Source organism: Saimiri boliviensis, chromosome 1 (assembly GCF_048565385.1).
Source record: "Saimiri boliviensis isolate mSaiBol1 chromosome 1, mSaiBol1.pri, whole genome shotgun sequence".
Taxonomy (NCBI): Eukaryota; Metazoa; Chordata; class Mammalia; order Primates; family Cebidae; genus Saimiri; species Saimiri boliviensis.
Window position 1 is genome coordinate 175,662,637 of NC_133449.1, and position 143,741 is coordinate 175,806,377.

Genomic DNA, 143,741 nt, shown 5'->3' on the forward strand with positions numbered 1-143,741 from the left:
TATGGGGTGACAGGCATTAGTTATGCTCTGTATGAGACAGGGAAGACCAGACCGAACTGTTTAAAACCTGTCCTTGCTCCAAAAATGTTCAACACATAATTTGCTATTGACCTACCCAGACTTGGATTTCCACTTTAAAAGAAGGAAGACAGACGGGAGGGCAACAATTACACTTCCCACTGTAGGTGACTGCAATGATGATATCCCTAAATCATTACAGAATAGGAGCCCACAAGCACCACTATGAGCCCCAGTTCTGGAGAAGGGGTCAGGAAAAGGCAATTGCAAAACCCTTAGATAAGAAGTAGGCATAAACAAAGCGAGATGAACTAAAACAAAAATAAAACATATGCCCCCTCAAATATGCCTGAAAACCCATATTCCAACATGAAGAAATACAACACTTAAATTCTTCCAGCCGAGTTAAAAGTTGGAACAGAAATTTTTTTTTTTTTTTTTTGAGACGGAGTTTCGCTCTTGTTACCCAGGCTGGAGTGCAATGGCGCGATCTCGGCTCACCGCAACCTCCGCCTCCTGGGTTCAGGCAATTCTCCTGCCTCAGCCTCCTGAGTAGCTGGGATTACAGGCACGCGCCACCATGCCCAGCTAATTTTTTTGTATTTTTAGTAGAGACGGGGTTTCACCATGTTGACCAGGATGGTCTCAATCTCTTGACCTCGTGATCCACCCGCCTCGGCCTCCCAAAGTGCTGGGATTACAAGCTTGAGCCACCGCGCCCGGCCGCACGGAACAGAAATTTAATCCAGAAAGATTTAATTTTAGAGAACGGTTTTCAAATATTCGAAAAGGAAATGGCAGGGAGTTTTTCAGAATTGTAGACAAGGATCTTTAAAGTGTGCTCTGACAAGCAGGATTAAAAAAAAAAAAACAAAAAACCAAGAACACCAAGAGTAATAAAACTATTATAGAACATCAAGGATAAAAGCCAAGACAGGTGGATCTCTTGAGGCTAGGAGTTTGAGACCAGCCTGGTCAACATGATGAAACCCTCTCTCTATTAAAAATGCAGGCATGCGCCACCACACTCGGCTAATTTTGTATTTTTAGTAGATAGGAGGTTTTTCCATGTTGGTCAGGCTGGTCTCATACTCCTGATCTCAGGGGATCTGACTGTCCTGGCCTCCGAAAGTGCTGGGATTACAGGTGTAAGCCACTGCATCGTCCTGGCCAGTCATCTTAAAACACAAGGATACAGAAGACAATGTAGTAGTATCTTAACATTATCAATGGAAAAATAACCTTTGACACGTAATTTCAAACCCAGCTATCCTTGAGGAGCAAACATCAAGAATTCATTTAGGTCAGGTGCAGTGGCTCATGCCTGTAATCCCCGCACTTTGGGAGGCTGAGGTGGGTGGATCACAAGGTCAGGAGTTCAAGACCAGCCTGGCTAACATGGTGAAACCTTGCCTCTACTAAAAATACAAAAATTAGCTGGGCCCGTGCCAGTAATCCCAGCTATTCAGGAGCTTGAGGCAGGAGAATTGCTTGAACCGGTACCTGGGAGGTGGAGGTTGCAGTGAGCCAAGATTGCGCCACCGCACTCCAGCCTGGGCTACAACTGACTTCCCACACATCTACTTACGCTATTTAAAGCACCTTCAGCAATAGTTTTTCATTGACTTAACCTGGATGCACGACATAGTACTACTTAGTAATTGGCAAGTTGTTCGTGTCACTTTTTAGTTATTTTAAGAGACAGGGTTTTGCTTTCTTACCCTGGCTGGAATGCAGTGGCACAGTCATGATTCATTGAAGCTTCATGCATCGGGGCTGAAGAGATCCTCCGCCTCAGCCTCCCGAGTAGCTGGGACTACAAGCAAGAGTCACCATGCCCCAATACTTTCTTATTTTTTGAGATGGAGTCTTGCTCTGTCACCAGATTGGAATGCAATGGTACGATCTCTGAGATTCTCCGCCTCAGCCTCCCGAGTAGCTGGGACTACAAGCAAGAGTCACCATGCCCCAATACTTATTTTTTGAGATGGAGTCTTGCTCTGTCACCAGATTGGAATGCAGTGGTATGATCTCTGCTCACTGCTACCTCTGCCTACCAGGTTCAAGCAATTCTCCTGCCTGTTTCCCAAGTAGCTGGGACTACAGGCACCTGCCACCCAGCTAATTTTTGTATTTTTAGTAGAGACAGGATTTCAGCATGTTGGCTAGGATCATCTCGATATCTTGACCTCGTGATCTGCCTACCTCAGCCTCCCAAAGTGCTGGGATTACAGGCGTGAGCCACCGCACCTGGTTTTTTCTTTTTTCTTTTTTTTTGAGACTGAGTCTCGATTTGTCACCCAGGCTAGAGTGCAGTGGTGCGATATCGGTTCACTGTAACCTCTGCCTCCTAGGTTCAAGCAATTTTCGTGCCTTAGTCTTCTGAGTAGCTGGGATTAGGCGCCTGCCACCATGCCCGGCTAATTTTTGTATTTTTAGTAGAGATGGGGTTCTACCATGTTGGCAGGGTGGTTTTGAACTCCTAAGCTCAGGAGATCCACCTGCCTTGGCCTCCCAAAGTGCTGGGATTACAGGCGTGAGCCACCTTGCCCAGCCTACTTTTAAAAACTATTTTGTAGCCGGGCACGGTGGCTCAAGCCTGTAATCCCAGCACTTTGGAAGGCCGAGGCGGGTGGATCACGAGGTCAAGAGATCGAGACCATCCTGGTCAACATGGTGAAACCCCGTCTCTACTAAAAATACAAAAAATTAGCTGGGCATGGTGGTGCGTGCCTGTAATCCCAGCTACTCAGGAAGCTGAGGCAGGAGAATTGCCTGAACCCAGGAGGCGGAGGTTGCGGTGAGCCGAGATCGCGCCATTGCACTCCAGCCTGGGTAACAAGAGCGAAACTCCATCTCAAACAAACAAACAAACAAACAAACAAAAAAACTATTTTATAGAGACAAGGTCTCCCCATCTGGCCCAGACTGGTCTTGAACTCCAGGCCTCAAGTGACCCTCATACCTGGGCTTCCCAAACTGCTGGGATTACAAGTGTGAGCCACTGTACCAGGCTCATATAACTTTAAATAACTAGTCACTATATGTAAGCTCTTTCAATTAACTTTATTGAATATCCAAGTTGATAAGTTAGCACAGATCAAACGATTGTTTGCATGGGTTACAAATGACTTTGCTTTTTTATACAGGAGTAAGACAGTGAAAATTACAAACTGTAAAAAGGAAGACAAATCTTGTTTCCAACATTTCAGAGAAGCAAGATTTAACACAGGACATTGAAGATCAATACATACTTGAATCTGAGAACAAGAATTTAATATTACAATATTATACACTACTTTACAAAATTAAAATTTCTATATAAGGATTACATTTATAATAGTTAACAAAACCTTGAAATCACATTTGGTGGTCCCCTAGATAATAGCTGTTATGCATCTTTGATTAGAAGAAATAAATCTTTATTCTAATTATTGCAAAACAGTCTATTAGACTCAATACATTACATTAAATTAAAAACAGTGAAAATATATGCAAACTAAAATAAATGGTAACTGCTTGAGTGACTATTAGTATGTCAGACTTACAGAAATGTTATTTAAAAAATCCTAGAAATTAGAAAAATAGAGTACTTTTTATGGTAGAACTGCCATGCTCAGATTTAAATACCAAGATTGCCCTTATCTATTACATTAGTAATTGTAGATCTGTAGAAAATTCAAGGATCTTTCATAATTTACAACTATGATAAAAAAAATATGGCATAGTGTAAATATTAGTTGCTTTACGTCAAAAAGTAATACAAGATGATATGGCAGGTAGTGCCCTATTGGAAAAAAAAAAAGAAACTAAAAACACATTCAACATTGCAAAAAATAATTGCTTTGTATCAATATCTCCAAAGGCTCATTCATTCTCGCATTATGTGGAGAACAAATATTGAATCCTAACTAAAGTTATGTTTTTCATGACCTGTTATAAAAATTATTCTGGATTGCACATGTTACACAGTATCTAAAATAATTTTTAAAAGTAAATTTGTGAAATATACTAATAAAGCATGTGGTAATAACAAGAGTCATACCCACTTAGGGATGTAGTGAGGCACAAGGAAGATTATCCCTAGAAGCACAAATGTTTCCCTCTGGAAGATTCTTTACTACTTTTAAGAAAGGACCTACAAATAACTCCACTTAAAAATCACATTAAGAGGAACATTTTAGTTATTTTAATAAACATCTGTACATAATGACTGTTTATTTTTTTTATCTTTGAGACAGAGTTTTTGCTCTTGTTGCCCAGTTTGGAGTGCAATGGTGTGATCTTGGCTCACTGCAACCTCTGTCTCCTGGGTTCAAGCAATTCTCCTGCCTCAGCCTCCTGAGTAGCTGGGATTACAGGCACCTGCCACCAGGCCCAGCTAACTTTGTATTTTTAGTAGAGATGGGGTTTCTCCATGTTGGTCAGGCTGGTCCTGAATTCCCAACATCAGGTGATCCACCAGCCTCAGCCTCCCAAAGTGCTGGGATTACAGGCATGGGCCACCACACCCAAATAATAATGACTGTTTCTTTAAGAGGGGATAATATAATTTGCTACAATTTGAAAATTGCTTCCTGTAAGATGAAGCGGCTTTCAAGAAAACTTCCAGTTCAATGTGCCACTTGCACACTGCAAACCAACCTTAACACTGCTTAAGGGAGATATTTTCATAAAACATGATTATTTTGATCCAGCTGGCAAGCAGTAGTTGTATACTGTAGAGGGACTGCTTCCTCCCTATCCCAAACAACTCCGTTAAAGTCAGCTCATATTGATACAAACCTGAAAGTTACTATTTCATTGGTGATCATGTAAGACCAAGATTGTAAACACATTTTCTAACCCATTAAAATAAAACAAAAAACCCCAAAATATTTTAATCAAGTATTACACATGAACACGTTGTAAGAAATTCGTAAGACAAAATTAATTATGAAAACTGAGCCACTCTTAAAGATATTATGTCACAGCACTTTAAATATACAAATGTATAATTTACCTATTTGTAAACAAAATTCACTCAATAGTTTTGACTATAATGTTTCTCTAGCTGAATCAAGAAAGCAGTCTCTTAAGGATTTTCAGAAATCAAGTTTCTTTTATAACTTCAATGTTGGATGTGTGTAATCTTAATATCCATCAAATCAATCAGCAGCATTTATGCTTTAATAAGATTTTCATATTAAAGAATAAATACTTCTTATGAATGACTTCCAATTTAACAATTAAACTCCTTAGAAAATTTTACTGATGTTTTTGGATAGCACTTTAAAACCTTTCATTTCTTTCATTCACCCTCATTTCACCAAAAAAACCCCACTTTTACTACATACCCAGAGCAGAAATGTACCAAACAAAATCCACTTAAAGGATCAAGATAATTAAAGTTTCTTATCTCCCTATTATTATTGCCAGTCCCAATGTTTATGAAGCAGCTCAAATTCTTCTCACTACAGATTAAGACAGTATGTCCAAGTGTTGGTCAGGAAATCAGAAAACCACTTAATGATAGTTCTCACTTCAAATCAAAGAGACTTTGTTCTTCAAGTATAAAGAATACTGACAGATTTTAAAGCTTGAATGTGTTACTCCATATTTTTCTCAAGCTATACTAGAATTAGTTAACTCTAGTTTTAGGAAACATAATGATCCTTTCCCTTCCTTAAAACGGAGAGAAAAAAAAAAAAGGACGGGTGTGGGGATTGAATTCTAGTCTTCCTACATTTTATTTACTTCCAGTTGTTTTTATTTTAAAAACATTACTATCAATGAATCTGTAACTTCCCTGCAACACTTAGTCTTGTGAGGTTTTAAATGTAGCAGCCAAAAATTCATAATAATAAAAAATGAGAAATATACATGTAGAACACAGAAATCTTTATTTTACAAAATGTACTTTGCCTCTGCAATATTGTCTTGTCTTATTTTAATCCATAACAACTCAAACATAATTGGCAAAAAAAAAAAAGTATCCAATCATATGTAGCTAGATTCTGATTTGAAAAATACAGTATTTCAAAGTTGCATGTTTGATTCTCTGCTGTGGTCTTTTATTTGCTATAGGTTGTTGAAATCACAGTGAGAACATCTCAATCAACACAGTCCACAAACAATAGAAAAAGAAGGTATTACACATTTCCAGGTATTCTGCACTATTGTGACATTCCTTAGAAATAATTAAGTCAAACTTCTTCATTTGTTCATTTATTCACTTGTTGCTGTATATGCAACAGGAATTCATAATATGATAATGCAGATTCTGTTCTGTCTTCTATCATGTTTTGAAGGAAGTTTGCTTTCATTGGACTCTCATCCCTTAGGAATAAAAGGCAAAAACTTTTAGATAAAATGTAACAGTAAAATAAACAGACTTGTCAGAAAGCTTTTTTTTTTTTTTTTATTGAGACAGTCTCGAACTGTCCCCCAGGCTGTAGTGCAGTGGCGAGATCTCTGCTCACTGCAATCTCCGAATCCTGGGTTTAAGCAATTCTCCTGCCTCAGCCTCCTGAGTAGCTGGGGTTACAGGCGTGCGTCACCACACCCAGCTAATTTTTTTGTATTTTTAGTAGAGATGGGGTTTCACCATGTTGTCCATGATGGGCTCCATCTCCTGACCTTGTGATCCACTTGTCTCGGCCTCCCAAAGTGCTGGGATTACAGGTATGAGCTACTGCACCTGGCCCATCAGAAGGCTTTTGATTTCCTCATAACCATCATAACATTTACCATATAAACAGTTATTTCTAGAGGCTTTCTCTGAGAATACTTGGTTATGTGAACTTCAAATTGTTTAAGGGAAAAGCTTATGGTGGAATTAAGATAAACAGTTGATCCAGAAATTCCACTTCTGAGTACATATCCAAAGGAATTGAAATCAGTTTATCAAAGAGATGCCTCCACTTCCATGATCATTGCAGCATTATTCACAACACCCAAGATATGGTAATAACTAAATGAATGGATTTTTCAAATGGGGTATATATACACAATGGAATTATATTCAGCCTTTAAAAAACAGGAAATTTTGTCATTTGTGACATGGATGAAGCTAAAGGACATTAAGCTAAGTGAAATAAACCAGGCATAGAGAAACAAATACCACAAGATCTAGCTTATGTGTGAAATCTAAAAAAGTTGAACTCATGTAAGTATAAAGTAGAATTATGGTTACTAGAGGATAGGGGGCAGAAGGTGGGTGTGGAGAAGGAAAGAAGTGATGTTAGTCAAAGGGTACAAAATTTCCTTAGGAGGAAGAGATTCTAGTTACCTATTACACAGTATGATGACTATGGTTAATGATAATGTATTGCATATTTTAAAATAGGCAAAATAGGGCCAGGCACGGTGGCTCAAGCCTGTAATCCCAGCACTTTGGGAGGCCGAGGCGGGTGGATCACGAGGTCAAGAGATCGAGACCATCCTGGCCAATATGGTGAAACCCTGTCTCTACTAAAAATACAAAAAAATTAGCTGGGCGCGGCATGCGCCTGTAGTCTCAGCTACTTGGGAGGCTGAGGCAGAACTGCTTGAACCCGGGAGGTGGAGGTTGCAGTGAGTTGAGGTCGCTCCACTGCACTCCAGCCTGGCACCTGGTGATGGAGTGAGACTCTGTCTCAAAAAAAAAGAAAAGAAAAAAGGAAAAAGTATAGTATTTTCAATAATTGGATCTAAGGCATGCTTTACTGCTATTGGGAAGAATTCTTTTTCTTCTTTTTTTTGCTATACTCTTGTAAAAGGTTGCTTAAACATTAGATCACATATATCCATTATTTGAAACAGGTTGTGGCAAGGCCAAACAAAGTGTTTTACTACTAGCAAATGGAAAATTCAACTTACCTTATTACATAAAGTATCGGGAAGAATGGTCTCTGCTCTCTAAGCCAAGAGATAAAAGTTATTATTCTGGCAGATTCTGGTGTATCAAGTTCTGGAAGGTCTGTCTGTTAATCAAAACAAACAATAATCAAATTAATTATATATCTAATACATGGTTTATGGTACTTCTCAAATTTTAATTTTTTTAATTAAATTTTTTTTTTGGTTTTCTTTTTTGAGACAAGGTCTCTGTCACCAGGCTGGAGTGCAGTGGCACAATCATGGCTCACTGCAGTTTCAACCTCCTGGTTCTGGTGATCCTCCCACCTCAGCCTCCTGTGTAGCTGGGACTATAGATGTGCACACCTTGCCTGGCTATTGTAATTCTTGTAGAGACATGGTTTCACCATGTTACCCAGGCTGGTTTCAAACTCCCGGGCTCAGACAATATACCTGCCTCAGCCTCCCAAAGTGCTGGGATTACAGATGTGAGCCGTTGTGCCCAGCCTACTTTTCAAATTTATCTTATTTTTTTGAGACAGGGTCTTCCTATGTTGCCCAGGCTAAAGTGCACTGGTGCAGTCATGGCTCACTGTAACCTGCACCGCCTTCCAAGGCTCAAGTGATTCTCTCACCTCAGCCCCCCAACCTCCAGTAGCTGGAATAACAGGTGTGCCCCACCTGCCAGCTAATTTTTGTATTTTTGGTAAAGATAAGGATCTCACCAGGTTGCTCAGGCTGGTCTAGAATTCCTGGGTTCAAACAATCTGCCCACCTCGGCCTCCCAAAGTGCTGGGATAACAGGTGTGAGTTCCCGTACTTGGCCTTAAATTTTAACATGTATATGAATCACCTGATAATCTTGTTGAACTACAGATAAAGATATAGGAGGTCTGGGGCAAGGGTGTGGTCCTAAGATTTTGCTTTCCTAAAAAATTCCCACAGTCATGCCAATGCAACTTGACTTGGGACTACAATTTTCTACAAATAATCCAAAATAGGAGTAGGCAAACTTCTTAAAGGCCCACATGGTAAATACCTTAGGCTTGTAGGTCATTTGGTCTCTGCTGCAACTACTCAATTTGCCATTGTTACACCAAAGTAGCCATAAATAATATATAAGTGAATGGTCATGGATGTTCCAATGAAACTTTTTTTTTTTTTTGAGACAGAGTTTTGCTCTTGTTGCTCAGGTTGGAATGCAATGTCGTGATCTCGGCTCACTGCAACCTCCGCCTCCTGAGTTCAAGTGCAAGAGCCACCGCACCCGGCTCCGAAGAAACCAAATTTACAGGCCAGGCGCGGTGGCTCCCGCCTGTAATCCCAGCACTTTGGGAGGCTGAGGCAGGCGGATCACGAGGTCAAGAGATCGAGACCATCCTGGTCAACATGGTGAAACCCCGTCTCTACTAAAAATACAAAAATTAGCTGCGGGTGGTGGCGCACATCTGTAGTCTCAGCTACTCGGGAGGCTGAGGCAGGAGAATTGCTTGAACCCAGGAGGCGGAGGTTGCAGTGAGCCAAGATCACGCCATTGCACTCCAGCCTGGGTAACAAGAGCGAAACTCCGTCTCAAAAAAAAAAAAGAAACCAAATTTACAGAAACAAGTAGCAGGTACCCCTTGGGCACAGTTTGCTAAGCCCTCATCTGGAAAACCCTCTTAGTTCTTCTCTTCGTTTTAGTATGACATCCAGAATTAATTGATTCATTCAGGAATTACTAAAAATATAACCATTTCTTATTTACTCATTACTTAAAACACTTAGTTATCCAGTCCAGTAGTTTTGTTCCAGGCCTGAAATCCACTGCATATCCTAGCTATAATCCTGATATAGCTGTCTTTTATTTTTTATTTTTTGAGACAGGTTCTTGTTCTTTTGTCCAGGCTGGAGTGCAGTGGCGCAATCACTGTTCCCTGCTGCCTCAACCTCCCAGGCCTTAGCAATCCTCCCTCCTCAGCCTCCTGAGTTGCTAAGACCACAGTTGTGTGCTACCATGCCCAGCTATTTTTAAATTTTTTTGTAGTTATGGGGTCTCACTATGTTGTTTAGGGTGGTTTCAAACTCCAGAGCTCGAGTAATCATCTCACCTCAGTTTCCCAAAGTGCTGGGATTACAAGTGTGAGCCACTATGCCTGAAATATCTCTTTTCTTTTTCTTTTTTTGATACGTAGTCTTGCTCTGTCACCAGGATGGAGTGCAGTGGTGTGAATGCAACCTCTTCCTCCCACGTTCAAGTGATTCTCCTGCCTCAGCCTCCCGAGTAGCTGAGACTACAGGCTTTCGTCATCACACCCAGCTAATTTTTGTATTTTTAGTAGAGACAGGGTTTCAACATATTGGCCAGGATGGTCTCAATCTCTTGACCTGGTAATCCACCCACCTCGGCCTCCCAAAGTGCTGGGATTACGGTGTGAGCCACCACACCCGGCCTATCTGCTGTTTAAATACATAAATTCCCTAGTGATTCTATGAATGGAATCATAGAATCCATTAATATAAAAACCTATCAATAAAAATGTTCGGTATAATTTTGTTATTATTTTCTGATATCAAAATAGGGGCTATTCATGTTTTTGCCACCTTTGAAATGCCCTTTATAATCACTATAATAAAAGAGTCTTACCATAGGCTGTGGAACTGATGCATAGTTTTGAACTCCTAGAACTTGGCTGAGAAAACTCTGTGCACAATTTTTTCCAACCCAAAGCATCAGTACCTAAGGACAAGAATAAAATTATTTTGAGATGTACCATACATAAAGGTAAGTCTGTTGACTGAGTATATTTTATTTTTATTTTTTATATATACTTGTGAGACAGGGTCTCACTCTGTCACGCAGGCCGAAGTGCAGTGGTACAATCTTGGTTCACTGCAACCTCTGCCTCCTGTGTTCAAACAATTTCCCACTCCAGCCTCCCGAGTAGCTGGGATTACAGGTGTGCAACCATGCTCAGATAATTTTTGTATTTTTAGTAGAGATGGGGTTTCACCATGTTGGCCAGGCTAGTCTTGAACTCCTCACCTCAAGTGATCCATCTGCCTTGGCCTCCCACAGTGCTGGGATTACAGGCCATGAGCCACCATGCCTAGCCTGACTAAGTATATTTTAAAATATCAAAAAGCTAAGTATATTTAGTGAGATTGTACAGCCTTTAATTGAATTAATAATAATTACTATTTACCATTATAAGACATTTTATGCTTGGCATGAAACAAGGAGGATATGGAGGGGGAAGGTGACAAATATACTGTCATCAATCACTGAACAATGGGGATATATGCTGAGAAATGTGTTATGTGATTTAATTTTGTGAACATCTTACTGTATTTATACATAAGCCTCGATGGTAATAGCCTACTGCATACCTTGGCCATATGGTATAGCTTATTGCTCCTAGGCTACAAACCTCTAGAGCATGTTACTGTACTGAACACTGTAGGCAACTGTAACACAATGGTAAGTGTGCATTTAAAAATAGGAAAAGTATAGTAAAAATATGGTAGAAGAGATAAACAGATATTTGTATAGGGCAATTACTATGAATGGAGCCCACAAGACTGAAAGTTGCTCTGGGTGAGTCAGTGAGTGTTAAGTGAATATAAAGGCCTAGGACATTACCGTATACTGCTATAAACTTTATAAATACTGTACTTTTAGGCCATACTATATATATATATATAAATCTCTTTCTTTTTTTTTTTTTTTTTTTTGAGATGGAGTTTCGCTCTTGTTACCCAGGCTGGAGTGCAATGGCGCAATCTCGGCTCACCGCAACCTTCGCCTCCTGGGTTCAGGCAATTCTCCTGCCTCAGCCTCCTGAGTAGCTGGGATTACAGGCACGCGCCACCATGCCCAGCTAATTTTTTTTTTGTATTTTTGGTAGAGACGGGGTTTCACCATGTTGACCAGGATGGTCTCGATCTCTTGACCTCGTGATCCACCTGCCTCAGCCTCCCAAAGTGCTGGGATTATAGGCGTGAGCCACCGCGCCCGGCCCAAATTTCTTTCTTAAGGTTAATTTTCAGTAATTAACCTTAGCTTACTATAACTTTTATAAACGTTCTAATTTTTTTCTTTTCTTTCTTTTCTTTTTTTTTTTGAGATGAGTTTCGCTCTTGTTGCCCAGGCTGGAGTGCAATGGTGTGATTTCAGCTCACTGCAACTTCTGCCTCCTGGATTCAGGTGATTCTCCTGCCTCAGCCTCCAGAGTAGCTGGGATTACAGGCGTGTGCTACCATGTCCGAATAATTTTGTATTTTTAGTAGAGACAGGTTTCACCATGTTGGTCAGGCTGGTCTCAAACTCTCGACTGCAGGTGAACCACTGCCTCGGCCTCCCAAACTGCTGGGATTACAGGCATGAGCCACTGTACCCGTCCTCTTTTAATTTTTTTTTTTTTTTTTTTTTTTCCAACAGGGCCTTGTTCTGCTGCCCAGGCTGGAGTACAGTGGTATTATCTCGGCTCACTGCAACCTCGACCTCCTGGGCTCAGGTGATCTTCCCACCTCAGCCTCCCAAGTAGCTGGTACTACAGGTGCACATCACTAGGCCTGGCTGATTTTTGTATTTTGAGTAGAGATGGGGTTTCGCCATGTTGCCCAGGCTGTTCTGGAATTCCTAGGCTCAGGCAGTCCACTCTTCTTGCCCTCCCAAAATGTTGGGATTATAGGCATGAGCCACTGGGCCCAGCCAACAACTTTTTTTTTTTTTTTGGAGACTTAGGTCGCATTCTGTTGCCCAGGCTCCAGTGCAGTGTCATGACCTCAGCTTACTGCAGCCTCAGCCTCCTAGTTCACGTGATTCTCTCACCTCAGCTTTCTGAGTAGCTGGGACTACAGGAGCGAGCCACCACGCCTGGCTAATATATGTATTTTGAATACAGACAGGGTTTCACCATGTTACCCAGGCTGGTCTCTAACTCCTGACCTCAAGCGATCCACCTGCCTTGGCCTCCCAAAGTGCTGGAATTACAGGCATGAGCCACCATGCCCAGCAAACTTCTTTTAATTTTTTGACTCTTTTGTAACATTGTACAGCTATACAAAAATATTCTTTCTTTATATCCTTATTCCATAAACTTTTCCCTATTTAAAAATTTTTTTTATTTTTTACTTTTTAAATTTTTTGTTAAATACTGAAACACAAACACACATTAGCCTAGGCCTCCACAGCGTCAAGATCGTCAATCTCAATTGGCTTCCACCTCCCCATCTTGTCTCATTGGAAAATCTTCAGGGGCAATAACATGCACAGAGCTGTCATCTCCTATGATTACAATATCTTCTTCTAGAATACCTCTAAAAGACCTGCCTGAGGCTGTTAACTTTTTTTTTAATTAAGTAGGAGTACAGCTTTAAAACAATAATTTTTAAAATTGCATAGTAAATACTCTGTGATAGGAATTCTTCAGCTCCATCATAAATCTTACAGGATCACCATCATATAAGCGATGACTTACACATCATTAATTAGTGTATATGACTGTACACAGGTTAACGTATGAAATCAGTTCAGGAAGATAGATATTAAAGGAAATGAAACCAAATGCTAAATTAAAACAGTACAGTAGTTTGCAGTGAGGGCAGGATAAGTCAAACTACTTACCGAGCCTGCATCCATGAGGAAAGCTCCATCTCTGCTCAGCTTCTCTACTGAAAGCTGAAGAACGGGGGGCTGAGGTATGGTTCTATCATTGATGTTGAGTGCTCCCTGAGGAATTAAGAGTAAAGGTTTTAATTATAGGAAATAAGGAGTCACAGTTAAACAACAACAAAAAATTCAATGAATGTTTCCTCTAAGAGTTTGGGCCTTGCTTAGGTAAATCACAATTATTCATATTTAAGCATAAAGAAGATGATGACAGTTACAGTTAGTTATCACTTATATAACCAAGCCATTGTGACTCCCAGTAAAGCCAAATTAACTTCTGATCTTGCTTTTTTTTTCTTTGAGATGGAGTTTTGCTCTTGTTGGCCCAGATCTCGGCTCACTGCAACCTCCACCTCCCGGGTTCAAGGGATTCTCCTGCCTCAGTCTCCTGAGTAGCTAGGATTACAGGTTTGCGCCACCATGAGTGGCTATTTTTTTTGTATTTTTAGTAGAGAAGGGGTTTCACCATGTTGGCCAGGCTGGTCTTGAACTCCTGACTTCAGGTGATCCACCTGCCTTGGCCTCCCAAAGTGCTGGGATTACAGGCGTGATCCACCATGCCTGGCCATTAACTTCTGATCCTAACCCTTGTTTTAAAAAAGAATGCAATAGGCCAGGCATGGTGGCTCATGCTTATAATCCCAGCACTTTGGGAAGCCAAGGTGAGTGGATCACTTGAGGTCAGGAATTCAAGACCAGCCTGACCAACATGGTGAAACCCCATCTCTACTAAAAATACAAAATTATTCGGACATGGTAGCACACGCCTATAATCTCAGCTACTTGGGAGACTGAGGCAGGAGAATCGCTTGAATCCAGGAGGCGGAGGATGCAGTGAGCTGAGATTGCGCCATTGCACTCTAGCCTGGGCAATGTGAGCAAAACTCCGTCTCAAAAAAAAGAAAAAAAAAGTTACCTCAAATTTCACAGGCAATTTTCCTTTATATTTGCAAGGTATCTTAAATTTTTTTTTTTTCTTTTGAGACGGAGTTTCGCTCTTGTTACCCAGGCTAGAGTGCAATGGCGCGATCTCGGCTCACCGCAACCTCCGCCTCCTGGTATCAAACAATGCTCCTGCCTCAGGCTCCTGAGTAGCTGGTATTACAGGCACGCACCACCATGCCCAGCTAATTTTTTATATTTTTAGTAGAGACGGGGTTTCACCATGTTCACCAGGATCGTCTTGATCTCTTGACCTCGTGATCCACCTGCCTTGGCCTCCCAAAATGCTAGGATTACAGGATTGAGCCACCGCGCCCGGCCTTTTTTTTTTTTTGAGATGGAGTCTCGCTCTGTCATCACTGAGGATGGAGTGCAGTGGCACAATCTTGGCTCAGTGCAACCTCTAACTCCTGGGTCCCAGTGATTCTCCTGCCTCAGCCTCCCAAGTAGCTGGGATTACACGTGTGCACCACCATGCCTAGCTAATTTTTCTATTTTTAGTAGAGATGGGGTTTTGCCATGTTGGCCAGGCTGGTCTCTTAACTCAGCCTCAGGTGATCCACCTGCCTCAGCCTCCCACAGTGCTGGGATTACAGGTGTGAGCCACCTCGCACATCCTGTATCTTAAATTCTTTACATTTTGAAAGGTTTTTAACCAGAGCATTACTTCCAAAATATGTATCTTAACTTGATCACAGTTTTAGAAGCATTTTGATTTAACATTTTCATTCTTGTGACTTTAATTCTGGTAAATTTCTACCAAAGGAAAACAATGTTGCAACTTAGATAAATATTTTTTCTTTAATTCAAGGACACTATTACACTGAACTGGGTGTTCAGATGTAACTTCACGCTCAGATCTAGATGTACTTTTGTTCCAGTCTAGAATGATTTCTATAACAAAAAACCCCTATTCTCCACAGAAAAGATATTTTAAGAATACACTGAAAACTTTTTTTTTTTTTTGAGACAGAGTTTCGCTCTTGTTACCCAGGCTGGAGTGCAATGGCGCGATCTCGGCTCACCGCAACCTCCGCCTCCTGGGTTCAGGCAATTCTCCTGCCTTAGCCTCCCGAGTAGCTGGGACTACAGGCACGCACCACCATGCCCAGCTAATTTTTGTATTTTTAGTAGAGACGGGGTTTCACCTTGTTGACCAGGATGGTCTCAATCTCTTGACCTCGTGATCCACCCGCCTCGGCCTCCCAAAGTGCTGGGATTACAGGCGAGAGCCACCGCGCCTGGCCTTTTTTTTTTTTTTTAATATACTTTAAGTTCTGGAATATATGTGCAGAACATGCAGGTTTGTTACATAGGTATACATGTGCCATGGTGGTTTGCTGCATCCATTCACCTGTCATCTGGGTTTTAAGCCCTACATGCATTAGGTATTTGTGCTAATGCTCTCCCCCCGCTTGGCCCCCCAACCCCTGACAGATGCCAGTGTATGTGATGTTCCCTTCTTTGTGTCCATGTGTTCTCATTGTTCAACTCCTGCTTGTGAGTGAGAACATTCAGTGTTTGGTTTTCTGTTCCTAAAATATGGAACTTTTCACAAATGTGTATGTCATCCTTGCATGGGGGCCATGCTAATCTTCTCTGTATTGTTCCAATTTTAGTATATGTGCCGCCAAAGTGAGCACAAATATACCCAGAACTTTTTAAATGTCAGTTGTTAAAAGATCAATTTGTTTAAATAAATAAATAAGTTGCTCTGGTCAATTTGACAGTCTTCCCATTTCTTAGATCTGCTCTACAGACGGTATTTTAGGAGACTTACTGGCACTATTTTTAGGAGTTTTCCTATACTAAAATTTCTTTAGTCTTAACAAGAAAACAAAAACAAAAGATAAAGCCTTAAATAATAAACAAACCCTTCCTCATTTCTGTACTTGACTATGATTAGGCTTACTAATCTTCAAGTAAAAGCCACAAAAAAGCAATCCATCTTACCTCATCTGAGAGATTGTCAACTCTATACAAATTGGGATGAGTTGTGAGCATAAGGTAAACCAAGGGCTGATTTTTCACTTGACACATTGCAAAAATGCGTTCATCTAGACGTGCATTCGTCCCAGTCTGGAATGATTTCTGTAACAGAAAACCCCCATTGACCCACAAAAAAACTGTATTTTTAAAATAATCATTGAGAACTTTTAAAATGCCAGTTGTTAAAAGAATATTTTTTTAAGTATCTTTTTTTAAGAAGTCACACACATCTATTAAAATGTAGCCACAGCCCACCTAAAAAATCTTGTGAAATTAACCAACTGACCATAGCAAAGTTATTTGATCTCCCTGGTGTCTGTTTCCTAGTTGATAAAATAGATCTAAACACTTTATCTACCATGTAATGATGGTGATGTAACAATCCAAGCAATACCATAGGAAGGATGAAGTTATACTGCAGATGACAAAGTAAAGGCATATATGAATGACCAAAAAGATATTTATTAAGTCAGTGGTCCTTTTTGGCACAAGGGACTGGTTTTGTGAAAGTCAATTTTTCCACAGACTAAGGGGGACGTGGCAGAGGATGATTTTGAAATGAAAGTGTTCCACCTGATATCATCAGGCATTAGATTCTCATAAGGAGTATGCAACTCAGATTTCTCGCATGTGCACTTCACAATGTGATTGGAGCTATGAGAATCTAATGCTGCCGCTTATCTGCCAGGAGGCAGAGCTCAGGCAGTAAAACTCCCTCGCCCACCAGTCACCTCCTGTCGTGGGGCTCGGTTCCTAACAAGCCACCCACTGGTACTGGTCTGTGGCCCAGGGGATGTGCAGTGAGAACCCTGCACTAAGAGTTCTATAAGTGCTGGGTGATGATTAATGGCGGCTGTCATTGACCCACCATATAAACAATTTAACAAAGAATACTAATTAACAAGAAAAAATAATAGTACTACAAATGAGGACAGGTTCTTAGTAAAATTTGTAAGTAAATATGATATTTAACTTATTATTTTCTTTACACAGATAAAAATGCAGAAGAATAAAGTTATGGGTGAGATTTGAAGTATTCCAATTGATGGAAAGGAGGTAGAGAGAAAATAATAATGAAATTATGTATTAAAACAAGTACACTGACTATATATAAAGGAAGATTATAAAAGCTCTTAAGATTTTAATGTTAGAAGGAAAGTTCCATCTATTCATTTAAATATATATTTCCTGAGTGTCTATTATATATTAGGAACTGTTCTAACTGCTAGGACAAAAAAGTGAATGAAGAAAAAAAAAATCCTTGTCCTCATGGAACTTACATCCTATTAAGGGAAGAATAAAAAATAAGCAAAAAAATATGTGGTATGTCAATGATAAACGCCACAGGAAAAATACAGGAGGTAAAAGTGATTAAAGGTGTCAGAATGGTGTGGGATGGGGTGAGATTAGAGTGTTGCATATTAAATGAGGAAGATCAGAGAATGTGGGCTTTAGAAAAAAGCATTTCAAGAAAGGCCTGAAGGAGAAAGAAGAGCGCAGATTTTTAAATGTTAAAATTTAAATACTTATGTAATCTGTGTACTTATATTCAGAAATTGAAATAGATAATTTGAGTTAAAGAAGTGAGAACTAGAGGCTGGGTGCAGTGGCTCAGGCCTGTAATCCCAGCCGAAGGGCGTTGATCACAAAGTCAGGAGTTCCAGACCAGCCTGGCCATCACAGTGAAACCCCTGTCTCTACTGAAAATACAAAAAATTAGCCATTCGTGGTGGCAGGTGTATCAAAGGAAGATCAAGGGCCAGGCGCGGTGGCTAAAGGCTATAATCCCCACACTTTTGAGGCCGAGGTGGATGGATCACCTGAGGTTGAGTGTTCAAAACCAGCCTGACCAATATGGTGAAACCCTGTCTCTAATGAAAATACAAAAATCAGCCGGGCTGTGGTGGTGCACACCTATAATCCCGGCTACTTAGGAGGTTGAGTGGGGAGAACAGCCTGAACCCAGGAGGCAGAGGTTGCAGTGAGCTGAGATCTTGTCACTGCACTCCAGCCTGGGCGACAGAGGGAGACCCTGTCTCAAAAAAGAAGATTAAGAAGTGTAATGTTGGCCGGGCACGGTGGCTCATGCCTGTAATCCCAGCACTCTGGGAGGCCGAGACAGGTGGATAACGAAGTCAAGAGATCGAGACCATCCTGGTCAACATGGTGAAACCCCGTCTCTACTAAAAATACAAAAAATTAGCTGGGCATGGTGACGCTTGCCTGTAATCCCAGCTACTCAGGAGGCTGACGCAGAAGATTTGCCTGAACCCAGGAGGCAGAGGTTGCGGTGAGCCGAGATCGCACCATTGCACTCCAGCCTGGGTAACAAGAGCAAAAACTCCGTCTCAAAAAAATAAAAAATAAAAAATAAGTGTAATGTTGGCTGGGTGTGGTGGCTCAAGCCTGTAAACCTAGCGCTTTGGGAAGCCAAGGGGGGCAAATCACCTGAGATCAGGAGTTTGAGACCAGCCTGACCAACATGATGAAACCCTATCTCTACTAAAAACACAAAATTAGCTGGACGTGGTGGCACACACTTGTAATCCCAGCTACTCGGGAGGCTGAAGCAGGAGAATCACTTGAACCCTGGAGGCGGAGGTTGCAGTGAGCCAAGATTGGGCCACTATACTCCAGCCTGGGCGACAGAGCCAGAGCGAGACTCTCTCAAAAAAAAGAGGTACAATGTTGCTGAAATTCTGTAGGGAACAGGAAAGAGGGAAAAAAAAAAAAAAAAAAAATCACATGTATGCTCTTCTTTTTTTTTTTTTTTTTTTAAGTTAACTTTAACATTTTGTTGGTGAAAAATTTTAATTGTACAGCCGGGCGCGGTGGCTCAAGCCTGTAATCCCAGCACTTTGGGAGGCCGAGGCAGGTGGATCACAAGGTCGAGAGATCGAGACCATCCTGGTCAACATGGTGAAACCCCGTCTCAACTAAAAATACAAAAAAAACTAGCTGGGCATGGTGGCGCGTGCCTGTAATCCCAGCTACTTAGGAGGCTAAGGCAGGAGAATTGCCTGAACCCAGGAGGCGGAGGTTGCGGTGAGCCGAGATCGCGCCATTGCACTCCAGCCTGGGTAACAAGAGCGAAACTCCGTCTCAAAAAAAAAAAAAAAAAAGAAAAGAAAAATTTTAATTGTATATATTTATTAGGTACAAAGGGATGCTACGATATAGGATACAATGTGGAATGATTTAATGAAGCTAAGTAACATATCCATGATCTCCAGTAGTTACATTTATTCCTCCTGCCTAACTAAAACACTGTACCTTTTGTTCAATATCGCCGAATTCCTTCCGTACCACTCAGCCTCTAGCAACCCCCATTCTGCTTTCTGCTTCTGTGTGTTTGATTTTTTAGCTTTCACATGTGAGAACATGCAATGCATGTGTGCCTTCTTGCACCAGCAATATAATATACAAATCATGTTCTGGAAAACTGATTATCAGTTGAATTTTTTATAATGTCACTGAATGCTTAGAGAAGCATCTTTTTTTTTTTTTTTTTTTTTTGAGATGGAATCTCTTTCTGTTGCCTAGGCTAGAGCGCAGTGGCGCGATCTTGGCTCACTACAATCTCCATTTCCTGGGCTCAACTGATTCTCCCGTTTCAACCTACTGAGTAGCTAGGACTACAGGTAGGTGCCACCATACCTGGCTAATTTTTGTATTTTTAGTAGAGAAGGAGTTTCATCATATTGGTCTGGCTGCTCTTGAACTCCAGACCTCATGATTTGCCTGCCTCAATCTCCCAAAGTGCTGACATTACAGGCATGAGCCACTGCACCCAGCCAGAGAAGCATCTTATAAACAAGGAACTTGCTCTGAACCGTTATTTGGAAGTTTCTTTGGTTATAAAACTTTTCAAAGTTCAAATAAGAGGCAAGACCCCTGTCCTCAGAAATTTAACCAGCATAAAGTTATGTATACAATGTTTAGGGATTCATAGGATAAAAATTTTGCCTTTTGATGTTTCCACTGTGTTCGTTTCTTTTGTTTTGTTTTGAGAGAGTCTGACTCTGTCACCCAAACTGGAGTACAGTGGTGCGATATGTGCTCACTATAATCCCCGCCTCCTGGACTCAACCATCCTCCCACTTCAGCCTCCCAAGTAACTGGGACTACAGGCGTGCATCACCATACCTGGCTAGTTTTTTTTGTATCTTTTGTAGAGATGGGGTTTCACCATGATGGCCAGTCTGGTCTCAAATGCATGGACTCAAGCAAGCCACCCATGTCAGCCACCCAAAGTGCCCATATTGCAGGTGTAGGCCACAGTTTCTGGCCATCATTGTGTTAGTTTCTGTATCTGTTTTTCTTACCTGTTTAAGGAGAGCCAACACAAAAAGTGGGAAAAGCCGCAAAGAAAAAGGAACCATCAATCCAGGCTGCTGGTTACTTAAGACTGAAGAACGGTAAGCAGACAGGGAGTCAATGACTGCATTCACTAGAGCATCCCGAGCGTCACTCAGACTGGCAGTCATGGATCTGTCAACAGCTAAGTGAGGTGAAGGTAAGGACAAAAGAGAAATATGACAGAAGTTTAGCTACTCCACTGTTAAGGATAGACGAGTGTCTTTCTCCAATTTACTACATACACAAACAAGACGAAACACAGTAGCTAAAAACATGCTCTGGAGAATTGAGCCAACCTCTTTTGAAATGCTGCTCTGCTATTTCCTAGCTGTATAATGATTTGGCAAGTAACTTAACCTTTCTGAGCCTCAGTTATGCTATTGATTGTAACCCAACATTTTATATCCCATTGAGAAAGAAAAATATTGCAATTAAACATATAATGCTTTCCTGTTTCCTAAAATACACAGAGTCTCGAAACAGAGTTCTTTTGACATTTTTATTTTAATTAATAAAAAAAATTTTTTTGGCCAGGCGCGGGGGCTCACACCTGTAATCCCAGCGCTTTGCAAGGCCGAGGCAGGCTGATCATGAGGTCAAGGGATCGAGACCATCCTGGTCAACATGGTGAAACCCCATCTCTACTAAAAATACAAAAAATTAGCTGGGTGTGGTGGCACGTGCCTGTAATCCCAGCTACTTGGGAGGCTGAGGCAGAATTGCTTGAACCCAGGAGGCGGAGACTGTGGTGAGCCGAGAATGCGTCACTGCACTCCAGCCTGGGCAAAAAGAGTGAAACTATGTCTCAAAAAAAAAAAAAAAAAATTTTTTTTTTTTACAGTCTCCCTATGTTGCCCAGGCTGATCTCAAACTCATGGCCTCAAGCATCTTCCTGCCTCAGCCTCCCAAAGTGCTGGGATTATAGGCATAAACCACCATGACCAGCCCAGAGTTTTTATTTTATATTTACAGAAAGCGCTCTTAGAGATATTTACTTATTTCTTTATTTATTTAGAGATGGAGTTTCACTCTATTGCCCAGGTTGGGGTGCAGTGGTGTGATCTTGGCTGCATCTTCTGCCTCTTGGGTTCAAGCAATTCTTCTGTCTCAGCTTTCCAAGTAGCTGGGACTACAGACACGTGTCACATCCAACTAATTGTGTGTGTGTGTGTGTGTGTGTGTGTGTGTGTGTGTGTGTGTGTGTATTTTTAGTAGAGATAGGGTTTCTCCATATTGGCTGGGCTAGTCTTGAACTCCTGGCTTCAAATGATCCAACCACCTTGGCCTCCCAAAGTCCTAGGATTACAGGCATGAGGCACCATACCTGGTCTTTTTATTAGACAGATTTTCATCATTTGTCATAGCACTCTGTTTATACGCATTTCTGCAGAAAATTTTTTTCAATATTTAAAAAAAAGCATAATTGTTTTGAAGATTTCTCAAACTTTAAACACCATCCATGTGGTACTAAAAATACATTCAATATGGTAGCAGAAAGAATACTTACAAAGTTGTGACAATTTATCACAAATCAACAAAACCCACCTAATAGTTATTGCTGCCAATAATAATAATCACAGTTATCAAACAATGTAACTTAAACAAATAAATAAAGTTAGTGATCTTCAAATTTCATAGGTCACAATCTTAAACATCTAATAACATAGAAGACTAAAGTGTGGGTGAATCCTTTACTAGGCTCCATGTAAAACATTTTTCCCAAATTCAAGAAAGTGGGTAACTATTCCTGATACAGTTAGATTTAAGTTTGAAGCAAATGGACCTACTGAAGCTGGGTATGGTGGCTCACGCCGATAATCCCAACAGTTTGGTACGCCAAAGCAGTACTGCTTGAGCCTAGGATTCAAGATCAGCCTGGGCAACACGGTGAGACTCTGTCTCTAAAACAAGTTTTTTTAAAGTTAGCCGGGTGTGGTGGTGTGGGCCTGTAGTCCCAGCTATTCATGAGGCTGAAGTGGGAGGATCCCTTGAGCGCAGGAGGTTAAGGCTACAGTGAGCTAGGACCACACCATCGCACTCTACCCTGGGTGACAGAGCAAGACTGTTTTCTAAAACAAAAGAAAGAAAATGGACCCACTGAAACCCTTCCCTCCAGTAGAAAGAGTGCAATAATCAACTTAATGCTATTAAGCTGTATGTATTTGAAAAGGGGAAAGACACCCCCACACACACAAAAAAAAAAAAAAAAAAAAAAAAAAGAAGGAAGGCAACTGTATCTGAGATGGAAATAAATAGGTAAAGATATCAGTAAGTTTTCTATTGGCTCACATGATTTGGCTGCAAACAAATCTGCGGGGGTAAACTGGTTTTCAAACCCCAATTCCATGACTCCAAGTCTAATGATCTTTACGGTATACTGCTTCTCTTGTAATCGGAGTTACAGAGCTCATAAAAAGACTATTAAATAGCACTAATATTCAACATTACATAAGACATAGTTAAGTTCAGTGTAGACAAACATATAGAGACAAAGTAGTTTAGTGGTTACTTAAGGCCAGTAAGGGAGGGAGGAAGGAGTGGGCAGTAACTGCTAATGAGCATGAGGTTCCTCTTGGGGCGATAGAAATGTTATAAAATTAGATTGTGGTGATAGCTGTACAACTCTGTAAAAACACTAAAACAAATTAGTATCAATTAAAATGGGTGAATTGGTATGGTATGTAATTATATCTCGATAAATTTGTTTAAACAAACAAACACACTGGCCGGGCGCGGTGGCTCAAGCCTGTAATCCCAGCACTTTGGGAGGCCGAGGCGGGTGGATCACGAGGTCGAGAGATCGAGACCATCCTGGTCAACATGGTGAAACCCCGTCTCTACTAAAAATACAAAAAGTTAGCTGGGCATGGTGGTGCGTGCCTGTAATCCCAGCTACTTAGGAGGCTGAGGCAGGAGAATTGCCTGAGCCCAGGAGGCGGAGGTTGCGGTGAGCCGAGATCGCGCCATTGCACTCCAGCCTGGGTAACAAGAGCGAAACTCCGTCTCAAAAAAACAAACAAACAAACAAACAAACAAAAAAGATAAGATTACCTGCAGCAGATCTTTTCATTCAAATAGTTACTTAGCAGGCACCTACCCAGGGGATCTAAAACATTCAAACTATAAAGCTAACTATTTAAAGGAAAACAAAACTCTTTGGACTTTGCTTAATGTTATTACTTGTAAAATATTTATAACAGATAACAACTCTTACCCATATTGGCCAATAACCCTGAAATTGCTTGAATATCAGCTCCAAGAAACACATCATTTAGAGTCGAAACTACTGGCAAACACAAAGTATGAACACGAATTCTTCTTTCACCTTTGGGGAAAAAGCACAAACGACAGTGAGGGGCAACTATATATAACAAAAGATTATGTTAAAGTCACTTGGAAAAATCACTTCTTAGCTGAGTGCAGTGGTGCACTCCTGTAGTCCCAACTACTCCAGAGGCAGAGTCAGGAGCTCAGGAGTTCAAATGCAGCCTGGGCAACACAGTGAGACTCCATCTCTTTAAAAAAAAAAAAAAAAAAAAAAAAAAGTCTTTGCATATATATGAAGAAAAATCACTTCTTTTCAATTTAAAACCAGGTAATGTAGTTATATACTAAGCAAAGATAATATTAAAAGTTTTATATTGGCCAGGTACGGTAACTCGCACCTGCAATCTCAGCACCCAGCACTTTGGGAGGCCAAGGTGGGAGGATCACCTGAGGTCAGGAGTTCAAGACAGGGCTGGGCAACATAGTAAGACCCTATCTCTATTAAAAACAAGTAAGTTCATAAATATTTATTTATTTATTTATTTATTTATTTTAAAGAAACAAGGTCTCATTCTGTTGCCCAGGCAGGAGTACAGTGACACAATCACAACTCACTATAACCTCAAACTCCTGGGCTCAAGCAATCCTCCCTATTTGGCCTCCAAGTAGCTAGGACTACCAGTCTGTGCCAGTATACTTAGTTAATAAAAAAAATTTTTTTTTTAAAGACAGTGTCTCACTAGGTTGTTCAGGCTGGTCTTGAACCCCTGGCTTCAAGCTATCTTCCCCAGTCAGCTTCCCTATATGCTAGGATTATAGGATACCACACCTGGCCCTACTTCTTCTTCTTCTTCTTTTTTAAACTATAAAATTCTTTTCATTTAGGTTATTACTAAATAAATAGGGATCATATTCAAACGACAATACACTGAATTTTTAAAAATATCTTTTTTGAACTTTTTAGTTGGTTTACTGCTTTTGGTAATAAATTTTATTTTTTATTATTTATTTATTTTTTTATTTTTATTTATTTATTTAAAAATTTTTATTACCAAGGCTACTCTGGGCAGTGTGCCCAGAGTAGCCTTGGTAATAAAAATTTTAAGTTAACACACATAAGACATGCTACATGTGTTTTATAGTCTGTTTTGACATTTGAAGTCCAGACAACACATGAACATTTAAAATCCAAACAAACAACTTACCCTTGCTGGATGTATACAAGAGCGCTGATTGAAAAGAAACCAACTGAGTGTCATTAAGACTCTCTTCCACTGACATCTGCACGGCATACCCAGCATCTGGGTTGACGTTAGGCAAAGACAGTAAGTCAGTCGACCTAACAAAGAAGTTCCCATGGAAAGTATGAATAGAAAGACCTAGAAGAAAAAAAGTTAACAAAATGGTTTTCATATACCTACATATTGATATTTATGTTTTATCTTAGTTATTTAACAGATTGGCAAAAAGTAAAGAAATTTAGATAATATACAGTACTTACTAAGGTTAAGGAGTAACAGATGACTTTTGAAATGAAGGTGGGGATACTAATTTTCAAAAACCATTTTTGGGCCAGGTGCCATGGCTCACGCCTGTAATTGCAGCACTTAAGAGGCCAAGGTGGATGGATCACTGAGGTCAGGAGTTCGAGACCAGCCTGGTCTAGAACTAAAAATACAAAAATTAGCCCAGTGTGGTGGTGGGTGCTTGTAATCCCAACTACTCAGGAGTCTGAGGCAGGAGAATCGCTTGAACCCAGAGGTGGAGGTTGCAGTGAGCCAAGATCTCACCACTGCACTCCAGCTTAGGTGACAAAGCAAGACTCTGCATCAAAAAAAAAAAAAAAAAAAAAAAAAAAAAAAGTCGGAGCATAATTTCATGATCTATCAAAATTCTAGATACTTATTTTGACTTTAGCAATCACATATCAAAGAATGTATCCTACAGATATACTCATTTAAGTGCCAAATTTAGACATGCAAAAAAATTTGAAGTAGACTGGTGTGTGACAGCAAAAAATAAAAATTCAGAAATGCCTTCAATGGGTAACAGTAGAAAAAGTATGCCAGGTATGGTGGCTCAATCATGCCTGTAATGCCAGCACTTTGGAAGGCTGACGCAGGTAGATCACTTGAGGTCAGGAGTTTGAGACCAGCCTGGCCAACATGGTGAAATCCTGTGTCTACTAAAATACGAAAATTAGCCGGACACGGTGGTGGGCACCTGTAATCCCAGCTACCTGGGAGGCTTAGGCAGGAAAATCGCTCAAATCCAGGAGGTGGAGGTTGTAGTAAGCTGAGATCATTTGACTTCGCTCCAGGCTGGACGATAGAGCGAGACTTGGTTTCAAAAAAAAAGAAACTAAACTGTCATTTGTCCAATCTGCTGAATACCAAGTAGAATAGGTAGAAGTTTAAATGAATGTGATGGATATGGATTTATATGATCTAAAATTAATGAATCTTGAAGGTTTATTGAACAAAAATATATACAGTATTCACTTATGTGAATAGATAATATGATATGTTTTCCATGGAGATGTACCTAAGTATGTAAATGTGCAGGAAATTCTGATATATACCAAGTGATACATACCATTTTGAAGAGTAAATTTGAATACATACCATTTTTACTATGTAAAAGTGAAGTGAAAGTATATGTGTCACATACATACTCAAGCTGATACAGGAAGATTTTAGCTTTACCAAAAATGTTTTTATTTTATTTTATTTTAATTTTATATATATATAGATATATATATTTTTTTTGAGATGGAGTTTCGCTCTTGTTACCCAGGCTGGAGTGCAATGGTGCGATCTCGGCTCACTGCAACCTCCGCCTCTTGGGTTCAGGCAATTCTCCTGCCTCAGCCTCCTGAGTAGCTGGGATTACAGGCACGCGCCACCATGCCCAGCTAATTTTTTGTGTTTTTGGTAGAGATGGGGTTTCACCATGTTGACCAGGATGGTCTGGATCTCTTGACCTCGTGATTCACGCACCTCGGCCTCCCAAAGTGCTGGGATTACAGGCGTGAGCCACCGCGCCCAGCCCCAAGTCTATTTTTTTTTAAAGACAGGGTCTCATTGTTGCCCAGGCTGGAGTGCAGTGATGTGATCTTTGCTCACTGCAACCTCTGCTTCCCAGGCCCAAGCAATCCTCCCACTTCAGCTTCCTAAGAAACTGGGACTACAGATGTGCACCACCATGCTAAGTTAAATTTTTGTATTTTTTGTAGACATATTGCTTTGCAATGTCGTCCAGGCCGGTCTCTAATTCCTGGGCTCAAGCGATCCACCAAAGTTCTGGAATTACAGGCATGAGTGACTATGCCCAGCTAGAAATAAGGACTTTTGAAAAAACTGAAATAATTCACGCACCATAAAATTCTCCATTTAAAAATATACAAGTCAGTGCTTTTGAGTATATTCTCAATAGGCCCCCCCACCTTTTTTGGTTACAGTGCTTCTTCTTTCCTCTTAATTGCACATTCCAGAGTCAGTGAAGTATCTCAGAAGGGCAAATCTTTTAAGACTAGATAAAAACACATATTTACTGGTACCAAAAATATTATTCACTCCTATGTAAAAAAATACGTATTCCTACCTTTGGTGCACCGAATCCTCATGACTGCTTCAAAGCCAATCTTCCGAGTAAGGTATCTCTGTAGTTCTTTCTGTAATTTCTGTACTTGGACTGGGTTGTGCTGATGATGGTAAGAGGGATAGTAATAGACACTACCTGCTGAATACCGAGAAATACAACCTGGAAGAGAAAACATTTTTTTTTTTTTTTTTTTTTTTGTAGAGACGGGGTTTCACCATTTTGACCAGGACGGTCTCGATCTCTTGACCTGGTGATCCACCCGCCTTGGCCTCCCAAAGTGCTGGGATTATAGGTGTGAGCCACCGCGCCCGGCCATAGAAAACATATTGCTTTAAAATGTGCCATTAACTACTTCTACTACACCAAAGTAACTGCAGACATTGGAATCCATCTTTCTTTAACTTTCCAAGCTAAACTACTGTCAGGAAGGATATTTCATTTCATTTTTATAAGACAGAGTCTCATTCTGTCACCCAGGTTGGAGTGCAGTAGTGATACCATAGCTCACTGCAGCCTTGACCTCCCAGGTCAAGCACTCTTCCCACCTCAGGCTTCCGAATAGTTAGGACCACACGTGTGTGCCACCATGCCTGGCTAGTTTTTTATTTTTTAAAAAAATTGTAAATATAGGGTCTTCCTATGTTGACCAGATTGGTCTCAAACTCCTGGCCTCAAGTAATGCTCCTGCGTAGGCCTCACAAATTGTTGGGATTACAGGCATGAGCCATCGTACCCAGCCTGCATTCCTTTAAAAATTTCTCTATTATTAAATGTTTAGACTAGAAGACTATAAGGTTTTTAATAGACTAAACTGACTGATTAATTCTCCCAAAGGCATAAAAATTATTTAACTTTATCCTGTATTCAGAACACTAACATGTAAGTACAATTTTGATATTCATTTAACAGAAAAAAAATCATTAGGAAGAACTTACCCAGAGAAGCCAAATCAGAATACTGTCCACTAAGAAGGAATAAGTCAACAGCTACTTGCTGACCAGAACAGTCCAAGGCTAATTTCTTATAGAAGTCAGTGGATGGTGTCAGGTGTATATCCTATTTATAATAAATTACAAGGAGACATTTTAAAAAATCATTACATTGTCATAAAATTTAAATACACATCTACATATATCATGATGTTAACAACAATTGTAGTTATTTCTGGGCATTCTGCAAAGTCCTTTTCCTTTGTGGTACTATTTGATTTTTCATTAAGAAGCAAGTACTGCTTAGGAATTTTCTGTAAGTTCTGGCCAGGGATGGTGGCTCACACCTGTAATCCTAGCACTTTGGGAAGCCGAGGTGGGTGGACTGCTTGAGCCCAGGAGTTTGAGACCATCCTGGGTAACATGGCTCTATTTATTTAAAAAATATATAAATTTTTAAATTTTTATTTATTAAAAAATATAAATATACATAAAAATATTCTGTAAGTTTTCTTGCTTTACTTTTAAAAAGAAATACATCTACTATAACAATTTCATAATTGGCAAAGATTTTATTGTAACTAAAATCTACTCAATGTTCAGTATGCTGGCAACTGTTCTAAACAATTCATAAGTAATACTTATTTAGTCTTTTCAAATACCCTAAGAGGTAAGTGCTATCATTATTTTCTTTTTTTTTTTTGAGACAGAGTCTCACTCTGTCACCCAGGCTGGAGTGCAGTGATGCGATCTCAGCTCACTGCAACCTCCTACTTCCAGATTCAAGCAATTCTCATGCCTCAGCCTCCCAAGTAACTGGGACTACAGGCACACACCACCACATCTGGCTAATTTTTTTTTTTTTTTTGAGATGGAGTCTCGATCTATTGCCCAGGCTGGAGTGCAGTGCCGTGATCTTGGCTCACTGCAACCTCCACCTCCTGGGTTCAAAGTGATTCTTCTGCCTCAGTCTCCTGAGTAGCTGGGATTATAGGTGTGTGCCACCACATCCGGCTAATTTTTGTATTTTTAGTAGAGACGGGGTTTTACCATGTTGGTCAAGCTGGTCTCAAACTCCTGACCTTGTAATCCGCCCGCCCTGGCCTCCCAAAGATTACAGGTGTGAGCCACTGCACCTGGCTAATTTTTGTATTTTTAATAGAGATGGGGTTTCACCTTGTGGGCCAGGCTGGCATGGAACTCCAGACCTCAGGTCATCTGCCCGCCTCGGCCTCCCAAAGTGCTGGTCTTACAGGCATGAGCCACTACACCCAGCCATCTTTTTGTTGTTCTTGTTGCCCAAGTTGGAGTGTACTGGCATGAACTCACTGCTGCCTCCTGGACTCAAGTGATCCTCCCACCACAGCCTCCAGAGAAGCTAGGACTACAGGCTCTCAGCATCACACCTGGCTAAATTTTTTGTATTTTTATAGGCTCAGGGTCTCACTATATTTCCCAGGTTTGTCTCAAACTCCTAAGCTCAATCAATCCTTCCACCTCAATCTCCCAAAAAATTATAGGCATAAGCTACCACACCGGACCCTTTATTTTCACCTTATATATAAAGAAACAAAGGGGCAAAGAAATTAAGTAATATTCCAAGTTCCCATGTATAATAAACTGGCAAATAGGCAGTTTGACTCCAGGAATGATATCACACCCAGTATAGTACACAGGTGTCTCTTTCATAATCTTTTGAGAAATGCGGGTCTCAAAAACTTTTATTTTGAGACAGCGTCTCACTCTGTTCTCAGGCTGGAGTACAGTGGCGCAATCTCAGCTCACTGCAATCTCTTCCTCCCGAGTTCAAGCAATTCCCCTGCCTCAGCCTCCCAAGTATCTGAGACTACAGGCACACACCACCACACCCCGTTAATATTTTGTATTTTAGTAGAGACAGGTTTTCACCATGTTGGCCAGGATGGTCCCGATCTCCTGACCTCATGATCTGCCTGCCTTGGTCTCCCAAAGTGCTGGTATTACAGGTGTTAAGTCACCAAGCTTGGCCTCAAAAACTTTTAAGTTTATACACACAAGGTGCACATAAGCACCTTCACCATCAATGTACCAAATAAGACTATTCTTTGTGTGTGTGTGTGTGTGTGTGTGTGTGTGTGTGTGTGTGTGTGTGATGGAGTTTCCCTCTTGTTGCCCAGGCTGAAATGCAATGGTGTGATCTCGGCTCACTGCAACCTCTGCCTCCTGGGTTCAAGTGATTCTCCTGCCTCAGCCTCCCCAGTAGCTAGGTTTACAGGCATGCAACACCATGCCTGGCTACTTTGGTATTTTTAGTAGAGACAGGGTTTCTCCATGTTAGTCAGGCTGGTCTCGAACTCCTGACCTCAGGTGATCTGCCTGCCTTGGCCTCCCAATGTGTTGGGATTACAGGCATGAGCCACTGCACCCAGCCAAATAAAACTATTCTTCTTTATTTATTTCTTTATTTATGAGATGGAGTCTCGCTCTGTTGCCTAGGCTAGAGTGCTGTACATAGTCTCAGCTCAGGGCAACCTCCACCTCCTGGGTTCAAGCAATTCTCCTGCCTCAGCCTCCCAAGTAGCTGGCATTATAGGCACCTGCCACCATGCCCAGCTAATTTTTTATTTTTAGTAGAGCCAGGGTTTCACCATGTTGGCCAGGTTGGTCTCGAACTCCTGACCTCGTGATCCCAAAGGCCTCGGCCTCAGCCTCCCAAAACACTGGGATTACAGGAGTGAACCACCACACCTGGCCATAAGACTACTCTTTTTTTTTTTTTTTTTTTTTTGAGACGGAGTTTCGCTCTTGTTACCCAGGCTGGAGTGCAATGGCGCGATCTCGGCTCACCACAACCTCTGCCTCCTGGGTTCAGGCAATTCTCCTGCCTCAGCCTCCTGAGTAACTGGGATTACAGGCACGCACCACAATGCCCAGCTAATTTTTTGTATTTTTAGTAGAGATGGGGTTTCACCATGTTGACCAGGATGGTCTCGATCTCCTGATCCACCCGCCTCGGCCTCCCAAAGTGCTGGGATTACAGGCTTGAGCCACCGCGCCCAGCCATTGATCTCTTAACCTCGTGATCCACCCGCCTCGGCCTCTCAAAGTGTTGGGATTACAGGCTTGAGCCACGGCGCCCGGCCATAAGACTATTCTTAACTGGTCAGTCAGGTTCCCTTTGTCCCTTTCAAGCATATTCTGTTAGTCTCCCAGGCTGTCTCACTAAAGGCAGGATGAATTGCTACTGGTCTGCTAAAGGTATTACAAATTAAAGAAGGGTGAATCAGGCAGAAAAAAATGTAATAAAATAAAAATGTCTACATGAAAGTTAAACCCTTTACGAATTTCCTTATAGTCCATCCTCCCAACAATTGAGAAATAAATTTAAAGAAACAGGTTCTGTGGTCACAGGGATGGCACAGCAGCATAAATCTTCTCAGACATTTCATGGCTCTCTAACCTTAGCAGATGACCTGTGGTTAGGCTCCTCTCGTGGTTTCAGGGCTCCCACTCCAAGAGTTGGGAGTTGTGTTTGAAAAACAGACATTCGACCACCAGTTGGAGACATCAGCTTAAAGGCAGCTTGAAGTGCAGGCCCCAAGGCACTCTGGGTCTCCAGAGTCTTGGTAAACATTTGTGGCAATGTTTTCAGTAAATCTTGCACAAGCTTGTAAAATAAAGCAAGAAAACTCAAGAGTGTCACAATTAAATTTTTTTTTCACATTTAATCAGTATCTAATACAATAGACAAGACATTGATGATGATCAGAGAATCTACAGACACTAAACAATGAAGTTGGTCAAATGACAAGAAAGCCATTTTAAGTCAACATTATAAATTGGCAAGCAAGACAAATCAAAGTTGGGGCCTTACAGTTCTTGCACATGCAGTAGTCCAGCAAGACTATAAGTCCAAAATGTATCCAAAAGAACCATCACAGTTCAGAGAATTGATATATTTTAATGCCATGAAATATGGCCTGCTCCATCACCTCTACATACTTTATTCTTTTAAGTTCCAAAGTGAGCTTAGCTCTTCCCTGTTGTAAATCTATGATGTCCAGTAACTTTGCCAACTAGTAATATCACTACGAAAGAAAAACAACTACCTTTACAGGTTAGGTTGTACAAATAGAGTTAATGGGGAAAAAATACTTCGCACTATGGCACAGTCACCATTGCCAACAGCAGAGACCACAGACTTGCTAGTTAAAATGTTACCCCTACGGCATATATGCATGTACAGGGTAGACAACATCCCCCCTTCAGACACATTCTGTTCACCTCTCACTGTATTATCTCATGGCAATTTCCAGGCAGGTAATAAGAGTTTCTTCTGAACTGACCCCAATGACACTCTGTGAATCAGAAAAGCAAAGGGCACTGAAAGCAGCCTACCTAATGTGCTTCTATGTAGTGACCAGAAGCTTTATCTCAGCAACCCTCCCAACTTCCCAAATGGCTGGCAAGACAGATTTCCTTCAGGTGTTCCTCCTATATGGAATATGCTTATTTTCTACCCTATTACAAATAACTTGCTTCATTAGGCTTAAAAATGATCAGCTCAGGATTGAACTCAACAGCTGTTCATCTTATTAATTTTAACTATGAGCAAATATAAAATGCTATACATTTTAGAAATGTCACAGAAAGAATCAAAATTTTACTTCAAGTTCATTTCAAAAACATGTTCCTTCAATATTTCAATTAAACATGTCAGGTAGAAAAATGTGCCTTACCTCTTTACTTTCATTTAAGTTTACTAATAAGTTCTCTGGCATAGGTATAAAAACATCTGAAAGAAAAAATACACATTTATTTTAAACAAAATATAATCATTAAAGGTGTTCCAAATATATAACACAAATGTGATTAACCACCCCTTTCGTTAAAGATAAGCCACCTCATCCACTATTACAGCATGGTATACCTATGTCCAAAGAACCACCAAAAAACCACACTGATTCAGGTATCTACTGCAAAATTTTCTGCTTCTTGTCTGCTACCTTGTAAAAGGTATAGACTCCCAATTACAAAATATTTATCTGGGCCGGGTGCAGTGGTACACACCTGTAATCCCAGCACTTCCAGAGGCCTAGGTGGGTGGATGACTTGACTCGGGAGTTTCAGACCAGCCTAGGCAACACGGTAAAACCCTGTCTCTACAAAAAATACAAAAATGAAGCAGGCATGGTGGTACACGCCTGTAGTCCCAGCTACGTGGGAGGACTGCTTGAGCCTAGAAGGTTAAGCCTGCAGTGAGCCAAGTTTGCACGACTGCACTCCCAGGCTAGGCAGGAGGTTGAAACCCTGCCTCCAAAAAAAGAAAAAAGAAAGAAAATATTGATCTGTATTTACTGAGTAAGGGTTTACATAAGTGCTCTGCTTCTTAGGCTAAAGGTAACACTTTACAATCCTGCTTTGACTTCTTTTTTTTTTTTTAAATGGCTGACCCTGGAAGCCAGCCAAAGATACACTGTTGGCATTAAGAAAATTTTTGTGACTAACGTGACACACAAGAATGCTGTCTTTATAAGGAAGCAATACAGCTCACCAATAGTTCATTCAAAAAGCAGATGCTTTCTCATAAAGAAGGCCCACACCAGTGCCTTTAAGAATCGGACTATAGGCTGGGCACAGTGGCTCATGCCTGTAACCCAGCAGTTTGGGAGGCCAAGGGAGGCAGATACTGAAGTCAAGAGATTGAGAACATCCTGGACAACGTGGTGAAACCACTCACCATGTTGGCCAGGCTGGTCTTGTGTTAGCCAGGATGGTCTCTAACTCTTGACCTCAGTATCTGCCTGCCTCGGCCTCCCAAAGTGCTGAGATTACAGACATGAGCCACCTTGATCAACTGAGAATTTCATTGTTTTATAAAGGCTGAATGATATCCCACTTTGCGTTTATACCACATTTTGTTTATTCATCTGTTGATGGCTACTTGGGGTGTTTCCACCTTCTAGCTATTATAAATAATTGCTATTGCTATAAACAATAACGTACAAGGATCTCCTTGAGTCCCTTCTTTCAATTTTTTGGCAAATATATTGAACAGTGGAATTGCTACATTATGTGGTAATTCACCTTTAACTTTGAAGAACTGCTAAGGAATCTTCCACAGCAGCTATACCACTTTATATTATGACCAGCAATGTACCAGGGATGTTTCCACATCCAGGGGCATAAATATTTGCCCCTGTTTTCTCCTTATAGCTCTTAAGTATAGGTCTTTAGTTCATGTCAAGTTAATTTTCTTTACATGGTATAAGATGGTAAAGTTCCAACCTCATTCTTTTACGTAGGCAGTATTGCCACAACTATTTGTTCAGAAAACTGTCTCTTCTCCCACTGATTGGTATAGACACCTTTGTCAAAAATCAATTGACTGGCTGGGCCTGTTGGCTCATGCCTGTAATCCCAGCACTTTTAGGGGCCAAGAGAGGCAAATCACTTGAGGTCAGGAGTTCAAGACCAGCCTGGCCAACATGGTGAAACCTCGTCTCTACTAAAAATACAAAAATTAGCTGGGTGTGGTGGTGCATGCCTCTCATCCCAAGTACTCAGGAGGCTGAGGCAGGAGTATTGCCTGAACCCAGAAGGCAGAGGCTGCAATGAGCTGAGATCGCACCACTCCACTCCAGCCTCAGTGACAGAGTAACCCTCCATCTCACACAAAAAAAAAATCAATTGCCTATATGTGCTAGGCTTTATTCTGAGCTCTCAATTCTATTTCTTTGCTCTATGTCTATCCTCAAATACTTTTTGAATGAATGGGAAGAAGGGGAAAAAAGGCCTAAATTTGATCTGAGTTCTAACATTAACTTGTTTTTGTTGCCTTGTACAGAATTCATGTTGTCTCCATAACCCCCATTTCCTCTTCTAAGAAATAAGAGATTGAACTGAAAGATTCTTACAACTTCAACAATCATGATTTTATACTCAAGATTTTCCCTGATATTGTACAAACAATACTCATCCAATTTGTCAAGTAATCAAGAAATATTTTGAAAACTGGAAATTATGAAAATAGTTATAAATCTATACCTTCGATATCTGAAACTATTAGCATCTGAGGTTGAGAGAGACCTTCTTGAAGACTGTAGAAATGGATTGTACTGTCAAACGTTATGAAGCCAATTTTTGTTCTAGTGTTGCCAGGAAGCCTAAAAACAAATTCGTAAGAATATTTTACCAACTTTTAACTATATACAAATACACATAAAATGTGTCCTAAGAATTACATGCAAATATCTCAATCAATATTATAGAAATTGGCCCAACACAAACAATTGTTTAAACCACCCAATGTTTACCATGAAAACATATGTGACTCTAAGGGAAAACACTACACATAAGCCAAACAATAAAAAAACCATGGCAACAATACAGAAATCCAAAACCAAGTATACCTATAAAGTTACATATAATCACTTAGGAAATGGTATGCTAAAAATATTGAAAAGTATGAAATTTTCCAGACGATTTTAAATTATAAACCATGCTTCAAAATATTATGATACACAAACTCTAAGAACAAAGAAGAACAAAAGCATCTATTTTAAAGAACTACAAATATGTGGAACTACAGCTATATAAGGGAAAAAACAAATTTTCACTCTTGTTCATGAATGGGTGAGTCAGTGACAATCTCATCAAGTCACAATCCCCATTCACAATCTACAGCATTAAAAATACAAATGCTGGCAGGAACAAAAATGAGCTTTTCACCAAAGTGAGAGAGTTACTCCACTTGTGATGAGATTTGTTCTTCTATATTCCTCCATATCACACACAAGCACTATACTTCATGACATAGAAAGGTTACATTTGCTTTGATGGGTTATACTAGGTATCTAAGCACCATTGGAAATAGATATTTTAAGAGACTTAAGACACTTCATAACCAAATGCAATGTATGTATGCTGTTTAAATTGTTACTCCAACAAACTGACAGTAAAAAGACAATTTTGAGACAACTAGGAACAAAAAAGAAACTGGGCATTAGATCATATATGGAATTACTGCTAATTTTCTTGATGCTTTAGTATTATGGTTAGGTATAAAAGTTACTCTTGAAATATGTATAGGTAAAACAGTATGCTGGCTGAGATTTGCTTTAAAATACTCGAGGTAAGAAAAGGTATGTGTGTGAAGGGGAAGGATTAGATGGAGCAAGAACAGCAGAATGCTGAAGATGATGAAGCTGGTGATGACAGGTGCCTGGAGGTTCATTATATTATTCTTCTTACCAACTATAGGTTTAAAAATAATGTTTCTAAGAGGAAGTAAGGCCTAAATTGACAACTGATTTAGGTGAAGTTTTAGAAAATAATTACACAGCTTTCTTTTTTTTGAATTTCAAAAACTACTTATTCATTTAGAACATATTACTAGTTTCAAATTTAAGTTGAATTGAGAAACTTACAAATCCAGATTGTCTAACAAACTCTGGCAAACTGAATTCAAGTATCCAGTTTCGACTGCATTGTGAGACACATCAAATACAAAGAGATACACTGGAGGTTGAGGTGGTCGTAACTGAAGAGAAAAAGATCTTGTTAAGTACATTTAACAGGATTAAGTTTAAACTTATTTGTGGGGTACACATACAGCAAAACAATTTAAAAAGCATCATTTATAAATTGAGTATAGATTATAATAAAAAGGCAAAGCTATACTATATTGTTTATATATATATATATATGAAAAATGAGCTATGATTGCCATAATTCAGAATAGTGTTTTCTCTAGGACAAGAGGGGGAGGAGATGTGATCAGAAGGACTTCTGGCCGGGTGTGGTGGCTCATGCCTATAATCCCAGCACTTTGGGAGGCAGAGGTGGGCGGCTCACCTGAGGTCAGAAGTTTGAGATCAGCCTGACCAACATGGCAAAACCTCGTCTCTACTAAAAATACAAAAAGTAGCCAGGCATGGTGGTGGGTGCCTGTAGTTCCAGCTGCTTGGGAGGCTGAGGCAGGAGAATCGCTTGAACCAGGGAGGCAGAGGTTACAGTGATCCGAGATCACGCCACTGCACTCCAGCCTGGGTGACAAAGTGAGACTCTGTCTCAAAAAAAAAAAGGCGGTTGGGCGGGGGCGGCTTCCGACAGTATTAGCAAAGTTCAATTTCTTGGCTTAGGCAATACTAACAAAAGTGTGTAGTTGATAATGATTCAGTAACCTGAATATTTATGTTTTATTGATTTTTCTATATGTGTGTTGGATTTCACAATTTAGAAAAATTACAGCTCTGAAAGTTACAAGTTAGCTTCATCTGGTTATTTAACCATCAAATTATAGCCAAATCCCATAAAAATATAAGACTATCTTTTTTCTTGGTGTCATGACTCAGATTTTTTTTTTTAGATGGAGTTTCACTCTTGTTACCCAGGCTGGAGTGCAATGGCGCGATCTCGGCTCACCGCAACCTCCGCCTCCTGGGTTCAGGCAATTCTCCTGCCTCTCAGCCTCCTGAGTAGCTGGGATTACAGGCACGCGCCACCATGCCCAGCTAATTTTTTTGTATTTTTAGTAGAGATGGGATTTCACCATGATGACCAGGATGGTCTTGATCTCTTGACCTTGTGATTCACGCACCTCGGCCTCCCAAAGTCCTGGGATTACAGGCGTGAGCCACCGAATCTGGCTTTTTTTTTTTTTTTTTTTTTTTTTAGACAGAGTCTCATCCTGTCCCCCAGGCTGGAGTGCAGTAGCACGATCTCAGCTCACTGCAATCTCCACCTCTTGGGTTCAAGTGATTCTCCTGCCTCAGCCTCCTGAGTAGCTGGGATTACAGGTGCCCACCATCATGCCTGGCTAATTTTTGTATTTTTAGTAGTGATGGGGTTTCACCATGTTGGCCAGGTTAGTCTTGAACTCCTGACCTCAGGTGATCCACCCGCCTCGGCCTCCCAAAGTGCTGGGATTACAGGCGTGAGCCACCGTGTCTGGGCCAAGACTGTATTTTAAATTTCCAAATCCAAAGATTTGTTTTCAGTTCAATAAAAAGCATCAAATAGCCACAATCAGAACTGGGTATATAGTATACAGTCTTCCCTTGGTATCTGCAAGAGATTAAGTTCCATCTCCCACCTGAAATACCAAATCTAAGGATGCTCAATTCCCTTACATGCCATGGTATATTATTTGCATACAACCTAAGTACATCCTTCTGTATACATTAAATCATCTCTAGGTTTTGAAAATAATACCTAATACAACATAAATGCTATATAAATAGTTGTTATACTGTATATTAAAGTTTATATATATATATATATATATATATATATTTTTTTTTTTTTTTTTTTTTTTGAGACAGAGTTTTGCTCTTGTTACCCAGGCTGGAGTGCAATGGCGTGATCTCGGCTCACCGCAACCTCCGCCTCCTGGGTTCAGGCAATTCTCCTGCCTCAGCCTCCTGAGTAGCTGGGATTACAGGAACGTGCCACCATGCCCAGCTAATTTTTTGTATTTTTAGTAGAGACGGGGTTTCACCATGTTGACCAGGATGGTCTTGATCTCTTGACCTCGTGATCCACCCGCCTCGGCCTCCCAAAGTGCTGGGATTACAGGCGTGAGCCACCGCGCCCGGCCTATTTTTTTTTTAAAGAAAAGGTCTCACTTTGTCACCAAGGCTGGAGTACAGTGATGCAATCATAGCTCACGGCAGCCTTGAACTCCTGGGCTCAAACAATTCTTCCATCTCAGCCTCCCAAGTACCTGGGACTGTAAGCACACACCACCACTCCTAAAATTTTTATAGAGATGGGGTCTCACTATGTTGCCCAGGCTGGTCTCAAACTGTTGGCTTCAAGCAATCCTCCTCCCTTGGCTTCCCAAAGTGCTGGGATTATAGGTGTGAGCCACCGCATCTATCCTATAATATTTTTTACTGTGTTTTTCTGAACATTTTCGATCCATGGGTAGTTAAATCCATGGATGCAGAACTCGTGGATACAGTCAACTGTATTTTTATATATTTTTGCATGTATCACTTACCAAATTCACATAACCTGCCTGTCAAGAGACAAGCCAGAAAGGAGCAAAAACCTTCTGCAATAGTTTCTAAATTTAAAGGAAGCATTTTTGCAAAACATGGGCGATAAAGGGAAACTAGACAGGTAAATTCAAAAGAATAGGTGCTTCTGTTTTGTTTGTTTGTTTGTTTGAATCCAATTAAAAAACAAGTACTCAGCCAGGCGCGGTGGCTCAAGCCTGTAATCCCAGCACTTTGGGAGGCTGAGGTGGGTGGATCACGAGGTCAAGAGATGGAGACCATCCTGGTCAACATGGTGAAACCCTGTCTCTACTAAAAATACAAAAAACTAGCTGGGCGTGGTGGCGCATGCTTGTAATCCCAGCTACTTAGGAGGCTGAGGCAGGAGAATTGCCTGAGCCCAGGAGGTGGAGGTTGCGGTGAGCCGAGATCGCGCCATTGCACTCCAGCCTAGGTAACAAGAGCGAAACTCCGTCTCAAAAAAAAAAAAAAAAAAAAAAAAACCAGGTACTCGGCTGGGTGCGGTGGCTCATGCCTGTAATCCTAGCACTTTGGGAGGCCAAGGTGGGTGGATCACCTGAGGTTTAGGAGTTCAAGACCAGCCTGGCCATCATGGTGAAACCCCATCTTAAAAAACAAAACAACTGGCCAGGTGCAGTGGCTCACACCTGTAATCCAAGCACTTTGGAGGCCAAGGTGGGTGGATCACCTGAGGTTGGGAGTTCAAGACCAGCCTGACCAACATGGTGAAACCTCGTCTTAAAAAAAAAAAAAAAAAAAAAACAGGTACTCTGCAGATGGCTATTACCAATCAGTTAAGTCCACTTAGGGGAACAAAATGTTTTCTTTTCTTTTCTTATTTTTGAGACAGAGTCTTGCTCAGTTGCCAAGGCTAGAGTGCAGTGGTGCAATCTCCGCTCACTGCAACTCCACCTACCAGGTCAAATAATTCTCCTGCCTCAGCCTCCTGAATAGCTGGGATTACAGGTATGATCCTGACCTCATGATCCACCCGCCGCAGCCTCCCAAAGTGAGATGGAGATCTTGCTCTGTCACCAGAGCAACCGCGGTGTCACCACCATGGCTGGCCTTATTTTAGTGTATCTTGGCCAGGTGCTGTAGCTCCTGCCTGTAATCCAAGCACTTTGGTTGGCTGAGGCAGGCAGATCACAAGGTCAGGAGTTCGAGACTAGCCTGATCAACATGTTGAAACCCCATCTTTACTAAAAATACAAAAATTAGCCGGGTGTGGTGGTGCGTGCCTGTAATCCCAGCTACTCGGGAGGCTGAGGTAAGAAAATCACTTGAACTCGGGAGGTGGAGGTGCAGTGAGTCATGATTGAACCACTATACTCCAGACTGGGAGACAGAGCGAGATTCTGTCATTAAAAAAACAAAAAGTAATTATGAGCCCAATATTATTTTGGAAATTTCTGGATGTCACACAAGACATTTAAATGGGACTTTACATAAACCTTTATCTTTCAAATATACCCTTACATACTAATTACTAGTAAACAAATATTACACTTTTATACATTTAAAAACATAAAATTTTTGCTGGGCACAGTGGTTCATGCTTGTAATCCCAGCACTTTGGGAGGCCAAGATGGGCAGATCATTTGAGCCCAGGAGTTCGAGACCAGTCTGGGCAACATGGCAAAACCCTGTTTCTACTAAAAATAAGCCAGGTGTGGTAGTACATGCCTATAGCCCCAGCTACTCAGGAGGCTGAGGTGGGAGATCACTTGAGCATGGGAGGTCGAGGCTGCAGCGAGCCATGATCATGCCACTGCACTCCAGGATGGGCAATGGGAGTGAGACTGTGTCTCAAAAAAAAAATTTAAAAATAAAATTTTGTTAAAGGATGTCATATTGTTTTACTTAAAACCTGGTAATAAAAACTGGGTATACTGTATTAAAAAATTAAAGTTTACCATGTATTCTGAAGGAGCCATAAACTCAATAGTAGCATTTTGAACTTCAGGTCTTCTGTGAGGTTCTCCATAAACTCTGGTCAAAGGGTTGTACAAGAACTCCTCAGGAACTATAACAATACACATATTGAAAAAACTGAAAGGATTAATATAATATACCTTGCATTTGGCCACTTTCTTGCTTGAAAAGGTGATTAAAAACTCATTAAATGCCAATTCTTTTCTTTTTTTTTGAGACAGAGTCTCACTCTGTTGCCTAGGCTAGAGCGCAGCAGTGCCATCTTGGCTCACTGCAACCTCTGTCTCCCGGCTTCAAGTGATTCTCCTGCCTCAGCCTCCCAAGTAGCTAGGATTAAGGCATACACCACCATGCTGGCTAAATTTTTAATAGAGACGGAGCTTCTTCATGTTGGTCAGGCTGGTCTCAAACTCCTGACCTCTGGTTCGGCCTCCCAAAGTGCTGGGATTACAGATGTGAGCCACTGCACCTGGCCTATTTTCTTAAATTTCACAATTATACAAGAATATTAACATTTGACATATGAAATGTATAGACTCTGGCTGGCACTACAAGCTATGGTTAAGACAATTTCAGAGGTCAAGGTCATAAGGTTTAGTGAGTTTTATTAATTAATGAGACCTTTATGGAACATCAGTTACCTACCACTTATAAGACATTAGTGGTCGAAGAAAATTTTCTAAATTAATTATCATTGTATCTGTCTTCCTATTAATTGTTCAGAAATACAAATCCCTGTACACTCTAAAGGGTAAGCTATAGTTCATGAAATAGCCTGGTTTGCATATGAAAGAGGCTTCAACTTTTATTACAATTTCATTTTGTATATTAAAGCACAAAACCCTAAAGATTTTAAAGGTATGCTAAATACTACATTTTATGAATTATTATAGTGCAAAAGTAAGTTCTTAACCTATTCTTACTTTTCTATACTCAAAAGAAAACACACACAAACGATAAAACGCTTAAAAAACTCTTGGTTCTTGCCAGGCACGGTGGCTCAAGCCTGTAATCCCAGCACTTTGGGAGGCCGAGGCGGGTGGATCACGAGGTCAAGAGATTGAGACCATCCTGGTCAACATGGTGAAACCCCGTCTCTACTAAAAATACAAAAAATCAGCTGGGTATGGTGGTGTGTGCCTGTAATCCCAGCTACTCAGGAGGCTGAGGCAGGAGAATTGCCTGAACCCAGGAGGCGGAGGTTGCAGTGAGCCGAGATCGCGCCATTGCACTCCAGCTCTGGGCAACAAGAGCGAAACTCTGTCTCAAAAAAAAAAACTCTTGGTTCTTAAAAGACTCTTGGCTGATGCATAGCCACTGCACTCTAGCCTGGGCAACATAGCAAGACTCTGTCTCTTTAAAAAAAAAAAAATTCTTGGCCAGGTAAAGTGGCTCATGCCTGTAATCCCAGCACTTTGGGAGGCTGAGTCAAGAGGATCACTAGAGGTCAGGAGTTCTACACCAGCCTGGCCAACATGGCGAAACGCCACCTCTACTAAAAATATAAAAATTAGCCAGGCATGGTGGCAGGCACCTGTAATCTCAGCTACTTGGGAAGCTGAGGCAGGAGAATGGCTTGAACCTGGGAAGCAGAGGTTGTAGTAAGCCAAGATAGTGCCACTGCACCCCAGCTTTGGTGACAGAGTGAGACTCTCCATCACAAAACAAAAACAAAAACAAAACTCTTATATTCCTCTATTTCCCAAATCTTTCAAACAGACACGGTGGATACTGGCACACCCATTTCCTTCTCTAATCCCAACAGGAAAACTGTGACATAGTTACTAAGAGAAACCTCCTCCTTCTCAATCACTGAGAAAACCACATTTTAACTAACCTTCTAGTACGGCCCACCTCCCTTCATTCAGCAGTGAATGAATTGGGCAGCTACTGTGAACTTACTTCTTTTCACCCTAGAGAAAAGGCATGGGACAATTTCTAAATAAAAATGTTTCTTAAATTTCTGGCCTAAGTAATATCATGAAATATACCATTCATTATATGCCCAATACAACATAAAAAAAGAATATCCATGTAATACTATTATTTTTTGCTTAAAAAATAATTAAATTTATTTATAAATATAAATACATAGAAAAAAGTTAACAGTAGTTTTCTCTGAGTGGAAGGATTGATTACAGGTAAATAAAAGGGTTTTTTTAAAACAAAACAAAACAAAACAAAACTGTGCTTTGTATTATCTGATTTCCCTACAATGAAAGGAGAAATGTTTGGCTGGGTGCGGTGGCTCACGAGGCTGGGGGATCATGAGATCAGGAGTTCAAAACCAGATTGGCCAACATGGTGAAACCCTGTCTCTACTGAAAAATACAAAAATTAGATGGGCATGGTTGTTTGTGCTGTAATCCCAGCTGCTTGGGAGGCTGTGATAGGAGAACTGCGGTAGAACTGCTTGAACCGGGACCCAGGCATAGGCTGTAGTGAGCCTAGCCGAGATCACGCCACTGCACTCCAGCCTGGGCTACAGAACGAGACTCTATCTCAAAAAAAAAGAAAGTAGAAATGTTTAAATGTTTCAAAAAAGCATGTCATACCATCATTTACTCGATAACATAAGTTACACTTCCATCTCCTTTGATCAAGAAAGCTGACAAAAGGATTGATGTACGTCCTGCATGAACGGCATCTCACAATTGTACTGGAGGTAACCACAGGCAACTGCTGAAAAAAACAGAATTATCTTTGTAAAGGAATAATCATCATGTTGAAAATGTAACCATTAATCCATCCTGTCTAAATAACTGTTGGGATATTATCATTTTCAAGAAAACCTAGAGTACAAGATGTACCTAAACTGCCACACACAAATCATGTAGCTGAAATGCATTCATTTTAAACCCTATTGTTTTGCTCCAGGACCATTCTTATTAAAATTTGCCTTTTTAAAAAAAGTATTGGCTGGGCACAGTGGCTCACACATAATTCCAGCACTTTGGGAGGCCAAGGCGGAAGGATGGCTTGAAGCCAGGAGTTTGAGCCCAGCCTGGGCAACACAGTGAAACCTGACCCTCTCAAAGGATTTAAAAAATTAGCCTGGTGTGGTGACTTGGGTTGAGGTGGGAGGATCACTTGAGCATGGAAGGTCAAGGCTGCAGTGAGTCATGATTGAGACTCTGCACTCTAGCATGGGCAACAAAGCAAGACCCAGTCTCAAAAAATAAAATAAAATAAAATAAAAATTTAACAAGAATGTATTTTCTCATTAAACGTTCACATTGCAAAACCAAAATAGTAGGCCAGGCACTGTGGCCAACACCTACGTCTAAAATCCCAGCACTTTAAGAGGCCAAGGCGAGTGGATCACCTGAGGTCGGGAGTCTGGGACCAATCTGTGCAAGAAAGTAAGACCCTGTCTCTATTTTAAAGATAAAAATCTCCCAGGCCGAGCATGGTGGTTCATGCTTGTCATCCCAGCACTTGGGAGGCCGAGGTGAGCAGATCGCCTGAGGTTGGGAGTTTGAGACTAGCTTGACCAACATGGAGAAACCGTGTCTCTACTAAAAATACAAAATTAGCCAGGATGGTGGCACATGCCTGTAATCCCAGCTATCCAGGAGGCTGAGGCAGGAGAATTGCCTGAACCTGGGAGGCAGAAGTTGCGGTAAGCCAAGATCACGCCATTGCACTCCTACATAGGCAACAAGAGAGAAACTCCATCTCAAAAAAAAAAAAAAAATCCCAGTACTTTGAAAGGCAAAGCAGGGGGATCACCTGAGGATGGGACCTCGAGACCAATCTAAGCAATAGAGCAAAAGCCCATCTCTGCCAAAAAAAAAAAAAAAAAAGTTTTAAAATAAATAAATAGGCCAAGCATGGTGGCTCACACCTGTAATCCCAGCACTTTGGGAAGCTGAGGTAGATGCCTGAGGTCAGGAGTTCCAGACCAGCCTGGCCAACATAGTGAAACCCTGTCTCTACTAAAAACACAAAAAATTCACCAGATGTGATGGCGGCACCTGTAACCCCAGCTACTTGAGAGGCTGAGGCAGGAGAATTGCTTGAACCCAGGAGATGGAGATTGCAGCGAGCCAAGATTGTGCCACCACACTCTAGCCTGGACAACAAGAATGAAACTCCATCTCAAAAATAAATAAATAAATAAAGTTAAAAAATAAAACCAAATTGGTAAATTTACAATGTACTTTGGCATGGATGGTAAAGTAAAAAAAACCAACTCTAAAATATATGACCAATGAAATTATTACGGTTTTTTGATGTTACATTAAGAGGCCTACTTAGTTTTCAACTGTAATAAAGTAAGGTGAGGTTAATTTAAATAATCAATTAAACTTTGGAATTATGCTGCTAAAGTTTATCCAGTGCTCACTTTGGCAGCACATATACCAAAATTGGAATGATACAGGGAAGATTAGCATGGCCCCAGCGCAAGGATGACACGCAAAAAATTCATGAAGGGTTCCATATTAAAAAAAAAAAGTTTACCCCACATATTAAAGGTTCTAAAGGCAGGCTGGGCACAGTGGCTCATGCCTGTAATCCTAGCACTTTGGGAAGCTGAGGTGGGTGAATCACGAGGTCAGGAGATCGAGACCATCCTGGCCAACATGGTGAAACCCTGTCTATTAAAAAAAAAAAAAAAAAGTTCTAAAGTCTTAGCTGGGTATAGTGGTCAGTGCCTACAGTTCCACTTACTCTGTCTGGAGGCTGAGGCAGGAGGACTGCTTGAGCCCAAGAGTTCAAGGCTGCAGTGACCTATGATCATGGAACTGCACTCTAACCTGGGTGACAACGAGATAACCGGTCTCTAATAAAATAAATAAATAAATAGCAGTAAATACATGGGAAGGGTCTTTGTAAGACTATCAGATTCTGGGAGATTTGTTTTGATTATCAGAAACCCTGAGACAGGTGAAAGAAATGTTTTTGCTTATATTGATCAACTTGACTGAGAGCCAGTGCCTTGGACAACAATGACATATCATCTCATCTTTAAAAGAAGGTTTTATTTATTCATCTTTTTTTTTAGTCTCAGTCTTGTTGCACAGCCTGGAGTGCAGTGTGGGATCTTGGCTCACTGCAAACCTCTGCCGCCTAGGTTCAAGTGATACTCTTGCCTGAGCCTCCCCAGTTGCTGGGATTATAGGTGTGTGTCACCACCCTCAGCTAAATTTTCTAGTTCTGGTGGAGATGAGATTCACCATGTTGGCCAGGCTGATCTTGAACTCCTGACCTCAGGTGATCTGCCAGCCTCAGCCTCCCAAAGTGCTGGGATTACAGGTGTGAGCCACCACACCTGGCCTTTATCTATTTTTTAAGAGAAAGATCTCTTAAAAAATAGATAATCCTCAGCAACATAGTTAAGACTCTGCTTCTTAAAACAAACAAACAAACAAACAAACAAAAAACAGTACAAGCAATAAAATCCTATCACCACCAAAAAAAAAAAAAATCCTAGTAAGCAAAGAAGGTGTGTTTTGGGAAAGTCAGCAATCCTCAAGAATACATGGCTACAGAGCTTTAGGACAAAGGTAGATCAGTTTCTTTTTTCTTTTGAAACAACTTCTTTTTTGATACAGGGTCTCTGTCACCCAGGCTGGACTGCAGTGGTACAATCATGTCTCAAGTTCAGCCTCAACCTCCTAGGCTCAAGTGATCCTCCCACCTCAGCCTCCCAAGTAGCCAGGATTGGCTGGTCTTGAACTCCTGGACTGAAGTAATTCTCTCACCTTGCCCTCCCAAAGTGCTGGGATTACAGGCCATGAGCCACCATGTCTGGCTTAAAGCAACTTTTTTTTTTTTTGAGGCAGAGTCTCGCTCTTGTTGCCCAGGCTGGAGTGCAATGGCAGGATCCTGGCTCACCACAACCTCTGCCTCCCAGGTTCAAGCAATTCTCCTGCCTCAGCCTCCCAAGTAGCTGGGATTACAGGCATGTGCCACCACATCCAACCAATTTTTTATTTTTAGTAGAGACAGGTTTTCTTCATGTTGGTCAGGTTGGTCTTGAACTCTTGACCTCAGGAGATCCACCTGCCTCGGCCTCCCAAAGTGCTGGGATTATAGGTGTGAGCCACTGCGCCCGGCCCAGTGCAACTTTATAAAATAACAAATTTTACTCCAACAATGACAGAATGGGAAGACCAGGGTAAAGTACTTCAATGGGTAAATAATTCACAGCCTATTAAAATAGTATAATTCATTTATTTAGTTTCTCTCAGTACCCCTATTCTATTAATACAGTACTTTTTGAATTTTCCAGCAATATATTTCCTTTACCTAGTTTTTGAAAGTGTTTAGTAATAAAACGTTTGGTTGAATTGTAAGTAAAGAAATCTGTCAATCATCAACTTCCTGAAGATAGATTAAACAAATTCTATGTGTGATTCTTGCATTGTTGCAGAAAATTTTCACCACGAAGATAATTCTGCACAAAACACATTTACTTTCACTAAAGAAGCTAGGTGCAGTGGCTCATGCCTATAAATCCCAGCACTTTGGGAGGTAGGCAGATCACCTGAGTCAGTTCGAGACCAGTCTGCCAACGTGGTGAAATACTGTCTCTACAAAAAAATACAAAAATTAGCTGGGTGTGGTGGCAGGTACCTGTAATGTCAGCTACTCAGGAAGGTCAGGCAAGTGAATCGCCTGAACCTGGGAGGCAGAGGTTGCAGTGAGCTGAGATCTCACAATTGGACTCCAGCTTGGGAAACAGAGAGAGACCCCACCTCAGATTAAGAAAAAAAGAAAAGAAGCTGGGCATTGTGGCTCACGCCTGTAAATTCCAGCACTTTGAGAGGTCAAGGTGGGAGGATAACAAGGTCAGAAGTTCAAGACCAGCCTGGCCAAGATGGTGAAACCCCATCTCTGCTAAATATTAGCTGGGCCCAGTGGCAGAACCCTGTAATCCCAGCTACTTGGGAGGCTCAGGCAGGAAATCGCTTGAACTCAGGGGTGGGGCGGAAGTTGCAGTGAGCCGAGATTGCACCACTGCACTCCAGCCTGGGCAACAGAGGAAGACTCCATCTCAAAAAAAAAAATAACAGAAAAGAAAAGAAAGGAAACATACCACTAAGTCTTTGAAAGGATGAAGCAGCAGCCCCAAAGGAAGTTTGGCTTTATTCAGTAAGGCCTGAGTCTGAGGAATGCTAGTCAGTGTGCATCGAAATAACCTATATCAAAGTAAAAAGTATGTATAAGTTGCAGTTATGATTACTTTTGAACAAAATAACTTCAAAGATTTAAAAGGTATACATTTTAATACTGGATCAGATTACAGATGAAATATCAATAGATCCTCTGAAATTTTATCCCATTTAAATATTTAAGTCTAAGTCCTATGCAGAAATAAGATGGTTTATCCTACATTATATAACTAAAACACAGTCTCGTCTTGGCTTGTGTGCAGAACAGTCTAAACTTATTTTTTGTTATGTAAGTGACACTGGAATTAAATTAAATTTAGGTGGCAGCCCAAATTGCAAAGTTTATTATTTAAAAGTTCAGGACAGGCACAGTGGCCCAAGCCTGTAATCCTAGCACTTTGGCAGGCTGAGGCAGGCAGATCACCTGAGGTTGGGAGTTCGAGACCAGCCTGACTAACATGGAGAAACCCCATCTCTACTAAAAATATAAAATCAGCCAGGCGTGGTGGTGTATGCTTGTAGTCCCAGCTACTTGGGAGGCTGAGGCGGGAGAATCACTTGAACCCGGGTAGCAGAGGTTGCAGTGAGCCAAGATTGTACCACTATACTCTAGCCTGGGCAACAAGAGTGAAACTCTGTCTCAAAAGAAAAAAAGAAGTTCAGGTTTACTGAAGATTCTAATTCTAAATACAATTTAAAGGTACCAAATTTAATTTATCAGAAATTCTTGATCACACACATTTAAGCTTATGGTAAGTTTTTAGGAAGAAAAAAAGTATTATGTTTGTTATGAAATCAAATTTAAATGACAACAAATAAAGGATTATGTAGAATAAAATCCCTGTACTTTGAAGAAAGAATGTAACCACCATAATGATAATGAATTTCATAATCTCATTAGAGCTGATAAGAACAAAATCGGTTCAGGTGTTACATCCCTATTTCTTGACATAGGACTTTTCTTTCTTTTTTTTTTTTTTTTTGAGACGGAGTTTTGCTCTTGTTACCCAGGCTGGAGTGCAATGGTGCGATCTCGGCTCACTGCAACCTCCGCCTCCTGGGTTCAGGCAATTCTCCTGCCTCAGCCTCCTGAGTAGCTGGGATTACAGGCACGCGCCACCATGCCCAGCTAATTTTTTGTATTTTTAGTAGAGACGGGGTTTCACCATGTTGACCAGGATGGTCTCGATCTCTCGACCTCGTGATCCACCCGCCTCGGCCTCCCAAAGTGCTGGGATTACAGGCTTGAGCCACCGCGCCCGGCCGACATAGGACTTTCCAAACGTCTATTAAGTAAACAAGTAAAAGAGTTCTACCTTGTGTATCCAGAACTTCTTTCATAAATTAATAATTTGTACAGCTTATTCATAACAACTGACGTGCTGCCCCAAAAAGCAAGAAAATTTTTAGGACACGAATAATGTCATATCTGAAGCCTTACTCTGGATTACAGTTGAGTTTCTGGATGTCTTCATGCAAATTTGGAACTGGAGGCTGCAAAGGTGTTGATGGAAGCATGTTTCTTTCTTGAAGAAGATTGACAACTCTTAGACCCTCTGGATGTAGACTTAATCCACTCATGCTTGTGGTTAAATGATTAGCACCTAAGGGAGTCTACAATTTCAAAGTAAGTAACTTTTATTAAGTGTGTAGAAAAGTGGTTAATTTCTCTGTAAATAACAAGTGTAATTTAGATCTCTTGGCCAATCTTTTGGTTCTGGAAAAATGTGTAAAGACAAAGGCTTTATGATATATCCATTATTACTCTAATTGGTTATAAAAATGTATAAGATATCTTTCTAAAACTTTCTTCATGTGTATACCAAATGGAGAAATAGGTTAAAGAAAATCCCAAAAAGTTTACCTGAGTAAAGGCTTGTGGCCCACTTGAGTAATTCAAAGAAGAGGGTGGCATTCCAGTTGCACCAGGTGGTGTGTTCTGATAACCAGGCAGTAAGGAGGGATATGAATATCCAACACTTCGGCTCATTTTGGGATTCTTGATAGTAAGCTGTGGTGTTGCTAGAAACAAGGTAACTTTTAAGTTCTACTTTATACTCCAGAATACCTAATTTATTAAAAAAACATTTTTTTGGAGAAAGAGTTTCAATATTGCCCAGGCTGCAGTACAGTGGGGCAATCACACCTCACCACAGCCTTAACCTCCTGGGCTCAAGTGATCCTCCTGCGTCGGCCTCCCAAGTAGCTGAAACAAGTAGTATATGCCACCATGCCTGGCTAATGTTTTTGTATTTTTTGTAGAGATGGGAGTTCACCATGTTGTCCAGGCTGGGATTACAGGCATAAGCCACCATGCCTGGCCCAGAATGTTTTAAATCAACACATAAATCTAATAAATTATAGATATTATAACTCCAAAATTCTTTGGATAATTTAATACTTTCATTTATCAACTTTGTAAAATAAGACACACACCAGTAACAAAGTAATAGCAATGATTAAAATCTATTTATTTCATTTTTTGAGACAAGAGTCTCACTCTGTCATCCAGGCTGGAGTGCAGTGGCACAATCTCAGCTCATTGCAACCCCTGCCTCCTGGGTTCAAGTGACTCTCCTACTTCAGCTTTCTGAGTAGCTAGGACAATAGTCGTGTGCCACCACATCTGGCTAATTTTTGTATGTTTAGTAGAGACAGGGTTTCACTATGTTGGCCAGACTGGTCTCAAACTCCTGACCTCAGGTGATCTGCTTGCCTTGGCCTCCCAAAGTGCTGGTATTATAGGCATGAGCCACTGTGCCTGGCCAAAAATCTAGTTAATAGATTTATCCTAATTAATATTTTATACTATAGTAGTAGACACATAAAAACTAGTTCAGCCGGGCGCAGTGGCTCAAGCCTGTAATCCCAGCACTTTGGGAGGCCGAGGCGGGTGGATCACGAGGTCAAGAGATCGAGACCATCCTGGTCAACAGTGAAACCCCGTCTCTACTAAAAATACAACAAATTAGCTGGGCATGGTGGCGCGTGCCTGTAATCCCAGCTACTCAGGAGGCTGAGGCAGGAGAATTGCCTGAACCCAGGAGGCGGAGGTTGCGGTGAGCCGAGATCGCGCCATTGCACTCCAGCCTGGGTAACAAGAGCGAAACTCTGTCTCAAAAAAAAAAAAAAAAAAACTAGTTCACACAGTTAACTTACTTTCCTATCGGCTGGGTGTGGGGGCTCATGCCTGTAATCCCAGCACTTTGGGAGGTTGAGGCAGGTAGATCACTTGAGGTCAGGACTTGGAGACCAGCCTGGCCAACATGGTGAAATCCCATCCATCACTACTAAAAAATAAAAAAAATTAGCCAAGTGTGGTAGCACGCGCCAATCCGGGAGGCAGAGGTTGCAGTGAGCTGAGATTGTGCCCACTACACTCCAGCTTGGGCGACAGAGGGAAACTCTGTCTCAAAAAAACAAACAAACAAAAGAACAGTTAATTTACTTTCATATAATGCATTAAATTTTGTATTCAGACTAAAATTTTAATTTAAAACAACTTTAATAAAAACATTCAGCTGGGCTCACACCTGTAATGCCAGCTCTTTGGGAGGCCTATGCTGGTGGATCACGAAGCTAGGAGATTGAGACTATCCTGGTTACCACAGTGAAACCCTGTCTCTACTAAAAAAAAAAATTAGCTGGGGTGGTGGCAAGCGCCTGTAGTCCCAGCTACTTGGGAGGCTGAGGCAGGACAATCACTTGAACACAGGAGGGGGAGGTTGCAGTGAGCAGAGATCACACCACTGCACTCCAACCTGGTGACAGAGCGAGACTCCCTCTCAAAACAAAACCAAAACAAAACATCCTAAAAGGGCTGGGTGAGGTGGTTCACACCTGTAATCCCAGCAAATCAGAGAACCAAGGCAGGAGGGATCCCTTCAGGCCAAGGGTTCAAGACCAGCTTAGGCAATATAGTGAGAATCCCTCCCATGTCTACAAAAATAAAAAAACTAGCCTGGCATGATAGCATATGCCTGTAGTCCCTGCCACTCCAGAAGGGTGAGGTGGAAGATCGCCTGAGTGCCGGTATTTGAGGCTGCAGTGAGCTATAACAGTGCTGCTGCACTTGAGCCTGGGTGACAGAGACCTTGTCCCTAAAAAAAATATATCCTAAATGTGTTCTACAGTCAAAACATAGTAATAATAAAGTCCATGATCCCAGTTCTGACAAGAAGAAGAACAGAAAATCTAATGCATAGAAATAAAAAATGTTAAATAGTAGAGCCAGATGTTGTGGCATATGCTTATTATCCCAGCACTTTGGAAGGGCAAAATGGGAAGATCGCTTGAGCCCAGGAATTCAAGACCAGCCTAGGTAACATGATGAAACCCTGCCTCTACAAAATGTACAAAAATTAGCCAGGGGCTGGGCACAGTGGCTCATGCGTACAATCCCAGCACTTTGGGAGGCCAAGGCAGGTAGATCACTTTCAGTCAGCAATTTGAGAACAGCCCGGCCAACACGGCGAAATCCCATCTCTACTAAAAATATAAAAATTAGCAGGGTGGCCGGGCGTGGTGGCTCATGCCTGTAATCCCAGCACTTTGGGAGGCCGAGGCGGGTGGATCACGAGGTCAAGAGATCGAGACCATCCTGGTCAACATGGTGAAACCCCGTCTCTACTAAAAATACAAAAAATTAGCTGGGCATGGTGGCACGTGCCTGTAATCCCAGCTACTCAGGGGGCTGAGGCAGGAGAATTGCCTGAACCCAGGGGGCGGAGGTTGTGGTGAGCCGAGATCACGCCATTGCACTCCAGCCTGGGTAACAAGAGCGAAACTCCGTCTCAAAAAAAAAAAAAAAAAAAAATAGCAGGGTGTGGTGGTGGGTGCTTCTAATCCCAGCTAATTGTGAGGGTGAGTTGGGAGAATCACTTGAACCCAGGAGGCAGAGATTGCAGTGAACCGAAATCTCGCCACTGCACTCCAGCCTAAGCAACAGAGCGAGACTCAGTCTCAAAAGTGAAACACAAAAACAAAAAGCTGGGCATGGTGGCACGTGCCTATAGTTCTAGCTTCTCAGGAGGCTGAGGTGGGAGCACTGCTTGAGCCCAGAAGACTAAGGCTGCAGTGAGCCATAATCACACCACTGCACTCCACAGCTTGAGCAATAGAGTGAGACCCTGTGTCCAATAAATAAATAAAGTTAATAGTATGTATGGCTACATAATTATAAAGTTTCATATAATGAGCATACATTCCTTCAATGACCACATATTATTTCTATAATCAGAAAAAAGAGATTAAAAAAAACAACTTTCATAGCATCTCACCCAAGAAGCCACCTCCTTCAATCTCATCATAGCTACTGTGGACCACCATAGATCCATTATTGGTATTTGATGTAATACCTAAGAATGAAGTTCATTAACAAGATTTAAATTAGAATGATTATTACAATCTCTGTATGATTTGAACTAATATCCAAAATTTTAGATAATTTTCTACACAACAGTTTAAAACAACAGCCTATTAAAAACATCAAAAATCCCACTTTTTACATATACAATAGTTTCAAATAATTTAGCTGCAACTTCAGGGAAAAGAAACATGAGTCCTTGGGAGGAGTCTTTTCACTTTATATTGTACCTAAACCAAAAGCCCAAATAACAAGGCTTTTTCATAACCCACTCCAGCAAAATAACTTCCAGCAATGGGTGGTTCTTTATGAAATTTATAAAATTATATACCATATGAAAGATTTCAGCAATTGTGAGCACTGCATTAAAAACCTCTAAGGGGCTAGATGCAGTGGCTCATGCCTATAATCCCAGCACTTTGGGAAGCTGAGGCTGTGGATCACTTTAGGTCAGGAGTGAGACCAACCAGGCCAACAAGGTTGAATCCCATCTCAACTAAAAATACAAAAATTAGCTGGGCGTGGTGGTGGACACTTGCAATTCCAGCTACTCGGGAGGCTGAGGCAGGAGAATTGCTTGAACCCAGGAAGTGGAGGCTGCAATGAGCTGAGATTGCACATCCGCACTCCAGCCTGGGCAACAAAGACTCTTGCCTCAAAAAAAAAAAAAAAAAAAAAAAAAAAAAAAAAATGGCTGGATGCAGTGGCTCACGCCTGTAATCCTAACACTTTGGGAGGCTGAGGTGGGTGGATCACCTGAGGTCAGGAGTTCAAGACCAGCCTGGCCATCATGGTGAAACCCCATCTTAAAAAACAACAACAACAACAACAACAACAACAAAGTACCCTTTAAGGAGCAGTACACAATGAAAAAAAAATTATCAAAATCAAAACCATTTAAAGAAAAAGAGGCCGGGCACAGTGGCTCACATCTGTAATCCTAGCACTTTGGGAGGCTGAGGTGGGCAGATCATGAGGTCAGGAGTTTGAGACTAGCCTGGCCAACATGGTCTCAAACTTGTCTCTACTAGAAATCCCATCTCTACTAAAAATACAAAAAAAATTAGCCAGGTGTGGTGGCAAGCACCTATAATCTCAGCTACTTGAGAGGCTAAGGGAGGAGAACTGCTTGAACCCAGGAGGGGGAGGTTGCTGTGAGCTGAGATCGTGCCACTGCACTCCAGCCTAGGTGACAGAGAGAAACTCCATCTCAAAAAAGCAAACAAACAAAAAAAGAAAGTAAAATTATGATGAACAAAGACATTATTTTCAAAACATTTAACAAAGAGTGGAATCCAAAATTAATTTGAAGGTGATATAAATGAATTAAAACTGCTTTAAGTCTAGAGAACAACCACCAAAATAGAATTAAAATATCAACATCTCCCCAAATGATACAAGATTAAAGACAAATGCCAGGGGCATCTGCTTTTGAGAACTAAATATTTATTTCCAGTTACCTCTGTTATTTATGAGCTCTAATTCAGGGAGAGAAGAAACAAATTCAGCAAATAGCATTAGCTTCTAGCACTTAAGTACAAAATTGCTAACTTCAATAGCTATTAATATGAAGCAGATAAATTTAACCGTTTAAAGTCAGTAACTGGCTGCGCGCAGTGGCTCACGTCAGTAACCCTAACACTTTGGAAGGCCAAGGCGGGTGGATCACCTGATGTCAGGAGTTCAAGACCAATCTGGCCAACATGGTGAAACCCCACCTGTTAGGCCGGGCACGGTGGTTCACGCCTGTAATCCAAGCACTTTGGAGGCCAAGGCAGGCGGATCACCTGAGGTCGGGAGTTCAAGACCAGCCTGACCAACATGGTGAAACCCTGTCTTAAAAAAAAAAAAAAAAAAAAAAAGAAACCCTGCCTGTATTCCCAGCTACTCAGGAGGCTTAGGAAGGAAAATCGCTTGAACCTGGGAGGTGGAGTTTGCAGTAAGCCAAGATTGCACCACTGCACTCCAGCATGCTCAATGGGAATGAGACTCCATTTCAAAATAAATAAATAAATAATAAAAAAATAAAGTGAGTAACTTCTTTCCAGGTCTCAAGACCAACTTGACTTTAGCCATGAATTAATTACAGAAAATCACAGTAAAACTTTTAGCAGAAACAAAATCACTGGGCATATTGTGAATTCTTTTTAGTTGTTAAAAAATGTAGCCGGGTGCAGTGGCTCACATCTGTAATCCCAGCACTTTGGGAGGCCGAGGCGGGTGGATCACGAGGTCAACAGATCGAGACCATCCTGTTCAACATGGTGAAACCCCGTCTCTACTAAAAATACAAAAAATTAGCTGGGCATGGTGGCGCATGCCTGTAATCACAGCTACTCAGGAGGCTGAGGCAGGAGAATTGCCGGAACCCAGAAGGTGGAGGTTGCGGTGAGCCGAGATGGTGCCATTGCACTCCAGCCTGGGTAACAAGAGGGAAACTCCATCTCAAAAAAAAAAAAAGTAAGCCAGGTGTGGAAGCTTACACCTGTAATTCCAGCACTTTCGGAGGCCAAAGTGGGCAGATCACTTGAGCTCAGGAATTCACACCAGCCTGGGCAACATGGGAAAACCCTGTCTCTACTGAAAATATAAAAATTAGCCAGGTGTGGTGGCGCATGACTGTAATCTAAGCTACGAGGAAGACTGAGGCACAAGAATCACTTGAACCCAGGAGGCAGAAGCTGCAGTGAGCTGAGATCCTTCTACCACACTCCAGCCTGGGCAACAGAGTGAGACTCTGTCTCAAAAATAAATAAAATAAAAACGAAAAATTAGCTGGGTGTGGTGGTGCACACCTGTAATTCCTGCTACTCCAGAAGCTGAGGCAGGAAGATTGTGTGAGACCAGGAGGCTGAGGCTGCAGTGAGCTACGATCGCACCACTGCACTCCAGCCTGGGTGACAGAGTGAACTATAAAAAAATTTTTTTAGGCCGGGCGCGGTGGCTCAAGCCTGTAATCCCAGCACTTTGGGAGGCCAAGGCGGGTGGATCACGAGGTCGAGAGATTGAGACCGTCCTGGTCAACATGGTGAAACCCCGTCTCTACTAAAAATACAAAAAATTAGCTGGGCATGGTGGCGCGTGCCTGTAATCCCACCCACTCAGGAGGCTGAGGCAGGAGAATTGCCTGAACCCAGGAGGCGGAGGTTGCGGTGAGCCGAGATCGCACCATTGCACTCCAGCCTGGGTAACAAGAGGGAAACTCTGTCTCAAAAAAAAAAAAAAAAAAAAAAAAAAAAATTTTTTTAATATAAGTATTTATGGTAATGATCTTCAAAGTAATATTGTGGCAAGCAATGAGACAAAGCCTCGTCATTCTATTACTTTTTTTTTTTTTTTTTTTGAGACTGAGTCTTATTTTGTAACCCAGGCTGGAGTGCAGTGGTGTGATCTTAGCTCACTACAACCTCCACCTCTTGGGTTCAAGCAATTCTCCTGCCTCAGTCTCTGAAGTAGCTGGGATTACAGGCACATGCCACCACGCCCAGGTAATTTTTGCATTTTTAGTAGAGATAGGGTTTCACCATGTTGGCCAGGCTGATCTCAAACTCCTGACCTCAAGTGATTCACCCGCTTTGGCCTCCCAAAGTGCTGGGATTACAGGTGCGAGCCACCACACACAGCCTGAAACCAAATTTCTTACTTTACAAAATATCTTATTTAAGTGAACACTCTTATTTCCATTACATCCCAAAATAACACTTTAAAATATTTTACTTATATAAAATTGCATGAATTGACAATGATTCTGGGGAGGAGAAATGAAATTTCACAAGTTGTATTTTTGTACCGCTTGTATAAATGACATTTATTTAGTTTCATAACCATGTGTTAATATTTACAATATTAGTGGCAATCAAAATATATTTTCGCCGGGCGCGGTGGCTCAAGCCTGTAATCCCAGCACTTTGGGAGGCCGAGGCGGGTGGATCACGAGGTCGAGAGATCGAGACCATCCTGGTCAACATGGTGAAACCCCGTCTCTACTAAAAATACAAAAAATTAGCAGGGCATGGTGGCACGTGCCTGTAATCCCAGCTACTCAGGAGGCTGAGGCAGGAGAATTGCTTGAACCCAGGAGGCGGAGGTTGCGGTGAGCCGAGATCGCGCCATTGCACTCCAGCCTGGGTAACAAGAGTGAAACTCCGTCTCAAAAAAAAAAAAAAAAAAAAAAAAATATTTTCAATGAAAAAGGTCACTATTTTAAAAAGGTATTTCTAATATTCTAACATCATGACAAGAAAAGTAGTAATTCTCCTTTTGCATGCACTCCCAAAAACCACCTGACTTTACAGCCATGATTTTTAAAACATCTGCATAGCAACAAAAAAAAGTAACAAAAAGCTAAGAGCTTTTTTCCCAAATGTTAGTCACAGCCCAGTGGTGGGCAATGGAATTCCTGAGGAACTTTAAACTGTAACTTCCTGTAGCCCATCCCTAACCAAAATTAGATTTTCTGGAAAAAAATGTGATTCTAATGCACAGAATTTGGTAATATTCATCTTTCTACCCTAAGTCAAAACTTGAGGACTTGGCCGGGTGCCACGGCTCACACCAGTAATCCCAGCACTTTGGGAGGTCAAGGCAGAATCGCCTGAGTTCAGGAGTTCAAGACCACCCAGGGCAACATGGTGAAACCCCATCTTTACTAAAAATACCAAAAAACTGCCGGGCACGGTGGCTCACACCTGTAACCCAAGCACTTTGAAGGCCAAGACAGGTGATCGCCTGAGGTCAGGAGTTCAAAACCAGCCTGACCAACATGGTGACACCCCATCTTAAAAAATAAATAAATAAATAAATAAATAACTAGGTGTCACGGCGCATGCCTCCAGTCCCAGCTACGTGGGAGGCTGAAGCTTGAGAATCGCTTGAGCCTCAGAGGCAAAAGCTGCAGTGAGCTGAGGTTGTACCACTGCACTCTAGCTTGAGCTAGAGTGAGACTATGCCTCAAAAAATAAAAATAAAAAACTTTGAGAACTTGACTTTGTTTCTTGATTCACTTAACTTACCTTCTTGGTTGACAGACGAATTAAATGAGGGCTGGGGTACATGTCTATATGATGATTTCTGGGGCGGGAGGGCGTTTATTGGGGGTGGGCCTCCAGCTGGAGGGGGCCCATGAGGATCTCCTGGTTGAAGAATTGTAGGCAGAGGTGGATTCACTAGGGGAGGTACAGATGAACCTATGGAAACATTGGTTTTTCACATGTCACTTAAGAACTTAAGACAATTGCCAAAATCAGCCTTTTACCAAAGCTAAGTAATTTCCAACCTTACATTTAAATTATAATCACCAAAACATTATCAGAAACATGTTAATTTCCTAAATTTACAATGTTTCAATCTATATGCATATTTTACACACATTTCTTTCTTTTCTTTTCTTTTTTTTTTTTTTGTCACCCAGGCTGGAGTGGAGTAGCAAGATCTCAGCTCACTGCAACATCTACCTCCCTGGTTCAAGGGATTCTCCTGCCTAAGCCTCCTGAGTAGCTGCAGTTACACATATGCGACACCATGCCCAGCTAATTTTTTATATATTTAGTAGAGTTGGGGTTTCACCATGTTGGCCAGGCTGGTCTTGAACTCCTGACCTCAGGTTATCCGCCCGCCTTGACCTCCCAAAGTGCTGGACTGCAGACGTGAGCCACTTTGCCCGGACCATATTTTAGAAATTTCTAGCTGTCCCCTACCAGGCCTCTTACCTGTCAATCAGAGCAGAGTAAACAGAAAATTTGGATGAAAACACTTTTAAAGTAGATACATTGCCCTGTTTGTTTTATTATTTTATTTTTTTTCTTTTTCTTTCTCTTTTTTTTTGAGATGGAGTTTCACTCTTGTTACCCAGGCTGGAGTGCAATGATGGCGACCTCGGCTCACCGCAACCTCCGCCTCCTGGGTTCAGGCAATTCTCCTGCCTCAGCCTCCTGAGTAGCTGGGATTACAGGCATGCGCCACCATGCTCAGCTAATTCTTTGTATTTTTAGTAGAGATGGGGTTTACCATGTTGACCAGGATGGTCTCGATCTCTTGACCTCATGATCCACCTGCCTCGGCCTCCCAAAGTGCTGGGATTACAGGCTTGAGCCACCGTGCCTGGCCCTTTTTTTTTTTTTAATTCAGTCTCCGTAGAGACTGTCAAAAATTGCCAATGCCGACTATATTTCAAGTCGTCATGGCAGGGTATTAGGAAAAGTTTTCAATTAGCAATAATCGTGCCTCGGATAAACCTCATTGGCTATGATACTGCCACTGGACAAAGCTATTATTACTATTTTTTAATTTTAATAAAATAGAGAAGAGGGGGTCTTATTTTGTTGCCCAAGCTGTTTGTAAATTCCAGGGCTCCAGTGATCCTCCTGTCTTGCCCTCCCAAAGTGGTGGGATTACAAGCATAAGCCACTGTACTTGGCCAGCCCTGTTTATTAATTTCTTATTAACTGATCATGGCCAGGCGCAGTGGCTCACGCCTGTAATCCCAGCACTTTGGGAGGCCAAAATGGGTAGATCACCTGCAGTCAGGAGTTCGAGACCAGCCTGGCCAACATGGTGACACCCCATCTCTATTAAAAAAACAAAACAAAACAATACAAAAAAAAACTGATCATTAGGTTCAACAGGCCATGTGAAATACATTCTAGTACAAATTAAAATAACTATTTTAATATTATTAATTTTGTAATATTTTGTTAATTTTGTTTACTAACATAGACTGTTCCATTAACATCAACTAAGTTTAGAGTGAGTCTAAAAATAGAGGGCCAGGCCAGGAAGAGTAGATCACCTGTAGTCAAGAGTTCGAAACCAGCCTGGCCAACATGGTGAAACCCTGTCTCTACTAAAAATACAAAAAATTAGCCAGGCATGGTGGTGGGCACCTGTAAGCCCAGCTACTTGGGAAATTGAGGAGGGAGAATCACTTGAACCCAAGAGGTGGAGACTGCAGTGAGCCAAGATCTTGCCACTGCACTCCAGCCTGGGTGACAGAGCAAGACTCTGTCTCAAAAAAAAAAAAAAAAAAAAAATAGGGGGCCAGGCACAGTAGTTCATGTCTATAATCCCAGGACTTTAGGAGACCAAGGCAGGAAGCTAGGAATTCAAGACCAGACTGGGCAACATAGAGAGGCCAAATCTCCACAGAAATAAGTACATAAAAATACAGGTTATTCTAAATTCTCTAAATTTTATTTTCCTTTGTTTTATTAGGGTATAACCTGTTAAAAATGAGATTATGAATTTGTACACTCTTCAGCATTTACCAAATAATAGTGAAACCTAGTTTACCTTCTATAACAGCCTAACATTAACATTATATAATTCTGTAACATTATATTAACAACATTCTCTAGGCTTAAAAATTGGAATTGATCCAAAGTTCATATATAAACATTATAAAATATTCATCAAAATAAACTAAGGGCTGGGCGTGTAATCCCAGCACTTTGGGAGGCTGAGGGGGGTGGATCACACAGTCAGCAGTTCAAGACCAACCCGACCAAGATGGTGAAAACCCATCTCTTAAAAAAAAAAAAAAAAAAAAAAAATAGTTTTAATAGGAAAAAAAAAAAAAAGAAAAGAAACTAAGAATGACATGGTAGGCCAGGCACAGTGGCTCACACCTGTAATCCCAGCACCTTGGGAAGCCAAGGCAGGAGGATCACTTGAGGTTGAGAGTTCGAGACCAGCCTGACGAACATGGAGAAACCCCGTCTCTACTAAAAAAATAAAATAAAATATATAACTCAATCAAGACAGCTGAAGGTGAGCAAAAATAAATAAATAAATAAATAAAAACAAAATAAAATAATAAATTAGATTAAAATTAGAAAAAATGACATGGTATTTGTCCATCTATCTACCAGTATTTCACTGCCCTAACTTCATCATTTTTCTGTTTGGACAATGAGTTCAAAACCAAGTGTAAAAACATGACCAGTTATCCTTAGGGAAATTATTCTGCGTGGTATCAAAGTTTCAAAACACACAACCATCTGTTCTTTCAAATTAACTACATTGCTTCCACCTTCGCCAAAGTAGAATATTAAAGTCTACAAAGTAGATAAAATACCATTGATAAATGTATGCTGATTTTTCATTCCAAGACTTTTTTTTAATATCTGAGTTTATAAGTGAAATAGGTAATAAACTTTACTTATAACACAGCTAATCTTATATTTTACAAAACTAAAGGAATAAATGTACCCAGATTTGAAATTTTTCAAAATGGCACTCCAGCCTGGGCAACAGAGCAAGACTCCATCTCAAGAAAACAAAAAAAAGAAAAGAAAAGAAAAGAAAAATTGCCTATTACTGAACCTTACACCCAACAAAATTAATCAGTGCCTTGCTGACAAAAGTGAAGAGAAAGATTATTGCCATGTAACTCCCTTATCAAAAAAGTACTCACACATATCTAGGACAATACAAACAAGTCAAAGAAACAAAGGGGCAAGGTACATTACCAACTCAGCATGAACAAGAACATAAGATACATCTGGCCACAAAGATGTAACAACCTACAACCTAATGTTTAACAGAATAAAAGTAAGCTTATAGAGATTTTCACAGCTTTTAGAAGAATATTTTTGAAGAGATTATCATATGTTTCATAAAATGAACATTATTTTTAAAGGTTGAATAATTCTTATTAACGGCACTAATAATTAGTTTCAGAGTCTGCCCTCTCAGCCCCTAAATGATGCTAAAAGGTAGCCTATTTTAAAAATGCAGAAAATATTAATATATGAACTAAAAACTTAGTATAAACTAGATACAGCTTTGGTATCAGACTATCTGATACCAACTATCAGTTATGAGTTGGACAAACAAAAAAAATGAGGAGTTTGAAGGTTCTTTGAAGGTTCAAATGAGAAAAAAGAAGGCTCTTTTTAAAGTACATTTTACCAGTATGTGTGTACATATATATATATATATATATATATATATATATATATATATATTTTTTTTTTTTTTTTTTTTTTTTTAGTCTTGCTCTGCCTCCCAGGTTAGAGCACAGTGGCGCAATCTTGGCTCATTGCAAACTCCACTAAAGAAGGAGGTTCAAGCCAGAAGGAGGTTCAAGCGATTCTTCTTCGTCAGGCCCCTGAGTAGCTGGGATTATAGGTGTATGCTAACCATACCTGACTAATATTTGTATTGTTAGTAAAGACGTAATTTCACCAGGTTTACCAGACTGGTCTCAAACTCCTGACCTTGTAATCTGCCCACCTCGGCCTCCCAAAGAGCTGGGATTACAGGCGTGAGCCACCGCATCCGGCCAGTTTATGTGTTCTTATTTCTCCTTCTTTCCTAAGTTTCAGCACCTTTTTTTTTTTTTTTTGGAGGCAGAGTCTTGCTGTTGCCCAGGCTGGAGTGCAGTGACACGATCTCAGCTCACAGTAACCTCTGCCTCCTGGGTTCAAGCAATTCTCCTGCCTTAGCCTCCTGAGTAGCTAGGATTGCAGGAATGTGCCACCACACCTGCCTAATTTTTGTATTTCTAGTAGAGACAGGGTTTTCACCATGCTGGCCAGGCTGGTCTCGAACTCCTGACCTCAGTTGATCCAACTGCCTCAGTCTCCCAAAGTGCTAGGATTACAGGTGTGAGCCACCATGCCCAGCCTCAGCACTTATATATGTCTCTCTTACCACATCTGTACTGGAGACAAGGTTCAGCACCTGAGGGTTTCTGTTACAGCTAATTTTAGATTATTGATAATGTACCTTTTTAAGAGAAGCTACACCTACTCTTAGTTTGTATTATTTATTTATTTTTAAATAAAATTATTTTTAAAAAATAGAGATGGGGTCTTGCTATTTTGCTCAGGCTAGTCTTGAACTCCTGGCCTCAAGTGGGTAACTCCTACCTCAGCCTCCCAAAGTACTAGTATTATAGGCGTGAGCTACCATGATTGGCCCTTAAATAGTTTTTAAATAAATGTTTTCCCAAACTATTTTATTGTGGTTTTGGACAAATTATTCAAGTCTTATACTTCACATCTGTAAGAGATTGCTATGAAGATAATGCAGGCCTGGCTAGGTGGCTCACACCTGTAATCCCAGAACTTTAGGAGTTCCAGGCAGCAGGATTGCTTGAGATCAGCAATTACAGTGAGCTAGGTTGCAGTTATAGTGAGCTATGATCGTGCCACTGTACTCTACCCTGGGCGGCAGGGTAAGACTCTGACTCTACAAAAAATAAAGACAAGATTAGCCAGGCATTGTGGCACACCTACCCAGGGAGGTTAGGCTGGAGGATAGTTTGAGCCCAGTTTGATGTCACAGTGAGCTATGATAGTGCCACTGCACTCCAGCCTGGGAAACAGAGAGGCAGCCTATCTCTAAAAAATAAAAAACAAAACACAAAAACAGATAATGCATATAAAAGTTTGGTAGAGTCTGGAAAATATAGATACCACTTTTTTAAAGACTTTTTTTTTTTTTTTTTGAGACAGAGTCTCAATCTGTCACCTAGGCTAGAGTGTAGTGGGGCAATCATAGCTCACTGCAGCCTCGACTAACCGGGCTCAAGCAATTCCCCCACTTCAGCCTCGAGTAGATGGGACCACAGGCGTGCACCACCATATTCATTCATTTCAAGTGACTGATGCTCACTCATCGTATCAAATGAATTAGGACAAAAGTAATGTGAAGGATTTTGGCTCTAGCAATTGCAGGTCAGAAGATTTCCATAAAGAAACTTAAGTTTCTAGAAGCAGCTTTAATCTTTACAAGACCAAAATGCATTCACCATTGCCAATGTCTGATCAAGGGCTTGGAAAAATAAAATTTCAGCCATTAATCTACAAGCCTGATGGAGTATATGCTACATAAACATACATGAACTGTAAAAGATAACTATTGATATTACTATTTCACTTGGAAGCCTTCACTAATTCATAAACTTGAGGATGTCTGTTGAGCAGCATCAACCTGCAGATCCCAATACGGAATTTTAAATGATTTTCAAAGAAATACTACTAATGTTAATAAATATGGCAGGGTGTGGTGGCTCACACCTGTAATCCTAGCATTTTGGGAGGCTAAGGCTGGTGGATCACTTGAGGTCAGGAGTTCAAGACCAGCCTGGCCCATATGGTGAAGCCCTGTCTCTACTAAAAATACAAAAAATTAGCCAGATATAGTGGAACGTGCCTGTAATCCCAGCTACTCAGGAGGCTGAGGCAGGAGAATTGCTTGAACCCAGGAGGCAGAGGTTGCGGTGGGCCAAGATCACGCCACTGCACTCCAGCTTGGGCCACAGAGCAAGACTCAAAAAAAAAAAAAAAAGTGGCCGGGCGCAGTGGCTCAAGCCTGTAATCCCAGCACTTCGGGAGGCCGAGGCGGGTGGATCACGAGGTCGAGAGATTGAGACCATCCTGGTCAACATGGTGAAACCCCGCCTCTAATAAAAATACAAAAAATTAGCTGGGCATGGTGGCGTGTGCCTGTAATCCCAGCTACTCAGGAGGCTGAGGCAGGAGAATTGCCTGAACCCAGGAGGTGGAGGTTGCAGTGAGCCGAGATCGGGCCATTGCACTCCAGCCTGGGTAACAAGAGCGAAACTCCGTCTCAAAAAAAAGTGTAACACCTTGCTAATTTTAATAGCAAAAAAGGAAAAAAGGAAAAATCCAACGAAACACTGATGTTAAAAGATAAAAAGATATGTCAGTCTAAGAATATATAATATGTAGCTTTCTCCTCAAACTGATTCAACACAATCTCTATGAAAATCCCAGCTATCTTTTTTTTTTTTTTTTTTTTGAGAAAAGGTGTAACTCGTCCAGGCTGGAGTGCAGTGGCACAATCTCAACTCACTGCACCCTGACCTCCCTGGGCTCAAGCTGTCTTCCCACCTCAGCCTATCAAGTAGCTGGAGCCACAGATGTGTGCCACCATGACTGGCTAATTTTTTGAAGAGGCAGTGTTTTGCTATGTCCGTCACCCAGGCTAGTCTCAAACTCCTGAGCCCAAGTGATCCACCCATCTCAGCCTCCAAAGTGCTGGTATTATAGGCATGAGCCACTGTGCCTGACCCCAGCTATCTCTTTTTGCAAAAATTGACAAACTGATACTAAAATTCTTATGAAATGCAAGAGAACCAGAAAAGCCAAAACAATCTTGAAAACAAAGTTAGAGGAGTCATACTTTTCAAATTCAAAGTTTACTACAAAACTACAGTAATCAATACATTTTACTGGCATTAAAATAGACATACACGGTGGCTCATGCCTATAATTCCAGCACTTTGGGATGCCAAGGTGGGAGGATCACTTGAACTCAGGAGTTCGAGACCAGCCGGGCAACATGGAGAAACCTTGTCTCTACTAAAAAAAATAAAATTAGCCAGGCGTGGTGGTGCATACCTGTAATCCCAGCTACTCCAATAATTGCTTGAACCCAGGAGGCGGAGGTTGTAGTGAGCTGAGATTGTGCCACTGCACTCCAGCCTGAGCAACAAGAGCGAAACTCCATCTCAAAAAAGAAAGAAAGAAAGAAAGACCACAGGGATTCACTCAGCCTTGACTGTAAGATGGAACCTAGTTCATTAAAATAATAGCCAGTCTGTGTAAGGTGGTTCTGCACACAAACTTGAGTCTCTGAAATATTATGGGTGACTCAAAGAAAAAGACTGGAAAGAAGCAAAGCAGGAATAATCCACAAATTTAAGTTGTTTTGAGTCAATTCAAAGGTTAGAAAATTAATTTATTTAAAAACTACTAATGACGTCAGGTACCATGGCTCATGCCTATAATCCCAGCGCTTTGGGAGGCCAAGGCAGGTGGATCTCTTGAGGTCAGGAGTTTTCAAGACCAGCCTGGCCAACATGGTATAACGCTGCCTTGGCCAAGTGCAGTGGCTCATGCCTATAATCTAAGCACCTTGAGAGGCTGAGGCAGGCAGATCACCTGAGGTCAGGAGTTCAAGACCAGCCTGGCCAACATGCTGAAACCCTGTCTCTACCAAAAAAAGTACAAAATTAGCTAGCTGTGGTGGCAGGCACCTGTAATCCCAGCTATTTGGGAGACTAAGGCAGGAGAATCACTTGAACCTGGGAAGTGGAGGTTGCAATGAGCCGAGATCGCACCATTGCACTCCAGCCTGGACGACAAGAGTGAAAATCTGTATCAAAAAAAAACCCCACAAAAACCTGTCTCTACAAAAAATACAAAAATTAGCCAAGCATAGCAGTCATGCCTGTAGTCTCAGGGGAGGCTGAGGCAGGAGAATCACTTGAACATGGGAGATGGAGGTTGCGGTAAGCTGAGATTGTGCCACTGCATTCCAGTCTGGGTGACAAAGCAAGACTCCATCTCAAAAAAGAAAAAAAAGGAAAAGTACGATTAAGTGTTATAGCTTGTTTAGAATTTGTCTAGCAGGCTTTCTAGTATTTGCTGGAAAACCCAAAAATGAAAAACAACAACAAAAACTACTAATGATTTTTAAAGTCACATTTTCCACATGGTTTTAAGGTTTCAGGTATTATTTCAAACATCTAAATAAACAAAAGTTTCACATTTCTACATTTTAAGCACTTCTATAAGAATACTACCTGACTTTATGAAGTTATTTTGAGGTGAAGGATATCCAGAAGAAACATATTGATGGTTTGTGGTTAGACTTGTATTTCCAGATACAGTTGGTTGGGGTGATGCACGAGGACAATGGTTTGTTTGTGAGCCTGTGGATGGATAGTTATATTGCCAATTCAAAGGTGGTGGCAGATTGGCTCCAGGAAGAAAGCTACCAGAAGGCAATGGTGTAGAAGATGGGTTCTGAGAAGCAGGTAATGGCAATCGGGGAGCAGGATCACTATGAAGCAAAGGTGTCATTGGATTAGAGGCCATGGGTGGTCTATTAAAAGTCTGACCAGATCCCTGAGAACTACCATGGTTAGATTGTCCAGAGACTGGATTCAAAGTCTTTGCTGGTATTAGATGAGGGTAGGATCCCGGAAGCTGGAAACTGTATCCTTGGTTCACTGACTCTTGTGAAGACAGCAATGCATTTTGGACAGGACCTTCCAATAAAAGGAGGAAAAATTAGTCTTACAAACGAATACAGCAATACTCTAAAAGATAAAGTAAAATACACATTCTTATAGTCAGCAAAAAAAACCACATAACCCAATTAAAAAATAAGCAAAGGACTTAAACAGACATTCAAATATACTTCCAAAGAAGATTGCTAATAAGCACATGCCAAAACATCCAACATCATTAGTCATTAAGAAATACAAACATCAATAGTCCTAACAGAAATGCAAACGAAAACCACAATGAAGGCCAGTGCAGTGGCTCATGTCTGTAATCCCAGCACTTTGGGAGGCCGAGGCAGGTGGATAGCTTGAGCCCAGGAGTTCAAGACCAGCCTGGGCAACATGACAAAGCCCTATGTCTATAAAAAATACAAAAAGTGGTGCTCGCTTCGGCAGCACATATACTAAAATTGGAACAATACAGAGAAGATTAGCATGGCCCCTGTGCAAGGATGACATGCAAATTCGTGAAGCGTTCCATATTTTTTAATCAAAAAAAAAAAAAAAATACAAAAAGCGGCTGGGCGCAGTGGCTCATGCCTGTAATCCTAACACTTTGGGAGGCCAAGGTGGGTGGATCACCTGAGGTCAGGAGTTCGAGACCAGCCTGGCCATCATGGTGAAATCCCATCTTTAAAAAAAAACAAAAACAAAAACAAAAAGTAGCTGGCCTTGGTGGTGTACGCCTGTAGTCCTAGCTCCTTGGGGGACTAAGGCAAGAGAATCACTTGAACCCAGGAGGTCGAGGCTGAGCTGAGGCAGGAGGATCACACCACTGCACTCCAGCTTGAGTGACCAAAAAAAAAAAAAAAAAAAGATGGACTAAATAGTAGCAGAGGGAATATAGAAATGTTTGAATAAATAAAAATATTTGTAAAAAATTAATTTATAAGTATATTTTGGGTCATTTGGATAAAAATAGGCCATCTCACAGCCTAACGTTGCCACAAGATTTCCTGGCCTAGTTTCATATTTGTATTACAATTTTATTTATCTATTTACTTACTTATTGATTGATTGATTGCGACAGCATCTCACTCTGTTGTCCAAGCTGGAGTGCAGTGGTACAATCATGGCTCATTGCAGCCCTGACTTCCTGGGCTCAAGCGATCCTCCCATCCAAGCCTCCAGAGAAGCTGGGACTACAGGTGTGTGCCACCACGCCCAGCTAACTTTTTTTTTTTTTTTTTTTTCTAGAGACAGAGGCTCACTATGTTGCCCAGGCTGGTCTCAAATTCCTGAACTCAAGTAATCTTCCTGTGCAGCCACTTTAAGTGCTAGGACTACAGGCGTGAGCAAACATGCCTGGTTGTATTTACAATCTTATCACAAGCTAATATGCTAAAGATGTGCCTTCAAGCCAGATGCAGCCAAGTGAAAGCCAAACATAATCAAAATATACAAAATAAGCAAAAATTTGACAGGTCAATAAAGATGAAAAGATGCTGGGCACAGTGGTTCATACCTATAATCCCAACACTTTGAGATGCCAAGGCAGGTACATAGCTTGCGCTCAGGAGTTTGAAACCAGCCTGGACACAATAGTAAGATCTCATCTCTATAAAAAATATAAGAATTGGCTGGGCATGGTGGCGCATACCTGTCTGACACATGCCTGTTAAGTTACAGCTACTTGGGGGCCAAGGCAGGAGGATCACTGAACACAGGAGTTTAAGGCTGCAGGGAGCTGTGTTCACACCACTGCACTCCAGTGTGATAAAGTAAGACCCTGTCTCCTGTCTCAAAAAAAGGAAAAAAAAAAAAGAATATGCAGTCAGTCATAAGGCCAACTGGCAGGAAGACAGATACAAAAGAACTTGTTTTGTGGTAGTTACCATCACAGACCTATTGTGAGTAACTATTACATGAAAATTATTTTTTTCTGACATCCCTCTCCACTAGGTGAAAATCTTTTTTTTTTTGAGATGGAATTTCGCTCGTTACCCAGGCTGGAGCGCAACGGCACAATCTCAGCTCACCGCAACCTCTGCCTCCTAGGTCCAGGCAATTCTCCTGCCTCAACCTCCTGAGTTGCTGGGATTACAGGCACATGCCACCATGCCCAGTTAATTTTTTTTGTATTTTTAGTAGAGACGGGGTTTCACCATGTTGACCAGGATAGTCTCGATCTCTTGATCTCGTGATCCACCCACCTCGGCCTCCCAAAGTGCTGGGATTACAGGCTTGAGCCACCGCGCCCGGCCCTGTTCTTGAATTTCTGATCTCAAGTGATCTGGCCACCTCAACCTCCCAAGTGTTGGGATTAAAGGCTTGAGCCACTGCACCCAGCCTTTTGTTGATATTTTTAATGTTTGGTTTTACAATAGTACAACAGCTATAAACCTATGAAATGTACATCTAGTTTTGTGTTTGCAGGCACACATTTAGTAAAAATAATTTTTGCCAGGCATGGTGGCTTAATCCTGTAATCTGAGCACTTTGGGAAGCCAAGGTGGAAGCACTGCTTGACCTCAAGACTTTAAGAAAAACTTGGGTAGCCGGGCGCGGTGGCTCAAGCCTGTAATCCCAGCACTTTGGGAGGCCGAGGCGGGTGGATCACGAGGTCGAGAGATCGAGACCAACCTGGTCAACATGGTGAAACCCCGTATCTACTAAAAATACAAAAAATTAGCTGGGCATGGTGGTGTGTGCCTGTAATCCCAGCTACTCAGGAGGCTGAGGCAGGAGAATTGCCTGAACCCAGGAGGCGGAGGTTGCGGTGAGCCGAGATCGCGCCATTGCACTCCAGCCTGGGTAACAAGAGCGAAACTCCGTCAAAAAAAAAAAAAAAAAAAAAGAAAAATTTGGGTAATATAGTGAGACCCCATCTCTACAAAACATAAAAAATTAGCCAGTTATGGTGGCACATGGCTATAGTCCCAGCTACTCAGGAGGTTGAGGCAGGAGGACCACGAGCCCAAGAGATCAAGCCTATAGTGATCTGTGATCATGCCCTTGCACTCTAGCCTGGGCAATAGAGTGAGAACCTGTGTCAAAAATAAATAAATAAATAAATAAATGAATTATCACTGGGATCACAGAGAAATATTTAGTATCTACACATTACTCAAATTTTAAAAAACTGATTTGAGGAAACAGCACTCATGGGATTTTATGTGGAACTGAATATGGGTGATAAAGAGAAGAAAGAACCTAGAATGACTCCTCGGTTTCTGACCTGAACAACCTGGTGGATGGCAGTATTTATGCATTGGAACAGAAGGAGAAGAAAATTAAGAAATGTAGGCTGGGCATGGTGGCTCATGCTAATAATCCCAGCACTTCAGAAGGTCGAGGTGGAAGGATCACTGGAGGCCAGGAGTTTGAGACCAGCCTGGGCAACATAGCAAGTCCCTACTCTACAAAAGATATGTTTTGGTTTTGTGTGTTGTTGTTATTTTTAGAAAAGAGGTCTCACTGTCACCCAGGCTGAAGTGTCACAGCTCACTGCAGCTTCAATCTCCCAGGTTCAAGTGATCCTCCCACCTCCCCTCTTGAATAGCTGGGACTACAGGCATGTACCATTATGCTCAGCTAATTTTTTAATTTTTTGTAGAAATGGGGTCTCCCGGCCGGGCGCGGTGGCTCAAGCCTATAATCCCAGCACTTTGGGAGGCCGAGGCGGGTGGATCACGAGGTCAAGAGATCGAGACCATCCTGGTCAACATGGTGAAACCCCGTCTCTACTAAAGATACAAAAAATTAGCTGGGCATGGTGGCACGTGCCTGTAATCCCAGCTACTCAGGAGGCTGAGGCAGGAGAATTGCCTGAACCCAGGAGGCGGAGGTTGCGGTGAGCCGAGATGGCGCCATTGCACTCCAGCCTGGGTAACAAGAGCGAAACTCCGTCTCAAAAAAAAAAAAAAAAAAAAGAAATGGGGTCTCCCTAAGTTGTCCAGGATGGTCTCAAACTCCTGGGCTAAGGAGATCTTCCTGACTTGGCCTTACAAAGTACTAAGATTACAAGCATGAGCCACTCCACTCAGCTCAAACAACTTTTAAAAATTAGCGTGGTAATAACTGTGGTCCTAAATACTCGGGAGGCTGAGGTGGGAAGATCACCTGAGTCCAGGAGTTCAAGGCTGCAATTGAGCTATCATTGCATTCCAGCAAGGGCAACTGAGTGAGATGCTATCTCTTGGGGAAAAAAAAAAAAAAAAAAGGTGGAGAATGGCAGAAGGAAAAGAGACTAAAAGAGTTATTTTAAACACGCTGATTTTCAGGTGCTACCAAGAAATCTAATTGGAAATGTCCAGTATAAAGATATTTATCTGCAGCCAAAGTGATAGGTTACAGCTTAAGATATAATTTTGGGAGTCACTGATATATGTGTAAGATTTAAAACCATGGGGGCCAGGTACAGTGGCTCATGCCTGTAATCCCAGCACTTTGGGAGGCCGAAGCCAGTGAATCACCTGAGGTCAGGAGTTGGAGACCAGCCTGACCATCATGGAGAACACTAAAAATACAAAATTAGCCAGGCATGGTGGCACATGCCTGTAATCCCAGCTACTCTGAAAGCTAAGGCAGAAGAAACGCTTGAACCTGGAGGCAGAGGTTGCAGTGAGCCGAGACGGTGCCACTGCACTCCAGCCTGGGCAACAAGAACAAAATTCTGTCTCAAAAAAAAAAAAAAGAAAAAAAAGTTTTAAAACCATGGGAATTAAAGACACCCAGGGAGCATATAAGAGTAAGAAAAAGAGGCCAGGCGCAGTGGCTCACTCCTGTAATCCCAGCACTTTGGGAGGCTGAGGTGGGTGGATAATGAGGTTGAGTTCAAGACCAACCTGGCCAATGTAGTGAAATCCCCTCTCTACCAAAAATACCAAAAATTAGCCGGGCATGGTGGCAGGCGTCTGAAATCCCAGCTACTTGGGAGGCTGAGGCAGGAGAATTGCTTGAACCTGGGAGGCAGAGGTTGCAGTGAGCCAAGATCGCACCATTGCCCAGGTGACACTGCGAGACTCCGTCACCAAAAAAAAAAAAAGAGTAATAGGTCACCTTGAAGAACACCAATAGGAGAGTAAAAACCAATCAGAAAAGGAAGAAATATTGAGAATACTGCTGTTGAGAAATAGCAACCAAAAAAAAGGAAAAATAAAACTGTAACTACCCTTCTGGTGACATCCTAGAAACAAAAGAAAGCAACTGTTGCAAAAATTAAGTAACAGCCAAAAGTATCTAATGCATCTCAGAGAATGAGGAGTGAAAAATATTTTTCTATTTAATAACCAGGAAGCCACTTGTGGCCTTTTTCTTTTTTTTCTTTTTTTTTTTTTTTGAGACGAATTCTTGCCCTGCTGCCCAGATTGGAGTGCAATGGCACGATCTCGGCTCATTGCAACCTCTGCCTCCCAGGTTCCAGTGATTCTCCTGCCCCAGCCTCCTGAGTAGCTGGGATTACAGGTGCTCACCACCACACCTGTCAAATTTTTTTTCGTCTTTATTAGAGATGAGGTTTCACTATGGGTCTCCTGATCTCTCAAAGTGCTGGAATTACAGGTGTGAGCCACTGTGCCTGGCCTTATGGCCTTATTAAGGACAATTTTGGTATGTGTGGGTAAAGAGGCTAAATGAGAAAGTTAGAGGCAAGACTGAATGCAGATGAGTGCTTCCCACCGAACCAGGAGCTTCAGAATCAGAGGAACCTGCTATAATATAATAATGGTCTAAACTGAGATCCCAGGTCCCACCTTTATAAAATCTTATTTCAGGCCGGGCGCGGTGGCTCAAGTCGGGTGGAACACAAGGTCAAGAGATCGAGACCATCCTGGTCAACATGGTGAAACCCCATCTCTACTAAAAAATACAAAAAATTAGCTGGGCATGGTGGCACGTGCCTATAATCCCAGCTACTCAGGAGGCTGAGGCAGGAGAATTGCCTGAACCCAGGAGGCGGAGGTTGTAGTGAGCTGAGATTGCGCCATTGCACTCCAGCCTGGGTAACAAGAGCAAAACTCTGTCTCAAAAAAAAAAAAAGGCCGGACATGGTGGCTCATGCCTGTAATCCAAGCACTTTGGAGGCCAAGGCGGGTGAATCACCTGAGGTCGGGAGTTCAAGACCAGCCTGACCAACATGGTGAAACCCCATCTTAAAAAAAAAAAAGAAAGCCTAGCCCAGGCATGGTGGTTTATGCCTATAATCCCAGCACTTCGAGAGGCTGAAGTGGGCACATCAAAAGGTCAGGTGGCCAACAGGGTGAAACCCCATCTCTATTAAAGATACAAAAAATTAGGCCGGGCGCGGTGGCTCAAGCCAGTAATCCCAGCACTTTGGGAGGCCGAGGCGAGTGGATCACGAGGTCGAGAGATCGAGACCATCCTGGTCAACATGGTGAAATCCCGTCTCTACTAAAAATACAAAACACTAGCTGGGCGTGGTGGCGCGTGCCTGTAATCCCAGCTACTTAGGAGGCTGAGGCAGGAGAATTGCCTGAGCCCAGGAGGCGGAGGTTGCTGTGAGCCCAGATCCCGCCATTGCACTCCAGCCTGGGTAACAAGAGCGAAACTCCATCTCAAAAAAAAAAAAATTAGACGGGCGTGGTGGCCCATGCCTGTAATCCCATGTACTCAGGAAGCTGAGGCAGGACAATAGCTTGAACCCAGGAGGCAAAGGTTGAAATAAGCCAAGATCCCGCCACTGCACTCTAGCCTGGGCAGTAAAAACGAAACTCTGTCTCAAAAAAAAAAAAAAGCCTGCTCAACAGTCACAAAAAAAGAACCGAATAAACTACCCCTTTCATATAAATTCCATAGGAGGGAAAAAAGATACCTTCCAGAACTTTAGGTTTCCCCTAAAATTCCAAGTAAACACTCAAAATCTTTTTATTCTTAAGCTATCCATTCATTAATACATTACATAAATATTTAAGCTACTATACGCCAGGCACAGTTCATACTTTCCGCCTATCATACATGAATCCAATTGAATGACCAATTTTAATTCAAGGCTCTCCATAATATGGTTCCATTAATTATGATGTCCTATATGACAGTATAAATAAAAGTCACAGAAAAATAGCTAACTATTGGCCAAATGCAGTGTCTCACGTCTGTAACCCCAGCACTTTGGGAGGCCAAGGTGGGCAGATTGCTTTAGGTCAATAATTTGAGTCCAGCCTGGCCAACATGGTGAAATTCCACCTCTATCAAAAATACAAAAATCAGGCTGGGCGTAGTGGCTCACACCTGGAATCCAAGCACTTTGGAGGCCAAGGCGGGCGGATCACCTGAGGTCAGGAGTTCAAGACCAGCCTGATCAACATGGTGAAACCTTGTCTTAAAAAAAAAAAAAAAAAAAAAAAATTAGCCAGGCATGGTGGTGGGTGCTATAATCCCAGCTACTCAGGAGTCTGAGTCAGAAGAATAGCTTGAAGGGGTCTCACTCTGTGGCCCAGGAGGCAGATGCTGTAGTGAGCCAAGATCGCACCACTACACTCCAGCCTGGGTGACGGAGCAAGCCTCCATCACAAATAAATAAATAAAATATAATTAAATTAATAAAACTGCAGTTTCTGGTTGGGTGCAGTGGCTGTAACCTCTGAATTCTGGGAGGCCAAGGCAGGTAGATCTCTTGAGCTCAGGAATTCGAGAACAGCCTGACCAACATGGTAAAACCCTGTCTCAACAAAAAATACAAAAATTAGCTGGGTATGGTGGCACATGCCTGTAATCCCAGCTACACTGGGGGCTGAGGCAGGAGGATCGGTTGAACCTTTGTGGTTATGGCTGCAGTGAGCCGAGACTGCACCACTGCACTCTAGTCTGAGACTGTGTCTGAAAAAGCAAAACAAAACAAAACTGCAGTTTCTAACTGCCTTTGCAAGTTGATTCAGTCAATAAAGGCACTAATTAACGGTGGGAGTCATTGTTTGCCTTTGGCCTTATTACATGATAATCAGATCAACATCCATTACTTTAAGTGGTCTTGCAGTCCAACTTGCTATCAATTTTTGCAAAGGAAATGTGTATACACAAAGACTTAGAAAAATGTGTCCGCTGGGTACGGTTGCTCACACCTGTAATCCCAGCACTTAGGGCAGCTGAAGCAGGTGGATCATGAGGTCAAGAAATCAAGACCATCCTGACCAACATGGTGGAACTCCATCTCTACTAAAAATACAAAAATTAGCTGAGCATGGTAGCGCCTGCCTGTAGTCCCAGCTACTCAGGAGGCTGAGGCCAGAGAATCACTTGAACCTAGGAGGCAAAGGTTGCAGTGAGCCAAGATCACACCACTGTACTCCAGCCTGGGCGACACAGCAAGACTCCATCTCAAAAACAAAAAACAAAAGCAAACTGAAGATCTAATTATACTGTAACATGTAATTTAAGCAAACTTCATTAAATACTTGAGAGTTTTTGGCCAGGTGTGGTAACTCATGCCTGTAATCCCAGAACTTTGGGAGGCTGAGGCAAGTGGATCACCTGAGGTCAGGAGTTCGAGACCAGCCTGACCAGCCTGACCAATATGAGGAAACGCTGTCTCTACTAAAAATACAAAAATTAGGCCGGGCACAGTGGCTCATGCCTGTAATCCCAACACTTTGGGAGGTCGAGGTGGGCGGATCACGAGGTCAAGAGATCGAGACCATCCTGGCCAACATGGTGAAACCCCGTCTCTAGGCCGGGCGTGGTGGCTCATGCCTATAATCCAAGCACTTTGGAGTCCAAGGTGGGTGGATCACCTGAGGTCAGGAGTTCAAGACCAGCCTGACCAACATGGTGAAACCCCATCTTTATAAAAAAAAAAAAAAAGAAAGAAAGAAAGAAAGAAAGAAACCCCATCTCTACTAAAATACAAAAATTAGCTGGGTGTGGTGACACACGCCTGTAGTCCCAGCTACTCAGGAGGCTGAGGCAGGAGAGTTGCTTAAACCCAGGAGGGGGAGGTTGCAGTGACCCGAGGTCTGCCACTGCAATGGAGTGAGACTGTCTCAAAAAAAAAAAAAAAAATTAGCCGGGCGTGGTGGCATGTGCCTGTAATACCAGCTACTCAAGAGGCTGGTAGAATAAGACAGGAGAATTGCTAGAATCAGGGAGGCAGAGGTTGCAGTGGGCTGAGATCGTGCCATTACACTCCAAGCCTAGGCAACAAGAGCGAAACTCCATCTCAGGAAAAAAAAAAAGTTTTCAACAGAAAAGGTAAGCAGCAACTACTGCTTTGGAATAGTTAACCAAAACTATACCCCAGCATTGAAACATTTTCTCACCTCCTGAAAAATATCCTCTCCTTCAACTTGGTACCACACCCCTACTCTTTGTATTAGTGGGATGAACAATAAAACAACCCAGGTCAGGCTCAGTAGCTCATGCCTCTAATCCTAGCATTGTGGAAGGCTGAGTAAGGAGGATCACTTGAGGCCAGGAGTTTCAGACCAGCCTAGGAAACATAGAGAGACCTGTCTCAACAACAACAACAACAAAAGGGTGTGGTTGCTCATGCCTATAATCTCAGGCCTGTAATTCCAGCACTTTGGAAGGCTAAGGAGGGAAGGGCACTTTAGGCGGGAAGTTAAAGACCATCCTGGGCAACACAGGGAGACCTTATCTCTAGAAAAACTTTTTTTTTTTTTTTTTTGAGGCTGAGTTTTGCTCTTGTTACCCAGGCTGGAGTGCAATGGCGCGATCTTGGCTCACTGCAACCTCTGCATCCTGGGTTCAAGTAATTCTCCTGCCTCAGCCTCCCGAGTAGCTGGGACTACAGGTGTGCGCCACCACGCCCAGCTAATTTTTGTATTTTTTTTTAGTAGAGATGGGGTTTCACCATGTTGACCAGGATGGTCTTGATTCTTGACCTCGTGATCCACTCCCCTCGGCCTCCCAAAGTGCTTGGATTACAGGCATGAGCCACCACGCCCGGCCTAGAAAAACATTATTAAAAAAAAAAAAATGCTGGGCGCGGTGGCTCACGCCTGTAATCCCAGCACTTTGGGAGGCCGAGGCGGGTGGATCACGAGGTCAAGAGATCTAGACCATCCTGCCAACATGGTGAAACCCTGTCTCTACTAAAAATACAAAAATTAGCTGGGCGTGGTGGCGCGTGCCTGTAGTCCCAGCTACTTGGGAGGCTGAGGCAGGAGAATTGCTTGAGCCTGGGAGGCGGAATTGCAGTGAGCCAAGATCATGCCACTGAACTCCAGCCTGGTGCCTGGTGACAAAGTAAGACTCTGTCTCAAAAAAAAAAAAAAAAAAAAAAAAAATTAGCCAGGTATTGGAAGGCTGGAAATGCAGTAAGCTGTGATCACACCACTGCACCCCAGCCTGGGTGACAGAATGAGACCTTGTCTCCTAAGATAAATGACAAACAAAAAGAGGCTTTAATTGCAGTCCTATGGTTTCATTCCCTACCTCTCAGTTGGTCACATTCTTCAGCTGCTATGACCCTGAATTGCAGTCACCAGTTACATATGTGAATTCCTCAACTGGCTATGGGCAACCTATGTACAGGTAATGCTTTCTTATTCTCTTTTATATCCTCAAGACAGAACTTAGAATATGTGCAACAAATGTCTGTTGGGCTGTATCAAATCAACATAGTGATAATATCTCTAATACAGCACACCACAGTGGTCAAACCTCTTCATTTCAATATTATGACATTATGTCAAACATTTCAATATTATGACACACCCATCTATAAACGTGGAAGCACATTTAAGGATTTGTCATTTAAAGTTGATGTAAAACTGCAATTTATAGATTATAAGAAAAATCCATAGCCATATAACATTTTAAGTTGTTCTCATCCTCAATGTAAATGTTACTAAATATCCTAGAATAAAATGTAGTTTACATAATCTGTTACCATAATTTTGAAAAAGAATGATTAATTCAACTTAACACGCTTTCAGTGGCTTTCCTCCATTTATTCTTTCTTCTGCCCACATAGTTGCCTACTCAGACATTTTTAAAAGTATTTTAGAGCCATCTCTGTAAAGAAAACAGCAGTCTTCTCTAAAAACAATGTAATTTAGCAATTTTAGTCACTATCTGTTTTCTCCAACTTCACAGAAATCTTAGACTCCAATGGGCAACTAAGCTCTTTAGCATCCATTCTACTAGTCTTATTTCTGTAAACCAGAGATTTGTAGGTAAATTTGTAAGTAGGCAGTCTGTTGGCAGAAAGACTCTATTATAACAATTGAAATAATCTTAGCAAATCATAAAGTAGGACGATTTAAGGAATCCTAGAAGAGGTATAAAATTATAAGACATTCTCAGGCCAAATGACAAACTATAATGTACATGTAGACTCCTGTCAGAGATTCAAAGAGTTGTGTCCAACAACTTCCAAGTGCTGTACAGACTTCTAGAAATCAAACAGGAGCTCGTCCCTTCTATTTGGTTTTTCAGCAACTGAAACACTGAACAGGTGTTGTAGGTACAATTCTGGGAAGGTTCTGGGAGGGATGAGTAGGCCCTAAAAGGGGTATCCCAAAAGCATGCATTCATCATCAGAAAATCAGACTGGGTACGACTGCCAACCCACTTCAGGGTCTGCAGAACCCAGATGAATGAGACCATAAATCCCGCTTTCTAGGAGACTGGGGTGAGGTGGCACGAGAGGCGAAGGCACACAAACACTATGATCCTTACATTCGAGTTTTGAGGCAGTTTCACACCCATGTTTCACCCAGGACGCTGCATACAGCCGGTACTTAATTACTGTTTTGGTGACCGACTGAATAAATAAATGTGAAAGCCTAAGACGATCCAGGGGCTGCAGGTGCACAATCGCCGTGGTCCCCTGGCCCAGCCGCCCACCACCATCTGGGCCAGAACCCAGTAGGGAGGTCACCCTCTCCATGTCGCCTCAAGCAGCAGCGGCACGCAAAGGTCAGTTTCAGCCCCAGCCAGGCTGAGCCCTCCCCTCGGACAGCACTTACCGTTAGCGTAGGAAGACCCCGAGGTCGAGGCGGCTCCGTTCTGGGCCTGGAGGCTGGCTGGGGCGCCGCCGGAGGCCGGTATTCCCGGCTGGGACATGACGACGGCGGTTATCTGGGTTGGAAGGGGCTGGTCCGGGTCGACAACAGGGCCAAGAACAGAGCTGAAAGACGACTGCTGAAAGCGGAGGGAGGAGGCTAACGACTTGAGACTGAAGACTGGGAAAAGAGAGGGCGGCGCATCAAGCCCGAGGCATGGCGCCGCACTCTCCCCAGGCCACCGGCGGCCACGGCCTAGCCTGGGAACTGAGGCTAGAAAGTCCGGCCGGCGGGGCCGCGAATGCCGGGCTACAAGGAGGCAGCCAAAGCTAGAAGGAAGGAGGCCTCGGCCGGAAGTGTCTGTCAGCCCCCGGCCGCGCAGCCGCAATCAGGACACGTGGCACTTCCGGCTCCGGCCTCGCTGCCGCAGCGGCTGCCGGCGAGCTCTTTTCTCCCAGCGGGATTGCCCCGAGGGCACCTGACAGCTCCTGGTGCCCTGACCCCGACGACCGTGCCCAGCCTCGCCGCCACGTCACTGACTCTCACGGCCGGCCGGAAGTGCCGTGTGTCACCGCTGTGGAAATTCCCGCCGTTGTGAACGTGATCTCGCTCGCAGAACCGGGATCGTGGGGCAATCTGGGATTCAGTAGCCGCTTTCGTGGGGTGGCACTGACAGTTCCGCTCCCTGGGTTTTGTGACGATTACTTGAGACCTCAGAAGTCATCGTCCTCCGTTGAGACCGTACCACCACTAGTAGCTGGGATGGTTATTGTTCATCGCAGTATTTCATTCACATTTCGTCATCATCTTCAGTGTAAATGTTACTAAATATCCTAGAATAAAATGCAGCTTTATTTATTTTGTTAAGAAACCTCTTCATAGGCTTTCACATTTATTTATTAAGTCGGTCACCCAAACAGGTGTAAATTGTAAGGGGTTTTAAAAAAAACCCCTTTAAGGGGTTTTAAAAAGCGGTGGTTAAATATGTGTACGTATTAATAGTGTGATCAAGCCAAAGAGGAAGCCTTTGCCTTTTGACTAGAGGACTCAGGAATATACATTTTGAAACTCGCTGATTCATAGCATAGTCACGCTCAAGTTCATTAACAGCAAGCACATTTAAATGGCAGTTTTGTTTCCACTTCTAAGAGTTTACAGTAAGGTAAATAATTCAAACTTCCTTTCAGGGCAAGTAGACTTTTTTTTTTTTTTTTGGCAAGTTGACTTGACTTTTGAAGCCAAATGGAGGTTGAAACTGGGGTAATTAGACAACATAGTTAATTAATGACTCAGTAATCATCTTCATTTGGTTTAGGGATTTTCCTGCTCTGTGCTGATGATAAAGCCCTTCTTTACAGACTTGTACTATTAATTAAAATGTCATGCCACGTAGTTCTGAAACCTCAATGTGAAGTACATCTTACGTAATTCATTTACTATCAAATACCTGCTATGAAGTGTTATATTACATACATAACAAAAAAAACAAGATCTAAGTCACTGTGTCAGGCTGGGCAAGGTGGCTCACTTCTTGTTATTCAAACACTTTGGGAGGCTGAGACAGAAGAATTACTTGAGGCCAGGAGTTTGAGACCAGCCTCGACAACAAGGAGAGTCCCCTTATCTCTATTTAAAAAAAAAAAATTTTTTTTTTTTTTTTGAAATGGAGTCTTGCTGTGTCGCAAAGGCTGGAGTGCAGTGGCATGATCTCAGCTCACTGCAACCTCTGCCTCTCAGGTTCAAGCAATTCTGCTTCAGCCTCCCAAGTAGCTGGGCTTATAGGTGCCTGCTACCATGCCTGGCTAAATTTTGTATTTTTAGTAGAGACGGGGTTTCACCATGTTAGCCAGGCTGGTCTGGAACACCTGACCTCAGGTGATCCACCCACCTTGGCCTCCCAAAATGCTGAGATTATAGGCGTGAGCTGCCACACCCAGCCAATTTTTAAAAATTAAATAACAATTTTTTTTTTTGAGACGGAGTTTCGCTCTTGTTACCCAGGCTGGAGTGCAATGGTGCGATCTTGGCTCACTGCAACCTCCGTCTCCTGGGTTCAAGCAATTCTCCTGCCTCAGCCTCCTGAGTAGCTGGGAATACAGGAACGCGCCACCATGCCAGCTAATTTTTGTATTTTTAGTAGAGACGGGGTTTCACCGTGTTGACCAGGATGGTCTTGATCTCTTGACCTCGTGATCCACCCGTCTCGGCCTCCCAAAGTGCTGGGATTACAGGCGTGAGCCACCGCGCCCGGCTAAATAACAAATTTTAAACACCTGGCCAGCGTGGTGGCACATCCCTGTAGTCCCAGCTACTCAGGAGGCTGAGGTGGGAGGATCACCTGGGCCCAGGAGTTCCAAGCTGCAGTAAGCTATGATCTCACCACTGCATGCCAGCCTGCGTGACAGAGCAAGATCCTGTCTCTAAGAAAAGAAGAGTAAACTACTGTGTCAGGCCTAAAAACAAGCAGTAAAAATTCAAATAACTACTAAATTTTATACTAACCCTGTTTTTATCATTTCCCTCAGAACTTGACTAAAAATGTATTTGCTCTAAGTAGCATTCAACAATTCAATTACTTTGTAAAAGATCCAAGTACAGTATCTTTTTTTTTTTTTGGCAGAGTCTTACTCTGTTGCCCAGGCTGGAGGGCAGTGGTGCATTCATGCAGCTCACTGCTGTCTCAACCTCCTTGGCTCAAGCAATCCTCCAGCCTCAGCCTCCTGAGTAGCTGTGACTATGGGTGTGTGCCATTATGCCTGGTTAGGTTTTTTTTGGGGGGGTGGGTTGGGGGTGGTAAAGAAAAGGTCTCACCAGAGATCCTCCTGCCTCATTCTTCCAAAATGAGAATACAGGTTTGAGCTACCATGCCCAGTTAAAATCTTTAAGATGAAGATGATGCTTTTGGTTAAATTGTTTTTAGTTTAGGGCCACTATAACAAAATCCGAAATTATAGATCCAAGAACACTTTAAAATTGCACAGACACAAGCCTCTCAATGTTTTGAAGAGGAATTAGAGCTCAGAGAGAAACAACCTTTCTGAGGTCAGACAAAATCAGGGTCACTCTTCAAAGAGGCAAATACCTGATCTCAAACCTGCATTAACTCTTTTTTTTTTTTTTGAGACGGAGTTTTCGCTCTTGTTACCCAGGCTGGAGTGCAATGGCCCGATCTCGGCTCACTGCAACCTCCGCCTCCTGGGTTCAGGCAATTCTCCTGCCTCAGCCTCCTGAGTAGCTGGGATTACAGGCATGCGCCACCATGCCCAGCTAATTTCTTGTATTTTTAGTAGAGACGGGGTTTCACTATGTTGACCGGCATGGTCTCGATCTGTTGACCTCGTGATCCACCTGCCTTGGCCTCCCAAAGTGCTGGGATTACAGGCTTGAGCCACCGCGCCCGGCTGCATTAACTCTCTTTTTATGCAACTCATTTGGAATGATCTCGATTTGTTTTGACCTTGGCACAGTGGTTTGATTTGGTTAAATCAAGCTTTCTTTGAACTTTGTGCTATTTAAGCAATATCTGTGTGTTCAGATTTTTTTTCTTTTTGAGACAGAGTCTCGCTCTGTTGCCAGGCTGGAGTGCAGTGGCCCAATCTTGGCTCACTGCAACCTCTACCTCCCAGGTTCAAGCAATTCTCCTGCCTTAGCTAGGACTACTGGAACCCGCCACCATGCCCAGCTAATTTTGTATTTTTAGTAGAGACGGAGTTTTACCATGTTAACCAGGCTGGTCTTAAACTCCCGACTTCAGGTGATCCACCCACCTCGGCCTCACAAAGTGCTGGGATTACAGGCATGAGCCACTGTGCCCGACCACAGAGATTTTAAATGTAGTCTAGTTGGTTAAATCAGGTTAAATCAACATAAATAATTTAGTAAAAGTAAATAATGCTTTTTCTAAAATTTGTTCCACCTCTAAGTTGCTGTTACTATTTGTGTCCTCAAAACAATGATTATTTCTTTATTTTTTATTTTTTCAGCCCCACCCCCTCCAACAATGATTATTTCAAATGTTTTTTACGATTTCAGTGTAATCAGCACTACAGTATTGAGAGCTAGGCATGGTAACTCATACCTATAATCCCAGGACTTTGGGAGGCTGAGGAAAGTGGATCCCCGAAGCCCAGGAGTTGGAGAACAGTCTGAGCAATATGGCAAAACCCCATCTCTACAAAAACATATAAAAAATTAGCTGGGTATGGTGATGCACACCTGTAGTCCCAGCTACTCAGGAGACAGGTGGGAGGATCGCTTGCACCTGGGAGGTAAGCCGTGATTGTGCCACTGCACTCCAGCCAAGGCAAGACCCTGTATATAGATAGATAGATAGATAGATAGATAGATAGATAGATAGATGAGAAAAACAGCATTTGTCATCTGCCTAACCTTTGGGATAGTAGGAAGATAAGTTTATGTAATTGAAATGGGACAACATATTTTAAAAGTTAAGTAGTTTTCATATTAAGTATTTTCCGCACAGTATCAAATCCTTTGATGACATCTTAAAGTGTGCCCACATATATATGAAAAGATTATTTATTTATTTTTATTTTTTTAAAGATGGGGTTTTCATCCAGTACATAGGCATAGGCAAGGACTTCATGACCAAAACACCAAAAGCATTGGCAACAAAAGCCAAAATAGACAAATGGGACCTAATCAAACTCCGCAGCTTCTGCACAGCAAAAGAAACAGTCATTAGAGTGAATCGGCAACCAACAGAATGGGAAAAAAGTTTTGCAGTCTACCCATCTGACAAAGGGCTGATATCCAGAATTTACAAAGAACGAAAACAGATTTACAAGAAAAAAACAAACAAGCCCATTCAAAAGTGGGTGAAGGATATGAACAGACACTTTACAAATAAAGACATACATAAGGCCAACAAACATATGAAAAAATGTTTATCATCACTGGTCATTAGAGAAATGCAAATCAAAACTACATTGAGATACCATCTCACACCAGTTCAAATGGTGATCATTAAAAAATCTAGAGACAACAGATGCTGGAGAGGATGTGGAGAAATAGGAACACTTTTACACTGTTGGTGGGAGTGTAAATTAGTTCAACCATTGTGGAAGACAGTGTGGCGATTCCTTAAGGACCTAGAAATAGAAATTCCATTTGACCCAGCAATCCCCTTACTGGGTATATAGCCAAAGGATTATAAATTATTCTACTATAAGGACACATGCACAGGAATGTTCATTGAAGTACTGTTTACAATAGCAAAGACCTGGAACCAACCCAAATGCCCATTGATGATAGACTGGACAGAGAAAATGTGGCACATATACACCATGGAATATTATGCAGCCATCAAAAATGATGAGTTCGTGTCCTTTGTAGGGACATGGATGAACCTGGAAACCATCATTCTCAGCAAACTGACACAGGAGCAGAAAATCAAACACCAAATGTTCTCACTCATAGGCAGGTGTTGAACAATGAGAACACATGGACACAGGGAGGGGAGCACTACACACTGGGGTCTGTTGGGGGGAAATAGGGGAGGGACAGTGGGGGGTGGGGAGTTGGGGAGAGATAGCATGGGGAGAAATGCCAGTTATAGGTGAAGGGGAGGAAGGCAGCAAATCACACTGCCATGTGTGTACCTATGCAACAATCTTGCATGTTCTTCAGATGTACCCCAGAACCTAAAATGCAATAAAAAAATAAAAAATATTTTAAAAAAGACGGGGTTTCACCACGTTGGTCAAGCTGGTCTTGAACTCCCGACCTCAGGTGATCTGCCTGACTTGGCCTCCAAAGTGCTTGGATTACAGGTGTGAGCCACCACACCCGGCCTGAAAAAATTATTGGCAATAGCAATTACTGTATAACAATTGCTCTTGGCCAGGTACAGTGGCTCACACCTATATTCCTAGCACTTTGGGAGACCAAGGTGGGTGAATCACTTGAGGTCAGACATTGGAGAGCAGGCTGGCCAACATGATGAAACTCTGTCTCGACTAAAAATACAAAAATTAGCCAGGTGTAGTGGTGGGTGCCTGCAATCCCAGCTACTCCAGAGGGTGAGTCAGGAGAATCACTTGAACCTGGGAGACAGATGTCACAGTGAGCCGAGATCTTGCCACTGCAATCCAGCCTAGGGCACAAAGCCAGACCCTGTCTCAAAAAAAAATTGCTCTTACCGATTGTTATTGATATTTTTTTGTTCAGTTACATGTATTTACTCTACACTACCACACACTTTTCTTAACTGATGTCAGTAATATATTCTACTTTCTTATCTGTAGCCCGGCCGTGGTGGCTCAGGCCTGTAATCCCAGTGCTTTGGGAGGCCTAGGCAGGCAGATCACTAGGTCAGTTCAAGACCAGCCTGACCAACATGGTGAAATCCCATCTCTACAAAAAATACAAAAAATTAGCTGGGCATGGTGGCAGGCACCTGTAATCCCAGCTACTCAGGAGGCTGCGGCAGGAGAATCACTTGAACCCAGGAGGTGGAGGTTCCAGTGAGCTGAGACCATGCCACTATACTCCAGCCTGGGCAACAGCAAGACTCTATCTCAAAAAAAAAAATTGTAAACCAAAATATTAATGACAAGAAACTGTTTCAGTAAGGATATAAGCACTATACTAAGAATATTCCATTATATTTGATTATTTAGATTCAAAACTAGGAGACAAGCATTTCTAATAAAATTTGCTGATATGCAGAAGTGGACTTAGGCTCACATGAGCTCCTTTGCCTGCCTGCTCATGACTGTTGCATTTTCAGGTGATAAATAGGGTCAATTTGGTTTACTTCTCAGGAAGGGGGAAATAATTTTGGGTCCTTTAAAAATAAAGATTGTTTCACTTCTATTTCAAACAAAGAACAGTTTCAATTACAAACGGTTTAGAAGAACAACTGTTTTGTTTACTGAAACTCTCTTGTGGTTCCATCTTAAGAATAGTTTCTTTGGCCTCATTTGCTTCTGGCCGGACATCTGTTTGTATCTGAAGTCAGCAGCTCTGAAGCTATATTACAAGTACCTTCATCCCACACCAAGCCTGAAAATCCCATTGCTTTTTTTGAAAACTTTTCATTTTTATGTAGCTCTTACCATTCTTGCTGCCCATCATCTTGCACTTGAACTGTTGGAATGAAGAGCCTTCTGGATTGCGTCTCTCTAATCTATTCCACATGTTGAATTGAGTTCCTGAAATACTGATTTCATTTTTACTTTCCTATACTCCCAGATCTGTGATTATTCCCTTTGCTTGCTCTATCAAGTTAAAATTTTTATGCATGACTTTTCTAATCTTAAGCTAAGTAAAATCCAGAGTGCAACCCATACCCTTCAAGGCCCCACATGACCTGGCCTTGCTACCTCTTTGACTTCCACACTGTTTCCCACTCATTCCATTCCAGACACATTTGCTATTTCTCTAGCTATCCAAGCACAAGCCTGCCATTACACTTATTTCCGTTACTTGGGATGCTCTTCCCCAAGACATCCAGGGAGCTCAATCTCTCACTCCTTTAGGCCTTTGTTCAAATGTTACTTTAATTGAAGTGGGCTTCTCTAAATATCCTATGTAACACAGCTCACTCTGTCTCTCTTACTTGGCTTATGTTTTTTCATTACACTTACCATTGTTATATATATATTATATATTGTATATATATATAACTTTTTTTTTTTTTAAGGCAGGATTTCACCATGTTGGCCAGGCTGGTCTTGAACTTCTGACCTCAGGTGATCCGCCTGCCTCAGCCTCCCAAAGTGCTGAGATTACAGGCGTGAGCCACCATGCCTGGCCTTATTTGTGTCTTTTTAAATTATTTTATAGAGATGAGGTTGCACCATGTTGCCCCAGGTTGGTCTCAAACTGCAGGCCTCAAGTGATTCTCCTACCTCAGCCTCCCAAAGTGCTGCAGTTATAGGCACAAGTGATGCTCCTGGCCCTATTTGTGTCTATGTTTATTTTTTTAAATTTATTATTTATTATTTTTTTAATAAAGACGGGGTTTCACCATGTTGGTCAGACTGGTCTTGAACTCCTGACCTCAGGTGATCTGCTCACCTTGGCCTCCAAAGTGCTTGGATTACAGACATGAGCCACCACGACCAGCCATTTATCTTTTTTCAATGGAATATAAGTCCATACATATCTGTCAATTCCAAGTTTACTTTGTCTGTTTCCCTGTTAGACCATCAGTGAATAGAGACCAAGGACTATGTCTTGTTCACCTGGGTATTCTCAGCACTTGGCTTGGGGCCTCACACTTAACAGGTACAATATTCAGTAAACATTTTTGACGGAATAAATTTAAAGAGTCTTATTTTCCAGCCTTCTGACTATTCTATTTTCTTTTTTTTTTTTTTTTTTTTTTTTTTTTGAGACGGAGTTTCGCTCTTGTTGCCCAGGCTGGAGTGCAATGGCGCGATCTCGGCTCACCGCAACCTCCGCCTCCTGGGTTCAGGCAATTCTCCTGCCTCAGCCTCCTGAGTAGCTGGGATTACAGGCACGCGCCACCACGCCCAGCTAATTTTTTGTATTTTTAGTAGAGACGGGGTTTCACCATGTTGACCAGGATGGTCTCGATCTCTCGACCTCGTGATCCACCCGCCTCGGCCTCCCAAAGTGCTGGGATTACAGGCTTGAGCCACCGCGCCCGGCTTCTATTTTCTTCTTTTTTTTTTTCTTTTTAGAAACTTTGACCACATGTAGAGAACCAAGAAAAAAAAAACAGAAACAGGGTCTCACTATGTCACCCAGGCTAGAGTGCAGTGGTGTGATCATAGCTCACTGCAGCCTTAACCTCCCAGGCTCAGCCAGGCATGATGGCTCACACGGGTAATCCCAGCACTTTGGGAGACAGAGGCGGGTATATCATGAGGTCAGGAGTTTGAGAACATCCTGAACAACATGGTGAAACCCTGTCTCTACTAATAATACAAAAATTAGCTAGATGTGGTGGCACATGCCTGTAATCCCAGCTACTCAGGAGGCTGAGGCAGGAGAATCACTTGAGCCCAGGAGGCGGAGGTTGCAGTGAGCCGAGATAGAGCCACTGCACTCCAGCTTGGGCGACAGAGCAAGACTCCATCTCAAAAACAAGCAAACAAGCAAACAAACAAACAAAACAGAAAAACACATCTCCCAGGCTCAAGTGATCCTCCCACCTCAGCCTCCTGAGTAGCTGGTACTACAAGGCTCACACCACCACACCCACTAATTTTTGTATTTTCTGTAGAGACAGGGTTTTGCCATGTTGCCCAGGCTAGTCCCAAACTCCTGGACTCAAACAATCAGCCTGCCTCAGCCTCTCAAAGTGCTGGGATTACAGGCTTGAACCACTGCCCCAGGCCTATTCTATTTTGACCCTCATTAGTTCAGTACTGTAAGTTACTATTATACTTATAGCCTAAACCACATCACTAGCACTTGTTTCTAAACTATGTTGGTCTCAAGTTCTTTTTTTTTTTTTTTTTAACTTGAGTGCTTAGTAATGAGAGGTCTCAAGTTCTTTTAGGTTCTTAACTATTATGTTATATTGTGATAAGGCCTAATACTGTACTTGAAGGAGCGCTAGCGTCTGCTCAGCACCAGCTCACCTGGGCAGGTCTAGAAGTACAGTATCAAATGCCAATTCATTTTTCTTTTCTTTTTTTGAGACTGAGTCTCGCTCTGTCACCCAGGCTGGAGTGCAGTGGCACGATTTTGGCTCACTGCAACCTCAGTCTCCCAGGTTCAAGTGGTTCTCTTGCCTCAGCCTCCCGAGTAGCTGGGATTACAGGCACCTGCCAATATGCCCAGCTAATTTTTTGCGTTTTTAGTAGAGATAGTGTTTCACCATATTGGCCAGGCTGGTCTTGAACTCCTGACCCCAGTAATCCACCCACCTTGGCATCCCAAAGTGTCTTTTTCCTTTTCTAATCCCCACTATTTGTCTACAGATACCCTGACACCATAGTATTAGAGATGTGTACCCTTCCCTCTAAACCTACCTTTTCCTCATGACACTTTCTCATGAATAACTTCACCAGCTCCTTCCTTCATTTATTCATAAAATTTTGTGTGTGTGTGACAGAGTCTCACTCTGTTACCCAGACTGGAGTGCAATGGTGTGATCATAACTCACTGCATCCTCCACCTCCCAGGTTCAAGTGATTCTCCCACCACAGCCTCCTGAGTAACCAGGACTACAGGCATGTGCTACCACACCTAGCTAATTTTTTAAATTTTGTGTACAGACAGGGTCTCACCATATTGCCCAAGTTGGAAAAAATATTTATTTATTTATTTATTTATTTATTTATTTATTTATTGAGACAGAATTTTTCACTCTTGTTGCCCAGGCTGGAGTGCCATGGCACTGTCTCAGGTCACTGCAATGTCTGCCTTCAGGGTTCAGGTGATTCTCCTGCCTCAGTCTTTCAAGTAGCTGGGATTACAGCACCTGCCACCACGCCTGGCTAATTTGTGTATTTTTAGTAGAGATAGGGTTTCACCATATTGGCCAAGCTGGTCTTGAATTCCTGAACTCTGGTGATCCTCCTGCCTCGGCCTCCCAAAATGCTGGGATTACAGGCTTGAGCGACAGTGCCCGTCGAAAAATATATTTATTAAATACCTTTTATGTGCCAGGCACCAAGTAAAAAGGAAAAGGACAGATAAGATCTCTTCCTTCTGTGGAGTTTATAGTTGAAAGAAACAAAAATGTAAATACATATATATTTTTAAGTTTTAAATTGGTAAGTGCTATTGAGGAATCAGTGCTGAGGCAGAAAATAGCAAGGAAGGACCTGGTTTAGATAGCATGGTTAGGACAGGAGATGATGAGAAAGCTAATAAGCAAAAAGAGGAGATGGGTTGCCAGGCGCAGTGGCGTGTGCCTGCGGTCCAGCTACTTGGGAGACTGAGGTGGGAGGATCACTTGAGCCCAGGAGTTCTGGGCTGCAGTGCGCTATGCTGATTGGGTGTCTGCACTAAGTTCAGCATCAGTATGGTGACCTCCCAGGAGCAGAGAACCACCAGGTTGCTGAAAGTGGGGTGAACCAGCCCAGACCGGAAACGGAGCAGGTCAAAACTCCTGTGCTGATCGGTAGTGGGATCATGCCTGTAAATAGCCACTGCACTCCAGCCTGGGCAACATAGTGAGACCCCGTCCCTTAAAAAAAAAAAAAAAAAAGGAGATGGGTTAGTGAAAGGCCTCCAGTCAGGAAGAACATCTAGAAAAGCCCAGAGGCAGGAATCAGCTTGCTGTGGTGGGCAAGGCAGAACGGGGTGAGATAAGATTGCAGTAGTAGAGGGAGACAGAGCCATAAGAAACTTGTAAGCCATTTTCAGGAGTTTAGAGGTTTGGAGAAGCAATTGAAAAATTCTAAATAGAAGAATAACTTGGTCCAATTCATGGTTTAAGATGAATCCATTGCCGGGCGCAGTGGCTCACGCCTGTAATTCCAGCACTTTGGGAGGCCGAGGCAGGTGGATCACAAGGTCAAGAGATCGAGACCATCCTGATCAATATGGTGAAACCCCGTCTCTACTAAAAATACAAAAAATTAGCTGGGCATGGTGGCACATGCCTGTAATCCCAGCTACTCAGGAGGCTGAGACAGGAGAATTGCCTGAACCCAGGAGGCGGAGGTTGTGGTGAGCCGAGATCGCACCATTGCACTCCAGCCTGGGTAACAAGAGCGAAACTCCGTCTCAAAAAAAAAAAAAAAAGATGAATCCATTAGCAAAAAATCAGGCCGGGCAAGGTGGCTCATGGCTGTAATCCCAGCACTTTGGGAGGCCAAAGCAGGAGGATCACTTGAGCCCAGGACCCTGAGACCAGCCTGAGGAACAGAGGGAGACTACATCTCAACAAAAATTTTAACAAATTAGCTGGGCATGGTGGTACTTGTCTGTAGTCCCAGTTGCTTGGGAGGCTAAAGTGGGAGGATCACTTGGGAGGTTGAGGCTGCAGTGAACCATAATCATACTACTGCACTCCAGACTGGGCAACAGAGAAAGACTCCCATCTCAAAACACAAACAAAACTTGTGGGGCATGGTGGCTCAGGCCTGTAATACCAGCACTTTGAGAGGCCTAGGTGGGCGGATCACGAGGTCAGGAGTTTGAGACCAGCCTGGCCAATATGGTGAAACCTGGTCTCTACTAAAAATACAAAAACGAGCCGGGTGTGGTGGCATGCACCTGTAGATCCAGCTACTCTGGAGGTAGGCAGACGAATCGCTTGAATCCAGGAGGTGGCGGTTGCAGTGAGCTGAGATTGCACCACTGCACTCCAGCCTGGGTGACAGAGCGAGACTCCATCTCAAAAAAAAAAAAAAAAAAAATCTATCCAACCACTGTGACAATAATTTATTGGAGAGCAAATAATGAACTTGTTGCTGTAACTTGGGTCAGAGTTGATGGTGGCCTGCAGGAAGGTGGTTGTACTAGAGATAGAGAGAAGTAGACTTACTAATCCAAGTAAAACTTTGGATCCAAGTAAAACTTTGGACTTTGCTACCTCTTTTGCTTTTGCTAGCCACATGCAATCAATCATGAATTTTTTTTTTTTTTTGAGACAGAGTGTTGCTCTGTCACCCAGGTTAGAGTACAGTGGCACGATCTCAGCTCACTGTAACCTCTGCCTCCCAGGTTTAAGGGATTCTCCTGACTCAGCCGCATGATTAGCTAAGATTACAGGTACACACCACCACACTCGGCTATATTAGCCAGGGTTTTACCATCTTAGCCAGGCTTGTCTCAAACTCCTGACCTCATGATCCTCCTAGCTCGGCCTCCCAAAGTGCTTGGATTACAGGTGTGAGCCACTGTGAACAATCATGAAATCTTATAGATTCCAACCTTTAGAGTTTCTCATAGGATTCCCTCTTTCTCTGTTCTTACTGACTCAACCCAGGCCCTTGGTACCTCTCACCTGTGTAATTGCAGCGGCCTGTTTACTTGTCTCAGCTTTCAGTATTGACTTCTTCCAGTAAAACCCACACACTGCTGCCAGAGGAAACATTTAAAAACACAATTCTGACCATGTTCCTATTCTGCTGAAAACCCCCAAAAGGTTCTACAATTTGGCAGTCAAGACCTCCCCAGTGGTCTAGGCCAAATCAATTCAGTTAAACTATAATACTTGCCTTGTGCTTTTCCCCTTTCTATTCCTTTTTGTATGTTATTTTCCCATGATATCATTCCTTCTAGTCCCCATTTTACAGATGCAGGAACTGAAACTCTGAGTGGCTAATGTCGGAATCAGTCTAACCTGTAGTCTGTAGCTACATTTTTTCATTTTAAGTGTTTTGCAAAAGTGTATAGAATGTTATAATTTTTTTTTTTTGAGAGGGAATTTCACTCTTGTTACCCAGGCTGGAGTGCAATGGCACGATCTCAGCTCACCACAACCTATGCCTCCTGGGTTCAGGCAATTCTCTTGCCTCAGCCTCCTGAGTAGCTGGGATTACAAGCACGCGCCACCATGCCCAGCTAATTTTTTTTGTATTTTTAGTAGACACGGGGTTTCACCATGTTGACCAGGATGGTCTCGATCTCTTGACCTTGTGATACACCCGCCTCAGCCTCCCAAATTGTTGGGATTACAGGCATGAGCCATCGCGTCCGGCCTCTTTTTTCTTTTTAAGATACGGGAGGGTCTTGCCCTGTCACCTGGGCTTGGAGTGCAGTGGAGCATTTTACTGCATCTTTGAACTCCTGGGCTCATGCAACCCTCCTAATTAAAACAATTTTTTTTCAGAGATAGGGTCTCATTTTGTTGCCCAGGCTGGTCTCCAACTCCTAGCCTCAAGCAGTTCTCCCACATCAGCCTTCCAAAGTGCTGAGATTATAGGTGTGAGTCAGGGAGCTAGCTCTACCTCAAATTTTTAAAGGCTGACCAAAATGCCAGGGATATCAGGAAAGAAAGCCTATCTAGGATAATAGCTATAACCTTGAGGAGCCTTGTGAATTGCCTCAGGCCACTTTAGTGTTTATTAAACCAAACTGAATTTAAGATTAGATGAGTACAGAGAGGGTAGAGGGGAACCCAGACTGGAACAACAGGCTCTTCCACCTCAGATTAATGAACTCCAAAGAAACCCTTCTGGCCGGGTACATTGGCTCACTCCTCTTATCTCAGCACTTTGGGAGGCCAAGACTGGTGGATCTCTTGAGGTCAGGCATTCGAGACCAGCCTGGCCAGCATAGTGAAACCCCTTCTCTACTAAAAATACAAAAAAAAATTAGCCAGATGTGGTGGCACATGCCTGTAGTCCCAGCTACTTGGGAAGCTGAGGCACGAGAATCGCTTGAATTGGGCGGGCAGAGGTTGCAGTGAGGCAAGATCCGCCACAGCACTCTAGCCTGGGTGACAGAGTGAGATTGTCTCTCAAAAAAAAAAAAAAAAAAAAGCCAGGCTCGGTAGCTCATACCTGTAATTCCAGCACTTTGGGAGGCCGAGGTGGGTAGATCACGAGGTCAGGAGTTCAAGACCAGCCTGGCCAAGATAATGAAACCCCGTCTCTACTAAAAATGCAAAAATTAGCTGGGCATGGTGGCTGTCGCCTGTAATCCCAGCTACTCAGGGGGCTGAGGCAGGAGAATCGCTTGAACCTGAGCGGCAGAGGTTGCAGTGAGTGATTGAACCACTGCACTCCAGCCTGGGCAACAGAGATGCCAACTCAAAAAAACAAACAAACAAACAAATAAAAAACAGGCCAGGCGCAGTGGCTCACGCCTGTAATCCCAGCACTTTGGGAGGCTGAGGAGGGCAGATCGCAAGGTCAAGAGATCAAAACCATCCTGGCCAATATGGTGAAACCCCGTCTCTACTAAAAATACAAAAATTAGCCAGGTGTGGTGGTGTGCATCTGTAATCCCAGCTACTCGGGAGGCTGTGGCAGGAGAGTCGCTTGAACCCAGGAGGCGGAGGTTTCAATGAGCGGAGATCACGCCTCTGCACTCCAGCCCAGCAACAGAGTGAGACTCCGTCTCAAAGGAAACCCTTCAATCCCCAGAGGACAAAAATGTTCCTAGGAGTCCTTCATGTTACAAACCATATTTATTAAGTACCTATTTTGTGCCAGGCCCTGAAAATATATTCAGGAGGGAAAAAAGTATATAGGGGTCATAATCTCAAGAAGCTTATATAATGTCTGTTGGTGGTGTGATTATTTAAACAAATAATCTTACATATACAGTTGTATAACTTCAGTGATTAAACTGTAGGCCAGGCGCTGTGGCTCATGCCTATAATCCCAGCACTCTGGGAGGCCAAGGTGGGTGGATCACCTGAGGTCAGGAATTTGAGACCAGCCTGGCCAACATTATGAAACCAACCCCGTCTCTACTAAAACCACAAAATTAGCAAGGACTGGTGGGGCACGCCTGTAATCCCAGCTACTTGGGAGGCTGAGGAAGGAGAATCGCTTGAACCTGGGAGGCAGGGATTGCAGTGAGCCAAAATCTTGCTATTGCACTCCAGTCTAGGCAACAAGAGCAAAACTCTGTCTAAAAAAAAAAAAAGTAAGTTGTAAAGTTGCTGAGGAAGCTTGTTACCCTACCAAACTGAAGTCTGCTCCCCAATGCAGTAAGGCCTGACATCCATATCCAGGCTTTACATGAGGGTATTTATTTACAGGGCACCAAACAAGAAGAATCTGGTAGCTCACACTTAAGACCTGACCTCCCAGTGGCTTACAAGCAAGAGTTTTTTGTTTGTTTGTTTGTTTTGAGACAGAGTCTTGCCCCGTTGCCCAGCCTGGAGTGCAATGGCATGATCTGGGCTCACTGCAACCTCTGCCTCTTAGGTTCAAGCGATTCTCCTGCTTCAGTCTCCTGAGTAGCTGGGATTACAGACATGCACCACCACGTCCAGCTAATTTGTATCTTTGGTAGAGATGGAGTTTCACTATGTCGGCCAGGCTGGTCTCAAACTTCTGACATTGTGATCTGCCCGCCTTGGCCTTCCAAAGGGCTGGGATTACAGGTGTGAGCCACCATGCCCGGCTGTTTTTTTACTTTTTTAAATTTGTATTCAGAGTCTTACTCTTTCACCCAGACTGGAGTGCAATGGCGCTATCTTGGCTCACTGCAACCTCCGCCTCCCAGAATCAAGCAATTCTCTGCCACAGCCTCCCAAGTTGCTAGGATTACAGGCATACACCACCACACCTGGCTAATTTTTGTATTTTAAAGAGAGATGGAGTTTTACCATGTTGGCCAGGCTGGTCTTGAACTCTTGACCAAAGGTGATCCACCCACCTGGGCCTCCCAAAGTTCTGGGATTACAGGTGTGAGCCACTGTGCCCAGCCCAGGCAATTTTTAAAGGCAGGGGTAAATTTCAGAAAAGCAGAAGTTACAGGAAAAATTGTGTATCAGTACATGAGGTTATACATTGGTTTGGCTTAAAAATGTGGAATATCACGCCGGGCGCGGTGGCTCAAGCCTGTAATCCCAGCACTTTGGGAGGCCGAGGCGGGTGGATCACGAGGTCGAGAGATCGAGACCATCCTGGTCAACATAGTGAAACCCGGTCTCTACTAAAAATACAAAAAACTAGCTGGGCGTGGTGGCGCGTGCCTGTAATCCCAGCTACTTAGGAGGCTGAGGAAGGAGAATTGCCTGAGCCCAGGAGGCGGAGGTTGCGGTGAGCCGAGATCGTGCCATTGCACTCCAGCCTGGGTAACAAGAGCGAAACTCCGTCTCAAAAAAAAAAAAAAAAAAAAAATGTGGAATATCTTTTTTGGGGGGGTTGGGGAGACAAGGTTTCACTCTTGCAGTGGTGGGATCATAGCTCACTGCAGCCTGGATCTCCCAGATTTAAGCAATCCTGCCACCTCAGCCTCACAAGTAGCTGGGATTACAGGCACACAACCATGCCCAGCTAAATTTTTTTTTTTTTTTTTTTTTTTTTTTTTTTTTTTTTTTTTTGAGACAGAGTTTTGCTCTTGTTACCCAGGCTGGAGTGCAATGGCGTGATCTCGGCTCACCGCAACCTCCGCCTCCTGGGTTCAGGCAATTCTCCTGCCTCAGCCTCCTGAGTAGCTGGGATTACAGGCACGTGCCACCATGCCCAGCTAATTTTTTGTATTTTTAGTAGAGACGGGGTTTCACCATGTTGACCAGGATGGTCTCGATCTCTTGACCTCGTGATCCACCCGCCTCAGCCTCCCAAAGTGCTGGGATTACAGGCTTGAGCCACCACGCCCGGCCCAGCTAAATTTTTGTTTGTTTGTTTAAGATGAGGTTTCACCATGATGGCCAGGCTGGTCTTGAACTCCTGACCTCAGGTGATCCACCCACCTCGGCCTCCCAAAGTGCTAGGATTACAGGCTTGAGCCACTGCACCCGGCCCAAATTTTTAAATTTTTTAATGGAGATGAGCTCTCACTATATCGCCTGGGCTGGTTTGAACTCCTGGGCTCAAGGGATCCTCCTGCCTCAGTCTCTCAAAGTGTAAAGGCATGAGCCACCACACCCAGATCCAGTGTATTCATTTGATGCGGGTCTGGGTTTCTGAAAAACAACTCAGGGACACATGTTAAGATGTTATCTTTAGGGGGTTTTGGGAGAAAAAATATTTTATCTTTAGTTTTTATTTTTCTCTATTTTTTTGAGATGGAATTTCTTTCTTTCTTTCTTTCTTTTTTTTTTTTTTTGTACTACAGACCACTAAGATTGTAGCCTAGAGATGGAGTTTTGCTCTTGTTGCCCAGGCTGGAGTGCAATGGTGGGATCTTGGCTCACGGAAACCTCCGCCTCTCAGGTTCAAGGGACTCTCCTGCCTCAGCCTCCCGAGTAGCTGGGAATAGAGGCGTGCGCCACCACGTCCAGCTAATTTTTGTATTTTTAGAAGAGACAGGGCTTCACCATGTTGCCCAGGATGGTCTCCATCTCTTGACCTTGAGATCCGCCCGCCTGGGCCTTCCAAAGTGTTGGGATTACGACCATGAGCCACAGCAGCTGGCATCTTTAGTTTTTATAAACAACCAAACATCTTAGGACTCAAACTTCTTAGGCTATTGTTTTGAACTACTATTACCTTCTTGCTTATCAAGTTCCTCAAAGCTAGCTAGGTGTGGAGAATTTCCCCTGAAGGAACTCGAAATTTTCCTTTATTTCCATAGTTGGTGGGGAGGGCCAAGCAGGCCCCTGAGTGTACACATGAGCCACCACACCCAGATCCATCTCAAAATCTGTAACAGAGGACTTAACCAAATCTGGGAGGAAGGCCTTGATGAGTGGAAGACCTGAAGAGTGTGTAGGAGTTAGCTGGGTGAAATTGAGAGGTGGGTAGAAGCTTTTCTGGCGGGGGTTTCGTCAAGGGAAAGCGCATGGAGTGAATGAGGCCGGAGCAGAAAGAGGAGGAAATCCAGCAGAGCAACTGATAGGTTTTGCTGAGAGTCCCCAAACAGCTCTTGAAGCATTTAAAGAAAGCAACGCTAATCCATTAGAAACGAACATTGGTGCTGGACACAGTGGCTCACCCCCTGCAATCCCAGCACTTTGGGAGGCCGAGGCGGGCGGATTATGTGAGGTCAGGAGTGCAAGACTAGCCTGACCAACAGGTGAAACCCTGTTTCTACTAAAAAAAAAAAAAAAAAAATTAGCCAGACCTGGTGGCAGGCACCTGTAATCCCAGCTACGCAGGAGGCTGAGGCAGGAGAATCGCTTGAACCCGGCAGGCAGAGGTTGCAGTGAGCCGAGATAGCACCATTTCACTCCAGCCTGGGTGACAGAGGGAGACTCTGTCTCAAAAAGAAAAAAAAAAAAAAAAAAAAGAAAAGGAAAGAAAAGAACAGTCTTGTTTAAAGCTGAATACCTTTGTGCTCACTTGAACAGCACATACACTAAAATTGGAACGATACAGGGAAGATTAGCCTGGCTCCTGCACAAAGATGACACGCAAATTCGTGAACGGTTCCATAGTAAAACAAACATACAAAAAAGGTTTACTTCAGCCGGGCGCGGTGGCTCACATCGCAATCTTAGCACTTGGGAAGCCGAGGAGGGCGGATCGCCTGAGCTCAGAAGTTCAAGACCAGCCTGGGCAACACGGCGAAACTACTAAAATTCAAATTAGCCAGGAGTGGCAGCGTGCGCCTGTAGTCCCAGCTATTCCAAAGGCTGAGGCAGAGAATTGCTTGAACCGGGAGGCGGAGGTTGCAGTGAGCCGAGCTCGCGCCGCTGAACTCTAGTCTGGGCCACAGAGGGAGACTCCGTCTCCATAAATAAAATAAATAAATAAATGCCAGCCTGGACCACAGAGCGAGACTCCAAATCCATAAATGAATGAATGAATGAATGCATGCATGCATGCCAGCCTGGGCCACCGAGTGAGACTTCTTCTCAATAAATGAGTGAATGAATGAATGAATGCCGGATGCGGTGGCTCACACCTGTAATCCCAGCACTTTGGGAGGCCGAGGTGGGTAAATCAAAAGGTCAGGAGTTCGAGACCAGCCTGGCCAACATGGTGAAACCCTGTCTCTACTAAAAATGCAAAAAAAAAAAAAAAAAAAAAAAAAAAATTAGCTGGGTGTGGCGGGCGCCTGTAATCCCAGCTACTCGGGAGCCTGAGGCAAGAGAATAGCTTGAACCAGGGAGTCGGAGGTTGCAGCAAACCGAGATGGCTCCACTGCACTCCAGCCTGGTGACAGAGCGATACTCTGTCTAAAAGAAAAGAAAAGAAAAAAAAAAATGCCGGGCGCGGTGGCTCATGCCTATAATCCCAGTACTCTGGGAGGCCGAGGCGGGATCACGAGGTCAGGAGTTCAAGACATGCCTGGTGGCCACGATGGTGAAACCACGTCCCTACTAAAAATACAAAAATCAGCCAGGCGTGGTGGCGCGCGCCTGTAATCCCCGCTACTCAGGAGGCTGAGGCAGGAGAATCACTTGAACCCAGGAGGCGGAGGTTGCAGTGAGCCGAGATCGCACCACTGCACTCCAGTCTGGGCGACAGAGTAAGGCTCCTTCCCCCACCCCACCCCCCAAAAACGCCAAAAGTAATTTTCCCTAGGTAGGGACGGTGTGTTCCTTTCTAGGTACGCAAGGCCCTAAAATCCCTTCGGGCGGGCGGGTGTGGGGAAACCAGGAGGCTCCGAGACCCCGGCGGTGTCGCGGGCGGGGCGTGGTTGAGAGCAAGCTGGCTCAGCTGAGGAACGGGCGGCGGGACTGCCGGGAGGCGGAACTGAGAGCGCGCGGCGAAGCGGTCCTGCGGACTGTAGCTAGTGAGGCACCCGCCGACCCGGAAGGGGCTGATGAGAACTGGGGCCAAGGCAGCCATCGCGCTTTGCAGTTCGGTCTCCGGGTATACGGCCAACGCCAAGCAGGGGATTGCGTTCTCTCCAGTTGCAGGTAAATGACAGCCCCTCCTTCTGGGAGGACCGGCGGGCAGCAGTTGTGGATACCCTAGAAGGCGCACTTTTAGGGCAAAGACCTGCTCAGGGCCCCTGCCTGTGGCATTGTGTGAAGGGGCACCTTGTTTTTCACCCCGGGATTAGGCGGCGCGAGGGAGGACAGGTCTCATCCATGCTCCGCGGGGCAGTCTGATAGCCCTCGGGGCAGAACACTGCTGCTGTCAGACGCTTGGTCATTTCAGGAAAGAAAGAGATGGCTACAGGCAAACCCCTTCTTTCCCCTGGGCCTCAGTTTTCTTACCTGGTAAGGTGAAGGTGGTGGGTCTCATTGACAGACGAAGAGGCTATGACGCGGCCTGGTGTTTTTAGCTCTCCCAGTTAGTGTAGAGGCAAACTGAGCTTCCTTGCTAGTACTGGTTAACGTTTTTTGTAGCCCAAAGCCCTATTTAAGTAGGAAAAAGATAGACTGTTGAGAAAACTGTACTGATTCTTATTTTTTATATTTTTGTTGTTATTGTTGTTTTGAGACGGAGTTTCGCTCTTGTAGCCCAGGCTGGAGTGTAGTGGTGCGATCTCGGCTCACTGCAGTCTCTGCCTCCTGTCTCAGCCTTCTGGGGGATTACAGGCGCATGCCACCACGCCTGGCTAATTTTTGTATTTTTAGTAGAGATGGGATTTCGGCATGTTGGCCAGTCTGGTCTCCAACTCCTGACCTCAGGTGATGCTCCTGAATGGGCCTCCCAAAGGGCTTGGGATTAAAGACGTGAGCCACCTCGCCCAGCCACTGTACTGATTTTTTTTTTTTTTTTTTTTTTTTTTTTTTTTTTTTAGACGGAGTTTCGCTCTTGTTACCCAGGCTGGAGTGCAATGGCGTGATCTCGGCTCACCGCAACCTCTGCCTCCTGGGCTCAGGCAATTCTCCTGCCTCAGCCTCCTGAGTAGCTGGGATTACAGGCACGCGCCACCACGCCCAGCTAGTTTTTTGTATTTTTAGTAGAGACGGGGTTTCACCATGTTGACCGGGATGGTCTTGATCTTTTGACCTCGTGATCCACCCGCCTCGGCCTCCCAAAGTGCTGGGATTACAGGCTTGAGCCACCGTGCCCGGCCACTGTACTGATTTTTAAGATGTTGAAGCTTTTCCAAGAAGATAAAAATTTGTTTTAAAACAGCTAAAACTTGTTAGCTGAAAGAACCAGATTCATCAGGAATTTAAGGTGTTTGGTACATTGTACAATATGAAGTGAAGAAGTCCTTTTAACTTGAAAAACCTAGTATTGTTTAGGTTTAGTGTTTGTGTGTTCTTATATGAGCCTCTGTATTACCAAGTATCTTTGATGAAGTCGGTAAAGTATCAGTGAATAGTAAGTCACATTGAAACAATGAAAAAAAGGAAAGAAAAGTAACAGTTATTGACTATCTACTATGTGTAAGACACTAGCTGTCATTTTACAGATGACAAATAATTAGTGATGCCAGTATAGCAAAGCAACAGAATATCTACTATTGTTACCTTTCAGTAGACTGTGACTGTCACCAACATGTTTTGAACTTAAAAAATTTTAAGATTGTTCATTGGCATTTTCTGAGTTTGTAGAAAAGGAAGGTGTCTTCATTTTAGAAATGTCAGAGATGCACTGTCAGTAAGTATAAAGATTAGCAGTTTAAATGAGGTACACTTTAACCTTCCTTTGCCTTACATTATTGTGCTGGAATAGAAATTCAAATACTAATTAAGACAAAAGATGAGTCTAACAGAAATGAAAATCAGCCTGGGCAATATAGCAAGACTCAGTCTCTACATTTAGAAAAAAAAAGCTAGTGGAGTGCAGGGCCTTGGCCGGTAGGCTGATAGTCCCAACTACTTGCCACTAAGGTGGGAGGATTGCTTGAGGTCAGGTCAAGACTACAGTGACCTGTGATCATGCCACAGTACTCCAGCCTGGGTGACAGAAAAACACTGTCACTAAAAAGAAAGTAAAAAAGAAAGAAAGAGAAAAAGAAATGAAAATCATTTCTACATCATTTGAAGCTTACAAGTTTGAATGCTAAAATGCCATAGTATTTCTTTTCTTTTTTCTTTTTCTTTTTCTTTTCTTTTTTTTTTTTTTTTGAGACGGAGTCTCTCTTCACTCTTATTGCCCAGACTGTAGTGCAGTGGCATGATCTTGGCTCACTGCAACCTCTGCCTCGGGTTCAAGCGATTCTACTGCCTCAGCCTCCCAAGCAGCTAGAATTACAGGTGCGCACCACCACACCTGGCTAATTTTTGTATTTTGAGTAGAGACAGGATTTCACCATGTTGGCCAGTCTGGTCTCAAACTCCTGATCTCAAGTGATCTGCCCATCTCAGCCTCCCAAAGTGCTGGGATTACAGGTGTGAGCCACCATGCTCTGCTACAGTAGTATTTCTATGCTCACTTTTTTTCTTTTTGAGACAGAGTTTTGCTCTCGTTGCCCAGGCTGGAGTGCAGTGGCGAGATCTCAGCTCACCACAACCTCCGCCTCCCAGGTTCAAGTGCTTCTCCTGTCTTAGCCTTCCAAGTAGCTGGGATTACATGCATATACCACCATGCCTGGCTAATTTCATATTTTTAGTAAAGATGGGGTTTCTCCATGTTGGTCAGGCTGGTCTCGAACTCCTGACCTCAGGTGATCCGCCCACCTTGGCCTCCCAAAGTGCTAGGATTACAGGCATGAGCCATCATGCCTGGCTTATCCTTCTTCTTCTTCTTCTTCTTCTTTTTTTTTTTTTGAGACAGAGTTTCGCTCTTGTTGCCCAGGCTGGAGTGCAATGGCGTGATCTCGGCTCACGGCAACCTCTGCCTCCTGGGTTCAGGCAATTCTCCTGCCTCAGCCTCCTGAGTAGCTGGGATTACAGGCACGCGCCACCATGCCCAGCTAATTTTTTGTATTTTTAGTAGAGACAGGGTTTCACCATGTTGATCAGGATGGTCTTGATCTCTTGACCTCGTGATCCACCCGCCTCGGCCTCCCAAAGTGCTGGGATTACAGGCTTGAGCCACCGCGCCCGGCCTTTTTTTTTTTTTTTTTAAAAAAGACAGGGCTCTCACTTTGTTGCCCAGGCTGGTGGAATGCGGTGGTGTTATTACAGCTCACTGCCTTGAATTCTTGGGCTCAAGCAATCCTTTAGCCTCAGCCTCCTGAGTAGCTGGGACTGCAGTTTCGTGCTACCATACTCACGTAATTTTTAAAATTTTTTGTAGCCAGTCATGGTGGCTTTGTAATCCCAGCACTTTGGGAGGCTGAGGCGGGTGGATCATGAAGTCAGGAGTTCAAGACCAACCTGGCCAAGATGGTGAAACCCTGTTTCTACTAAAAATACAAAAAAAAATTAGCCTGGCGTGGTGGTAGGGCCTGTAATCCCAGCTATTTGGGAGGCTGAGGCAGAGAATTGCTTGAACCAGGGAGGTGGAGGTTGCAGTGAGCCAAGATTACACCACTGTGATCCATTCTGGGCAACAGCTCAAGACTCTGTCTCAAAAAAAAAAAAAAATTTTTTTTTTTTGTAGAGATGTGGTCTTGCTATGTTGCTCAGGCTGCTCTTGAACTCCTGGTCTCGAGTGATCCTCCTGCCTTGGCCTCCCAAAGTACTAGCATTACAGACATGAGCCACTGTGCTCAGCTTGGATATTTGTATTCTAGGACAGTTACTACATCAATTTCACCACAGCATTACCATGCTTTGCATCTCAAAGTTATTAATGCATTGATTCTACAATTATACTCTGATGTCATATTTGCCTCTTTAGACTATCATGTCTCTCATTTTCTCCCAACAGTATTTTTTGGGTATCTGTATTTTGTCATTTTATGTGGTTTTTTTTTAAGGACCACTGAGAACTAATGTGTATTTTTTTTTTTTTTTTTTTTTTTAAAGATGGGGTTTCACCATGTTGGCCAGGCTGGTCTTGAACTCCTGACCTCAGGTGATCTGCCCGCCTCGGCCTCCCAAAGTGCTGGGATTACAGGCGTGAGCCACTGCACCCGGCTGTATTTTTAGTTTTTACTTTATTATTATTTTTTTGAGATAGGGTCTCACTGTCACCAAGTGCATGCTACCACGTCTGGCTAATTTTTATATTTTTTGTAGAAATGGGGCTTTTCCATGTTGCCGAGGCTAGTCAAAAATTTTTTTATGGGCCGGTCGTGGTGGCTCACACCTGTAATCCCAGCACTTTGGGAGGCCGAGACGGGCGGATCACGAGGTCAAGAGATTGAGACCATCCTGGTCAACATGGTGAAACCCCATCTCTACTAAAAATACAAAAGTTAGCTGGGCGTGGTGGCGCACGCCTGTAGTCCCAGCTACTCGGGAGGCTGAGGCAGGAGAATTGCTTGAACCCAGGAGGCGGAGGTTGCGGTGAGCCGAGATCGTGCCATTGCACTCAAGCCTGGGTAACAAGAGCGAAACTCCATCTCAAAAAAAAAAAAAAAAAAAAAAATTATTATTTTTTGAGATGGAGTTTTGCTCTCTTTGCTGCCCAGGCTGGAGTGCAGTGGCCTGATCTCGGTTCACCTCAACCACTGCCGCCTTGGTTCAAGCAGTTCTCCTGTCTCAGCTATGAGCTACCGCGACCGGCCTTAATATGTATTTTTAAAAAGTAAATGAGGCCAGGCGTGGTGGCTCATGCCTGTCATCCCAGCACTTTGGGAGGTTGAGGTGGGTGGATCTTAAGGTCAGGTGTTCAATACCAGCCTGGCCAATATGGTGAAACCCCGTATCTACTAACAATACAAAATTTAGCCAGGCATGGTGGTAGGCACCTGTAGTCCCAGCTACTTAGGAGGCTGAGGCAGCAGAATCGCTTGAACCCAGGATGTGGAGGTTGCAATGAGCCAAGATCACGCCACTGCACTCCAGTCTGGGCAACAAAGAGAGCGAAACTCTATCAAAAAAAAAAAAAAAAAAAAAGGTAAATGAGCTGGACATGGTAGCCTGTGCCTGTAATCCCAGTTACTCAAGAGGCTGAGATGGGAGGATTGCTTGAATCCCAGAGATTGAGGCTGCAGTGGCAGAGATCACGCTCTTGCACTCTAGCATGGGTAAGAGTGAGGCCCTGTGTCAAAAAAGCAAATGGTTCTGTGTAATTACTAATGTATATGAGTTTTAGATATTAAATGCCATACAAGCTTTTTTTTTTTTGAGATGGAGTTTCACTCTTGTCACCCAGGCTGGAGTGCAATGGCATGATCTCTGCTCACCACAACCTCTGCCTCCTGGGTTCAGGCAATTCTCCTGCCTCAGCCTCCTGAGTAGCTGGGATTACAGGCATGCACCACCATGCCCAGCTAATTTTTTGTATTTTTAGTAAAGACGGGGTTTCACCATGTTGACCAGGATGGTCTCAATCTCTTGACCTCGTGATCCACCCGCCTCAGCCTCCCAAAGTGGTGGGATTACAGGCTGGAGCCACCGTGCCCAGCGCCATACAGACTTTTTAAATTTTGCTTTAAAAATTTTTCCATAGTAGCTTTTTTGAGATACAGTTGATATGCCATAAAATTGACCTTTTAAAATTACACAATTAAGTGTTTTTAGTAGAGTCACAATGTTGTGTAAACATCACCACTGTCTAATTCCAGAACATGTGATCATCCCAAAAAACCCAGTACCCCTTAGCAATCACTCCCCATTTTTCCTTTCCTCAGTCTGACAACCACTATATACTTACTCTTTGCATTTATCTACCCAGAATATTTCATATAAATGAGCCATCCATATAAGTTTAATTGAATAAGGCTTTAAGAAGTTACTTGTAACCTGAGATTCTGTTCCATTACATCCTTCGCACTGATTTTCATGTTACTTGAGTAGATCACTTTTCTAATTTGCATAGGGACTTTTCCTGTTTGGTATTGGTGCAATAAATAAATCTGCTGATGGGTGTTTGTTTCCTTGTTCTTGACCTTTGCTCTTCACATGTCTTAATAGTGTGTTCATGGTGTTGTGTAACCTGTTTTCTGGGCTCAGATATCTATCTGTTTGTAGCTAAGTAACTTTTATTCTTAGTTGGGCATTTTTACCTCTTCTTAACAACAATAAAAAATTTATATAGTTAATTCTGTTTCTGATTACTCCTAGCTTGTTTTAAGGTTCCTAGAAACCACAATTTTTATTTTACTTATTTATTGTGAGACAGAGTCTTGCTCTGTCACCCAGGCTGGAGTGCAGTGGCATGACCTTGGCTCACTGCAACTTCTGCCTCCTGGGTTCAAGCAGTTCTCCTGCCTCAGCTTCCTGGGTAGCTGGGATTACAGGCGTGCCTTACCACGCCCGGCCTTTATTTTTGTATTTTTAGTAGAGATGGGGTTTTGCCATGTCGGCCAGGCTGGTCTTGAACTCCTGACCTCAGGTGATCCGTCTGCCTCAGCCTCTCAAAATTCTGGGATTACAGGTATGAGCCACTGTGCCTGACTGAAACCACAATTTTAAAGAAATACATATATTATTATCTTCCAAAGCAGAGTTTCTCTGTGTCTTGTTAGATTATCTCTCTTGGGACAAATTTTACAACAGCAAGTTGGTACCATCCTTATGCAGAAAGTGTTTTTTCTTTCAAGGCTTTTCACCATTCCTTAGCTAACAGTCATCTTCCGAAACAGTGAGGACTTTGCCACTTGATTCACAGTCTTGCTTTCTGTATCAATGCCCTCCAAACTTCCAGGTGATTACACTGCCTGTCAATGTGGACAGTGTACCCTCTAGCCTGGCTCCCGGTATCTTTCACCTCCATTGTTTTAATCTGTCCATGCCAGAGCCAGAACTTGGAGTTTGCCACCACCCAACTCTGAACTTCTCTTAAATTCTTGTACCTCCTATATTCTCTTCTACTTTGCTGGCACAATTCTGGCCCACCTTTCATCATCTTTCTTTTATTTTTTATTTTTTTTTTGAGGCGGAGTTTCGCTCTTGTTACCCAGGCTGGAGTGCAATGGTGCGATCTCGGCTCACCGCAACCTCCGCCTCCTGGGTTCAGGCAATTCTCCTGCCTCAGCCTCCTGAGTAGCTGGGATTACAGGCACGAGCCACCATGCCCAGCTAATTTTTTTTGTATTTTTAGTAGAGACGGGGTTTCACCATGTTGACCAGGATGGTCTTATCTCTTGACCTCGTGATCCACCTGCCTCGGCCTCCCAAAGTGCTGGGATTACAGGCTTGAGCCACCGCGCCCAGCCCTTTCACCTTTCTTATCCTTTTCTGTTTTTGGCTTACAGACTTTTTCTACCCTGTTTTCCCAGTTCTGTTCTGTGAGAAGCCTGCCTTTGATCATTGCTCCATCTCTGTATACTACCTTTCTATATACTTCTTACTACCTTTGTCCAATCAACTTGAACTTCTTATCAGATCCCTGCAGTCCCTCTCACTTGTACTCTCAAAATCCTGTTCCCCTTGTCCTTTTTTGTTTCTATCCTTGATGCTCCTAATCTCTGGTCACTCCATGTTGAGCATTGCTGGTTGGGGGTGGGAGGCTGGAAATCAGCACAGATTAGCACTGCTGTGAATGTTTGAGTTTCAGTTCCAACTGAGTCCTTGGCTTTTTTCTGCACTCTTTTAACTTGATTCATTCCCCACAGTAGCTATTGTAATGCTTGCTCTGCTCCTCAAAAATTCTCTATACCCCTTCACTTTGGAAATTTTTTGGCCATTCTTCCTTCTAATCTTAGACAGAAAGATGCGCTCTCAGTCCAAGCTCCTCCTGGGTCTTTGTCCCTTTTGGTTAATTGCTTCCTTCTCTTTTCTTTCATCTTTTTAACTTCTTCTGTTCCACTAGCTCCTTTTCTTCAGTTTATCATCATACTCAAGCCTCACCCTTCTTTGAGAAGAAAATCTCACTTCCAGGCCTGCCATAATGGCTCACACCTGTAATCTCAGCACTTTTAGAGGCCATGGGAGGCAGATCACTTGAGGTCAGGGGTTCGAGACCAGCCTGGCCAATATGGTGAAACCCGGTCTCTACTGAAAATTCAAAAATTAGCCAGGTGTGGTGGTATACTCCTGTGATTCTAGCTGCTCAGGAGGCTGAGGCAGGAGAATCCCTTGAACCTGGGAGGTGAAGGTTGCAGTGAGCTGAGATTGAGCCACTGCACTCCAGCCTGGGTGATTAGAGTGAAATTCCATCTAAAAAAAAAAAAAAAAATCTCACTTCCCTTATCCCATTTCCAACTTTTTTTTTAAACGATTTTAGTTTTTTACCATTTCAATTTTTTTTGAAACAAGAATCTCTCCTCACTTGCCTCACCTATTAACCTCTTATCCCATTTACTGTCACCCTGGCTGGAGTGCAGTGGTGCCATCTTGGTTCACTACAGTCTCCACCTCCCAAGCTCAAGCAGTTGTCCCACCTCAGCCTCCTGAGTAGGTAGAACTACAGGTGTGCACCACCACGCCTGGTTAAATTTTTTCTTTTCTTTTCTTTTCTTTTTTTTAGAGACGGGCTTTCACCTTGTTGGTCAGGGTAGTTTTGAATTCCTGACCTCAGGTGATCCACCCACCTCGGCCTCCCTAAGTGCTGGGATTACAGGCGTGAGCCACCATGCCCAGCCATTTTTATTTTATTTTATTTTTTTTGAGGTGGAATCTTACTTGGTCACCCAGGCTGGAGTGCAGTAGTGCAGTCTCCACTCACTGCAACCTCTGCCTCCTGCGTTTCAGCAATTCTCCCACCTCAGCCTCCCGAATAACTGGGATTACAGGTGCTCACCACCACAGCTGGCTTATTATTATATTTTTAGCAGAGACTGGGTTGCACCATGTTGGCCAGGCTGGTGTTGAACTCTTGAGCTCAAGGATTCTCCCTCCTCAGCCTCCCAAAGTACTGTCATTACAGGCATGAGCCACTGCATCTGGTGTTACTTTTTTTTGAAACTGAGTGTTGTTCTGTCACCAGGCTGGAGTCCAGTGGTGCAATCTTGGCTTATTGCAACCTCTGCATCCTGGGTTTAAGTGATTCTCCTGCCTCAGCCTCCTGCATAGCTGAGATTACAGGCATGTGCCACTACGCCCAGATAATTTTTGTATTTTTGGTAGAAACACAGTTTTACCATGTTGGCCTGGCTGGTCTTGATCTCTTGACCTCCTGATTCACCCACTTTGACCACCCAAAATGCTGGGATTACAGGCATGAGCCACCACACCTGGCTGCCTCACGTCCTAATAATAACAACAACCAGCCTTATTTTGTTCATTTTACCTCATTTGATCTTTATAGGCCCTGAGAGATTTTTCAGGAGAAATTTATAACTTTGTCCAAGGTCACACAGTTTATGAATCCTGGAGCTAGGCTTTGCTCTGCCCTAGGCACCAAAGTGCTGGGATTATAGGCATAAGGGCAAAGGTTTTTGTTTGTTTGTTTGTTTGTTTGTTTGTTTGAGACAGTCTTGCTCTGTCACCAGGATGTAGTGCCGTGGCCTGATCTCAGCTCACTTGCAATCTCTGCCTCCCTGGTTTGAGTGATTCTCCTACCCTCAGCCTCCTGAGTAGCTGAAACCTCTGCCTCCTGGCTTCAAGTGATTCTTCTGCCTCAGCCTCCCCAGTAGCTGGGATTACAGGCGCATGCCACCATGCCTGCCTAATTTTTTATTTTAGTAGAGATGGGGGTTTCACCGTATTGGCCAGGATAGTCTTGATCTCCTGACCTCGTGATTCGCCTGCCTCCGCCTCCCAGGGTGCTGTGATTACAGGGGTGAGCCACTGTGCCCCACCGCAAAGGTTTTAAGGTGGCAAAGTATGGGTTATCCACAATGAATGGCAAGCAGTTTATTTTGACCTAGGGAAAGCTGCAAGTAAGAAAGTAATATGTGTTGGGCCGGGCACGGTGGCTCAAGCCTGTAATCCCAGTACTTTAGGAGGCCGAGGTGGGTGGATCACGAGGTCGAGAGATCGAGACCATCCTGGTCAACATGGTGAAACCCTGTCTCTACTAAAAATACAAAAAATCAGCTGGGCATGGTGGCGCGTGCCTGTAATCCCAGCTACTCAGGAGGCTGAGGCAGGAGAATTGCTTGAACCCAGGAGGCGGAGGTTGCGGGGTGAGCTGAGATCGTGCCATTGCACTCCAGCCTGGGTAACAAGAGCGAAACTCAGTCTCAAAAAAAAAAAAAAAAAAAAAAAGAAAGTAATATGTGTTAAATTTGGAAAGGGAGCTACAGGGTAGATAGTATAAGTTCTGGAATACTAAATGGACTAGGAGTTAATAGAATGATTTCTCAGCTTAAAAACCTCCGGTGGCTCTCCATCCACATGTATAGGGTGGCCAAATAATCTGTCACTTAAACCAGGACCCTTTTGAGAGAAAGGGAGCACTATTAATTACGACACTGAGATAGGCAGAAGCTGAGAATATCCCCAGCAAAGTGAGAGTTACAGTCACCTTGACTGTAAGTCAAGTCCAAAATGATATTTTGGCAAAGCTGCTCTGGAGGCACTGTACAAGATAGGTAGAGGTGGGCCAGGTGCGGTGGCTCATGCCTGTAATACCAGCACTTTGGGAGGCTGAGGCAGGTAGATCACTTGAGGTCAGGAGTTCAAGACCAGCCTGACCAACATGACAAAACCCCGTCTCTACTAAAAATACAAAAATTAGCTGGGCATGGTGGTGGGGGCCTATAGTCTCAGCTACTTGGGAGGCTGAGGCAGGAGAATCACTTAAAGCCAGGAGGCAGAGCTCAGTGAGCCGAGATCACACCACTGCATTCTAGCCTGGGCAACAGAGCAAGACTCCGTCTCAAAAAAACTGAGATGGGTAGAGATAAATTTTGAGGTTAAGATGGCTGTTTAGGAACGTGACATAAGATTCTTCACTAGGTGGTTTCTGTGAGAACTAAAGAAAGGGTGAGTCTTCACTGCAATAAATTAATAGGACTAGGGATGGCTGGGTGTAGGTTATGAAGGAGGTGAAGGCATTACTTGAGTCATGAGCTGGAGTGATTTTATTTTTATTTTTTGAGATAGGGTCTCACTCCATTGCCCAGAATGGAATGCAGTAGTACAATCTCGGCTTACTACAACCTCTGCCTCCCAGGCGATCCTCTTGCCTCAGCCTCCTGAGTAGCTGGGACTACAGGTGCATGCCAATATGCCTGGCAGATTTTTTATTTTTTTTTGTAAAGATGGGGGTCTTGCTTTGTTGTCCAGGCTGGTCTTGAACTCCTGGCCTCAAGTGATCCTGCCACCTTGGCCTCCTGAGTAGCTGGGATTACTGGCATAAGCCACTACACCCAGCCCTGAAAGATTGTGTGTGTGTGTGTGTGTGTGTGTGTGTGTGTGTGTGTGTATTTTTTTTTTTTTTTTTTTTTTTTTTTTTTTTTTGAGAAAGAGTCTCACCCTGTCGCCCAGGCTGGAGTGTAGTGGCTGGATTTCAGCTCACTGCAGCCTCTGCCTCCTGGGCTCAAGCAATTCTTGTGCCTCAGCCATCTGAGAAGCTAGGATTGTATACATGCACCACCACTCTTAGCTAATTTTTGTATTATTAGTAGAGTTAGGGTTCTGCCATGTTGGCCATGACTGGTATTGAACTCCTGGCCTGAAGTGATCCACCTGCCTTGGCCTCCTGAAATCCTGGGATTACCGGCGTGAGGCATGCCTGGTCCAAAGTATATGTCACCTTTCTTTCTTTCTTTTGAGACGGAATCTCACTCGGTTGCCCAGGCTGGAGTACAGTGGCGCTATCTGGGCTCACTGCAACCTCCTCCCGCTGGGTTCAAGCAATTCTCCTGCCTCAGCCTCCCTAGTAGCTGGAATTACATGTGTGCACTAGCATGCCTGACTAATTTTTTATTTTTAGTAGAGATGGGGTTTTACCATGTTGGCCGGGCTGGGATGTGATCTTTCTTAAGCGGCTTTCTTCCCTCTTATTTTCCATATTACCCTATCGGTTTATCAAGGAATATATCAAGTAAATACCGAATTTTCTACTGTGATTTAAAAGATTTTTTGTACCATTCAGTAACGGTCAGGCATGGTGGCTCATGCCTGTAATCCCCAGCACTTTGGGAGTCACAGGTGGGAGGATGGCTTGAGCCCAGGAGTTTGAGACCAACCTGGACAACATAGTGAGACCCCTGTCTCTAAAAAACAAAAAAATTGACAATGTGATTACAATTTGAAAAATACAGAAAGATAATACCCAGAAATTTAAGATCAAAATAAAGAGAAAAAGGGTTTTTATTCCACATGGGTATAATTGGACTTGGAAACTTTATTAAAATAACCTTTCTTCTTCTCTTTCTTTTCTCTCTACGTATCTTCCTCCCTCTCCCCACAATTCCCAATAAGTTTTGATAAATACCTCATAGGCCATATATAATTTTGTTATTTTTGTGGTTTTTGAGATAGGATGTTGCTCTGTTGCCCAGGCCAAAGTGTGGTGGTACAATCATGACTCACTGCAGTCTTGACTTCTCAGGCTCAAGGGATCCTCCCAACTCAGCATCCTGAATAACTGGGACTACAAGCATGTGCCACCATGCTAGGCTAATTTTTTTTTCATTTGTTGTAGAGACAGGGTCTCACTATGTTGCGCAGGATGGTCTTGAACATCCTCCTGCCTGTGCCTCCCAAAGTGCTGGGATTACAGATGCTAGCCACCATACCCAGCCTAAAATTTTTCTTAAGTAACACTTGTGATACATATTTTTATACATAAAACTTGAAACTTTTCTATATTTAGAATAATTTCCTTTTTTTTTTTTCCAGACAGTTTCACTCTACCGCCCAGGCCGGAGTGCAGTGGTGCAATCTCGGCTCTCTGCAACCTCCTCCTCTCTGGTTCCAGTGATTCTCATGCCTCAGCCTCCCTAGTAGCAATGAGTACAGGTGCCAGGCACCACCAATGGCTAATTTTTGTTGTTGCTGAGAGGAAGTTTCACTCTCTCACCCAGGCTGGAGTACAGTGGTGCAGTCTTGGCCCACTGCAACCTCCACCTCCTGGGTTCAAGTGATTCTGCCTTAGCCTACCGAGTAGCTGGGATTACAAGCATGCGCTGCCACACCCACCTAATTTTCATGTTTTTAGTAGAGACCAGGTTTCACCACATTGGCCAGGCTGGTCTTGACCTCCTGACTTCTAGTAATCAGCCTGCCTCGGTCTAAAAAATTACTGGGGTTACAGGCGTGAGCCACCGGGCCTGGCCTCTATATTTAGGATAATTTCTTTTTTGTTTTTGTTTTTGTTTTTTGAGACGAGTCTCGCTCTGTCACCCAGGCAGTGGTGCAATCTCAGCTCAGTGCAACCTCTGCCACCCAGGCTCAAGCAGTTCTCGTGCTTCAACCTCAGAAGTAGCTGGAACTATAGTTGAGCATCATCACACCCACCTAATTTTTGTATTTTTAGTAGAGACAGGGTTTCACCATGTTGGCCAGGCTGGTCTCAAACTCCTGAACTCAAGTGATCCACCTGCTTCAGCCACCCAAATTGCTAGTATTACAGACGTGAGCCACTGTGCCTGGCCTATATTTAAGATAATTTCTTTTTTTTTTTGGTCTTTTTTTTTTTTCTTTTTTTAAGACGGGGTTTCACCATGTTGGTCGAGCTGGTCTTGAACTCCCAACCTCAGGTGATCCACCTGCCTTGGCCTCCAAAGTGCTTGGATTACAAGCATGAGCCATCATGCCTGGCCTTTTTTTTTTTTTTTTTTTTTTTTTTTTTTTTTTTTTTTGGTCTTCTTAAAGCTAAGCCTCTAAGCATAAGATAATTTCTAAAAGTAGAATTCTTGGGTCAAATGATAGTAACATATATTTTTGCCTAATTGATTTTCTGCTAGTTTATACTGCCACCAAATGTGCCTCTTTTACCACATCCTTTTTGGTCCTGGCTGTTAAAATTCTTTTTCATTTTGCTACTTTAGTGGACAACGAATGGTTTCTACTTGGTATTTTAATGTCTTTTTTTTTTTTTTTTTTTGAGATGGATTCTCACTGTGTAGCCCAGGCTGGAGTTTAGTGGCGTGATCTTGGCTCACTGCAGCCTCTACCTTCTGGTTTCAAGTGATTCTCCTGCCTCAGCTTCCAGAGTAGCTGGGATTAGAGGCGCCTGCCATCACACCCAGCTGATTTTTTTTTTTTTTTTTTTTTTAGTAGAGACAGGTTTTCACCATGTTGGCCAGGCTGGTCTCAAACTCATGACCTTGTGATCCACCTGTCTCAGCCTCCTAAAGTGCTGGAATTACAGGTGTGGGCCACCACGCCTGGCCTTGTTTTGTTTTTAAGACAGGGTTTCACTCTGGCACCCAGCTGGGGTGCAGTGGTGTGATCAGGGCCTACAGCAGCCTCAACCTCCTGGGCTCAAGTGATCCTCCCACCTCAGCCTCCTAAATAGCTGAGACCACAAGTGCATTCCACTATGCCTAGCTGATTTTTTATTTTTTGTAGAAATGGGGTTTTGCCATGCTGCCCAGGCTGGTCTTGAACTCCTAAGCTCAAGTGATCCTCCTGTCTAGGCCTCCCAAAATGCTAGAATGTCAAGCATGAGCCACTATATCAATATAGATCATGTTAGACCATCCTGGATAAGAGTGTGTAATTCTTTGCAGTAAGGTTGCTGTAGGATTATCTACTCAGAGTTGGTGTTTAACAGTATTGGTGTTTAATGTATATTGGTGTTTAATGTTGACTACTAAATTCAAAACTCCTTTTTTCAGACCCTATCAGATTTGGATATGTCCTTCATATTTGATTGGATTTACAGTGGTTTCAGCAGTGTGCTACAGTTTTTAGGTAATGTTGGTTCTTTGTTCTCTATAGTTATCCTCTTTGGTCCTGAGTTTCCTTATCTGTAAAATGGTAATAATAATTCCTGGCTCTTCAGGTGTTAGGATTATTACTAATAGAAATATTTACCATTTATTAGCCAGTTTACCTATGTGCTTTAATGCTTTATGTCATTTAATCCTTACAGGAATTCAGTATGTTATTTTTATTATTAAAATGCATGTTCCATAAAGTACCTTGAATACCATAAATAGCAGTTTATAATCTGCTAAATAAGATGTGTTTGCCCAGGAATTTTTTTTTAAATTTTATAGAGATGGGGTCTTGCTATGTTGCCCAGGCTGGTTTTCTGTGTCTTTGTTTTTGAGGCAGAGTCTTGCTTTATCACCCAGGCTGGAGTTCAGTGGCATGATCTCTCACTGTAATCCCCGCCTCCCAGGTTCAAGCCATTCTTCTGCCTCAACCTCTCGAGTAGCTGGGACTACAGGTGTGTGCCACCATACCAGCTAATTTTTGTATTTTTTGTAGAGATAGGGTTTCACCATGTTGGCCAGGCTTGTCTTGAACTCCTGAGCTCAGGTGATCCCTCCACCTCAGCCTCCCAAAGTGCTAAGATTACAGGTGTGAGCCATTGTGCCCATCCTTGCTACAGTTTTTTGTTGTTGTTGTTGTTGAGGGGGAGACACTGAGTCTCACTCTGTCGCCTAGGCTGGAGTGCAGTGGTGCGATCTCAGCTCACTGTAACCTCTGCCTCCCGGGTTCAAGCAGTTCTCCTCCCTCAGCCTCCCAAGTAGCTGGGACTATAGGCGTGTACCACCCTGCCCAGCTACTTTTTGTATTTTTAGCAGAGATGGGGTTTCACCATGTTGGCCAGGCTGGTCTTGAACTCCTGATCTCAAATGATCCATCTACCTCGGCCTCCCAAATCGCTGGGACTACAGGCATGAGCCACTGTCTGTGCTCAGCCTCCTTGCTACAGTTTTTAGGTAACATTGGTCCTTTGCTTTCTTAGTTATCTCCTTTTATCTTATTTATATATTAGGGTTTATTTGTGTCGAGCTTCTTTATATATGAGGCAATAGTTAAGAATATGGGCTTTGTAATTATACAAGTATGTTCAATTACTCATTGCATCTCTTTCTCTTTTTTTTGAGAGGAAGTCTCACTCTTGTCCCCCAGGCTGGAGTGCAATGGCATTATCTTGGCTAACTGCAACTTCTGCTTCCTGGGTTCAAGTGATTCTCCTGCCTTAGCCTCCCAAGTAGCTGGGATTACAAGCGCCTGCCACCATGCCTGACTAATGTTTATATTTTTTTATTTGTTATTTTTTTTAAGACGAGGTTTCACCATGTTGGTCAGGCTGGTCTTGAACTCCTGACCTCAGGTGATCCACCCGCCTTCGCCTCCAAAGTGCTTGGATTACAGGCGTGAGCCACCACGCCCGGCCAATGTTTGTATTTTTAGTAGAAACGAGGTTTCACCATGTTGGCCAGGCTGGTCTTGAACTCCTGACCTTGTGATTGGCCTACCTGGGCCTCCCAAAGTGCTGGGATTATAGGCATGAGCCACCACGCCTAGCCGTATTGCTTTTATTTTATTTTTTTTGAGACGGAGTTTCGCTCTTGTTACCCAGGCTGGAGTGCAATGGCGCGATCTCGGCTCACCGCAACCTCCCTCTCCTGGGTTCAGGCAATTCTCCTGCCTCAGCCTCCTGAGTAGCTGGGATTACAGGCACGCGCCACCATGCCCAGCTAATTTTTTGTATTTTTAGTAGAGACGGGGTTTCACCATGTTGACCAGGATGGTCTCGATCTGTTGACCTCGTGATCCACCCGCCTCGGCCTCCCAAAGTGCTGGGATTACAGGCATGAGCCACCGCGCCCGGCCCGCTGTATTGCTTTTAAATTATATAATCTTGGGCAAATTGCTTTTTCGTGACACTCATAGAAGTAGTGACAGTCAAACAAGTAGATTCTTTAATGATAAAAAATATATATAGTTCTCCCCCAAAAAATAAAGACTAGGACATCAAAGAGTTTATTTCTAGGGCCGGGCGCGGTGGCTCAAGCCTGTAATCCCAGCACTTTGGGAGGCCGAGGTGGGTGGATCACGAGGTCGAGAGATCGAGACCAACCTGGTCAACATGGTGAAACCCCGTCTCTACTAAAAATACAAAAAATTAGCTGGGCATGGTGGCGCATGCCTGTAATCCCAGCTACTCAGGAGGCTGAGGCAGGAGAATTGCCTGAACCCAGGAGGCGGAGGTTGCGGTGAGCCGAGATCGCGCCATTGCACTCCAGCCTGGGTAACAAGAGCGAAACTCCATCTCAAAAAAAAAAAAAAAAAGAGTTTATTTCTTAGAGTTAAGCATGGATAAAGACTGGGTGTTATTTTAGTATGAATTTATTAGAAAACAAATGCCCCAAAAGTATAATTACCTAATGTCTTTAAATGTTTATTTCAAATGCCAACTTGAACCAGAAAAAAGCTTATTTATTGATTAAATATTTTTTCAGCTGCTACTATAAGTTAATACTAGTCTTCTTTCATATAATTCTGTGGAGGTTAGACAATTAAACACGTAAAAAATAGTTTGGATGGCTGGGCATGGTGGCTCACACTTGTAATCCCAGCGCTTTGGAAGGCCAAGGCAGGTGAATCACAAGGTCAGGAGATTGCGACCATCCTGGCTAACGAACATGGTGAAACCTCATCTATGCTAAAGATACAAAAAATTAGCCGGACGTGGTGGCATGCACCTGTAGTCTCAGCTACTCAGGAGACTGAGGCAGAATCACTTGAACCTGGGAGGCAGAGGTTGCCGTGAGCCAAGATTGCGCCACTGCACTTTAGCCTGGGCAACAGAGACTCTGTCTCAAAAAAATAAATTAATTAAATTAAAAAGTTTGATTGGGCATGTGGCTCATGCCTATAATCTCAGCACTTTGGGAGGCCAAGGTGGGCAGTTCACTTGAGGCCAAGAGTTCAAGACCAGCCTGGCTAACATGGTAAAACCCCATCTCTACCAAAAAATACAAAATTTAGCCGGGTGTAGTGGTACATACCTGTAGTCTCAGCTACTCAGGAGGCTGAGGTGGGAGGATTGCTTGAGCCCAGGAAGTTGAGGCTGCAGCAAGCTGTAGTAATGCCATTGTACTTCAGCCTAGGCAGAGTGAGAACCTGTCTCTAAATAAATAAATAAAGTAAGTAAGTTCAATAGGAAATTTAGCAGTTCAATTCCAGTCTATTATAAATTGGTCAATGTTGCCTTTTTTCTGTTTATCAATTTATCAATCAATACCTGGTTGATACTTCTAAAATTAAAGTAGTCAGCATTTTGGCATTGTAGATATGTTAAGGCAACACACATAGTCTATTGACTTAGTCGAAGTTTGGTTTTTTTTTTTTTTTTTTTTGAGACGGAGTTTCGCTCTTGTTACCCAGGCTGGAGTGCAATGGCGCGATCTCGGCTCACCGCAACCTCCGCCTCCTGGGTTCAGGCAATTCTCCTGCCTCAGCCTCCTAAGTAGCTGGGATTACAGGCACGTGCCACCATGCCCAGCTAATTTTTTATATTTTTAGTAGAGACGGGGTTTCACCATGTTGACCAGGATGGTCTTGATCTCTCGACCTCGTGATCCACCCGCCTCGGCCTCCCAAAGTGCTGGGATTACAGGCTTGAGCCACCGCGCCCGGCCGAAGTTTGGTTTTATAATTATTTGAAGTCCCAAATCATGAACAGATTTATTTATTTATTTATTTATTTATTTATGAGACAGAGTCTCATTCTGTTGCCTAGGCTGGAGTGCAATGGCATGATCTCAGCTCACTGCAACCTCTGCCTCCTGGGTTTCCAGTGATTCTCCTGCCTCAGCTTCCCGAGTAGCTGGGATTACAAGCATATACCACCACAACTGGCTAATTTTTATATTTTTAGTAAAGTCAAGGTTTCACCATGTTGGTTAGGCTGTTCTTGCACTCCTGACCTCAGATGATTGGCCTCCCTCAGCCTCCCAAAGTGCTGGGATTACAGGTGTGAGCCACTGTGCCCAGCCATGAATAGATTTAAAATAGTTCTTTTAAAATCGAAAATAGGTTTACAACTCCAAACTTAATCGGGTCAAATTTAAATTCATGTGGATAATCAGTGTCAGATATCACTTTGACCAATCATAGCTCTTACTTTGCAGGATTATATAAGAAGACTGGTAAATTGGTATTTCTTGGATTGGATAATGCAGGAAAAACAACATTGCTACACATGCTAAAAGATGACAGACTTGGACAACATGTCCCAACATTACATCCCAGTAAGTATATTCCCACATACAATGTTATACTTATCAAGTGATGCTAAGTCACACACACTAACCAAAAGTGTTATGTTTTGTCTTGCTCTGTTGCCCAGGCTGCATAAGGTGCAGTAGTATGATCAGAGTTCAGTGCTACCTCTCCCTTCCCGGCTAAAGCTATCCTCTTGACATGGCCTCCCAAGTAGCTGGGACCACAGGCATATGCCACCACGCCCACTTAATTTTTATATTTTTTTCAGAGACCAGGTTTCAGTATGTTGCCCATGCTGGTGTCGAACTCCTTTGCTCAAGTGATCAGCCTGTCTTGGCCTCCCAAAGTATTGGTATTATAGGCATGAGCCACCACACGTGGGCAAGTTTTTTGTTTTGGGGGCGTTTTCTGGTAGATAAATTATGATCAGGTGACTTGACCTGTTCCTAAAATAATATAGTAAATTATATGTGACCTGGCTCTCAGGGAGTATATTTAGATCTTGAAGTAGTACTCATATCTTTTTTTTTTCTTTTTTTTTTTGAGACAGAGTCTTGCTCTGTTGCCCAGGCTGGAGTACAGTCTCATGATCTCAGCTCATTGCAACCTCTGCCTCCCAGGTTCAAGCAATTCTCCTGCCTCAGCCTCCCTAGTAGCTGGGATTACAGGCACGTGCTACCACACCCAGCTAATTTTTGTATTTTTAGTAGGTAAGGGGTTTCAGCATGTTAGCTACTCTGGTCCTAAACTCCTGACCTCAGGCAATTCGCCTGCCTCAGCCACCTAAAGTGCTAGGATTGCAGATGTTAGCCACTGCACCCAGCCAAAAATTCAGTGTTTTGTTTTTTCGTTTTTTTGTTTTTTTGAGATAGAGTTTTGCTCTTGTTGCCCAGGCTGGAGTGCTGTGGCGCCATCTTGGCTCACTGCAACCTCTGCCTACTGGGTTCAAGCAATTCTTCTGCCTCAGCCTCCCGAGTAACTGGGATTACAGGCATGGGCAACCATGCCCTGCTAATTTTTTATTTTTAGTAAAAAATTTTTTTCTCCATGTTGGTCTGGCTGGTCTCTAATTCTTGACCTCAGATGATCAGCCTGCCTTGGCTTCCCAAAGTGCTGGGATTACAGGGGTGAGCCACTGTGCCTGGCCAAAAATGGAAAGTTTTAAAACAATTTTTAAAATAATTTGTGTGTTCTTGTTCTTTTAGAAAGACCACCTGGGCCAGGTGTGGTTGCTCATGCTTATAATCTCAGCACTTAGGGAGGCACAGGTGGGAGGATATCTTGTTTTAACAAGATAAAGTATCTTGGACTAAAGTAGTTAACACTAAAACTTAGGTTGTTGGCCAGCCTTGGTGGCTCATACCTACATATCCAAATCTGATAGGGTCTGAAAAAAGGAGTTTTGAATTTAGTAGTCAACATTAAACACCAATATACATTAAACACCAATACTGTTAAACACCAACTCTGAGTAGATAATCCTACAGCAACCTTACTGCAAAGAATTACACACTCTTATCCAGGATGGTCTAACATGATCAATATAGATCAGGTGGATCACAAGGTTAAGAGACAGAGACCATCCTGACCAACGTGGTGAAAGCTATCTCTACTAAAAATACAAAATATAATACAAAAATTAGCCAGGCATGGTGATGCATGCTTGTAGTCCCAGCTACTCAGGAGGCTGAGGCAGGAGAATCGCTTGAATCCAGGAGGCAGAGGTTGCAGGGAGCCAAGATGACGCCACTGAATGGAATTCCAGCCTGGCGATAGAGCAAAACACTGTCTCAAAAAAAAAAAAAAAGGCCGGACGCGGTGGCTCACGCCTGTAATCCCAGCACTTTGGGAGGCCGAGGCGGGTGGATCACGAGGTCAACAGATCAAGACCATCCTGGTCAACGTGGTGAAACCCCGTCTCTACTAAAAATACAAAAAATTAGGCAGGCATGGTGGCACGTGCCTGTAACCCCAGCTACTTAGGAGGCTGAGGCAGGAGAATTGCCTGAACCCAGGAGGCGGAGGTTGCGGTGAGCCGAGATCGTGCCATTGCACTCCAGCCTGGGTAACAAGAGTGAAAACTCTGTCTCAAAAAAAAAAAAAAAAAATAGAGAAAGAAAAATAAATGCTGGATTTATGGTGGGTAATGAATACCAGAACTGAATATTACAATTATTTGTTACAATGTCAATATGAATTGGTGTATATCTGATTATAAAAAGTATTATTGTACCAGTTCCTAAATGATTGATTTGACCTTATTTACAATAAAAGTAAATCAAACATTAAGTAGTAATATAAGCTATTAATGGGTTTGTAAAAATATTTTAAATTCTTATTTAGCTTCAGAAGAACTGACCATTGCTGGCATGACGTTTACAACTTTTGATCTGGGTGGACATGTTCAAGGTAAGATTCTTTCTGTTTTTTGAGACAGGATCTCACTCTGTCTCCCATGCTGGAGTGCAGTGGTGTGATCTCAGCCCACTGTAACCTCTGTCTCCCGGGTTCAAGTGATCCTCATGCCTTAGTCTCCCCGGTAACTGGGATTACAGGCATGTACCACCACGCCTGGCTAATTTTTGTATTTTTGGTAGAGACGGGGTTTCGCCATGTTCAAGGTAAGATTCTATTACTCTTTTTTTTTTTTTTTTTTTTTGAGACGGAGTTTCGCTCTTGTTACCCAGGCTGGAGTGCAATGGCGCGATCTCGGCTCACCGCAACCTCCGCCTCCCGTGTTCAGGCAATTCTCCTGCCTCAGCCTCCTGAGTAGCTGGGATTACAGGCACGCACCACCATGCCCAGCTAATTTTTTGTATTTTTAGTAGAGACGGGGTTTCACCATGTTGACCAGGATGGTCTCGATCTCTCGACCTCATGATCCACCCGCCTCGGCCTCCCAAAGTGCTGGGATTACAGGCTTGAGCCACCGCGTCCGGCCACAAGATTCTATTACTCTTATAGTCACTTTCTTTTCTTTTCTTTTCTTTTCTTTTTTTTTTTTTTCCAGAATTAGAAAACCTGAAGTAACACTTTGTTTTATTTTAACTTAACAAAAATGTGGCCATTAGTTCCAGTATATGACATCTCATTCTATTCACTGAAGGCCAGAGTAGATTTAAAATGTAGGGATTATTACTCCCCATTAAATGCTTTAAAAGCAAAGGGTGTTAAGAAAAGAAAAGAAAAGAAAACCAGTAAAATAAAAAATAAAGAAAAGCAAAGGGAGATTTTCATGATACTTCTGGTCAATTAAAATTGGAAATGCTTTTGGTGGTAAAGTGTTTGAGTAAAATTTAGCTTCCATTCTCTCTACTTCAGTCTGCTTCCTACTGTTATAATCATGTTATGAACATGTTAATGCTGTGTTAAAAACAAACAAAAAAAAAACTTTAAGTGGCTAACTCATTACCTGCAAAATATGCCAAACTTATTAACCTGGCATTCAGGATCTCTATGATCTGGTCCCAGTTTACTTTTCTGGGTTTTAAGAATTATTATTTTATAGAGACAGGGTCTCACTAAGTTGCCCAGGCTGGTCTCCAACTCTTGGGCTCAAGCAATCCTCCAAGCTCAGCCTCGCAAAAGTGTTGGGATTATAGGTGTGAGCCAACACCTGACCTACTTTTCTGGTCTTCATTTCCTGCTATTCCCCTTCCCATTCTTTTTACTTCAACCAAATCAGGTCTTCTTGGTGTTTTTCTACCTCTATGCTTTTCTCATGCCATCCCCATCCGCACATGAGTGACCCCTTCAGGGCCCAGTGCTCCTACCTCCCTTGGGAATCCATTCTCAGTTGGAGTGCTCTCAGCTGTACTTCATAGCACTTAGTGCATTTGTGTAAATGTCTATAACAAGTTTAGAAAGACTGCTTTATCTCCTATATTAAACTTGCAGGGACTAAAATCCTATATATATATATATATTTTTTTTTTTTTGATACGGAGTTTCATTCCTGTTACCCAGGCTGGAGTGCAATGGCGCGATCTCGGCTCACCGCAACCTCCGCCTCCTGGGTTCAGGCAATCCTCCTGCCTCAGCCTCCTGGGTAGCTGGGATTACAGGCACGTGCCACCATGCCCAGCTAATTTGTTGTATTTTTAGTAGAGATGGGGTTTCACTATGTTGACCAGGATGGTCTCGATCTCTCGACTTCATGATCCACCCGCCTCAGCCTCCCAAAGTGCTGGGAGTACAGGCTTGAGCCACCGCGCCCGGCTATATTTTTTTTAATTAAAAAGAATTTTTTTAGCGATGGGATCTCACTATCTTGCCCAGGCTGATTTTGAAGTCCTGGCCTCAAGCAGTCCTCCTACCTCAATTTCCTAAAGTGCTGGGATTATAGGTGTGAGCCACCATACCTGGCCTGTTCATTTTTTATATCCCCAAAAGTACTTGGCAACATTTAGCTCATAGTAAGTCATAACTGAGTTGGTGGGCATTCTAAAGACCTGATATGACATATAGTTGAAAAGGCTGTAAGCAGTTCTTGCTAGTGAAAGCACATTTGAGACCTATAATTGCCTGGTATGTATGCAAAATAATTTCTAGAATTTGATTATTAGAATTGGAATCTGATGGAATTGTCTGAGACTTCATTTCTATATTGTTTTCAGGATATGTCATAGTGGGTGGAAATGGGGGCTCAGGCTTGTGATTCCAGTGCTTTGAAAGGCTGAGGTAGGAGGATCACTTGAAGCCAGGAGTTCCAGACCAGCTGTGCAACATAGCAAGACCCTGTCTCTACACAGAATTTAAAAAATTAATGGGGCATGATGATAGACACTGATAGTCCCAGCTACTCAGGAGGCTGAGATGGGAAGATGGCTTGAGCTCAAGACATTGAGGCTGCAGTGAACTAACCTGGATGACAGATCAAGACCCTGTCTCTTTAAGAAAAAAAAAAAAAGGGAGAGAGAGAGATACGTCGTAAAACTCAAGTCAGTGAAGAAAGTTATGGAAAAAAATTGCTCTTACGATTTCATAGACCTTAATTATCAACATTTGATCTTCTTTTCTGTTGTGAGTAAAACAGTTTGCTTTTTTAAAAAAATTTTTATTTATTTACTTTTTTTTTGAGACAGTCTGGCTCTGTCGCCCAGGCTGGAAGTGCAGTGGTGTGATCTTGGCTCACTGCAAACTCTGCCTCCTGTGCTCCATCCTCCCACCTCAGCCTCCCAAGTAGCTGGGCAGGTGCAAGCCACCACACTTGGCTAATTTTTTTTTTTTTTTTTTGAGATAGAGTCTCACTATGTCACCCAGGCTGGAGTGCAGTGGTGCGATCGCAGCTCATAGTAACCTCTGCCTCCCAGTTTCAAGCAAATCTCTTGCCTCAAACTCCTAAGTAGTTGGGATCATAGGCACATGCCACCATGCCCAGCTAATTTTTGTGTTTTTAATAGAGACAGGGTTTCGCCATGTTGGCCAGGCTGTTCTCGAACACCTGACCTCAGGTGATCAATCCATCTCAGCCTCCTAAAGTGCTGGGATTACAGGCATGAGCCACTTCACCTGGCCTTGGCTAATTTTTTGTATTTTTTGTAGAGATGAGGTTTCACCATGTTGTACAGGCTGGTCTGAACTCCTGAGCTCAAGCAATCCACCCGCCTTGGCCTTCCAAAGTGCTGGGATTACAGGCGTGAGCACAATACCTGGCCTTATTCTAATTTAACACACTTACACCTAGTATTAATTTCCTTTTGTCACTCATTCCAAATTTACTGTGGCAAAAAAAAAAAAAAAAATCTAGTAACTAGAAATGTCAAAAAATGAACACTGCATATATGTGTAATATAAATACACACTTTATATATATTTAATTACATATACATGTAGGTTTTTTACGGCTTATATTTTAGATTTATATAGTAATAGTCCTCCAGTAAATTTAACATGTATCATTATGCACTGGTGGTGGCAAATATTCTACTTTTTTTATTTTTAATTCTTTTTTTTTTTTTTTTTTTTTGAGATGCAGTTTCGCTCTTGTTACCCAGGCTGGAGTGCAATGGCGCGATCTCCGGTCACCGCAACCTCCACCTCCTGGGTTCAGGCAATTCTCCTGTCTCAGCCTCCTGAGTAGCTGGGATTACAGGCACGCACAACCATGCCCAGCTAATTTTTTGTATTTTTAGTAGAGACGGGGTTTCACCTTGTTGACCAGGATGGTATCGATCTCTTGACCTCGTGATCCACCCGCCTCGGCCTCCCAAAGTGCTGGGATTACAGGCTTGAGCCACCGCGCCCAGCCCTATTTTTATTCTTTTAAATATTCTACTTCTTACATACTATAATTGGAGGAGACTAAAGTATTTGACTTGCCCACAATCAAGGAAAGCCTGAAATTTCCTCTTTGGTGTTCTCAGAAGAAATTGGCACCATTGGGTAAAAGATTGACGTGAATATATTGTGAAGTAGCAGCAGCTAAGGGATTACTGCCCTTGAAATCTTGTTGGACTCTTTGCTTAAATCATCTGCTGGGTTTGACCAGCAAATAAACTCTAACTCCTGATTGTTTTTGTTAGCTCGAAGAGTGTGGAAAAACTACCTTCCTGCTATCAATGGCATTGTATTTCTGGTGGATTGTGCAGACCATGAAAGGCTGTTAGAATCAAAAGAAGAACTTGATGTAAGTTAAATAATTGAAAATAAATATAGTCAAATCACTGTGGTAAGTCTGAAGAAGTTGGTTGGAGATACCGTTATTAGAGTGCTGCTTTTCTGCAGTCTCTGATGAAACTCTTCGCAATTTGTTGAGCTAAATGATTGCTTTAAGTGATGATTTCTGAGTACACAGGGGCCGGGCTTGGTGGCTCATGCCTGTAATCCCAGCCCTTTGGGAGGCCGAGGTGGGTAAATCACTAGATCAAGAGATCGAGACCATCCTGACCAACATGGTGAAACCCCGTCTCTACAAAAAATATAAAAATTAGCTGGGCATGGTGGTGCATGCCTGTAGTATCAGCTACTCGGGAGGCTGAGGCAGGAGAATCACTTGAACCGGGAAGGTGGAGGTTGCAGTGAGCTGAGATCATGCCACTGCACTCCAGCCTGGTGACAGAGTGAGACTCCATCTCAAAAAAAAAAAAAAAAAAAAAAAATGCAGAGGGAGTAACTTTGAGTAACTATAGCTATTGAGGAAGTATCAATACAGACATCCTTTATTTTATGAAGACAAGAAGCTCAACCTGTACAGAATATACCTTTTTAGTATATTTTATGTCTGCTGTATTCCTGAAGTGGGTTGATCTTGAATCCCTGGTCATGCCAGGATGCTATTTCTTTTTTTTTTTTTTTTTGTGACACGGAGTTTCGCTCTTGTTACCCAGGCTGGAGTGCAATGGCGCGATCTTGGCTCACCGCAACCTCCGCCTCCTGGGTTCAGGCAATTCTCCTGCCTCAGCCTCCTGAGTGGCTGGGATTACAGGCACGTGCCACCATGCCCAGCTAATTTTTTGTATTTTTAGTAGAGACGGGGTTTCACCATGTTGACCAGGATGGTCTCGATCTGTTGACCTCGTGATCCACCCGCCTCGGCCTCCCAAAGTGCTGGCATTACAGGCTTGAGCCACCGTGCCCGGCGCCAGGATGCTATTTCTTAAGCCATACCCTGAAATGATAGGACATGCCATCCTTGACCCTACTCCCAGGAGTGAGCAGAGGCATATGTAGCTACCTCCTCTCCAGTATCCCAGGTCACATACTTTGTAAAGGGGCCCAACAGCCACAGACAAGGTCAACACTAGATCTGGGGCCACAGAGTAAGCAGGTCCATGCTCTGATTGAAGGTTGATCCTACCATGCCTCTGCCCAGAGCAGGCAAACAAATACTTGTACATGTGGAAAAGTCCAGGTAGGCTCTATGGTTACAAAACAAGGACAGAGAATGCCTGAGTTCCTACTTTGCTCCAGAGACTGTGTGTGTTACTTCATTTAATTCTCAACTTCATAGGGAAGATACTACTGTTCCTAATTCTCTCTAGAGCTTCAGTCAGGCTAACTTGCCCAAAGTCACATCTCAGAAGCAGTAGAGGCTGGGCCTGGTGGTTCATGCCTATAATTCTAGCACTTTGGGAGGCTGAGGCGGGTGGACTGTGAGGTCAGAGGTTTGAGACCAGCCTGGCCAACATGGTGAAACCCTGTCTCTACTAAAAATACAAAAATTAGCTGGATGTGGTGGTGCATGTCTGTAATTCCAGCTACTCAGGAGGCTGGGGTAGGAGAATTGCTTGAACCCAGGAGGTGGAGGTTGCAGGGAGCTGAGATTGCACCATTGTACTCCAGGCTGGGTGACAGGGCATGACTCCATCTCAAAAAAAAAAAAAAAAAAAAAAAGGCCGGGCACGGTGGCTCAAGCCTGTAATCCCAGCACTTTGGGAGGCCGAGGCGGGTGGATCACAAGGTCGAGAGATCGAGACCATCCTGGTCAACATGGTGAAACCCCGTCTCTACTAAAAATACAAAAAAAATTAGCTGGGCATGGTGGCACGTGCCTGTAATCCCAGCTACTCAGGAGGCTGAGGCAGGAGAATTGCTTGAACCCAGGAGGCGGAGGTTGCGGTGAGCCGAGATCGCGCCATTGCACTCCAGCCTGGGTAACAAGAGCGAAACTCCATCTCAAAAAAAAAAAAAACCAGCAGTAGAACCAGAAGTGAAACCAGATATGTCCACCTCTAAGGTGCTGACTCTATACACTCTATGTCACTGCTTTACAGGGTGAGCAGAGTACACATTTACAGGAAGAGCCCTAGGAAGACAGAAGAATTGAGCTAATGGTTTCATTGAGGTCACTTTAAAATGTGGGGAAAGTTTGCCAAAGAAAGTTGGTATGACATGATATGGTAGAAAATGAGTCCTTTACTGTTTTATCATATCAAAATAAGCTCTTTGGATGGTTTCATATCAACTCTTGTTTTTTACAGTCACTAATGACAGATGAAACCATTGCTAATGTGCCTATACTAATTCTTGGGAATAAGATCGACAGACCTGAAGCCATCAGTGAAGAGAGGTTACGAGAGATGTTTGGTTTATATGGTCAGACAACAGGAAAGGTAAAAAAAAAAAAAAAAAAAAAAAGATTATGATGGGTGTGAATGTTTAATTCTATGGTAAAAATGTCTTCTTAAATTACTATTGTCCAACTATACACGCCCCTTATCATTCTTTTTTCTTAAAGAAAACTGTCATTTATACATGTGGGTCTTCTTAGTGTCTTCATTTCTTTCTACCATGGAATGAAACCTTTTCTTGGTGACAATAAAAATGTCAAGGATCAGTTATGCCTAAGGCTTGTGCTTATGGGAAACTAAATTAAAGCTTTGAAAGTTATTTATGATGCATTTTGAGAATCAGCCACCAAACGATGTATTTGAGTGTTTAAGCATGGCAGTAGGGTGTTTAGGCCCCTGAGTTCATCAGAGATAAATAAGACATAAACCTGGTCATAGGAATATTTTAGGGTTTTCTGAACATAACACTTTATAGTAAGCTTTAAGATGCATTGTTTTGGTATTCACTTTTCTTAGGATTTATTTTGGGGGAAACATCAGCATTGAAAAATTCCAGATAGCCGGGCGCGGTGGCTCGAGCCTGTAATCCCAGCACTTTGGGAGGCCGAGGCGGGTGGATCACGAGGTCGAGAGATCGAGACCATCCTGGTCAACATGGTGAAACCCCGTCTCTACTAAAAATACAAAAAATTAGCTGGGCATGGTGGCGCGTGCCTGTAATCCCAGCTACTCAGGAGGCTGAGGCAGGAGAATTGCCTGAACCCAGGAGGCGGAGGTTGCGGTGAGCCGAGATCGCGCTATTGCACTCCAGCCTGGGTAACAAGAGCGAAACTCCGTCTCAAAAAAAAAAAAAAAAAAAAAAAAAAGAAAAATTCCAGATAAACAATGGAAGAACCCCAGAGGTTCACAAAATTTTCTTAGTTTCCATATACTATTTCAGGGTGGAGAAATACTGCAGCATATAGCAGGAGGCTCTTACGTTAGACAAAGTAGACTTTGGTCTGTTTTCTGTCTTTTTTATAAATTTGCTCCACATTAATTTTAGGAAATGCCTTGTTTGGTCACAAACCTTCTCAGGGAGTGTTTGTGTTTAATATTAGTGAAGTCAGTTTGGGTTTTTACTAAGTCAGATTATTTCATCCTCGGGTATCTCTCAAGCTCACCTCTTTCCCACTGAGTGGTCATCCTGTCCTAAAGTAGCATGAGAGAAGGCGGCTTTTTGTGTTGTTTAGGGGACCTGGATGCCAAGCAGCCATGACTTTAACATAGACACGGATTTATCACAGTCACTCTTTGTTCTAAAATAGAACCTATAATTCTGCTGGGATGTGGGGCTTTATTAATTTCATAAAATTCCAACAAAATATCTCTCTTCTATTCTAGGGGAGTGTATCTCTGAAAGAACTGAATGCCCGACCTTTAGAAGTTTTCATGTGTAGTGTGCTCAAAAGACAAGGTTACGGAGAAGGCTTCCGCTGGATGGCACAGTACATTGATTAACACAGACCCACCGTGGTTCCAGGTCTCAACGTTCAGGCTTACTTAGAGATTTGATTGCTCAACATGCATAACTTGAATTCAATAGACTTTTGCTGGTTATAAAACATGTTTTTTAGATTATTAATATTATATCAACTTAATTGGAGTGAGAATTGAAAACTGATTCAAGTAAGTTTCAGTATCACAATGTTAGCTTTCTAATTCTGTAAAAGTAATTGGTTTTTACAGTTTATAATCTGACATCACCCCAGGGCCATTTATAAAGAGCAACTTTCCAGCAGTACATTTGAAGCACTTTTTAATAACATGAAATTATAAATATAAACCATATTTAAAAGCTCATCATGTTAAATTTTTTATGTACTTTTTTGGAACTAGTTTTTAAATTTTAGATATATGTCCACCTATCTTAAGTGTACAGTTAATAATTAGCTTATTCAATGATTGCATGATGCCTTACAGTTTTCAATAACATTTTTTCTTATGCAAACGTCATGCAATAAAACAAACTCTAATGTTTGGCATCCTTTTTGGGCAAATGTTTCATTTAAATGTGTCTTATCTAGTTAGTATACTCTGAACATTTTAGTATTTAATATTAGACATATGAGGTGGTTGTTGGGAAAAGAGATTCCTTCAGAATATTTAGATAGCATTTAAGCCTCTCAAGGCTTTTATATTTACCATGAGACGGTTGTGGTCAGTTGCACCTGATACCACATATCACTGAATCATGTGTATTTCTATTAGCTATGTGGCTACTACCATTGCTGATGGGGTCTGTGTCCTAGTCCCTGTGGGATTGGCCTTCTGAAGAAAAGCACGTTTATGGTACACAAGGTTGATTCTCAGTTTGGTAGGCCCTATATAGTTCCATCCCAGTTGTCTGATTCTGAAGTGCTCCAGTCTTACTGGTGCCCAATTGGGTAATCTGTGCCTCTTCACTAAAAGTAATGACAGGCCCCAGTCTCTTTACATTTAACGGTACTCCCTGTGGCAAGCAACAAGTAGGATCTTGTTTGAAGTTTCTTTTCTTTTTTTTTTTTTTTAAGATGAGGTTTCACCATGTTGGTCAGGCTGGTCTTGAACTCCCGACCTCAGGCGATCCGCCCACCTTGGCCTCCAAAGTGCTTGGATTACAGGTGTGAGCCACCACGCCCGGCCTTGTGTGCAGTTTCATTGCAGAGACCTGCATATCTGAGGAATAAAACAGCTTGTTCTGCATCAGTCTGAGATGTGTGGAGATTTTATTTCTATCCTATAGCCCTTTTGTATTCTTTGGCATATATTTTCTGGCAGAAGAAAACAAGTGCTGGTTTCTAATTTTCTTTTTTCTTATTTGCTCTCAGGTAGTTCTTACTTTATAGAACAAAGACTTTTTGTTTGTTTGTTTTGTTTTGTTTTGTTTGAGAGACAGTGTTTCACAATGTTGGCCAGGCGGTGTCAAACACCTGACCTCAAGTGATCTGCCCGCTGTGGCCTCCCAAAGTGCTGGGATTACAAGCATGAGCTACCATGCCTGGCCTGACTTTTGTTTTTAGATATTATGCTTGCCATGTGATAGGGCCTGCAAACCTCATTGCCAGGCTTACTAAGAAAAATTTAGTTCTTCAGAAGCTTTATAATTTCCTAAGAAATTGAATTTTTTTATGTTTGAGATTCCATCATTAGTAAGATAAGATGAAAGGTAAGTGCCAAAAATGTATTCTTAAAGACTCTCAAGTTTAAGATTTCTCTTCTGATTGTAAGCCAACTTTTATATCTAACCAATTCCATCATGAATAATTTTCATATCAAAAATTAGTGTTTTCTGTAGCCATTGTCCATGTTAGAGTTACAGTCCTTTTTGTCATCGATAATATAACCTATGAAGCAGATAAGGATTGAGGAATATGACTGGAAGGAATTACTATTTAGCTAAGCTGACAGGGTCTCTTCTTAAGATGACATTTGGTTTCAGTACTCTGACTTTTCTGATTCACTTTCATCTTCTTTCTAAATGAAAATGAAAGAGCTCCCTCCCTTCCTAGAAACATCAGTAACACTAAGGGAAAAGTAGAACATGACATTGCAGCCCATCGATTTCTTCTTCCAGATAGGTTTCAAGTGCTTACTCCTTCAGTGCTGACTAAATAGAACTAAGCCTTATGAAAAGTAACTGCCTCTTGTTGGAGTTACCTGTCTTCAGTACCTTCGGGGATATGCCTTTCTTCAAGTGTTTTCTAGAGTATCCATTGTGATACTGAAGTATTTAATTATTTGTGATGTAAATTGGTATGAAGGAAACAATGTCCTGGTTTCCCTAGCCAGGAAAAATGCTTCCTGGTATAATATCTCTCTCACTCCAGAACCCTCATTCTAATTGTAACACTAAGATCAAAGAAACAAACAGTCATTTTGTGGACTGCAGCTAAACTGTGGATATTTTCCCAAAGATGTAAGATTTTTATGGCTTGAGTCTCTACAAAGGAAGCAATGTTTAGCAGCAACTAACTTTCCTTCCAGCTCCAAGAGGCAGAGTTCCTGAGCCAGAGGGCTTACCGTCTAGCTCTGAGAACCTCTCTGTAGTATATGCACTGGGTACTGCTCTTTTTCAAGAGAGCCAAATTAAGAAGATGGCAAGAAACAGTAGAAGCACAGAAGGAAGACAACTCTGTGTGTGCCTATGTGGATATGTGCGACTGGGGAGTATTTTCCAGGTACATACTAGTACTAGGGACATAGGCTAATTTTTTGTCCCACACTATAAAATGTTAGGGGGTAGTTGTTAACACTGTGGTATACAAGTTCAGACTGGATTCAGGCACTGTCCAAAAGATTTTTTAAAATCTGAAGTCCGAAATGTAAAAATATAAGGTCTCAACCCACTTTTACACATTTAAAGAGATTCTTACCCCACACCTGTTTCACTGACAGCTGTTAATTACAGTTTTGGATCATAGGTGGTTAAATTGGTAGACTTCAGTTTATCTCAGTGAATTTTTGGAATGGACATTATAGCATTTTTAAAAATTGGGAATAGACATTTCCTAAAGTATGTGAAAAAAAATATTCACTATTGGCTTGGTTAAACCATTATCTTTGTATGAGTGCCAAAGATATGTGAATGCAGATACTGCCTGTGTAGACCTAAATTTTAATTTGGTGCGCCTGCATCCATATACAATTTTTTTTTTTTGTGTGGTTTATAGCATAAAAGCAGATAAAATAAGGGATAACTGTGATAATAGTGTTTCTTGCCTTCTAGAAAATGATTTTATTAGCTACATTCAAAACCAAGCATTTTCACAGGTTCCATCATTAGAAACAGTATAGTTCTAGTTAACATGATTGGAGAGTTTCAGGAAAAAGGTTTACATTTTCTGAAACTGTATTTGGTATGTGACTCATGTGGTATTTTGGTCTTGTTAGTCATTTATATGACTGAAGTTTGCAAGGATTTATTGCCAAGTAAAGTTTGACCAGAGTGTACTGAGAATAGCTACATAAAGGGAAATCTCTCAAAATTCCTTCTGTTTATTTAATTTGGAGCATATTATTTAAATCATTTTAAACATGTAAAAAGTTGGTGAAGCATCAAAAAATCTTCAAGAAACAATGAAAAAATACAAATTAGCAAACAAATTCCTTAATGCAAAACTAATAGGTAATAAAATGTAGTCTATATTAAAAGCCAGAGGCTCTGCTATAAATATAAGAGTTCAGAAAAACAGTATACTTCAATTAAGAACTAAATTATCAAAATGGCATGTTTGTTTGTTTTTTTCTTTTCTTTCTTTTTTTTTTTTTTTTTTTTTTGAGATGAAATCTTGCTCTGTTGCCCAGGCTGGAGTGCAGTGGCATGATTCTTAGCTCACTGCAACCTCTAACTCTCAGGTTCAAGCAATTCTTATGCCTCACCACCCTGAGTAGCTGGAATTACAGGTGCACCCCACCATATCCACCTAATTTTTAAATTTTAGTAGAGATTGGGTTTCACCATTTGACCAGGCTGGTCTTGAATGCCTGACCTCAAATGATCTGCCCACCTCAACCTCCCAGAATGCTGGGATTATATTCATGAGCCACTGTGCTGGCCTAAAACTACATGTTTATGCTTCTGGTCATTTCCATTATTATCCTTCTTTTGAAATTTAAGTTAGTGCTTTTTAACCAAATAAAAGAAGAACCACCTCTTTGAATATCTGACTCTGCCTCTGTGTAAAGTGACTGGGATTTTGTTAAAACCATGTTTCTACTTCTGAACCCTGTAACCATTCCCCCTCAGAAATCCCCTCCTAACACCTGGATTTTAAAGATCCTCCAGTGTCAAGGGAAGCTACAGAGTCTATTAAAGATGCAGTTGTGAACCAATTAATTTGTGTCCTTATAATGTAGAGCATTAAGTAGCTAATATATTTAATGCCACTAATTGTTGTTCAGGGCTTTCATCATACTATATTAAACAGAATCCAAAGTAATCAAAGGAAAGTAAGTGAAGTTATCCAAAGCCAACTTTGTTTCTGGTGTGTCCCCTGCCCCAAATAGATTTTAGGGCAGAAATAGAAAACTGAGTTTGCACAGAAGTATTTTTGGAAAAGCTGCAGCACTGAAGTAGATGGATTCTTCTTCAGTATACTTTTTTTTTTTTTTTTTTTTTTTTTTGAGATGGAGTCTTGCTCTGTCACCCAGGCTGGAGTACAGTGGTGTGATCTCCACTCACTATCACCTCCACCTCCCAGGTTCAAGTGATGCTCCTGCCTCAGCATCCCAAGTAGCTGGGATTACAGGCGCCCACCACCACAGCTGGCTAATTTTTGTGTTTTTAGTAGAGACAGGGTTTCACTATGTTGTCCAGGCTTGTCGAACTTCTGACCTCACATGATCTGCCTGCCTTGGCACCCCAGAGTGAGTGCTAGTGTTACAGGCGTGAACCACTGCGCCTGGCCAGCATGCATTTTAAATAGTGGCTTGGATTTAGTTTAAAATATTTGGGGGTGAAAGGCAGGAACAGTTCTGTTTTTGACATACAGGTTTTCTTTGGGATTGTTTTCATTTTTGAGTACAGATTCATGTCAGAATGGCCAATTTAACATGGGTTTCTGTATTCCCTGGTGTTGCTCCCAACCTGAACTCATAATCAGTTGCCATGCTGAGGCAAGAGCACTCAGGGTGAATGTAGTCAGGTTACTTTAAAAGTGATAAAATATTTTTCCATGGTGAGGCCTTCAGTATTTGGCTGAATGTGAAGTATGTTGAAGTGGTAAATTGAGGGTAAGTTGTTAATCACTAACCTTGTTTGCACTTTTGTACACCACTGCTTGCACTAGGATCTTAGTGTGAATTTTCAGTTGTTTTACAGTGTATACAGATTATTAAGCATAAGTTATATGAAGATGTTTCTGTTTATCTTTGTGTGTTTTACAACAAAGAGCTATAATAAATGGTTAAACATTTTTGAATTGTGTTTATATGTTATTTTGATTATGTTCTATTATGTTTTCACCTATGAATTTGAGTGTCAGGAAGGGAAAAATAAAATGCTAATCTGGTCTTGAAGAACTCTAGTGTCAAGTTCCATTTTTATTATCCAACTGTAATTTTCATTTTGTTCATTAGAAATGTCTTGGACTTTGAAAATTACAATGATTGTAGAACTTTCTCTTTGTGCAAGGATCCTGAGGAACCTTTGCTCAAGTAACAAGGCTTAATTTGCTTGGTAAAACTGAAAACAATTTATGGACAAACTGAAGTAGTATATAATGTCTACTTAGTTGAAATGTTAAAAATAAGACAACCATTTTATCACATTTCTCTAGTATGCACAGAATCTCCTGGAGAGCTTTAAAATGCAACATTCTCTCTCTCTGTGTCTGTCTCTAAAAATTCCTATTGTGATTCAGTAGCTCTGGGGGTGAAAGTGGGAGGCAGGAATCTGACTCTTTTTTTTTTTTTTTTAAGATAGGGTTTCTCCATGATGGCCAGGCTGGTCTTGAACTCCTGACCTCAGGTGATCCACCCACCTCGGCCTCCCAAAGTGCTAGGATTACAGGCGTGCTCATTGGTTAAGTCCCTGGTGATACCCAGTCGTTTCCCTTATGTAAGGTTTTGTGTGTGAGAGAAAGAAAAGAGACAATTTGGTGAGTATAGAGACCTTGCCCCTTATTTTGCCCAGCCCAGCACTGGCATAAAGAGTGGGCAAAATGGCCACCCAGTCCCAGGTCTTCAGAAGGGTCAAGGTACCACCTTTCCAAGGACAAAGGCAGATTGAGTAAATTCAAGAGGGGTTCCACTGCCACCCGACTGCCAGAGGACTCAAGGGACTGAAGATTCTGAGCCTGGCCCTAAATAGAAGCTGGGGTGGAAAAAAACTCAAGAGTGTTCTCAAAATAGCTTCATGCCCTTGCCATCTGCTGCCAGGCAGTCAGGAAAGAAAGCATCATTACATTATTTTCTTCAGGAGCTGTAAGAATTGTGTTCTCATACAATGGAGCCCCTAGTCACAAACAAGTTCCCATCTACTTTCCCTCTCTAGGACCCAAAATAGGGCTAGAGCTCTCCTGATCTGTCCATTACTCAAAGAGGGGCTCCTGGGCTCTCAGTTCTCAAAACTGAATGGAAGAACGTCAACTTGCTTCTCTCCAAACTGCATCAGTCTGGGTTGGTTTCTGATTAGTAAATCAGGAGGTGTGTCTAGTGACTTCAACTCAAACCCAGGGGCTTGGAGAGAACCCTAAGAATGGTGCTGTTATTTTGTAACGTTTAACTTCTCTCTAGTTTCTGAGATGTTACTGATCCACATGAAACAAGACTATAAAACCACCAAATTTCACATTAAATTCCTTTTAACTCAAAAAAACAGAGAACTGGCTGGGTGTGGTGGCTTGCACCTGTATTCCCAGGATTCTGGGAGGCTGAGGCAGGTGGATTGCTTGAGGTCAGAAGTTCAAGACCAGCCTGGCCAACATGGTGAAACCCTTTCTCTACAAAAAAAAAAATATATATTAAAAATTAGCCAGTTGTGGTGTTGCACACCTGTAGTCCCAGCTATTTGGGAGGCTGAGACACAAGAATGGCTTGAACCCAGGAAATAGAGGATGCAGCAAGCCAAGATTGCACAACTGCACTCCAGCCTGGGTGACAGAGAGAGACTTCCATACATTACAGAGGAGGTTCATAGAAAGGGGACACCAGAGCTGAATCTCGGGATACATATTGGTTTAGTGGAGAAGGGGCAAGAGGAGATATTCCAAGCAGAGAAAGCAGCAAAGACAAAGCTGTGGAGGCAGGAAAGGGCCCACAGTGATTTGGGAGCTGGTAGACCTCAGTGCCTGAAGAGGCATCACGTGGAGTGTCCTAGAAGGAGGTGAGAGTGGAGGGTAGGACCAGAGAGCCTGAGGCCTGACCTATCTAACACTGATTCCAACACCAACAATTTTATGACATATGGTCACGTTTTCCAAGCCAAGGTAGAAGCCAGTGATCCCCCAGGATAGTCTGCTCATGGGGCCATCAGATCAGGACAGACTATTTCAAGTTGAGACCATCTGGACAGACATGTGTCCTCAAAATGCCAAACTGACTGTCGAGCATGTGTACCAAAATGTGTGGTACTGACGATGGGGAAGATTAAACACAAGATGAAGCTGTTGAAACAGCAGGCACTGCTGCCTACGCACAAAAAGCCTGGGAGTGGAGATGGGGACTCACTGTAGAGACAGCTAGGAGGCAGGAGCTGAGACACCACCTCTCCTGTCTCTGACACTTCTCTGACACTCTGACCTCTGCCAGGTGCAGTGGCTCATTCCTGTATTCCCAGCACTTTAGGAGGCTGAGGCAGGAGGATCGCTTAGTCCATGAGGTCAAGGCTGTGGGTGAGTTATGATTGCACCACTGTACTCCAGCCTGGACAAAACAGTGAGATCAATCTCAAAAACAACAACAACAACAACAACAACAAAAAAAAAAAAAAACAAAAAACCCATGCAGCTGCGTACAGTGGCTCACGCCTGTAATCCCAGCATTCTGGGAGGCCAAGGCAGGCAGACCACTTGAGGTCAGGAGTTCGAGACCAGCTTGGCCAACATGGTGAAACCCCATCTCTACTAAAAATACAAAAATTAGCCAGGTATGGTGGCACATGCCTATAGTCCCAGCTACTTGGGAGGCTGAGGCAGGAGAATGGCTTGAACCCGGGAGGCGGAGGTTGCAGTGAGCCGAAACTGTGCCATTGCACTCCAGCCTGGGTGACAGAGCAAGACTCCATCTCAAAAAAATAATAAAAAAGGAAGTAGGCTAGGTGCAGTGGCTCACACCTGTAACCCCAGCCCTTTGGGAGGCTAAAGTTGGGGGAGCACTTGAAGTTCAAGACCAACCCGGGCAACATAGCAAGACCTCATCTCTACCAAAAGATAAAAAAATTTAAAAAGCTGGGTGTAGTGGTGCACACCTGTGGTCCCAGCTACTGAGGAGGCTGAGGTAGGAGGATTATTTAAGCCTGAGAGGTAGAGGCTGCAGTGAGCCATGATCATGCCACTTCACTCCAGCTTGGGCAACAAAGCAAGACCCTGTCTCAAAGAAACAGAAAACAAAACAAAAAAACCTCTGTTGGTGGGTTCTTTACTATTTAAAAAAGTGAAAAATAAATAAATAAATAAAAATTAAAACAAAACAAACAAACAAACAAAAAACCTGACTGGGACTGTCTTTGCCTAAACAGTGGAGTGGTATGGTGGTTTCATCCATTAAGCAAAAGTGTAATGGGTGGAGGAAGGAGAATACCCTGTGTTCTAATCCCCTAGGAAAGTACTGAACTTGAAAAATCAGGTGGGCAGAGTAGCTGAACTGTCATGAAACAGTGCAAAGACTACCCAGTGAAAGTGAATTGGACTTCATCTATCACTCCAGGACTCAAGAGGACCTGTGAATAGAAATGTCAGGTGTCAAAGAGACATTACAATTGGATTTAAGAAAGACCTTTGTAACGCAGCTGTAGGCTGCCTTTCAAATGACAGGCTGTCGTCGGAATTCAAACAGTCTCTCCTAGACAAGGGAAACTCCATGGGATGGTGCTTGGATGAAATGAGCTCTCACACTCTCCCCAAATCAGAGGTCCTAGCATCCACACGATGCTTTTCAGGTGAGGGCCATGCAGGAGTTAAACGTGATGCGGAAGTTAGTGCCAATCCCATACCCTTTCTTGCTGGAAGGAAGTATTCCTGGAGCGTAAAGGAGTCCCTAAGATCTGCCTCTTCTTGAGAGTTCCCTCTGATTCCTGATGCCTCTACAGAGGTATGATACTCTTCCTTTGACAATGGCTCACTTGAGACTTTTTTTTTTGAGACAGGGTTTCACTCCACCACCCTGAGGCTGGGGTACAGCGGTGTGATTACAGCTCACTGCAATCCCTGGACTCAATCCCAAGTAGCTGGGATTACAGATGCATGCCACCACGCCTGGCTAACTTTTGTATCTTTTTGTAGAGATGAGGTTTCCGCCACACCCAGTCTTCACCTGTGACTGTCACCTAGATGTGGCAGAGATCAGGCCCATCCATCAGACCTTCCTCCCCAGCCCCCTAGGATGCTACCTCAGTAAGGAATGGGCATGAATATTCCAGCTGGCATTTAGGGAGCAATGCTTTGATACCAAGCAATAGATACTAGAACCAGGCAGGCTCCCAGAATCCCAAAATAGCAGCTCAGAGTACCCACAGGTGAAAGTTTATTTTGCTGAGTCACTTTTCCTCCTTGACTTCTGCAAACCCTTGGCTGTTCTTCTGAGTTTCATGTTGATCACAACATTCAATCCCTAGCAATGGAATGCTCCTTTTTTGCAAAAAGGGGTGAGGTGAGGGTGCAGGAGCGATGACCTATTCAACTACCTCCAGCCTCTCAGGTGATGAGGTTTCAGGTGTGCAGAATAACCACAGAGCTGACAACGGGCCTGAGTAACCCACAGGGCTGGGGAGCTGGGTGTGTTTTTGGCCCAGGCAGCTGACTGTCAGATACGTCACTGGAGCGGCTTCTCTGACCATCAGCTATTTGCAAGCAGCCCCATCTAGGGGCTGCACCTGGCCAGTCCCAGCCCTGACCCTAAACCACGGTTGTCTTAGCTGGGCTTAGGGAGGCCCATGAAAACTTGTAAACAAACAGGGCTTACCGGCTCAGATTCCGGGAAGTGAGAGTGGGTCAACAAATCCCCCTGGCCTCCTGGCCTCTGGTCAGTCAGCAAGTGTGTGAGTGTTTTCCTGTACCGCTGTCTCCTGCCCTCCTCTAAGGCCTTCTGTGGCTCTCACTTTGTCCACTTCATACCCATCTCCCCTTTCAGTCTCTCAGTCACCATGCATGGTGGGCCCAGCAGGAACCCTCATCCTCACGTAACAAATGAGGAAACTAAGGCCCAGAAAGGGCCAGAATGCAAGTCAATAATTTTCCATTACCCCGAGACCCACAATATTCCACTTCTAGCAGCTTCCTCCTTCGTGGTGCATTCATGGACAAATTCTCCAGACTTGAATGGCCACATGTTGCTTAAAGCTCAAAGAGAATGGAGGGAAGTGGTCAGGTGCGGTTGTTTAAGCCTGTAATCCCAGCACTTTGGGAGGCCAAGGTGAGCAGATCACCCGAGGTCAGGAGTTCGAGAATGGAGGAAAGAATGAGAGGGACCACCCATGGAATACAAACCTCTAGACTTGAGGCAATCCACTTGAGCATTATCCCAAAGACAGAGGCCTCCATCCCTACCAGGGAGGCCTAGGCCCCCTTCCAAGCCTGAGGACAGAGGCCTCCTCTTCTCTTCTAGTACCTCTAGGCCCTGCTCCATGCTTCGCTCTGTCACTATCCCAGCCCAAGCTGACATCTTACCCCATGACCAACCCATGACTAATCCTGTGCTCCTAATGGCACCCTTACCTGGTGACAGATGAATCAGCAGCCACAATGTTGTTCTGATTGTGTGAAGGTGCTAAGCTGAGTGATAAAGCTGCTTCCATCTCTCCTCTGCCCAAGCCTAATCTGGAGGCTCCACCCAGCTTCACCTCACCCAGCTGGCCTGAAGTTAAAGGGCCGTGGTGAGAAACGAGAATAGGGATTTAGGATAACCGATTAAGGCAGAAGCAAAGGAACAGCAAGTGCAGCCAGTTCCAGGCAAGATTAGGCAGCATACAGCCCACACCCTCACTCCTGTGATAATGAGACAGAAATTTTCACTTCAGCCGCTGATTGACCACAGGCCTATCCACTTCAGCCTCTGATTAACTGCTGAACAACCTTCATAAGGTATAATCAACTGGAGGCCTCTAAAGGGCACCTAGGGGTGTCACCAAATTCTTTTTTCATTTTTGAGACGGAATCTTGCTCTGTCACCCAGGCTGGACTGCAGTGGCTCGATCTCCACTCACTGCAAACTCTGCCTCCTGGGTTCAATCAATCCTTCCATCTCAGCCTCCAGAGTAGCTGGGATCACAGGTGCAGCACCATGCACGGTTAATTTTTTTTTTTTTTTTTTTTTTTTTTTTTTTAGTAGAGACAGGGTTTCACCATGTTGGCTAGACTGATCTCAAACTCCTGGCCTCAAGTGATCCACAATCCTGGGCCTCCCAAAGTGCTGGGATCATAGGCGTGAACTATAATCCACCAGCCACCAAATTCTTTTAGCTTAATAAAAACCCTAAAGAACATTGCAATGGGGCTCTGGAGCCGCTTGCTCTAGCCTGCACCTACTCTGCAGAGTGTACTTCCGCTTCAATAAATCGATTTCATTGCTTCTTTTGTTGCTTTGTTTGTGTGTTTTGTTCAATTATTCAATTATTTGTTCAATGCGCCAGGAACCTGGACAACTCAAAGTCAAGACCTTACATCCAGTAACACTGGAAAGCTTTCCCTTGCCCTCTGACCATAGCCCCTCCCCACAGGAGATAGACTTCAGAGGTCACAGATATCCCCCAAACTCTTCTCCCATTGTACAGATGCAGAAACAGGTCCATCAAGTCAGTGGTAGAGAGACTTCTTACTCCTGGGTCAGCCATAATTTCCTAGAGCAGTATATACAAAAAGCCTCTTAGGGAAGGGAGTTGATTATAATTTCAAAAGAGTCTTTTTTTTTTTTTTTTTTTTTTTTTTTTTTTTTTTTTTTTTTTTTTAGACGGAGTTTCGCCCTTGTTGCCCAGGCTGGAGTGCAATGGCACGATCTCGGCTCACCGCAACCTCCGCCTCCTGGGTTCAGGCAATTCTCCTGCCTCAGCCTCCTGAGTAGCTGGGATTACAGGCACGCGCCACCATGCCCAGCTACTTTTTTGTATTTTTAGTAGAGACGGGGTTTCACCATGTTGACCAGGATGGTCTCGATCTCTTGACCTCATGATCCACCCGCCTCGGCCTCCCAAAGTGCTGGGATTACAGGCTTGAGCCACCGCGCCCGGCCCAAAAGAGTCTTGAGTTTGAGTTTGAGTTGGGGGATGTAGAGGAGTCACGCATGGTGCGCTAAGAAATGCAGAGGTCCAACATGAACTCTTTAAAAAAAAAAATCTGTTTTAAAATGGTTTCTTTTGGTGGCTGGATACAGTGGCTCACACCTGTAATCCCAGCACTTTGGGAGGGTAAGGCAGGTGAACCACTTGAGGCCAGGAGTTTGAGATCAGCCTGGCTAACACGGCGAAATGCTATCTCTACTAAAAATACAAAAATTAGCTGGTTGTGAGCGCCATAATGCCAACTACTTGTGGGGGCTGAGGCATGAGAATTGCTTGAACCCAGGAGGTAGAGAATACAGTGACCCAAGATCATGCCACTGCACTCTAGCCTGAGTGACAGACTGAAACTATCTTTAAAAAAAAAAAAAAAAAAAGACAGGGCGCGGTGGCTCACGCCTGTAATCCCAGAACTTTGGGAGGCTGAGGCGGGTGGATCACGAGGTCAACAGATCGAGACCATCCTGGTCAACATGGTGAAACCCCGTCTCTACTAAAAATACAAAAAATTAGCTGGACAGGGTGGCGCGTGCCTGTAATCCCAGCTACTCAGGAGGCTGAGGCAGGAGAATTGCCTGAACCCAGGAGGCGGAGGTTGCGGTGAGCCAAGATTGCGCCATTGCACTCCAGCCTGGGTAACAAGAGCGAAACTCCGTCTCAAAAAAAAAATTAAAAAAAAAAAAAAAAAAAAAAAAAAAGCCGGGCGCGGTGGCTCAAGCCTGTAATCCCAGCACTTTGGGAGGCCGAGGCGGGTGGATCACGAGGTCGAGAGATCGAGACCATCCTGGTCAACAAGGTGAAACCCCATCTCTACTAAAAATACAAAAAGTTAGCTGGGCATGGTGGCGTGTGCCTGTAATCCCAGCTACTTAGGAGGCTGAGGCAGGAAAATTGCCTGAGCCCAGGAGGCGGAGGTTGCGGTGAGCCGAGATCGCGCCATTGCACTCCAGCCTGGGTAACGAGAGCGAAACTCCGTCTCAAAAAAAAAAAAAAAAAAAAAAAACCCAAAGTAAAATAAAATGGTTTCTTTTACTTTACATTATGTTTGTTGTTGCAACAAAGTAGTTGTGTGGTATTTCATGTAGCAGGGTTTTTTTCTTTTTCTATTTAGTGTTATTTTTTTCTTAAACTGCAGCAAAAAATAAACAAAAAATTCACTCTCCCAGGCCAGGCACCTGTAATCCAGCACTTTGGGAGGCCAAGGTGGGTGGACTGCTCAAGCTCAGGAGTTTGAGACCAGCCTAGGAACAGGGCAAGACCCTGTCTCTACTAAACAAAATAACAACAAGAACAACAAAAATTGCTGGGCATTAGGCCGGGCGCGGTGGCTCAAGCCTGTAATCCCAGCACTTTGGGAGGCCGAGGCGGGTGGATCACGAGGTCGAGAGATCGAGATCATCCTGGTCAACATGGTGAAACCCCGTCTCTAATAAAAATACAAAAAATTAGCTGGGCATGGTGGCGCG

General features: G+C 42.9%; 2 protein-coding genes and 6 non-coding genes across 14 annotated transcripts; 5 read left to right on the forward strand and 3 right to left on the reverse strand.

The window, feature by feature from the left end:
* Window positions 1-3,065: 3,065 nt before the first annotated feature.
* Window positions 3,066-80,865, reverse strand: SEC24A (SEC24 homolog A, COPII coat complex component). Of its 6 annotated transcripts, none has more exons than XM_039470459.2 (23): window positions 79,932-80,510; window positions 67,558-68,025; window positions 59,015-59,188; window positions 53,917-53,994; window positions 50,502-50,659; window positions 50,079-50,251; window positions 48,562-48,664; window positions 44,072-44,195; window positions 41,498-41,607; window positions 36,987-37,099; window positions 35,605-35,723; window positions 33,297-33,352; window positions 32,018-32,224; window positions 28,585-28,705; window positions 27,650-27,808; window positions 25,252-25,425; window positions 23,994-24,104; window positions 20,746-20,921; window positions 16,385-16,522; window positions 13,445-13,549; window positions 10,463-10,555; window positions 7,858-7,961; window positions 3,066-6,336 (listed from the first exon to the last, which is right to left on the reverse strand). In XM_039470459.2, exons 1-23 carry the CDS (start codon window positions 80,026-80,028, stop codon window positions 6,222-6,224), a joined length of 3,276 nt encoding a protein of 1,091 aa, XP_039326393.2. In that variant the 5' UTR covers window positions 80,029-80,510; the 3' UTR covers window positions 3,066-6,221. The 6 variants fall into 6 exon arrangements, with proteins under 6 accessions (XP_039326393.2, XP_039326387.2, XP_074237571.1 ...); XM_039470453.2 differs by having other exon boundaries at window positions 44,072-44,198; window positions 79,932-80,507; XM_074381470.1 differs by lacking the exon at window positions 16,385-16,522 and having other exon boundaries at window positions 44,072-44,198; window positions 79,932-80,798.
* Window positions 15,968-16,074, reverse strand: LOC120365611 (U6 spliceosomal RNA). The gene has a single exon (XR_005580508.2). It is a non-coding gene; the product is annotated as a U6 spliceosomal RNA (small nuclear RNA).
* LOC120365651 (U6 spliceosomal RNA) lies at window positions 45,857-45,966 on the forward strand. Its single transcript, XR_005580541.1, has one exon. It is a non-coding gene; the product is annotated as a U6 spliceosomal RNA (small nuclear RNA).
* Window positions 60,129-60,269, reverse strand: LOC120365397 (U4 spliceosomal RNA). The gene has a single exon (XR_005580342.1). It is a non-coding gene; the product is annotated as a U4 spliceosomal RNA (small nuclear RNA).
* On the forward strand, window positions 67,351-67,412 carry LOC120365709 (U7 small nuclear RNA). The gene has a single exon (XR_005580585.1). It is a non-coding gene; the product is annotated as a U7 small nuclear RNA (small nuclear RNA).
* LOC120365576 (U6 spliceosomal RNA) lies at window positions 68,424-68,530 on the forward strand. The gene has a single exon (XR_005580469.2). It is a non-coding gene; the product is annotated as a U6 spliceosomal RNA (small nuclear RNA).
* Window positions 80,866-98,765: 17,900 nt separating the features above from the next.
* Window positions 98,766-98,872, forward strand: LOC120365662 (U6 spliceosomal RNA). Its single transcript, XR_005580550.1, has one exon. It is a non-coding gene; the product is annotated as a U6 spliceosomal RNA (small nuclear RNA).
* A 1,317-nt stretch (window positions 98,873-100,189) lies between these two features.
* SAR1B (secretion associated Ras related GTPase 1B) lies at window positions 100,190-135,368 on the forward strand. Of its 2 annotated transcripts, XM_039468783.2 has the most exons (7): window positions 100,190-100,299; window positions 114,963-115,038; window positions 119,223-119,342; window positions 121,660-121,725; window positions 125,841-125,944; window positions 128,238-128,369; window positions 129,711-135,368. In XM_039468783.2, the coding sequence occupies exons 2-7, from the start codon at window positions 114,981-114,983 to the stop codon at window positions 129,825-129,827; spliced, it is 597 nt and encodes a 198-aa protein (XP_039324717.1). In that variant the 5' UTR covers window positions 100,190-100,299; window positions 114,963-114,980; the 3' UTR covers window positions 129,828-135,368. The 2 variants fall into 2 exon arrangements, with proteins under 2 accessions (XP_039324717.1, XP_074237587.1); XM_074381486.1 differs by lacking the exons at window positions 100,190-100,299; window positions 114,963-115,038 and adding an exon at window positions 115,952-116,018.
* The last annotated feature ends 8,373 nt before the right edge of the window (window positions 135,369-143,741 follow it).

Bases quoted from the DNA above. Each gene is read 5' to 3' on its own strand.
- SEC24A (XM_039470453.2), bottom strand. From the start codon at position 80,028: ATGTCCCAGCCGGGAATACCGGCCTCCGGCGGCGCCCCAGCCAGCCTC. The intron at 28,706-32,017 runs GTTAGAGAGCCA...TATTATAAATAG, and splicing joins ACCACAGGTCATCTGCTAAG to GATATACACCTGACACCATC. The intron at 24,105-25,251 runs GTAAGTTGTTTG...TTTTCCCCAAAG, and splicing joins CTTGTATACATCCAGCAAGG to GTGAAAGAAGAATTCGTGTT.
- SAR1B (XM_039468783.2), top strand. From the start codon at position 114,981: ATGTCCTTCATATTTGATTGGATTTACAGTGGTTTCAGCAGTGTGCTA. The intron at 119,343-121,659 runs GTAAGTATATTC...ATTCTTATTTAG, and splicing joins TGTCCCAACATTACATCCCA to CTTCAGAAGAACTGACCATT. The intron at 128,370-129,710 runs GTAAAAAAAAAA...CTTCTATTCTAG, and splicing joins ATGGTCAGACAACAGGAAAG to GGGAGTGTATCTCTGAAAGA.